This window comes from Prionailurus viverrinus, chromosome B4 (assembly GCF_022837055.1).
Source record: "Prionailurus viverrinus isolate Anna chromosome B4, UM_Priviv_1.0, whole genome shotgun sequence".
Taxonomy (NCBI): Eukaryota; Metazoa; Chordata; class Mammalia; order Carnivora; family Felidae; genus Prionailurus; species Prionailurus viverrinus.
In genome coordinates, this window is record NC_062567.1 from 45196692 (window position 1) to 45337461 (window position 140770).

At 38.2% G+C, this 140770-nt stretch overlaps 1 protein-coding gene across 2 annotated transcripts; it reads right to left on the reverse strand.

The window, feature by feature from the left end:
- Positions 1-9431: 9431 nt before the first annotated feature.
- GUCY2C (guanylate cyclase 2C) lies at positions 9432-106048 on the reverse strand. Of its 2 annotated transcripts, XM_047865939.1 has the most exons (30): positions 105924-106048; positions 94207-94349; positions 82798-83006; positions 80574-80738; positions 72957-73069; positions 71536-71600; positions 68522-68737; positions 67305-67426; positions 65524-65620; positions 63373-63490; positions 60791-60926; positions 53927-54012; positions 51189-51300; positions 44269-44350; positions 40876-40981; positions 37943-38005; positions 37043-37114; positions 36472-36576; positions 31948-32034; positions 30738-30870; positions 28554-28691; positions 27694-27782; positions 25925-26016; positions 23000-23158; positions 18652-18844; positions 16990-17164; positions 14437-14535; positions 12693-12787; positions 11177-11253; positions 9432-10077 (listed from the first exon to the last, which is right to left on the reverse strand). In XM_047865939.1, the coding sequence occupies exons 1-30, from the start codon at positions 105942-105944 to the stop codon at positions 9903-9905; spliced, it is 3543 nt and encodes a 1180-aa protein (XP_047721895.1). In that variant the 5' UTR covers positions 105945-106048; the 3' UTR covers positions 9432-9902. The 2 variants fall into 2 exon arrangements, with proteins under 2 accessions (XP_047721895.1, XP_047721896.1); XM_047865940.1 differs by lacking the exons at positions 82798-83006; positions 94207-94349; positions 105924-106048 and having other exon boundaries at positions 80574-80790.
- Positions 106049-140770: the final 34722 nt, after the last annotated feature.

Consider the following 140770-nt stretch of genomic DNA (forward strand, 5'->3'; position numbering starts at 1 on the left):
ATGGAAGAATTCACCTCAAAAGAAAGAACAAGAAAAAATGACAGTCAAGGATTTAGTCAATGCATATATAAGTAAGATGTCTGAACTAGAATTTAAAACAACAATTATAAGGATACTAGCTGGGCTTGAACGACAGTATGGAAGACACCAGAGAATCCCCTTCTGCAAAGATAAAAGAACTAAAATCTAGTCAGGGCAAAATTAAGAATGTTATAACCAAATGCCATAAAAACAAGGATAAATGAGGCAGAGGAGTGAATTAGTAATATAGAAGATAAAATTATGGAAAATATGAAGCTGAAAAGGAGGGAAACAAAGATCAGGGATATGAAAGCAGACTTAGGGAACTCATTGATTTATTAAAACCTAGTAACAATTGCACCATAGGAAACCCGGAAGATGAAGAGAGAGATAGAAGGGGTAGACGGTTTATGTGAGCAAATTATAGCTGAAAACTTCTCTAAACTGGGGAAGGGCCTGGTCATCAAAATCCATGAAACACACACAATTTAACTCCCATTAAATTCAGTAAAAGCTAGCCATCACCAAGATATATCATAGTCAAATTCACAAAATACACAGACAAGGAAAGATTCCTGAAAGCAGCAAGGAAAAAAAAAATCCTTAACCTACAAGGGAAGACAGATTAGGTTCACAGAACAGCAGATCTGTTCACAGAAACTTGGCAGGCCAGAAAGGAGTGGCAAGATATATTCTACATGTTGAATGGAAAAAATATGCAGCCAAGGCAGTCACTCAAAATAGAAGGAGAGATAAAGAGCTTCCCAGAAAAACAAAACCTAAAGGAGTTTGTGACCACTAAACCAGCCCTACAAGAATTTTAAGGGGGACTCTGAATGGAGGAAAAAAAAAAGACCAAAAGCAACAAAGACTAGAAAGGACCATGAAGCATCACCAGAAACACCAACTCTACAGTTAACACAATGGCACTAAATTCGTATCTTTCAATAATCACTGTGAATGTAAATGGACTAAATGCTCCAATCAAAAGACATAAGGTATCAGTATGGATAAAAGAACAAGATCCATCTATATGCTGCCTACAAGAGATTCATTTTAGACCTAAAGACACCTGCAGATTCAATGTGAAAGGATGAGAAACCATCTATCATGCTAATGGATGTCAAAAGAAAGTCAGAGTAGTCATATTTATATCAGACAAACTAAATTTTAAAAGAAAGACTATAACAAGAGATGAAGAGGGCATTGTGTCATAATGAATACTTCAAGAAAAGCTAAGAATTGTAAATATTTATGCCTCCCCCACTTGGGACACCCAAATATATAAATCAATTAATGACAAATATAAATAAATTCATTGATAGTAATACAATAGTACTAGGGGACTTTAATACCCCACTTACAACAACGGACAGATCACCTAAAGCAGAAAATCAACAAGGAAGCAATGACTTTGAATGACACACTGGACCAGATGAACTGAGCAGATATATTCAGAACATTTCATCCTAAAGCATCAGAATACACATTCTTTTTAAGTGCACATGGGACATTCTCCAGAATAGATCACATACTTGGCCACAGATCAGCCCTCAACAAGTACAAAAAGATTGAGATCATACCATGCGTGATGAAACTTGAAATAAACTACAAGAAAAAATTTGGACAGCCCTCAAATACATGGAGGTTAAAGAATATCCTACTAAAGAATGAATGGGTTAAAGAAATTAACAAATTAAAAAAGAAATTAAAAAACTCCATGGAAGTATATTTAAATGAAAACACGACAGTCCAAAACCTTTGGGATGCAGCAAAGGCAGTCCTAAGGGGGAAGTATATTGCAATTTAGCCCTATCTCAGGAAGCAAGAAAGGTTTCAAATACACAACCTAACCTTACAGCTAAAGGAGCTAGAAAAGGAACAGAAAGTAAAGCCTAAAGCCAGTAGAAGAAGGGAAATAATAAAGATTAGAGCAGAAATAAATGATATAGAAACAAACAAACAACAAACAAAACCCCAGGAGAACAGCTCAATGAAACTAAGAACTCGTTCCTTGAAAGAATTAACAAATTGATAACCCCCTAGCCAGACTTATTAAAAAGAAAAGAGAAAGGACCCAAATAGATAAAATCATGAATGAAAGAGGATAGATTACAACCAAAACAACAGAAATACAATTACAAGAGAATCCTATGAAAAATTATATGCCAATAAACTGGGCAATCTGGAAAAAATGGACAAATTTCTAGAAACTCAGACTACCAAAACTGAAACAGGAAGAGATACAAAATTTGAACAAGCCCACAGCCAGCAAAAAAAAATTGAATCAGTAATTAAAAATCTCCCAACAAACAAGAGTCCTGAGCCAGATGGCTTTCCAGAAGAATTCTACCAGACATTTAAAAAGAGTTATTACCTATTCTTTTCAAACTGTTCCAAGAAAATAGAAATAGAAGGAAAACTTCCAAACTCATTCTATGAAGTCAGTATTACCTTGATTCCAAAACCAGACAAAGACCCCACTAAAAAGGAGAATTACAGGCCAATATCCTTGATGAAACTGGATGCAAACATTCTCAACAAGATATTACAAAATCCAATTCAACAGTATATTAAGAGAATTATTCATCACCATCAAGTGGGATTTATTCCTGGCCTGCAGGGATGGTTCAATATTTGGAAATCAATCAGTGTGATACACTACATTAATAAAAGAAAAGATAAGAACCATCTGAGCCTGTCAAAGATGCAGACAAGGCATTTGACAAATCACAGCATCCATTCTTGATAAAACCCCCCAACAAAGTAGACATAGAGGGAACATAACTCAACATCATAAAGGCCACATATGAAAAACACACAGCTAATACCATCCTTGATGGAGAAAAGCTGAGAGCTTTTCCACTATGGACAGGAGTAAGACAGGGATGTCCACTCTCACCATTGTTATTTAACATGGTACTGGAAGTCCTAGCCTCAGCAATCAGATCACAGAAAGAAATAAAAGGCACCTAGATTGGAAAGGAAGAAGTCAAACTTTCACTATTTGCAGATGACATGATACTCTATTTAGAAAACCCAAAAAACGCCACCAAAAATTTGTAGAACTAATCTATGAATTCAGCAAAGTCACAGGATGTAAAATAAATGTACAGAAATATGTTGCATTTCTATACACCAATAATGAAGCAGCAGAAAAAGAAATCAAGGAATTGATCCCATTTACAACTGCACCAAAACCATAAGATACCCAGGAATAAACCTAACTAAAGAAGTAAAAGATCTATAATCTGAAAACTATAGAACACTTATGAAAAAAATGGAAGAGGACACAAAGAAATGAAAAAGCATTCTATGCTCATGGATTGGAAGAACACACATTGTTAAAATGTCTATACTACCCAAAGCAATCTACACATTTAATTCAATCCCTATCAAAATACCAGCAGCATTTTTCTCAGAGCTAGAACAATCTTAAAATTTTTATGGAACCACAAAATATCCTGAATAGCCAAAGCAATCCTGAAAAAGAAAAACAAACTGGAGGCATCATGATTCTGGATTTCGAGCTATGTTACAAAGCAAGAGTCATCAAGACAGTATGGTACTGGCCAAAACACACAGATCAATGGAACAGAATAGAAAATCCATAAATGGACCCACAACCATATGGTCAACTAATCTTTGACAAAGCAGGAAAGAATATCAATGGAAAAAAGTCTTTTCAACAAATAGTGTAGGGAAAACTGGACAGCCACATGCAGAAGAATGAAGATGGACCTCTTTCTTACACCATACACAAAAATAAACTCAAAATGGATAAAAGACCATTTGACCCCAGAACAAAGACCTCTTTTACCTCAGCCACAGCAACTTCTTACTTGACATGTTGCTGAAAGCAAGGGAAATAAAAGCAAACATGAACTATTGAGACTTCATCAAGATAAAAAGCTTCTGCACAGAGAAGGAAACAATCAGTGAAACTCAAAAGCAGCCTACAGAATGGGAAAACATATTTGCAAGTGACATATCTGATAAAGGGTTAGTATCCAAAACCTATAAAGAACTTATCAAACTCAACACTCAAAAAACAACCCAGTTAAGAAATGGGGAGAAGACTTGAATATATACCTTTTCAAAAAAGACATCCAGATGGCTAACAGACACATAAAGAAATGCTCAACCATCAGGGAAATACAAATCAAAACTATGATGAGAAAGCAACTCACAATTATCAGAATAGTTAAAATTAACATTACAAGAAAAAACAGGTGTTGGCAAGGATGCAGAGAAAGAGAACCCTCTTGCACTGTTAGTGGGAACGCAAACTGGGGCAGCAATCCTGGAGAACAGTATGGAGAGTCCTCAAGAAACTAAAAATAGAACTACCTTATGGTCCAGCAATTGCACTATTAGGTATTTACCCAAAGGATACAAAAATACAGATTTGAAGGAGTACATGAACCCCAATGTTTATAGAAGTATTATTGACAATAACCCAACTATGGCGAGAGCTCAAATGTCCACTGATTGATGAATTGATAAAGAAGATGTGGTATATATTATACAATGGAATATTACTCAGCCAATAAAAAGAATGAAATCTTGTCATTTGTAATGACATGGATGGAGCTAGAATGTATTATGCTAAGTGAAATAAGTCAAGCAGAGAAAGACAAATACCATCTGATTTCATTCAATATGTGGAATTTAAAAAACAAGACAGATGAATATATGGGAAAGGGGAGGAAAGAAGAGAGGGGAAACAAACACAAGAGACTCTTAATGATAGAGAAAAGCCATGATAGAACAAACTGTGGGTGGATGGAGAGGGGTGGGTAGGAGATAGGCTGGATGGGTAATGGCTACTAAGGAGGGCACTTGTAATGAACACTAGGTATTGTATGTAAGTGACGAATCACTAAATTCTATTTTGTGAAACCAGTATTATACTGTATGTTAACTAAAATTAAAAAAAAAAGAAAAAAGAAATATGTAATGTAGAGTAGGACTACTGGCAATAAATTTTCACATTCTTTTTTTGAGCAAGTCTATTTTTATTCACTTTTGAGTTTTGGGGGGTATAGAATGCTATTTTTCTTCCTTCGACACTTTAAAGATGCCATTTTATTGTCTTTTAGTTCACGCAGTTTCAGAAGAAAAGCAGGTTGTATGTTTAAACTTTGTTCTTCTGTGTGTCATGTGTGTTCCCACCTCCACCAACCACGGGCTATTTTTACAATTTTTTCTTTATTTTCAGCAGTTTGAATGTAAGTGTAGTTTTGAGCATTTAGCCTGTTTGATGTTCTTTGATATTCTTGGATATGTAACTTGGTGTGTGTCATTACATTTGATCGATTTTTCGTCATTATTTTTTCAAATGTTTCTTCTGCATTGTTCTATAACTGGGATTTTACTTACATACCTGAGGCTATTTGATATTGTCCCCCAGTTTTTAGTAGTTCTATTTCAATTTATATACTTCTTTTTCTAGTTTGCATGATTTCTTTAGTGCTACAAGTACACTGATTCTTTCTTCAGCAAGTCTAATTATGAGATATTAGGCATTCTTCCTCTCTGTCACTATGCTTCTTATTTGTAGTATTTCCATTTGATTATTTCCTTTTGTTTCCGACAGTATGCTGAATTGCCCATCTGAAACATGTTACCCATGTTTTCCTTCAGAGCTTTTATTTTTTTTTTTAAATTTTTAACGTTTATTTATTTTTGAGAGGCACAGAATGAGTGGGGGATGGGCAGAGAGAGGAGACACAGAATTTAAGCAGGCTCCAGGCTCTGAGCTGTCAGAGGCTGGCACGGGGCTCGAACCCACAAACTGTGAGATCATGACCTGAGCCGAAGTCAGACGCTTAACCGACTGAGCCACCCAGGCGCCCCTTCCTTTAGAGCTTTTTATATACTAGTTACAGTTGTCTAAAGTTCTCCATTATGTAGTTTCAACACATATGTCATGTGTGTATCTGGTTGTCTCTTAAGAGAGTGAACAAATCCTCTTGCTCCCTCACTTAATCTATAATTTCCTTTCCCTTCTTTGAAAAAGAATATCCTCCAGTTTGTGGCATTCTAAAGTGGTGCTGCCCAGTTAGTAATGACTAGTGGTATGTGGCTATTAAGCACTCTAAATATGACTAGTTTGAATTGAGATGTTCTGTAGCTATAAAATATAGACTGTTTTTAAAGACTTACCACAAAAAATGAAAAATATCTAATACTTTTATATTGATTTCATGCAGCAATGATAACACTGGTTTACACTGGTTTAATTAAATATATTATTAAAGTAAGTTACCTGTTTCTTTTTACTTTTTAAAAATATAACTATTAGGACATTTAAATTGCATATGTAAAAGGAGAAATAAATAAATGGCAAGATATACCATGTTCATAAACTGGAAGACTCAACATAGCCAAGATGTCAATTCTCCCCAAATTGACATATTGGTTTGATGCAAATTATACCAAAAACCCTAGCAAGTTTTATTATAGCTATATACAAGCTTATTCTAAAACTTATATGAAGAGGCAAAAAACTGTAATGGATGAAACAATTTTGTAAAAGAAGAATGAAGTGGGATGAAGCACTCCACCCGATTTTAAGATTGATTATATAGCTACAATAATCAAGACTATGTGGCATGGGAGGAAGGATAAATGCCTGGATCAATGGCATAAAATAGAGAACCCAGAAGTAGAATCAGCCATGTATGGACAGCTGATTTTGACAAAGTTGAAAAGTAGTTTTGTTGATTGGTTAAAAGTCTAAAAATGCTGGGCCTGGCTTGCCTCATTTTGTTGGGTAGAGGGAAGCAAGACACTCTGTTGCAATGTTGTTCTGTCAGTCTTGATGTCCCTAACAAGTCTGTTTTCCTCTTCCCATCCTACTGGGTTCTCCTTTGATTGTGACTTGCATTATATTACGGATTTACATAACATTTAGAGAGGACATTTACATGTATTTAGAGAGGAAGATCAGGGAGAAATGTGTCTATGCCATCTTGTACTGTCTCTTGTACTATTTTTGCAACTTCCTATGAATCTGTTATTTTTTTTCAAAATAGAAATCTAAGAAATGTACATGTGAGGCTGACATATCTCTATTAGACTGCACTGAGTGTTTCCATTGAATGGTTAATGTAATTCATATCTGAGCCTTTTAAAATTGCTACGGAAATGATTGTCTCCCCCTCCCTCCTTCCTCTGCTTCACTTCTGGCATCTCCTTCCAGTGGAATGGAAGGTCTTCAACATAGTTGAAGTTGAAGATCTTATGTCAACATAATTTCTATTTTCTCTGCCATTCTGAAGCTTTCAAATATTTAGGGTCATTTCCTGCTTGTTCATGGCCTAGATCTGCCCTGAGATCAGCCTTTTAGGATGTAATGTTAACTTTGAGGGAAATCTCTTTCCTGCTTGAGGTCTTGAGAAAGTCAGAGCTGGCTCAAGGTTTCTCCCTTATTTTTTTCCAGATGACAGTTTTTGAACAGGTATGCATTTATGTGTTATATATTTTAAAATTGCTCATCTTTAATTGAAATTGAAGTTTAAAATCTTGAGTATTTCTTGCTTCTTTAGTTGTCTCCTCTATAATCTGTTATTTTCATTGTTTTCTAGGGGGTTATAAAAAAGGAGAATAAGGTAAAATTGCCTTTCTCACTTAAATCCTAATTACTTTTTTGATACTGGATAGCTGGTACTAAACAGACAAAACGCATAGCTAATTGATTTAGTTGTATTATTATTTCAATACTTTTAAGTCCTATCTTTAGTTTTTAAGAGGAGTATACATCAAAGGTATAAAAGCATTGATTTTAGCATTTCCTGTATTCCTCTTGAATTTCTTTCCTGTTTAACAGAGTACTTCCTTTTGTACTTTTTTTCACATGGAATTCATGGATGGCAAACTTTCTGAACTATCTTGCATGTATGAGAATTCTTGCTTTACAAGCATACTTTTTTGTAATTGTAAAGCCAATGAGGTAGAGTGCTGAGACACAAGTTATAAAACTCCAGATTCCAGGTTAAGGACCCATGCTGCATACGAAGTGCTAAACATATAAATCAGAAGACAATATATTTTACTATTTTTGGTTTTATGTTTTTCCAGGTGATGGAGAAGACATAACATGTTTCCTAATCTCTGGAGTGGTTTTTGTGGTAGAGGCTGGGGTAGGAGTAATATGGTCGAAGCACTTGATTTCTGAAGGTTAAGTGGCAGAAGTGTTACATACTTGTTCTTGCCTTTGCCGATTCGACTCTACTCAACACCAGCTGTCTTTTGTCTTTCCCCCCGAGATTTTAAGCAAATGAGTCATGTTGGGGTGCCAGGAAAAGGGGGCAGAAGATGGCTGCTGGATGGCAGGAAGGGGATAGTTGCAGAGTTTAAAGTACAGTAAAACTTGGTTTGCAAGCATAATTCGTTCTGGAAACACACTTGTAATCCAAAGCACTTGTATATCAAAGAGAATTTCCCCATAAGAAATAATGGAAACTCAGATGATTCGTTCCACAACCCAAAAATATTCATATAAAAATGATTACAATACTGTAATATAATACAATAAAGAAAATACAAAATATAAATAAACTTAAACAAATTAACCTGTTCTTACCTTTGAAAACCTTCGTGGCTGGTGTGAGGGAGACAAGAGAGAGGAAGCCGATTGTGTAGGACGACTTTCACTATCAATAATGGATTCACTGCTATCTATTGGCTCAATGGAATCTTTTTCTTTGTATGTAACTTTAACAAGAAACCTATCCAATGACCTAGAATAAAGCAAAGCATTCCTAAGTTTACTCTTGTATGGAAAAGCAAAGGACTGTCCAAAAGTGCTTTGAAGTGACAAAAAAATATACTAGTGCCAGTTGTGGGCACCTTCCAATGTTCTGAAAAAATCACTGATTTCTGCCAAACACCGCGGCCTGAAACTGAGCATCAAGCATGGGGGATGGTCACCCACAATCCTGCAATGAGAGAGAGAGAGAGAGAGAAAAGAACCATTGGCTCAGTTGTGATCAGGTGACATTGGGTGTCACATATTACTTGTATTGCAAGACATCTCTTGTTTATCAAGTTAAAACTTATTAGAAATGCTTGCTCATCTGGTAGAACACATGCAGAACAAGTTAGTCACAATCCAAGGTTTTACTGGACTTTGTATTTACCGGGAAGTAACATTTGATCTTTGTCTCAGACCGGAGACAACTGTAGGTCCCGCCTCCCGTGGTAGAAGGCTAGATGTAAAATCACCTCATGTGGAGCAGGTGATACTAAACATCAAGGTTTTTGGCCCTGAGCGACAGTGCTGGCTTTGCCTGACTTCAGTGCTGAGGAATTTAGCAAGCACAGTTTTTCAGCCGGCACAAGACGATGGCTGCAGCATTTCAGGGAAATGGCTGGAGCAGGTGGAAACACATTCACAGACTCAGTAAATTTTTAACTTTTATTCCTGCCTAACATGTAGCATGCTTCCTGCAAAAATTATGAGTTAAATATAGTTTAATGGAGAAAAGTTATTTAAGATATAATTGTGACAATTTAAAAAACTCCTCTCATGAATGCAGAAGGAAAATGAGTCAGTAAACAAAACAAAAATGAAAACAAAACAGATGAAGTAAGAACACAGTCTCTTCAACCTAGAGATAGTACATCCATTCCTCTTCTTTCCCAGGTGGAAGCTCCCTGGAGTCACTGTTGAGGTCAGACTCCAGAGTAAAAGGTAATTTTTGTGCTGAGAGCGCACATCTGATTCATAGAGGCAAGTCTGTGTTCCAGACAGGGCAGCCAAGGCGAAGCAGAGTGTAGTATCCAAATCTTCTATTGCATTAGGTCTCTGGGACACTTAAGGCCGCTAAGTGAGGCTGTACTTAATTTGCTGAGTCCTTGGACTTCATTTTGGTTTAAAAATGGGTGTTCTCCTTGTCTGTTGTGTTCAGCTGCAAGTATTCCAGAGTGCCTTTTTTGTAGCTGGCCACCCGTGTTGGTTTTCGGCTTCTTATCCCCGCCGCCTGTCGTTTCTGCAAAGAGTTGGCAATCATGTCGGAAAATTCGGCTTGCAAGCGCTGCTGATTCTCCCTGGAAAGAGAGTGGGGAGAAAAAATGGCACTTCTCAGCAATTCACACAGAATATTCCTTAGCTCCAGAACAATCAGTTCAGTTTACCCAAAAGAATGCTTATTTTATCGAATTCTTATTCGGAATGCTTATTCTGCACCAAACACCGGGAGTCCGGAGAATACAGAATGAGCCTTGCTTTTGACAAGTTTAAAAGAGCTGCCATCCCTGCTCTGTGTAATTGGAGAAAGAGCAGAATATATTTTGAGCGGAAAATTATATTTCAATTTCAAACTGAAACAACACGCTGCTTGATTTGGAAGTGCAGTGAGGTTTACGCAAGCCACCGCAGGGAGGAGAAAAGAAGCCATGACAATGCAAGGCCCCTGCAACATAAGCCTGAGGACTTGGTCCCACACATCCTGGAGCGTGGCTCTTGTCTGAGGAAGGCTTAGAAGGGATGGTGGGTTTCAAGAGTTTGAAATGGACCTGGGGCCCAGAAAAGATCTGGGTTGTTTTGGCTTCTCTTCAGGCTTGCCGTCTATGTGGGTCCAGCATCTAGGGGTCTGCAAGACAGGGTCTCTGTGCCATAGCAAAAGCCACAGTAACAGCTGTATGACTTATTGCAGCAACGAAATGTGCAACTGGATGGTCATTTGAGTCATCTTCAAGGGAACTGAAACCTGTTCGTTAGACCTGAAACCTCATCTTCCTCCTCTCTGGGAGAACCCAAGCTCCACATGAAAACGCAGAACTGCAGTCCTGGGACTGCAAGAGGGCCCGTTTCCAGCAGCCCAGCAGAGAGCTGTTGGCAGCCGTAGAGATTAGGGTGCCTCTTTGCCCCAGCATGCTCCACTCATGCCCGAACCTGTCATGCAGGAGGTGAGCGGTCAACTACCCTCTGTTCTGAGCATGCCTGAAACACCCCATGTCTGGCAGCCAGAGGGGGAGGTTTCTAAACTTCTTGTGTATGTAGTCCCTGGCCTCTTATTCAATAGATCATTGCCACTAGCCAAGCTTTTTGCCCACAGTGAAATTCCTTGTATGTGGCACAGCTGTCAAAGCCAAGACTTCCACTCTCCTGTCCCCTCCCCACCACATCCACTCCCCAGCAGCTTACACAGTAGGAGGTGTTGGCAGGTTGTACTCCCGGTCCTTCACCCCCGTCAGCCAGTAGGTAGTCTCGGTTCCTCTTCCCTAGGGAGGCAAGCAAGGTGAGTGCCACGGAGGCCAGGGAGACAGGTCAGTTCCAGCCCGCCATTCTGACAAACAGTCATTTCCAAGAGACCTTTCCCTTCCATGTTTCTTATCACTGCCTACATTTCAGCACAGCACATGTTCCCGATGTGATTCTCATCCTCTCTAGACAGATCTTCATTTCCAAGTGCCTTTTTGAAAATAAGCCTCTCACCCCCCAGACATGTTTGTTTTTTCCAAAGAAGAGTTCTCTTTTTTTCCCAAAGACATTTCAAAATGTCACTAGAGGAACATCGTAAGAAGTCTAAATTAAAAAAGAAGGAAATTGAGGTACAATCCTGCTTCGCCAAGAAATTCAACTGGTTTTCATCACCTACATTTTCTTCTTGCCCTTTTCGCCACAAGATTTTGTCACAAAAACTAGCCCTTTGCTAGTTTCCCCACCTTAAGCTTAAAAAAAAAGAAAACTCACTCATCTTTCAAGCCAGTAGTTTGCTGGCTGTGTTTGGACCACAGTAATCTAGAGACCGCTTCTACTCGGGTGGCAATGTTCTGTATAGAAAGTGTATTTATGGAGGACTCAAAAAGTAAGTGTGATATTAGGACATGTCTACACGAAAGGAGGCTTTTCCAAGTTGCAGTCACAGTGTAAAGGCCAGAAGCACTGTGGCTCCTGGAGACAGATCATTTTAGAGTTGGTAGTTGGCTTCAGACCAATCGTGAAAAGATTCTAAGGACCTTTGAAAAGTGGCCTGAGAGCCAAGTGGAGACATCTGGTGGCTCTGGAGGGTAGTTGTTCTGAATGTGAGGAACATGGTGGAGAGGAGAGACCGGTGGTTCTCAAACTTTGGTGTACGTCCCGATCACTGAGCACACTCATTAAAAATACAGAGTCCTGATCTACATCCACAGAGGGCCTTCCGCAGCAAGCCTGGTGGAGAGTCTGGGCAACTATATTTTAGAAAGCACCCAGATGACACTGGATCAGAAGTCTGGGGACCACAGCTGGTCCACAGCTTCAGAATGGTAAAGCAATCCCTGGAGAGGTGGTTTTAGAGAGAAGCAGCATCTTGCAGTGAAAGCCTGGAAGTGAGTGAGGAGATGGGGGCTTTGACTTAAGTTAAATAAGTCCCGTCCCACACCTTAGCTCTCGGCTTTGCAGGAGGACTTGGGGACAAAACTTGGATGCATGTGGAAGAAATGATGGTGACATTTTATAACATATTGGCCCTAGTTCAAAATATTTAAAGGGTTCTGAGTTCACATTCTTTGGTGGTGGCTTCTCCTACAGGGGATCATGGGTGATCACTCTGGGGAGGGCAGAAAAGGATTCTTCATCTTCATTGAAGATGACATTATTGACCACTGGATGTCCATTCTCCAAGGAGGTGGGCCAAAGTGAGTGCTTTTTCTGGGTCTTCTGCCTGCGGATCCCTTACCTTTAAATATGTTTCCCCTCTCACTTCATATAGGAACTGGCATTCAGTTCTCTTCAGGATGGCTATTGTGGAGCCGCTCACATGAATTCTCAAGGCTGGAAATGCAAAACAGATCAATGAAAACCTCAACCATTTTAAAGAATATTATACAAACACATTTGTTTCCACTTGATTCAGGACATTTGTTACAGATGTTCTTGACAGCTGAGATGGTTTAGTGAAAGAACACTTAAAAATACAATCAGTGAGATAAATATCACACATGGGATGAAAGAGGGTCTGGCACTGCTTTTTGGGGTGCTGAGTGACAGGGTTCCTCAGGTTGTGCTCCACAGGTTCTCACTCTAGCACAGAGCGGTAGCCCCTGCACCTTGTCTTGGGTTTGGTTTGTGGTACGGAACTGGACAGCTGGAATTTGGTTTTGGGTCCCTGTGTATAAGTTCTAATAAGCAGCTTAAGTGTGGGCAGCAAGGTAGAGACTCAGGAGGGAGTTAGAGGGTCATGATTTTCTTAAGTTTTACCCTTTGAGGATACTATTATCCTTCTCATAAATAGTTGGTGAAGACATTCCCCGTTGTGGTCCACCATTGGTGCAGCACTTTCCCTCAATGGGTGCCACAGACAATGACAATAGTACGAATAATCGCAATCTTATGTTGTCTGCCATGTATCAGAGGCTTGGCGTACATCACATCAACTCCTTCCAGAAACCCTTCCAGCAAGCTTGGTATCCCATCCTCAATTTATTTCTTCAGCCTTCCGATGCCTAGAAAGATGAGGTAGATTCCTCCCCAGCTTAGATAGTGACTTCTGTCATTATAATTATAACCAAATCCGTCTGGCCCCAACCTTATTCCTTCCTTTACACCATGATTTTCTAGTACAAATCAGTAGCAGGCTGTCGGTAGACTACCAAAATACCACTCTACCACCTCTGTTTTTGTAAGCTGTGCCCACGCCTATCAAAGCTTTCTTTCTCTCTTTTTTTAAATTGCATTTTTGAATACTTATTTATTTTTGAGAGAGAGCATGAGTGGGGGAGGGGCAGAGAGAGAAGGAGACACAGAATTTGAAGCAGGCTCCAGGCTCCGAGCTGTCAGCCCAGAGCCCGACATGGGGCTCGAACCCATGAACCGTGAGATCATGACCTGAACCAAAGTCGGATGCATAACTGACTGAGCCATCCGGGCACCCCTCTTTCTCTCTTGTATATATTTCTGTTACTATCACCGTCACCAATATTTATGGAGCATCTACTACATGTAGCTCATGGTGTCTCTGCCCTGCCAGGCAAATGCAATATAGGCTTTTGCATATAATAAATACTTACATTTTTCTTTACGAAAACCAATTCTTGGGAAAACTAAATTGGAATAGGAAAGTGAACCAGTATATGCTCCATATCTAGCCCATTGAATCTTTTTTTTTAACTTGCATGGATCTATGCTAACTTTCATAACTATTCCAAGTAGAGCATGCCTGAATGCATTTCAAATGAACCAAAACTAATGAAATAGCCTACCACTTAGCCAAAAAGTAAGAATACAATAATTCTCAGTAAATGGTAACAATAAAAGCAAATGCAGCAAGGACTGTATTGACACAGGCTCACGTCCAGTCAATGTGAAAGGTCATTCCTTCATCTCCCTTGTACTTTGTATGTCCCTATTGTGCATTGTATTTTGTAATTCCCCTCTGCTGGAAGCCACAAGCTTCCTCTAAGAAAAGCAATCTCCTTTCTTACGGAGGCCAGTGGATTCCATCCTAGAGGCTGTGTTGACGGTATCTCCAAATAGGCAATAACGAGGCATCTTGATTCCCACAACTCCAGCAGCACAGGGACCTGAAATGCACAGAAAGCAGGAAGTGGAAGCGGCAGAAATCACAGTGTGGAGTTAAGGTGGGTAAGCCTCTTTCTCAGGCACAGTGCCGAATCCTTCATTTTACGTAGAAGTGGATGGCAGTGTGAAAAAGGAGCTGTGACTTTTGTTTTAAATGGATGTATTCAATGAGAAAAATATGGTTGGAACAAGACAAGCTTCTAGAAGGTGTTCTGCCCTAGCACAAAAAAGTACATTTGCACAAAACAAGAAGATATCCAGAGATCCAGGCTGCAAACGTGGGAAGTCGTTTTTAGTATTTTCAATAGAAGGCTCTCAGGAAGAATGGAGACTCTCCCACACCACACTTCCCTGAGCTCTGAAATGCTGGAGGGCCTGGTACACTGGAAGGCTCAATGGCCAAATTTTGTTTTAGTTTATTTTTATTTACTCAGAGTAGCATTTCTTGGCCTGGTGAGCCAATGATGGAGAACCTGGAAGACAAGGACTTGGCATAATCATCTCTGAGCACTTCACATGTTAGGTGAAAGGCAGTGGGAGGGGGGTGGGGAGGGCTGTGGCACAAGGGCATCCTGACAAGAACAGAAACCAAGGCAAGACTGGGCACAGCAGGATGTTAGGCAGGAAGAAGGGTTGTTCATGAAGCATTTGTGTGAAATGACTGAATCCAAGGAGTTACACATTTTAGAAGTTCAAGATGAATCTAGAAACTGCAAAACTGGATTTTTGGAGAACGGTAGCTATTGATTTTCTAGTTGGCTTATTGGGTTTTGATCTGTATGAGTTCCTTTGTAGATTTGTCCTACAAATTCTCTGACCACACACATTGAAAAAGAATAAAAATACTGGATCTTCCTTTGAGTGCCGAGCCCTTCTTTGTTAGGTTCAATGCAAAACAGCACAAAATAGCCAACCGGAAAACAAACAAAAACACACAAAAACAGAACAACCTACAGAAGGCAAGGAGCAACAGAGGCTGCGACTTGGTCAGAAGATCTCTGATCTGTGCCTTCAGTGTGCTAGGTCTAATTACAGGTGACTCTTCACTTCAGAAATGGAGTAGATAAAGCTGGGGAAGGGCCTGGTAACAGGAAATTCCTGCAGGTATTAAGTCTTGTTTTCAACTATCAGTATTTAACCGCAACCTCCTAATTTCTTAGGCCTAAACCTCTCCAGGTATGTGTGCCTAATGTCTATTATCATTCCAGCCCAATGTGGTGGCATGTGGGCCCAGGCGCTGAGCTAAGACATTGAGTTGGTCACAGGGGAAAAGAGATTGGGCCAGGAACCAGAGTTGGTTGACTTGGTTCAGTCAGCCTCCTTGACTTGGTTCAGTCAGCCCTGCTGCTGTCCCTCAGGCCTGGCATTTGTGATGGGTCAGAAAAGGGACCCCGTGCTGTTGCTGGCTAGGGAAATGCCAGAGAAGTCCCCTCCTGTGTACACAGAAACATCCCTAACACATGGTTGTGGACATGATTGGGGAAGAGTGAACATGGCAGAAATTTTTAACTTCCATTTACTGTTACTTTGAGAATATCACTGGTTCATTACTAAATCAAGAAATATTTACTGCCAGGCTCTGTGCTAGGCACTGTGGATACAGGATGACATTCGCAAATGCAGTGGTCTGGTTCTTGCCACAGAGTCTGGAGTGATCTTGGGTTTTCTGTAATTTGAGTCTTCTGTGAGACTTGGAGGGCAGAAAAAAGCAATGGCAAGAAAGTATAGGGAGATGTGATTTAACACAAGGAAAGACTGTTAATCATTTTAACTATTTAATGATGGAGTGAGTTGGCTTTGGAAACTGAGTTTTGAGGGACTCCTGGGATTATTCTAAAAATAGCTGTATTATTACTTGTCTTGGAACGTATAAAGATAATTTGTGCCCGATAAAGGATTAATCCAGATGACTTCTGAGTCCTCCCCAACTGTATTTTTCTATAACATTTATAGCTCATGTTCTCAAATCTCTACATTCCTGGCTGAGTATCTTTCATGGTCTTTGAAGTGATCCATGTACTTTCAGTACTACTGAGGGGGGTGAGGCGGACATAAATGCCTTTCATTATAGGAATTTTACCAGCTATTTTTTTCCCTGTAGATAATCTAATCCATGAAAGATACTATAAAAGTTTAGTGGGAAAAAATGTGCAGAAGTTGGGGGCAGGAGACGGAAGGGATGGGGAGGAAATAAATAATATATATGAGGACTTAGGAAGAAATCTGGAGGCTGTTACTTCAGTCTGTGGTTGGTGTTTAGCATTCCAGGAGTCAGAGGTGCTGTAAAAGGTGGTGTTCCCTAGATCTCTCAAAGGATTGTCTCATTATATCGGGATATGTAACGGGATGAACTTCATGTGAAAATCAATCACATCTTAAGACCCTTTATCCTTTCTTATTTAGTTGGTGCACAGAGGTTTATATGTTCCCATTTGCTACAATGCTTAACTCCATACCAGAATGAACGCCAATGCGAATCCATATTGGGAGACCGGGAAGATGCTCTAGCTCGAAGGTCCCCATGAAGCTGAGGATATCCAAGGCCATCTTGGCAATGTCTATTGCATGCCTATTGCCATTCCTTTTAGGCAAACCACTGGCCACCATGTAGGCATCACCAATGGTTTCCACCTGTGGAAATAGTTTCTCATTAGTGATTCTATCCCTTCAAAAGGCACAAGAAATTAAAAACAAGTAGTTGACTACGTATCAAAACAAAAGCTTTTGGAACCCAGTCGGAGCATAGCCCTGTACACTTTTTCTGGGACTAGTTCAAGACCAGATCTATGCAAATTTCTTCACGGTTTTATAGTCTAGTTAAATGAATGATAAGTAATTTTGACCATATGAGAGTACTTTATAATAACGTAAGTAATCTAGATGTGGTAACAATTCTATAAAGTTTACATTATAATCTGAATGATGGCGTATAACATTTATTACCAGAAAAGTCACCTTTAGCACTTAACATTTTATTTTTGATATCCTTTTTGACAAAAAAAAAATTAATTGTAGGTTCCTCCAAGATGTAATGCACATTCTTATAGCATGGTGATTCTAAACACTTTTCTTGTAATAAGCAAATTTGTATCAGCAGTATCCTACCAACATTATTCTTTGTAAATGACCTCTCTTTTAATGTTATTGTCATGGTCATATAGTTCACATTTGTTGACTAGTTGACTTCTCTTTGCCAACCGTCTCTGCAAGGCATAACCATTTTCTGTCCAACAAGAACTGTTGTTAATATGGCTTTCTGGCCTACCTAGGGTGAAGATGGGGCTAGGACAGACCCTAAAAGGGACACCTCTATGTGGGTAATAACCATTATGACAGACTGTCACATGAGTGACCTTTAAACTTTACTTGTAAGGATACAGTATTTCAGGCATATGGTTTATTTCAATAGTCCTCACAATAACCCGCTGAGTTAGGTGTTATTATCATCCCGTTTTACAGATAGGTAAAGTTAAATGTATTTTATGAGGTCGCAGTTAGGTAGGGCCAAGTGGGATTTGAATGAAGAGCTCTATTTCTAAAGTTATTTGCTCCATATGCTCTGCTACTTTTCCAACATGAAAATGGGGGAATTCAATTGTCCTTTACTCTTCTGACTCAGGCAGTATTAGCCCGAAACCGGTCAGCCCACTAGTCAGGTAACAGATCCAGTTCTGAACTTACAGGGTGTTCTCCCTGTTTTCCTTTAATCTTCTTTGAATGATGCTTGTTCTTTCAACAACAGCAACAACAACAACAACAAAAACAGATTCCCATTCTACTTGTTGTAACTCCAGTGTCTTTTCCGCTTCATTTGCAATCAGTCTAAACACTGTCCATTTCTTTAAAAGGTGATTTGAGAATACTAAATTTATTAGCTAAAATTCATTCCTGATGACCTTTATGTTGTTTCCTTCACAGTGCTTCTTAAAGTCATGTGGGCATTTTGACTTCTGACCCTTCTTATTCTTTCACTTCCCTTCACTTTTAGCTCGTGTTCAACCACAAATTCATTAAACCTTAGAGAGGATAAGAGCTGAGTAATAATAGGAACCAATCAACTCGGGCTCTGCTGACATGGGGTGGTACAATCATTTCAGCCTGGGAGGTGATGTGGTTACCTTGTACACATCGTGGTGATCAAGAATGTGGTCAAAACTCTTATAGATGTCATTGAGCATGTCCACCACTTCCATGGGGGTGCTGTATTTGCAGATGGTGGTAAAACCTACGATGTCACTGAAGTAGATTGTAACTTCCTCATACAATTCAGGCTCCACAATGCCTTTCTCCTTCAGAGACTTGACCACCAGCCTAGATGAGAAAGGGAAAAAATGCCTTCAACTTCAGTAATTTTTTTTCTTATCTCGCATAAATCTGTGAGACAGTAGTAATTGTCCACAAAGCATCCTAGGATTTGGGATTTCCACTGAAAGGAGTGACTAGGAAGCAAAGATAGGCTGCACATACTGAATATAGGAATAGAATATATACATACACATATGATACATGTATTTGAACTCAGATGTATATATGCAGGTTTAGCATTAACTTAGTACTTGGCTATTAACCCTTATATGCATGTACATATAACTCTAGTACCTACGTAACCCTCATATGTATACATACTTGTCCACTTTTTACCACTTTGTTGATTGTCAGCTTCTTCTAGATGTTGCTCTACATCCAGAAGCTGAGGAGAGTGTGTCGTTAATGTAAGAGGTTAAATCACTACAGCTATCAGATCTGGCTTTTTCATCAGAGCCAAGGGTTTTGTATCCCAAGCATATTTAACGTGGTATTGTTTAATATCACTATAAAGGAACAATGCACTTAAAAATTAACTTTGATATATTCTGAACAAGAATTAATTTGATATGTTTTGGGGTCCTTTAAAAAGCAAAGTCAGTCACCATGTAAACACACGTTAAAATTATGGCAAAACTGCAGAAGTCAAATAAAAGCAACTAAGAATATCTCTGTTGCAGAGATAGAAGAAATAGTATATCAGACTCAGAATTAAGACAGAACCGTAAGAAGGAACTGCACTTCCTTGATGTGCCAATTGCCTAAATGGAGTAGAACCGACATGAGGCTGGATGCTCCCTGTCTGCCCTTGGGATGGCTCTGTAAAGGACTCAAGTATGGAACCATTAGAATCAGAACATGGCCACTGGGAGGTGCCATAGAGGTCATTGATAACCCTGAGGCTTAAAAAGTATGACTTTCACAAGGTCCCACAGCCAGTATTAGAACTGAAGCAGTATTAGAACTCACAACATCCTCCCGCCTTTCAGTCTTTTTATTGCACGGCATCTCCTCGACGACCCAGACCTTGGATATTCATGGAGATGGGGATGATCTGGAGGCATGCCAATTGTGTCCAAATAGCAATGTCTTCCATTCTCCCAGAAGACAGCTCATTAACCACAAGGACAGGCAACATTCCTTTTGAGAACCTCCAAAGCATCAAGGGAATTTTTTTCCATTGGTGCGATGACAAAGCCTGGGACCTTTAAGAACACCCCTTTGGTGTGGCTGATTGGATTCTCAGGGGTCACTTCTGGGGTGGTTTTTCTTGACATGCCCAATATAAGGGTGCAAATTTTTTGAAGGATACATAAATGTAATCATAAAATTGGATATTTCACCATTTTTGCCCTTCATATTACTGCTTATATCTGAAAAGTCATATAAGCTTGGGAAATAGTATGCAAAGAGAGGAACGAATGTTGGTAGATAAATGAAGGGCTGTGACTTAACACAGTGAGCTTTGGTAACAAGCTGTTGCTGACACAGATTAGCGAACACAGTAAATGTCTTAGAAAGGCCTCCCACAAGAAGAAAAAACTTCTATTTTAACATCTCAAAAGCCAAGAGGGCACTGTTTAAGTAAGCAGTTAAGTAGAATCTGGTTCCTACATGCAGTCTTAGTTTATTTGAAAATCTTGCTGTAAATATTTCTTTTTGATTCTTCTAGGTATTGTTCATGTACATTTTAATTTTCTTTTACAAATATATTTTTACATAAATTACCAGACAGTTGCACTGGAATCATGGTGTATTGCAGCTATTGAAGAGATCTGTGTTATATAACCTGTGGCAATCCAATAAAACATCTACCCCTGGAGATGAAAAGTAGAGCATAGGGAATATAGTCAATCCTATCGTAACAATATGTCTACGGCCATACCACCCTGAACGCGCCCGATCTCGTCTGATCTCGGAAGCTAAGCAGGGTCGTGCCTGGTTAGTACTTGGGTGGGAGACCTATCATGACAATAACGCTGTATGGTGACACGTGGTAACTTCGCTTACTGTGGTGAGCACGGAGTAATACACAGAATCTCAAATCACTCTGTCCTACACCTGACACTAGTATAACATTGCATGTCAACTATACTCAAAAGTTAAAACTACCATCTAGTGATCAAAGTGGCACATTACAGGAAAATAAGATAAAAATCTGAGGCAGTGAGCCAGCTGTTTCAAATAATTTGAGTAACAGTATTGGTTAAAACCACGGATGATGACACCCTGGGAAAGGCAGCCAGATTGTCTGGATGTTGTTTTTGTTACAACTCAGCACTAAAGGCCAGGCAAGGAAGTATGCATCTTAAACCTAGCATTTATGAAGCTCTGATAGAAATTGCAGTCTCTGATGGGAATATTAAGGGCTCCAGCCTATTACCAGGGCACCATTTCCAGGCTGTTCCTTGGCATTCTGAGGGCACACAGGTCCTGCAGTAGGCCTCGTTCAGGCACAGATGACTGAACAGAGCATGTTGGTAACTCCTACCCTCGTCACTCGGGTTTGTCAAAGAGAAACTGTTCTATTGAGAAAACAGCTCATACAATCTCAAAATCATCCTTTTACTAACATAGAGCTGATACTCTAAATGAAGCATGGGCTCAAAATAAAACAATAATGAACACAAGTTATATATAAAAGTCATGGCTATTATGTACGATAATAACAGCCATGGACATTCCAGACTCTGGGCTAAGTACCTTATATCCTGAGCACTATTTCAGGAAATTCTTAGGGCTGGCCTGTGAGGTACAAAAGAAACTGAGGCAGGGGCGCCTGGGTGGCGCAGTCGGTTAAGCGTCCGACTTCAGCCAGGTCACGATCTCGCGGCCCGTGAGTTCGAGCCCCACGTCGGGCTCTGGGCTGATGGCTCAGAGCCTGGAGCCTGTTTCCGATTCTGTGCTCCCTCTCTCTCTGCCCCTCCCCCGTTCATGCTCTGTCTCTCTCTGTCCCCAAAAAATAAATAAATGTTGAAAAAAAAAATTCAAAAGAAACTGAGGCTTAGATCATGTAGGTAATTGTTCAAGACTGTACATTGGTAGTCAGTGGTGGAAACACAGTTTGAATTCAGGCCTAGCTGACCTCAGCTTCCACGATTTCACCCAATGCTGGACTGTCTAGCTTAGGCTTCCTCTAACAAAACAGTTTATTCTACTTGAACGAGAAGAGAACATTACCGCTCACTTGTGACAGTTAAGGGCCCCTTGGCCAAAGTCTGTTTTCTAGCTCCACATTTTAAGTTCTTGCTTCTCTTAACATTTCTTTGTTATTATCTGAGTACTAACACTCACAAAACTTTAAGCTGTATAGGGATTTCAATCTTACTTCCTTTCTCTTTATGTCCTGGCTGTGATACTGTTTCACAAAACAGACGCCAGCCCATAGATGCCTCTGTGATGAGGCATCTGATATGTGGCCCCCACCTCCTCCACTAATGACTGTTCCTACTCCTTGTAATTTGGCTTCTACTTTGAGGTGAAAAGAAGAAAAGAAATGGGTAGTTAGTGCCTACAAGTGCCTTATGGCTCACAGAATCCAGAGGAAAATTTTAATTTCCATTTTGAGATTAGGGAGAGACAGACAGCGACCTGCCACAGGTCCCAGAATTAGTAAAAGCGGCAAAGTGTTAGAACCTTGGCCATGCTAACTCCACTGCCCATGCTCTTTCTGGGGCAACACACAGCCGCTTGCAAATAACTTTTTTGGGGGCACCTGTGTGGCTCAGTCGGTTGAGTGTCCAACTTTGGCTCAGGTCACGTCATGGGTTCGTGGGTTCGAGCCCTGCGTCAGGTTCTGTGCTGACAGCTCAAGAGCCTGGAGCCTGCTTCAGATTCTGTATCTCCCTCTCCCTCTGCCCCTCTCCTGCTCACGCCCTCTCTCTCAAAAATGAATAAACGTTAAAAAAAATTTAAATTTAAAAGAAAATAATCTTTTTCTTCTAGATATTTACAGTACAAACCAGAACAAGTCTTAGCAAGGTATGTGTATTTTTTTTTAGCCGAATAATCTGTTGAAGAATGTGCAAAAGGGAACAATCTTATGTAGCTACAAGGGAAACAAAACGATGCTAGAAGAAAATGCTGACGCTTTCAGCTATAAGAAAGAAGGCCTGGCTGTGGAATCATGAGAAACTACACCGGCAAGAGGAACTGCCTTACCTTGGAAGCAACATAAAATTGAGTCTGTCAGCTCTGTCCCTCTCTGCCTTGTACAGCTGCGTCCTTTCCTCCACCAGATGTTCCAGGTTTCGAGAATACAGCTGTAGACGTCGGATCAAGGTGTCCATATAACTTTCATTTTTTTTGTCGTGAAATAGGCTGTAGGTAGTAATAAAGAGTTGCTACAAATTACTAAAGCATAAACATCCAGTAAAATAGTGGACAAATGTGATTAAAAAGTTATAAAGCAAAAAATAAAATAAAAACGGTCAACACACGTTAAAAAAAATTAGCCTCAGGAGAAATTAAAGAAATAGAAAGAGACATAAGATATATTTTTAAAGTTTATTTATTTATTTTGAGAGAGAGGGAATCCCAAGAAGGCTCTGTGCTGTCAATGAGGAGCCAGACACGGGGCTCAATCTCATAAACCGTGAGATCACTACCTGAGCTGAAACCAAGTCGGTCGCTTAACTGACTGAGCCGCCAAGGCGGCCCTAGAAATAGACACAAGATTTTTAAAAAATTAAACCAAATGTTAGAGTAATGGTAATAGTGGAGGTAAGGAGGAAAAACATCCACTATGATCTTCCTGGAGGGCAATGTGGCAAAATGTGTCAGAAGCTTTAAAAGTACACACACTGATCAGTTCACCAGCACTTCTTCTAGGAACTAGCCACAGGAAACCACAAGAATGTGCTGAAAGGTAACTACAGAAAAGTCACAGCAGTCTTTATAACAGCAAGCGTTTGAAAATAACCCAAACGAGTAACAAAACGTAACGAAAATATTACGACACAATGGAATATTCATGCATTGTATAAAATACAAATTAGAACAGTTAAAGATACAGAAAGACGCTACCTCTATATTACGTAGAAAAGTTGATAAAACAGCAAAAATTATAATTTTAATTTTTGAAAACCAGTAGCCATCTATTGATAAATAGGTGATGTTTTTCCTTTGCTTATTTCTATTTTCTAAAATTAAAAAATTTTAATAACAATTTACAATAAAGGGAGAATTTTTTTTTTAAGGCACTAGAAGTGATAAATACAAGAATAAGAGGACCGAGAAAAGCAAAGCTGAGCCTGATGTTTTCTCCTTAGAACAGAAAGCTTGGGTCCTCTGCTTTGGATTCTGTGTCTCCCTCTGCCAATCCCCCTCTCACATTCTCTCTCTTTCTCTCAAAAATAAACAAACATTAAAAAAAAGAAAAAAAATGAAAAAAAAAAAAAAAAAAAAAAAAAAAAGAAAGACTGGGTCCTAAAGCACAAAACCTAACTCTGGATGATCTTGTTAGGCCAAGGACACTTCGACAAGATGCCAGCTTTCTTCGACGCTGGGACACATTGCAAGCCTTGGTGCAGAGCTCAGTCAGGAGGTACATTGTCTGTAAGGTTGTTCAGTATCGAGATAATGTTTATACCATCTACAGCACCATAGAAGGGGTTGAATAAATACTACTATTTCATTATTACAACAACGATTTAAGTTACCACTTCTGCCCTCAAGGAGAAGATGGCCTCCATCATAATCCCCTGAGGTGGGGAGGGATGTTTGTTAAAATTTCAATACATTTCTGAGTCTACCTCAGACCTACATAACTGGAAACCGCTAGGTCTGGGATTATGAAACTATTTTTTAACAAGTTCCCCAGGGACTTTTCCTTGAAGCCACTAGCATAGAGTCTAGTTGGGAGAGGGAGCAGGTGTAAGGAATAAAGATAGATGATCTCCCTTTGTGATGAATTGATTCAATTAAAACAGTTTTCTCAACCCTGACTGCATATTCTAATCACCCAAGGAGCTATTATAAACCCCTATGCCAGCCTGCACCCCTGACCAATTACGTCAGACTCTCTGGGGCAGGGCTCAGGCACTGTTGTTGTTTTTTTTTTTAACATTCCTGCCCCACCCCCTCCTGCCTGGTGATCTCAATGGGCAGCCAAGTTTGAGAACCACCCTATTAAAGGCTACGTATCAGGGGCCCAGTTTATCTTCACGAGTTTACATTTCACTTATCATATATACAGTCTCATCGGATCTTAGTAAAATGTCTGTGAAAAAATTAAAAAATGAGCAAGAATTACATCATTTGTTATTTTCTGCTCCTTCCACACAAATGACAGATTAGATGTACCCTTCAATGACCACTTTCATGATTTCACTTGACCTCATCTCAGCCCTGGGCTTTTAGGTTCCATAAGTATCTGAATCTTTGACTTAATGAGAAGTATGGAAAATAAGAGCTGGAAGGAATTGCAGAAATCATCCTATTCAAGTCCAGTTTTAATAAAAAGAAAATTGACATCCAGTTAGGGTAAGCACTTTGCCCAATGTCCTACAGCAAGCTATTACCAGACCCTAGTCTAGAAGCTGGATCTCCTAATCTCTTCACTGTTATTTTTTTCACTCTAACTGAAAACACGGAAAATCTAGAATTCAACCTTACTGGATAATTGTGTGCTTTTTTTGTTTTTTTAAAATTTTGGACCCTGAATTAAAATCTGATTCATGGCACAAGGCTTAAGCACCTAGGGCCAAAGTTTCTGATTTTAAGATTTTAAGAGCTTCTTGATCTTAAGAATGATCTAGTGGCTTTGCAAATACTCAGGACTCGTGCTAGACTTCTAATTATCTCCAGAAGGGTCAGGGAACTAGATTTTTAACAGACATATTTATGATCAGCCAGAGTTTATATATTAACCAGGCAAGTTTTGCCCTTGGCTATTTAACTTTTCAAGTGATTATTCCCTGAGAAAATGGTCTGTTGGTCTCCATCTCATTTTAATTTTTTTGAGACAGGGGTTGCAGTCTGGGGTTTTTCATTAGAACACGCATTCCATTCTGAGGTGCCACTGGATGTCAACTATTATTAGAAAAATCAGAAATAAGTGAGGAAAAGCAAAAATTTCAGCAATACCCAAATATCTTGGCCAACGTAGACTCAATTTTCTTGAAATCTGGTCTCTTCTCTGGATCTTCCTCCCAGCAGTTTTTTACAAGTAGATAGACCTGAAAGAAAGAAGGGGTGGATTTGCTCAGGGGGTGGTATCTTCTCCTATTCTCTTCCCTTGATGGGAGTAATTGAGGCAGGGAGTATTTTTTTTTTTTTTAAGTTTATTTACTTTGAGAGAGTGAGAGCCTGAATCCAGGGTGAGGGGCAGAGAGAGAGAGAGAGATGGGAGAAGAGAACGTGAAGCAGGTTCTACACTGTCCGTGAGGAGCCCCACGCAGGTCCGAAACCAAGAGTAGGCCACTTAACCCACAGAGCCACCCAGGCGCCCTGAGGTAGGGAGTATTTTTAAAACATCTCAACTCTGACAATGAGGCTGAGATTGCTTAGTTCCCCTCAGTCTGTCTCCGCGCCACCTTGCCTCACCCGTCCCTTGGGCCCTAAATTAATGAAAAATGTGATATGGGTTTGGATGGGGCTGGACTGTCGGCAGAAAATGCTTTACAGAAGTTTGCAGGGTTTATGTGCAGTGGGTATGAGGCAGTGACTCTAATGTGAATCTCTTCCGCAAGGGCTTCCAACCACAGCGACCAGCAGAATCACCCCGAGAGGTTTCCAGTTTCCTGTGCTCACGCTCCACCCCAGAAGATTCCAATTCCCAGCAGTCCCGCCTTGTCTGAGTCAACCATGGCCTGGAATCAAACGATCCTACTGCTGACAAATCTTCAGAAGGTCCATAGTAACCTAGTGAAACCTCACAAGGCCTGTGCGTGCGTCATTCACCTCACTTCATCTCGTCACGTGAGCACTTGATCATCTCACGTCATCACAAGAAGGGTGAGCACAGTACAAAAGGATATTTTGAGAATGAGACCATGTTCACATAACTTCTATTACAGTATATTGTTATATTGTTACAGTTGTTCTATTTTATTATTATTCTTGTCAGTCTCTGACTGTGCCTAATTTAGAAATTAAACTCTATCAAAGGTATGTATGTCTAGGAAAAAGCCTAGTATATAGAGGGCTCAGTTCAGGTATCCACCGGGGGTCTTGGAATGTATCCCCTGTAGATAAGGGGGGACGACTATATACTTTTCTATTATTTTTAGATGTGGGCATATTCATTTTTTAATCAGTAGGTGGTATTTATAAGCCTAAGAAGTATATGACATGGACATCTTGATCTTTTAGCTCCTAAAAATTGAGAGGGTGATATGTGCTTCAGAAGCCAGGTCTTGAGGTGGGAGAGGTGGAAAAGGACATGGGGCTGATGACGGTGCCCAAAGAGAATGTCTGAGTCCTGGCCCCTGGATCCAGTGCATGTCACCTTATTTGGAAAAGAGGTTTGTGCAGATGTGATTCAGTAAAGGACCTTGCAATGGGAACATTATTGTGGACCACCTTGGTAGGCTCAGTGTAGTCTCATGAATCCTTATACAGGAGGGAGGTAGAGGGAGAATAGACAGAAAAGATGAAAATGGAACCATGGAGGCAGAGATTGCAGTGTTGTGGCCACAAATCAAGGGAAGTCAGTAGCCATCAGAAGCTTCTGGAAGAAGCAAGAGACGGATTCTCCCCTAGAGCCTCTGAAGGAAGCATGACCTTGTTGACAACTTATTTCAGACTTCTGGCCTCCAGAACTATAAGGCATAAATTTCTGTTGTTTCAATCCACCAAGTTGCTGGCAATTTGTTATAGCAACACACAAAACTCATGTAGGGAAATGCACTCACTTCCAGTTCTTTCTCCTCTGCCGTTTCCAGGAACAGATCTGGGCGGAAGGGTTTTACTCCATTGGAATTCTCTACTCTGAAAATCTTCTCTGATGGGATGAAAATTATGCAAATTACAAGAAAGAATACAGCATGAAAAAATTTTAGCAGCAGCCAGACCCTGAATTGGTTCACCCACCCTGGATGGGTACGCAGTGAAAATATGGCAGAGCCCAGGCAAGCACTCAAAGAATGAATAACCACCAGGCGAGGGGTCTTATACTCACTTATACCCAGGGGGTTATTAGCTTAAGTTAAGGTTACTAAGTCTCTGAAACTTAACTTGAATACCACTACCTTTAGTACATTTCCTCCAAGAGCCTAGCCTGCCCTCTCTACATCCCTTAGACCCCCACCCTCCAGAGAGTTAAGACCTGGGACATAATAATTACACAGTAAGCAAGGGTTGGATGAATGGAAGGAAGCATTTCCCCCTTGAGAAGACCTGTGACAAAAACTATAGATCTTCTCTCAGTAAGAACTAAAATACATATGTTGTGCCACGAGAGTGATGTAGCTCAGGTGTTAAACAGACACACATCTTTTCTTAGAATCAGAAAGGAAGGGGGGAGACCGTAAGGCAAGAGTCTTCAACCGACAGTAACACTGACAGTAACGACACCTGGTATGTTATATGCTTTTCAGAGCATTCTACCATTCTTCCTGTCAACCCCTCCAATACCCCTGTGTGACGTGCAGTGGAGATATGCCATTACTTCTGTGGATGAGGGGACTGAGCTGTGGTCACAAAGAGATGAGGGTCTTGGTCAGCCTAGAATGCAGGCTCCCAGAGAGGGCAGATGGCTGAGTCCAACTCTTACCATTCTCATCCCGGCAGCTCAACGTGTAGAAGGTTTCTCTCCGCAGGATGATCTCCTGGGCAATGATCCCGTAGCTGTACACATCTCCTTTCTGGGAGATGCTGGCCTGGCGGAGGTGCTCCGGGGCTGTCCACAGGTCTGTGAATTCAGCATTGAGATTGCAAAGTTGAGGGAGCTGAGCGGCTCGTAGGTCTCCAACCTGCTTTTGTTCTTTAAGTCCCTATCCCATGCACCCTGAGTATGAGTGGCTCTGAACTTAAACGTCCCAAACTTTTGAGGGGTTTATGCTAATGCTGGTGATAGGGAGAGAATGCACACTTGCCTCTTGAGCTGACTATATAATGCCAGGATTTGGGTGAGGTCACATGGCAATGTGGTCCCTAAAACTTCTAGAATCATAGTCCTGAAAACCCTCGAGCCTACCTAGAATAGCACTTGGTGTATAGGAGTGCTCAGCAAATATTTGAGAACGACTACAGTAGAATATAAAAGGCTGAGGATTTAATAGCTTGTGGTACATAAGGCATAAACCTATGAAAGCCTTCATAAATAAAAAATACATAAATTTATATTTTTATTATAAAATATAAAATATGTATACTATATGTATATTATGTAATATGGAACATATTATGTATAACATATATGCATACCCATTGAAACACATTTAAACAAAGAGCCTATCAGTGATATTTTGCAGGTTGGACATACTCACAGACTCCAAATCAGCTATTGGCCACAGATGTGTTTTCTTGTGTTCCCACAGTATTCTTGAAAAAATAATGCATACAGTTTTCTCACATTTTACTCTGTGCCTGCTACTCATTAATGCTTCACACAAGTGAAGTGCTCCTGTGTTCTGTGCTTGGTTCCTATAGACACTTGGGTTTTGGACCCTATCACCTAACTTAGCTAGTAACACCAAGGGCATACATTCAATTTCTCTCCATCCCTTGCAAGTTTTCTAGGATCACCTAACTCCTTCTAAACTTTGAGATTTTCTTTTTCAACGAAAAAAAATCTTTAGATTCATGTGGTGAGGTATGATACGCTTATGCTGAGGCACATTTCCCTTGTTTGGTTTTCCATCCAAATGTTCATTGCCTTTTTGAATTTATGTCTTGTTAATTTGTGTGATTTGTGATTCACATACAATTGATCCTAATGGTTTGGGGTAGAGGACAGGTAAGTGGATGAGTTTACGTTAAAACTTCAGGTAACCGACAGCACAGATTCGCAGGTATAACTGAGTGATGTTTAAGAGGATAGCATTTGATCGGCAATTCATCTGATTTTGTGTCGTGGTGAGTCATCTATTAAAGGAGACTTGTTCCACCACAGATGAACCATGCTTGACACATGGTAGGTCTTCATCAAGCACTTATTGGATTGAGTCCAATGTCATCCTACGCTGGATGAGACTGAAGAAGTAGGGGCGGAATTGTAATTTTACTTTTATTGAGAGAAAATGAAAGGATTGCAAAGTAGAATTAGAAATCAAATTTGGGTTTTTGGATCTAGGTGGTATTTTGAGGCTTTGTGGGAGTGCTATATTTCTGAGGCTGTTTAACCCCGAGTTATAGTAGAGAATGGGTAAATGTTCAACATGAAAAGCTCTTTATACAAGATAAATCACTTTTCTTTGTGTTTCTCTTTTGGCCCTTATAACAATCCAGAAAGGGATAGGTAAGAATATATTTTACCAATAAGAGTGGGTTTTTTTTCCCATTATCATAATCACAGATAAATGAATGACAATTTGGAAACAGGTCTTCTGCCTTGTATTCTATCTTCTTGGGCAAATCTCAGCCTCTGAGCCTCAATTCTGACTTATACAAAGGAAGAGAGTTAGACTAGATGATTTCTAAGGTCTCTCACTACCCTCACCTTCTCTATTTTTTCACCCTGTTCTGCTTCCACAGCCAGTAAGTTCTTCATGATTTCCTCACTGATATCCAGAAACACATGGATAAAGGAAACCCACAGAAGAGATTTGTTCAACTCAAGAAGCACTTGTTGAAAACTGGCAAAAACTGACAAGGGTGTAGTGGTGGAGAATGAGCCAGCTGTTTCCTCTTGTGGCTCCAAGTGTTTATTTTCTGATCAGTATCACCACTCCCTGACCACTTGTGAGAATTTTTTTTTTTAAGTGGGGAACTAGTAAAAATGTCATTCCTTACAGACCTTTTGTTGGAGGCAAAATGGAACTGCAGCCAAAATCAGTGATCTTTACCACCATTCTACTGTCTACCACACAGTTGGTGGATTTCAGGCGGCCATGGACTTCGGTCTTACTGGAGTGCAGGTATGACATGCCCTGTAATTTTTCAGATGGCAGGGAAACAAAGAGATATGACACTCTTCAGCTGCTTGGTTATTTTAAAGAAAGTAATAACGTTTTGAAAGCATTTCAGCATGCAGACAGAATCACACCACTAGAATTTAAATTTAGTTCCATTAATTCTACTTTAAAAATATTGTTAATGCCCTAATACTTGCCTAAGCACTGCATCTTAAAAGGCAATTGTCTAAAGACTCTGGTTAAACATTTATGCAGAATATGAAACAAAGGGTTGATTCTAATTTTTTTTTCAAGTGTTTCTGCTTACCACTTAGTCTGTGATCTTGGGGTGTATTTCTGGTTTTCTACCTCAATAAAAATATAGACTTGCCCTTCTGAAGGGAGGGGCAATTCAATTACGAAAGGGCAAGCCTCCCCAACCCCGACCCTTTTTTTTTGTGTGGGGAGGTGGGGTGTGGTGTTGCTGTGCTTCCCTCTGGTGGCCAGAGGTGTCACTGCAGAAATTGGTCTTCAGCCTGGATCACAGGAGTGAAAAGTGGCAAAGAGGGTGGGTATCGTACAATACTTTTTAAAACCGATTCTGGTCCTAGATGACTTTCAGGCTATTTAAGGCTGTATCAAACAGCTCAATCTTGGGATTGACTTGTCTTTGTTCTTGAATGACGCCACTGGCAGCCACTTCCTTTTTTCGTATACTATCTGGGAATACACATCTCCAAATTCATTAGTGCCTTGAGCAAGAGGGTTGCCTGTCCTGGACATTTTCTCTTAAAAAGATTGTTGTCTTGCCTGAAGCGTAATATGATTTTGATTTCCAGCAAGTCTATGAAAATGTGTACCCCAAGTTCAGAGCAGGAAAAACATAATAATAAAAAGTAATAGCTTGGATATCGAACATTTATTTATACCAAATATCACATGAAGCACGTGCATTATTTATGAAATCCTCACAACAACCCTCTGACATAGGTACTATTTTTATTATCATTTTATGGATAAAGAAACCAATGCTCAGAGAGGTTGAAAACTTGCTAGACCTGTTTTCCTATGTTTAATTTTCATAAATGTCTCTTTTGTTTGTAGGTCTCTTACCTTAGCAATGTCATACAAGACCGAGATCTTAAACTCCCAATCCATGAATGTACCATCAGGGTAGGAGATGGTGTCATTTAAAACTTCCTGAACAGCAGAAAAAGAAAAGGAAGAAATTGTTGGAAGGAAGGATCCTGTGGAGATTGTTATAGGCTAATAATGATCTTCTAATCATGAGGCCTGGGGCTCAGAAGCAAACTGAAATGCCATTGTCCTGTTTTTCCTGAACATGTATTTCTTTCCTTTCCTATGAAACATCAGGTGGCTGTCGCCATAATAAAATGAGGAGGAGATACTCATCGTATTCCAAATCCTGGTTCTTCTGCCAGACAGGGGGAAAGGAATGAGCAGACACCTGCCTGGAGAATGGGCTATCACAGGTTGTGGGCTGCAGGTTCTGTTTCTCCAAAATCACACTGGTGATTAGCAGGAATTGCTATTAGGGAATCCCGTCCTCTTTTTTTCCTCACGGGATCAATTGCATCCATTGGCTGACAGCTCTGAGTTTTCTTTACATTTACCAAGTACTCTGTCAATAAGAGCGAGTTCTTGGATTTTGTGTGAATTGTACCACCTAGAAATTTGAACTTACTATTTTAACACGATGATGGTTCTGTGAAGATGCAGGGTTGTAGCTAAGCAATAACTATTCTTCACAGTAAAACTCGAATAACCGAATAATAGGTTCCTGTTTGGGGAAAAAGCCCAATTTGACCTTTAGTTTTAACTCAGGAACTGTACCAATGACTTCCAGTGAAGGGCGTGTAGTCATTAATCATTTCAGATAAGGCTGGTTTAGCTGCGGCTATCAGGCCCGGTTAAAGGAGGGAAATTATGGGCAGACAGTCTCTGAAGTAATTCTTTCCCTTAGCACATGATATATTTTATATTTTTATTTATTATCTCTTCTCCCTATGGAAATGTAAACTCTGTGATACTTTTTGTTCCATATCTTCAATATCTAGTACAGTATCTGGCATATCTAGATGTTTCATGAGTGTTTGTTGCATAAATGAATCAATTGTTCCTAAACAAGGTTAGCCAAGGTTGTTATATATTTATAAGATGGGAAGCATATTGTCTTTTATCTAGGGAAACACTTGCCCATTTGTTTCCTTACAAAAGTAGGTTCTGATGGGATTTGCCAGGGACTGAAGCCTGGGGGCAGGAGGGGGATGGGACTGTAAAGTCTGCACTGGCACAGCCTTTGCTTTGAGATTCAAGACACAAAGGAGCAGTTTCCTGTAGAAGCTTCTGTCCGACATGATGCTAGAAGGGGGCCCCAGAGCACTCGGATAAATGAAGTTTCCTATCTTACAGCAGAGAGCCCAAAACACTATCTAAACATTGACTGGGCATGTTAGGGATTAAAAGGCCACGTGAAACCCTTTGACCAGGCCCTATTAATTGGTATTCTAAAATTTCCTTTCACTGAAATCGAATGATCAGATTTGGTCTAGGCTTCATAAGAAAAAAACATTTCTTTTTGTTGTTGTTGGTTGTTTTAAAGTTTATTGATTTTGAGAGAGAGAGAGAGAGAGAGAGAGAGAGAGAGAGAGCACACACACATGTGCACATATAAGCAGGGGAGGGGCAGAAAGAGAGGGAGAGAGAATCCCAAGCAGGCTCTGCATGGTCAATGTGGAGCCCAAGGCAGGCCTCAGTCTGCAAGATCATGACCTGTGCTGAAATCAAGAGTTGGATGCTCAACCAGCTGAGCCACCCAGATGCCCTGCCCGGAAAAACATTTCTATAGATGGCTCCTGACTTATGATGGCTTGACTTGCATTTTTTTTTTTTTAACTTTACAATGGTGTGAAAATGATATGCATTCAGTAGAGATAATACTTCAAATTTTGAATTGGTATCTTTTCCCAGGGCTGGCAATTATGATGCTGGGTGGGCAGTGAGGCTCAGCTCCCAGTGAGCCACTGGATCAGGAGGGTAAACAACCAATATACTTACAACCATTCTGTGTCCAAACAACCACCCTGTTTTTTACTTTCAGTACAGTGTTCAGTAAGTTACATGAGATATTCAACACTGTTGTAAACAGGCTTCGTGTTAAAAGATTTTGCCCAACTGTAAGCTAATGTAAGTGTTCTGAGTGTGTTTCAGGTAGGCCAGGCTAAACTCTGCTGTTTGGTAGGTTAGGGGGATTAAATGCATTTTTGACTTAAAGATTTTTTTAACTTATGGCTTTATGGGGACATAAGCCCATTGTAAATTGAGGAAGATCTGTAATTTTGAAAGACTTGAGATTTTTATGATTAGGAATGTGTGTTTATTTTATATCAGCACCAATTTGAATGATCATTTTCAGCATCAATTACAATGATTATGAGTTTTCTATGACCTTTTGATATGATGCATTATAGTAATATTTTTTCCTTTCATAGAATTAATCCTATCTGATTATATTATGGTTTTTATATACAACTGGCTTAGAGTTACTAGTATTTTATTTATATTTTTTCCATGTAATTTCATAAATGTAGTTAGTCTTTAATCATATTTTACTATCAACTTTATGCTACCTTGCTGAATGCTAAATGAATTTAGAAGATGTTCATTTTTTATTTAGCATTGCAATAGTATTTACATAGACAGTAAGGATTAGTTTTTGAGGCTTAAAATAATTAAGCTGATCTGGTATTATCTGTAATGGAAATTATAATTTCTTGTATCATTATTGTCCTATTTCAGTTTTTGCTTTTTGAGTCAAATTTTCATGATCATATTGCCTCTGAAAAGATTCCTTTTTTAAGATTTTATAATTTAAGTCAAATGAGGTATTCTTTCACAACTGAAAATATCTTTTTCACAGCTTTATTTTTTATCCTCACTTTTTTGTATTTTTGTTTTAAAAGTTTTAATTAGAAGTATGAGAGGCTTTTATGTTTTATATTTTAAAAACCTAATGAATGCACCTTAAAATTCTACATTTTAAAAAAAAATTTTTTTTCATGTTTTTATTTATTTTTGAGACAGAGAGAGACAGAGCATGAACAGGGGAGGGTCAGAGAGAGAGGGAGACACAGAATCTGAAACAGGCTCCAGGCTCTGAGCTGTCAGCACAGAGCCCGATGTGGGGCTCGAACCCAAGGACCGCGAGATCATGACCTGGGCTGAAGTCGGACGCTCAACCAATTGCGCCACCCAGGTGCCTCTATGCCGTACGTTTTGAAAGCTACTATTCTTTTAATTGAAGGCTATTGAAAAAAAAATCTAAGTGATTAACTTAAAATTTTTATTATTTTAAATTTTTATTGTATTATGAATATTTAGATTTTTGAAGTTGCTACTGCACCCAAACTTGGTAGTTTGGCTTTGTTATAGGGAGGATATGGAGGTGATTAAGAAATACTAGGTCTGAAAGTAGCCCAAAGGCAGAGTGACCACACATCCTTTTTGACTGGATCCAATTGCTTTCTATATCTGCTATTCTGACCTAATTGTTACAGTACCCCTTTCCTTCTCAAAATATCGTGATAAATTATATGATCATCCTACCCAAAGGCATTTCAAGGACCGAAAGCTCTCATAACATATGCCCAGACAGTGCACAAGGTGAGGTGCAAATATTTCAATGCTCTTTGAAGCAGTTGCCCTGGACTCCTTTCTGCTCCTGCCCATTTCCCATTTCTAGTCCTGTTTCTGCTTGAAACCTCACTTTGTTTCTTGTATTTAATGGTTCTGTGTATGCCTGCCCTTCTGGATGACCCAGTGATTTGATATTCCTAGCTTGATGCTTGGTTCTCCCTAAGAACTCATCCCTATCTTACTTTCTCTTCCTGCTGGACCTGCTCAGCCAGAATGCCTGGCCACATCTGGCAACACCTGGGCCAGTCTCAGTCTCTCCCAAGGGAGAGAAGGGCAGGAATTTAGAATGTAGCAGAACCAGGACTAGGGACAAGTCTCTAATGCTTATTTGGTGCTATCATAATGACTATCCATTTTTCTTTTAATGTTTATTTATTTTGAGAAAGAGAGGGAGAGTGTGTGTGAGGGGCAGAAGGGCAGAGCAAAGGAGAGAGAGGGAGAGTGAGGGAGAGAGAGAGAGACAGAGAGAGACAGAGAGAGAGAGAATCCTAAGAAGACTCCATGCTGTCAGCGCAGAGCCTGACATGGGGCTCGAGCTCACGAACTGTGAGATCATGACCTGAGCCGAAATCAAGAGTTGGACGCTCAACTGACTGAGCCACCGGGTGCCCCTCCATTTTTCTCTTAACACAAAAAGAAGTGTGCAAGTAAAATAAAGTGAATTTAGAAGTTATCACTGACTTTTCCACATCTGTTCTCTGTTTTTTCAAGTCTACGCTCTTGACTATTTTTGTGTTTTTTTTTTTTTTGTAAAATTGTAGTTAAGTTTGGTTGACAAAATCTAAGTGATCTAGTTAGTAAGCATATGGACGTAATAATTCTCTGATGTTGTTTCATGGGTAAACATTTAAAATTTCTATGAAATCTTTTTTTCCCATACGGTGACCAGTTAGGAAATTGGAAATGATCGTGGGTCCTTACCCGGAGGGATCCTCTCTCGCAGTATTCGATCACCCCAAAGATCATGGTATCAAGCTTCACGGTGCCGTAGAACTTGGTTAGGTTGTAATAGTCCATCTGAAGCAACTAAGATAACATGTTTATTTACAAAGCAAGTCAGGCAGGACGGAGCACCACAGTACAATTAATATGCTAATAAAACATGTCATGTTTTAGGTCTTTGGGAAGATGTATTGTTCTTGATACATTTGAATGTCAGTACATTTCTTACTGATGCTACATCGCACTCAACAGTTTTGCTTTTATCGGTGAGGAGACTGGAATATGAACCTTTGACTATGCTCAAATCCTATCAGGGCCATTTTCCAGGACATGCTAATAGATTTCTAATATGTTTTACACCATCAAACACCATTCTTCCACTTCTGCTGGTAGAATTTTCAACCAAGAGGAGTATAGTCACCCATTTCTTGGTCTGAGGGCTTATTTGTCACCATCCCCAATAACATCTTGCACCACTGGAGACTTTGGTGCTTGGGCAAGATGGAGTGAGCTATTTCTCACTTAAGGATTTCAAGTTGGAGACACATACCTTGTTCAATTCTATCTTCTGTTTCTCAGTGAAATTGCCATCATTGTGCTTCAGATCCTTTAGAATCACTCGCTACAAAAATCAATTGAATTAAGGAGATAATGTTGTAGCATGACCACTGATATGCATATTATAATAATTTGCTGTGGGTCTATCTTCCCAGCATACTGTAAGCTCTTGGGAGCAGTGACTATTTTATTGATATTTATATCTTAGGTTCCCAGTGCCTGCCTTAGGCTCAGGTTTGAATGTTTCTTTAAGAATAACTAAATGAGGGGCGCCTGGGTGGCGCAGTCGGTTAAGCGACCGACATCAGCCAGGTCACGATCTCGCAGTCGGTGAATTCGAGCCCCGCGTCAGGCTCTGGGCTGATGGCTCGGAGCCTGGAGCCTGTTCCCGATTCTGTGTCTCCCTCTCTCTCTGCCCCTCCCCCGTTCATGCTCTGTCTCTCTCTGTCCCAAAAATAAATAAAAAAAAAAAGTTGAAAAAAAAAATTAAAAAAAAAAAAAAAAAAAAGAATAACTAAATGAAAAGGGAGGGAGGGAGAAAGGGAGGAAAAAAGATACAGAAGTCCCACATGGGACTGTTGTATTCCCACTGCCATGTGCCAAAGTAGAACACCAGGGTAGTTTGGACTGCTCTGAACTCTTCTATTTTTTCTTTTCCTTCTTTACACTCTACCACCTCTTAAAAATTCTATCTGTCTTTCAATTTTCCCACCATTGTGAGTTTGGTACCCTTGAAGCAGAGCCCTGCCCATCCCTGTGATAAGCTCCAAGAAGAGCCCCTCGGGCCAGCCCCCACCATTGCACTGCTACCATCAGAAGCCAGGGGAATGTTGGGTAGCAGGCCTGGAACATAGCCTATTGAGAGTTCAGAGAAGCAGAGGAGACTAGTCACCTTCTTGTCGTATTTGCACTGTCGGAGTCTCTGAATTGTGTCTCGTCTCTTGTCATCATCAATCTGGCACAAGAAAAGGCTAATTATTATAGAAACTTCGTATCTTGTCCCATCTACTGCCAAAGGCAGAGTGACTCTACCAGGTGGGCCCTATCTATTGGTTCACAGCATGCTGGGCAGGCTCCCTGTCACTACTCACATTCACTCTCCAACAGGGTCTTCTTTCCAGGGATCTGCTTCTCAAGCTTAACTCTGGGTCCTCCACCCTTTGCCTCCCTGCTTGTGGCCTACTGCAGCCAGGGATTTCCTTTGCTTCCTTCTCTTCTGGCCCATCCTACTGGGAATCTTGGCCTGTAGCTATAGACGGTGCTCTTAGGGAAGTGTGTTGTGCACTTGAGTTGCAAACTCGTGCCTCAGGCCCAGTTAGCAATGCAAGTGAGGACACTGGGCCGGGGGTCTAAGGAGGGCAGCTCTGGGTTCAGCCTAGAGTTGCCAGATCATCTGATTTGTCAAAAGAAGCTGGTAATGTGGATTCTCCTGTCCCATTCCAAAATTTTTATATTTGGCAATTAATTTGAAAAGATGTTAAATATTAAATGAAACACACACACACACACACACACACACACACACACACACCCCTACAGGCTAGATATGGCTCTTGATCTGCCAGACTTCTGGTCCAAGGGCAGAAAAAAGGTTGAAAACTATTGCCTCTTTCAATTTGGTTTGCATAAAAACCTGTGATGTATTATAATATTGGTTACAACCTATCTCATAGAACCTTTTGAAATGTGAGTGAAATAAAGTACATCAAATTCCAAGCATGATGCCTGGAACAATGCAGATTAATAAATGTCAGTTGTCTTCTCTTCCTCTTTTCATTTTACAAATGAGCTACATAAGGGTTAAATGGCACTAAGTGTCACATACGGACAGACAGCAGTATGTGAGCTTGCTGTCTTGTGTCATATTCTTTTTACTGAGCCCTTGATTAGGTCACTTAAACTATTTGAACCTTAGTAACTTATCTGGGAAATCCTAACTGACAGGGACACTGGGTATCAAATGCAATAAAGTTTGTGAAATTGTTTTACAAGCTTAAGCGTTTTATCCTCAAATGAATTATCATCATCTTCATCTTTTTTTTTTTTTCATCTGTTACTTATCCCTTTGACTTTCCTGATTTCTCTTTTTGTCTGGCTACTTTGGTTTTCTCTTCCTTTCTGTTTTAGTACAGGAATGTGCTCTTTCTCATCCCATCCCTTGGTCTTGTTTCCTTATCTCTGTCTTCAGCGCATATACAGGATTTGAACCACTGCCTGTGCGGTGGTGTGGCATTTTCCCCTCTTGCTGACTTTGGCTGACCACCTGGGGCTTTCTCCCTGCTCCACATGACTCATGGCACTGGAAGACCTCTCCTTACAGCCAGTTCCTGGCTGCCTGCTCCCCAGCCTTCCTGAAATTCAGAGTGACTCTGGCTCCCCATCCCCTGAATTACCTCTATTCTGTCCCAAAGACTTATTGTCCCAAAGACATACTCCTTTAGCCAGATGAGTGGGCTAATCTGATTGAATTAACACATAAAAAATTCTGTAATGTCTGATGAGGGATGGATGGGTTATATTTCTAGGAATACTTACACCTCAAGAAGACAGAGACACAATATTTTAGGCTTCGTCAAAAAGAACGAACATGAAGCGTGAGGTTTGAGATAGTGGGGGAGGCTTGTGAGGAGTGGAGGCATGGCTGGATGTGTGCAGAGGTGGGCCACGTGGCAGCCTGTGCTGGTGTCATAAGACGCAGAGGAGTACTCGCTCCTTCTAGAGGTCTCCTCTCCCCTCCGGGGGTCCTGCCAATTAGTCATTTACGTCCAAAAATTCTCTCTTGGGAAGCCCAATAGTCTTATGATTGTCTGTACCTTTCTGTGAATTACTGCAAGGTGGATTTTATCCTGACACTTGCCTGAAACAGAGTGGTCTTTGCGAATAGAAGTTTTATGTGTGAGCTTCTGAATGCAACAGGAAGGATGTTCAGAGAAGGAGCATTACAGGAGGCAAGGGAGACCTAGTCCTCGTATAGTGTGAGGGGGACCTAGCTCTCGGAGACAACATGCAGGAGCTGGGTGGAGTGACAAGAGCTGGTAGGGTGGCTCCAAGGACAAACCTGACCCGGCCCAAGGCTGAGAGACCCCACTCATCTCTTCACGTGGAGGTTCTGGGTCTCCCTCTTCTCTTAGTACGCTTTGGTATAAAAACTCTGATAAAAATACGGTCAAAGATAGGTTTTAGGATCTCAGCCTTCACAGTGAGATAGACTAGGTTCAAACTGTGGCCATGTTCCTGAAGTTAACCTGTTAACCTCACAGGACTCGGGCGAAGATGAAACGGGTCAATGCATCTGGCACAGGAGAAGGGCTCAGCGTCAGCTCTTATTGGCAGTAATCCTGCTCATTAGCTGTGTGTGTTCCTGCACCTGTTTCCTAACCCCACATCGTTCAGTTCCCTCATCAGCAAAGTTATGATAAAGTTTAAGTCTTGAGTTCCTTGTCAGAAACACTGCGGATGAGATAATATGGATCCAGCATTGACAGCAGTCAAGGGGAGGCATTATTACTGGCTGCTGTGATATTTCCTGGCTGAGGGAGAAGGCAGGCAAATATCAGCAGAGGCCTCATTCTTCAGCAATGAGCAAGATAGGCCATGCATCCTTAGGATGGGCAGAGTAGTAGCCAAGTTTAAGTGGAACTCAAATTCTCTATCCTGACGTCTATGTTAGGGCAAAGGAGGATCAATGAAAACATGGGAAGCTGAGAATTAGAAAATGTCTAAGTTCTAGACTCTCCAACAAATGATCCCTGCTTGGCCCATTTCTTAGCACACTACCAGTCTTGTCAAATACCTGGCAAGTTGCACTAGCTCTAGCTTTCATACCTTCAGGCTAACATGGTTGGTCTCATTGGTCTCCAGAGGAAAGATATTTTCAGGAGGAATGTGGGACCATTTTTTCTGACGAAGTTCATATTCTTTCTTATATTTTCTGTGAAAGGAATAGAACCAGTCAATAGGTTTTTTATTAACATTCATGCCATTTAGCTTCTGAACACTAAGAGAAATTTAGAACACTGATATTCTCAGGTAGATATGCTGTGAGACAGGTTAGCCCCATGATGTGACTCCATATTCTTTAGAGTGGTGAATTCTGGCTATTAGTGGAGCTATAAGGATTTCTGATGTGTTTCTCCCTTCCCTTCCCTTCCCTTCCCCATCTCCCCTTCCCTTCTCTCCCCTTCCCTCCCCTCCTCTCCCCTCTCCTCAGGTCCTTCACTAAGGCAGCTCTTCACTATAATGAAGAATCTGAACTGATGATATGGAAACAGTAAGGAAAAAACAAAAAAAAATTAAGCTTGAAAAGCAAAAATGGTAATTTTTAAGCCACCAGAGAATATACCAGATTCCTAAACAAGCCAGTTCCTCTTATGCATTTGTGCCTTTAAAAAATAACTGTAGGGGCGCCTGGGTGGCGCAGTCGGTTAAGCGTCCGACTTCAGCCAGGTCACGATCTCGCGGCCCGTGAGTTCGAGCCCCGCGTCAGGCTCTGGGCTGATGGCTCAGAGCCTGGAGCCTGTTTCCGATTCTGTGTCTCCCTCTCTCTCTGCCCCTCCCCCGTTCATGCTCTGTCTCTCTCTGTCCCAAAAATAAATAAATGTTGAAAAAAAAATTAAAAAAAAAAATAAATAACTGTATAAAGAAAATAGAAAAGCATAGAGAAAATGTAACACGCATTTCAACGTTCAAAATGTCACCTTTTTAAAGTGTTTCTCCCAGACAGTATAGATAAAGCAGAATTCTTGGGTTATAGGAAACACAACTTTTTGTAGATATTGACAAATTATTTCCCAAAGTGGTTACACCAGCTGACCCACCCATGATTAGAATTCCTGTTTCCTCCATATTCTTAACATTTGGTATTAGTAAACTGTTTTTTTTTTTACCATTATGATGTATGTGAAATGGTATTTAATTGTTGCTTTGTGCTTCATTTTTTCAAAATATAAGCATTTCTTTTTAGAAAAAAAGGTGTTTATTTAATTCGAGAGAGAGAGAGCACATACACACATGTAATCAGGGGAGGCACAGAGAGACAGGGAGAGAGAGAATCCCAAGCAGGCTCTGTGCTGTCAGCATAGAGCCTGATGTGGGGCTCAAACTCACAAACCATGAGATCATGATGTGAGCTGAAATCAAGACGGACGCTTAACTGACTGAGCTACCCAGGAATCCCCATTTTTTTTGATTACTAGAGAGATTCAATGTCTTTTCAAACACTCGTTTATTGCTTATTTTAACTTTGTTGTATAGAAAGTTTAGTTTTCATTATGGCCACATTCATTTTTTTTCCTTCTGTAACTTACCTTAACTGAGAAATATTTTCCTAGTTGAGATCACAAAGTCATTTTCTATTAATTTCTTCTCAGTTTTGAAGTTTGAGTTTCACATTCAGGTCTTTATTCCATTTATAATCCATATGGAATGAACTCTATGTTTGTGTATAGTTTCAGGTAGGATTTTAATTTCATTTTTTTTAGGATTTTAATTTCATTTTTTTCCATGTTTCAAGGCTACTGTGCCAATATCATTTCCCAATTGACTTGTAATATCACCTCTATTGTATTCCAAGTTCCATTGCTTGCTGTGTCTGATTCTAGAATCTGAATTTTTTCCATTGAGCTATTTGTCCTTGAGTTTGTCTTTGCTTGTGGTCATTTGACAAACTTCTACTCACCTTCTTAACCTCATCCGTGTGCCCTTATTAATGTCCCCTAAGCAGAAATGATTATTTTCTTCCTATGCTTTTCTGAGTATTCCTCTATTAAGTACATATAAAATAGTATATTACTGGCCAATGATTATGATCCTAAGACCTGGAGGCAAAGTAGTCTTATAGCCTTGAAGGCTCTCATCTCTGCATTTCCAAAGACTCTTGGGACCCAAGAGAGCCAACTGTCATCCATATTGAATCAGAGGATGCCATAAACCATTCACTACTTTTCTTGTATAGGCAGCTGTAATGGAGAACTATGTGAATAACATCTGTCTACCAGATCTCATTTGGACACATCACTGCTCTGGCCATTGGGAAACCCTATCTCTGCCTCCTGTGTTTAAAGAAAATGGAAAATGCCTGTTTCTGCACGTTATTGTCTCTTACCTTGTGATTTACCCCTATCTTAAGCTGACAATCATTTGGACTTGGTTTCTGAAGGACAACTGCCACATTGTGACCTTGCTATTGACTGGATTTATTATCCTCAAATTGTGGTTTCTGGTTACCTTCAACTAAATGACCGCAATACACTGTATATGTGTATATACATCTCAAATTTGGGGTAATGCAGTTACAGGAGTCAAATTCTGCCTTCAGACTGAACAGAGAAATCTACTTCCTTTCCTGGAGAAAACTTTAACAGATATGGAACAGTTTGGATGCTCTCATGAGAAAGTATAGTGACACACAGATCAACACGTGTGATACACAGAGAAAAATTGTTATCTGGTTCAGTTGGGAAATGGGGGTGATTCTGACAATATAATATGATAGAAAGTTTTGTGTGTTTAACATACACAGATTAAGAGGTAGTGTGATATTCACTCATTCATTTATATGTTCAACAAATATTTGTGAGTATACATTATGCCTCTGTCACTGTGCGGGGCAATCCATATGTCCAAATTGAGTAGAACAACCATGGAACTGATGGTCAGAAGGCCTGACTGCTAGTCTTGGCCCTACACACTACCCGGTGGTATGATTAAAGACGAGCCATTAGGTTTTCTGGGTCCCTTTCCCCATGCGAAAACAGGAGGAGGTAGATGATTTCAAAGGACTCTTCCAGACTGAACATATAGAGACTTTGAAATTTCCCACAAAATGCCAATAAACAGCAGAATAGCTGTCTCTACCTATAGAGTGCCCATTATATGGTTGTCACTATACACACCTCATTTCAAGTTCTCACAACAGGTCAGATGAGGATACCGAAGCTAAGTAACACATCATAATGCACTCAAAATCACACAACTAGTAAGTCACAGAACTGAGCTAGATAGGCGTTCAGGTCCCTCTGACACCAAGCTGTAAGTGATCTATTCAGTACCATTCTGCCTGTGATGTGGTCTTTGATGCAGAATGCCTTCATGATCTTCGATCTGTCTAGAAACCTTCTTGTGAATGTATATTACCATTGATGACATCAGACTTCTCCCTCTCCTGCTCCCTCCCTCTCTGGATGATGAGCACAGTGAGACAAAGAGGGTGACAGGTACCTCAGCACCAGAAGAGCGATGAGGAGGAGCAGAACCACAGCTCCTGTGAGGGTGAAGACCGCAATCAACAGGGCTTGAGGGCCTGTGGCAGAAAAGACAGTGAAAAAATGCATTAGTAAGGATCTTTGAAGAGCGAATAAAAACATTTCAAAGACTCTAGTTGTATAATCTAATTTGAGGAAAGGGAAAGGAGAAACTTAAAAAAAAATATTGATCTTTATTAATGTCTTCATTGTTAGTTCAGGTCCTGTATCTGTGGTCTCTGAAGAAAATTATCTGGAATGTGCCAGGGGAAGTGGTTTAATTCCAGCTATCCTTATAATCTGCTCACTGTACTTCTTATGGGAATCACCAAATGTTACAAGAACATAAAATAGTTTTCAGTGCAGAGATAATTTTGGTAGGAAGCCCACCTAATATCCTTGGAACTCATATACCTAAGGAGGACTCGTAGAGAAAGAGAACAAGCACAAATCAGAAGAAAAGTCAGTCACTGTAGAATACCAAGTGACAGTGTTGCCTGCTGGTCCTTCCCAAGCACTACCAGGTCATTGAGGGAAGTCACTGAAGAATGTAAGTGACTTTATTTATTAGAACACTAGTTGTAGGTGGAGCCGTAAGGATGGAGGGATTTAAGAGACTCACAGAAGGGTAAGTGAAACTCAGGAAAATGTGGATCTAATCCAAGGAAGCATTGAAGCAGAATCCGAATCTACAAAGGAACAAGGCTTTATTGAGAAGGACAGCAGCAATAGTAAAACTGTGCAAGAAAGTCACGGTTCATATATGCCACAATGGATTCAGTTCAAGAAGGGGAAATGGAATGGATTCTAACCAATAGACAGAGTGCTATTTAGCTTTATATAAATAATGATGAAAATGTTTACTAATTTTCAACTTTTAGAATCAAATTGTAGGTAAATGGCAGAGGGCTTCACAGAGGTACAAAACAGATATTATCAACTATGAAAAATTAAAGAGAAATACAGGAGACTCTGGGAGATAAGAAGGAGGTAGAAGGAAGGATAGGGTCACTAGTTGGGAAGCAAGAAGTTTTTTATATAGTTGATAGAATAATATTAGAAACTTATGTGTATTAATCAAAACTACAAAGGCATCCAATAAATGAATTGACAAAAAATATATAGCTATATTGAGAAAAGGTTAGAAAAAAGTAGGGCTGGTAAAGATGAACCAAATCTTTCATCAGTACAAGAAATAAACAGATAACCTCTAATATTTATAAATCAAGAAAGATATTCATATTACTTAGAAATATGCAACAAACTAAAGTCAGAAGTGATTGAGAGACCAAAGTTGACAGAGACGGGACCAGGCACACTCACTTTCCACTATGAATATTTCTACTATTGGGTTTAAAAATCACATGCATGAATTTGTCGTCACTAAAATTTTCTCCGTGCTTTTTATAAGGGGTGGTGTTGAAGAATTTATGCTTTGCTGCTAATGTAGGATGTTGCTTCTGCTTGTTATCTTGTTTTCTGCTAAGGGAAAACCTACAACAGTGAAAATTTGAGCGCTGGATTTCTGTTCTCATCAGGGAAGAAACTGATTAGTACTCTGTATTTGGAGTTGCAGTATGGGCATGTTTGACTGTGTGAATTCTGCTTATTACTGTGATCATCACTTCCCTCACCTAGCCACCACTGCCATTGCCATCACTCTCCAATTCCACGCAAAAAACGAAGTCAATACAAGAAATACAATTCTACTCATCAATGATTCTACTCATCAGTCTACTAAGATTACACATCCCCCTAGACTAGAACATGAATTGGAGGGACTAGGGGGAGCTTCCGCTGGGTCATTGCCCATCTCAATTCCTATATGCCCCCGACAGTATGAACATCTCACTGCACCATATTTAAATATACTATATACTATTTAACTATAGCGTTGTTAATTCAACATACTTTTCAGTTTTGCTTAAGTTAGTCAAGTCACAGTATTACATTAGTTCAAAGGTCAAGCTTCTGCTGCTGTGGTTATCACATTGTATTTAATTCCATTTACAGTGAAGGTAGAATGATTTTATAAGCCCACAGTCATAGGATAGTTAGAAAGAATCTTAGAGTTAGTTAACAGATGTCCTGATTTGAAGGAGGAAGAAACTAACACTTGGAGAAGTAAATTGACTGAAATTAACACAGGGTGGATTAGTGCTGAGTAGAAATGAATTTATAGTTATCTCATATTGTTCCTTCCTTCCTTCCTTCCTTCCTTCCTTCCCTCCCTCCCTCCCTGTCTCCCTCCCTTCCTCCCATTCCTTCCTTCCTTCCTCCCTCCCTCCATCTCTTCTAAGGCACTAAGTTGGGCAAGCAGATATGACTAAAGAATAGACCCTACACTCACACAGTATATGGTTTAAAAAGATGTGTAAACCAATAAGTGTGATATAAATTCTATACTAGAAGTCTGGTGGGATTTGGGAAAGATCAATGGGACGCTAAGAAAAAGCTTAGAAAAGATGAAATTCAAATTAAATGTTGAAGATGAGTGGATGTTTACCAGTTGTATGGAAGAGTGATACATTTTAATCGGAGCGAGTAGCATCACTGAAGACACAGGGGCACGAGGTTGCAAGACCACCTCCCACCATTTTTTTAAGGAAATAGGAGGAAGTTGAGGGAGTAGGGAAGGGACTTCAGGAAAGATGAAAGAAAGATAAGTCTGGAGAAGTAAGAAGATAAATGGACATTTTGTGCTGTAATAAGTCATTTAGACTTTATTCTATGGGTAAGGTAGAGCTGCCAATTGAGTGTTAGCAATAATGCAACAATATGACTGGATCCATGCTTTCATTCTGGTGGCACTGTTGGTTAGACTAGAGGTGGGCAGGGAGCAGGACTGAAGCAGGAAGTCAGGTGGATGTTACTGTAACCCAGGAGGCAGATGATGATGGTTTAGAACATTCCCTGGCATTAAGTAAATCTTTGTAGAATGAATGAAACCATAGTGATAGTGTTATCTCAGTTGAAACATTCTGACACTTAGTTGGCAGTTGTGTACCCAGATAAAAGACCAGATGAAATCTTGTTTACTATTTGAAAGATTGAATTACTTTATATTTATAAAGTTTGAAGTTAAATGTAGTAACAGTTGAGTAATGAAAAGTTCTGGCTAACTGAATTTTCTGGCTAAATGAAGATGAAGTGAAGTTGCCCAGGATGATACAATGTCCCTGTAATATGAATATTTAATGTGATGTCTCTTAGGTAAATAATGAGAGTTCTCTTAAAAATTACTTTTTGAGAAGTTGAGCATTTTATAAAGCACAGATCCTTCTATTGAATAACCCAAATATCCCAAAACTCTTAAGGAAATATATTAAAAATACAAGCTGACATTGTTACCACAGGCTATAATTAAGGGAAAAGAAAAAATAGTTGCAACTCAAAAAGTTACAAAGGAAAGAAGTAAAGAGTTGCAGAAATCCATGAGAAAAGAGATACATTTTAAAAGTTAAGTGTGGTTAAACCTAGGAAGCTTGCAGATGGTTCTACAGATAATTTTAAAAAGCTTGCTCATGAAAAGAAATCAACTTTAAAAAACAATGATAGTATTGTTTTTCTTTTTCAAGATTGCTTTGGGTATGGGGGTCTTTTCTGCTTCCACACAAATTTTAACATTGTTTGCCCTACCTCTGTAAAAAAAGCTGTTGGTATTTTGACAGCGACTGCATTAAACGTATAGACTGCTTTGGGTAGTAAAGACATTTTAACAGTATTTGTTCTTCTAATCCATGAGCATGAAATGTCTTTCCATTTCTTTGTGTCATCTTGAATTTTTTCATCAGTATTTTAGAATTTTCAGAGGACAGATCTTTCACCTCTTTGGTTAAGTTTATTCCTAGGTATCTTATCTTATTATTTTGGGTAGGATTAAAGACCTAAATGTGAGACCTGAAACCACAAGAATCTTAGAAGAGAACTCAAGCAGTAACTTCTTTGACATCAGTCATAGCAACTTCTTTCTAGATATATCTCCTGAGGCAAGGGAAACAAAAGCAAAAATAATCTATTGGGACTATATGAAAATAAAAAGCTTCTGCACAGTGAAGAAAACAATCGACAAAACTAAAAGGCAACCCTACAGAATGGGGGGTGAGTATCCAAAATATATAAAGAACTTATAAAACACCCAAAAAACAATTAATCCAATTAAAACTGGACAGAAGACACAAACAGATATTTCTCCAAAGAAGACATCCAGATGGCCAACAGACACATGAAAAGATGCTCATCGTTACTTATCATCAGGGAAATGCAAATCAAAACTATAATAAGATATCACTTCACACCTGTCAGAATGACTAAAGTCAAGAACACAAGAAACAACAAATGTTGGGGCGCCTGGGTGGCGCAGTCGGTTAAGCATCCAACTTCAGCCAGGTCACGATCTCGCGGTCCGTGAGTTCGAGCCCCGCGTCAGGCTCTGGGCTGATGGCTCGGAGCCTGGAGCCTGTTTCCGATTCTGTATCTCCCTCTCTCTCTGCCCCTCCCCCGTTCATGCTCTGTCTCTCTCTGTCCCCAAAATAAATAAACGTTGAAAAAAAAAAATTAAAAAAAAAAAAAAGAAACAACAAATGTTGGTGAGGATGTGGAGAAAAAGGAACACTGATGCACTGTTGGTGGGAATGCAAACAGTATGAAAACAGTATGGAGGTTCCTCAAAAAGTTAAAAATAGAACTACTTTATGATCCAGCAATCACTTTACTAGGTATTTACCCCCCAAAATATAAGAATACTAATTCAGAGGGATACATGCAGCCCTATGTTTATTGCAGCATTATTTATAAGAGCCAAGATATGAAAGCAGCCCAAGTGTCCATCAACTGATGAATGGATAAAGAAGTGGTATTTTACAAAGGAATATTTAGCCATCAAAAAGAATGACATCTTGCCATTTCAATAACATGAATGAGGCTGGAGAGTATCATGCTAAATGAAATAAGTTAGAGAAAAACAAATGTCATATGCTTTCACACATATGTAGAATTTAAGAAACAAAATGGAAAAGCAAAGGGAAAAAATGAGAGAGAGAAAGAAAGAAAGAAAGAAAGAAAGAAGGAAAGAAAGAGAGAGACTCTTACTTATAAAGAACAATCTGATGGTTACCAGAGGGGAGAGACTGGGGGATGGGTGAAATAGGTGATGGGGATTAAGGAGAGCACTTGTCATGATGAGCACAGGGTGATGTTGGAAGTGTGGAATTACTATACTGCACACCTGAAACTAATATAACACCGTATATTAACTGGAATCAAAATAAAAACTTTAAAAAAAGAGCAACGATAGCAGTGAATCTGAAGTCAGTTCGGGATTGTTTATTGTTTAGAAGAATGGGATCCCCACTTCCCATGTCCTTCTTTGCTTTAGTCAACTGCATATGGCTACTGAATAAAAACACAGGGATCATTTTTAACCATATATGACTCATGGAACACAAGAGGACTAAAAATATAGCAAGAACTTTAACACAAGCAAGTGCATCAAAACACAACTTTTCTCTTTAAGTCCTATTGACCTCAGTTTCTGGTTATTAGAACAGGGCTGGGAGACAAATATTTATAGTTTATTTTTTAGTATTTAAAAATGGTAAATTAATACAGAGTCATGGAAAAAATTGGAAAATTAAGAAAAACATAAAATGCCAAAAAAAAAAAAATTCTCCTAGGATCCTACTATTCAGAAGCTATCACTGTTAACATTTTAGCATATTTCTTTTTTTTTTTTTTTTAATTTATTTTTTGGACAGAGAGAGACAGAGCATGAACGGGGGAGGGGCAGAGAGAGAGGGAGACACAGAATCGGAAACAGGCTCCAGGCTCCGAGCCATCAGCCCAGAGCCTGACGCGGGGCTCGAACTCACGGACCGCGAGATCGTGACCTGGCTGAAGTTGGACGCTCAACCGACTGCGCCACCCAGGCGCCCCTTAGCATATTTCTTTACAGTCTATTTCTAACATAGTTTTACAAAGAATAGAATCTTATTAAATAAAAATGTGTTCACTTTCCTGTTAATTTACCTTGTGAGTTTTCCCATGTCATTTAAAATTCTTTGTAAATATTTTAATTGGTTTATGATGTACCATTTATGAATGTATCACTTTTTTCTAAATTATTTTATTAATGTTGTTTCCACTTTTTTTTTTTTTTTTGCATCTTGGGCATAAATATTTGTCCAAATTTAAACTTTTTTCCCTAAAAATAGATTAGTAATGTGAAATTACTTACTATTTATTGTAGTAATCTTTGGCTAAGCCAGACTGTCCTGAGACTTTGTTGCCCAGGAGATACTTAGCTGACCCTATACAGTGATGGCCAGTGTTATATGGTCACATCGGAAGTTGCACGGGTGAAGTTATAGTCATGTTAGGGCTTTCCATGATATTATAGGATCTCATCTTAAGTAGATGGGTAATCATCATTATAACCCAAGTATATATCCTGTGAGGAAATGGGGGGAGACTTTTGAAGCCATGCTCACTGATGACTGATGGCTGCTGGCATCATGTGTTTCTTGCTGAAATACGTATACTTTGAGTTTATTGCAGTAAAACGGAGTAAGTGGCATTAAGAATATATGTCTTTGTGTTCACTTTGCCAATTGTTGAAAATAATTTTCTATAGGTTGTTTTGTCAGTGATTAGGTAGGACACATATTAAAGAGAGGTATAGCTAAATTAGAATAGGGATAGCTTCAGCATTTAATTAGAACTGTAATATCATTCATTGGGAAGGGGAGTCCACATTTTACAAACCTAGTAAATCTAATTCAGACAACAAACAAAATAAACGAAAAAATAAAAGCAGGCTAATTGTATAAACCATAGAATGTGCTTACCTTACCAGAAAAGCCATTTCAGGGAAAGAAAATTCACCAAAGGATATCTTACCCTCGCCTGGGATATCATTAGGAAGTTTGTGGTTCTTCCAGATGAATGTAGGGGTTTCTTCCTTTGGAATAGTCCTATTTACATGGGTGTCATAGGTCAACAGAACGTTGTACTGTGCCAGGGCATGAAAAAGAAGAAGGATGAACAGAAAAAGACATTTTAGAATGACTTCTGATGAGACTGTCCTACCCAATGACATTTGAATTTCATAGTAACACTTCTCAATGAAACAAGGTAATGTTTTGCAGCCAGGAGCTAGCTAGGTAGCATCCACTTATTGGTTCACAGCATGAAAGTAGCTTTAAGCTCCATGTGGGTCAATTATTTTGTTTCTTTATGATCATACATTGTATGAGTAACTCCTACCCAATATAGAATCTTTGCGTCTTTAGAGAACTAGTTCAAGCCTCTCATTTTACGAATGTTAAAAGAGAGACCAAAAGAAATTAATGGTTAACTCTAAATCACATGACAAGTGAAGCACCAATGTTTTCCACAATATTAAGTTGCTTTGAAAACAATATATTGAGAAAATGCACCACAGGTAAAATCCATTATCTATTTTGATATAGGTCAAGGGGCTCTGAAATAATGCTACATTTAAATTCTATCAATTACAGGGGCGCCTGGGTGGCTCAGTCGGTTGGGCGGCCGACTTCGGCTCAGGTCACGATCTCGTGGTCCGTGAGTTCGAGCCCCTCGTCGGGCTCTGGGCTGATGGCTCAGAGCCTGGAGCCTGCTTCCAATTCTGTGTCTCCCTCTCTCTCTGCCCCTCCCCCGTTCATGCTCTGTCTCTAAACGTTAAAGAAAAAAAATTTAAATTCTATCAATTACATACTTTTCAAATATCTTCTATCCTTTTGCTCTAATATGCTGTCTTGTACATGATACTAATTAGGCTTCTAAAAGAAAAGGTTTTTTTTTTCAAGCAATCCACCAATGGGATATATTAATATATCCTTACAATATTGCTGCATATATTGAGTCGGTTTTGTAAAAGACATCTGAAAAATGACCATCTTTCTAAATTCAACACCATTCCCTCAAAACTTTCTGGACAAAAGTTTTACATCTTTAGAAATATACTTTTAATTTTTTTAATGTTTATTTATTTTTGACAGAGAGAGAGACAGAGCATGAGCAGTAGAAATATACTTTTAACTTGAAAGTACGATCTATAATTGCATATATTGAGGATAGTAAATATACTAACATTCGGGTACAGTACATTGACTTTCTATTGAGGCTTTCTCTGGATACAGAATAGCTTATCTATATCCCTGTGTTTTGAGAATTAATCCCTGGTTGCCTGTATATACATATTATACAGCACAACTGCTGGCACTAGATTATTGAAAAATTCAACTAGATTTACCTTTATTGAAAAATTCAGCTAGATTTTCCTTCAGAGAGAGTAAGTGTACAGAACATTTTTTATATTGAAGAGCAGTTATGAGGATGATATAGGATCGTCATGTATTTGCTTCTCTCCAAAGGAATCATTAGGTGCAAATAACTTAGAGGGGAGTATAGTTATCTTTGTAGTTACTATAATAACTGGAGCATTGGTGACACTTTTCTAAAGGTACTCCCATGAAATGTACGTGAAATATAGCATTATATTAAAGGTTTATATAGTAACTGTAAACTATGGAGTAGTTTTCTGAAATGCCGCCCTCAAATTTCTGGTTTAACTTTCTCAATCTGGACATCTTTTCTCTAGCTTTCCATATTTCCCATTACAGATATCTTTTACAAGGGGGGGGGGGAGTCAACATATATGCCAAATGTATGACTTAAAAATGTCATAATGATCACATTGTAAAATTACATGAAAAAATGAATAACTCTTTGTCTTAGATTCCTAGTTATGTGAGGACACAATGTCTTACAGAAAAATACTTTCTACTGACCATTTGGTTGGCTGGAACAGTGGCTTTCATAGTTTGCGATGATTTTAAATTATGATTTTAAATTAAATGCTGATCAGCCATTAATTGTATTCCAGATAAGAAGCTAAGCAAGCACTGGAAACATGGAAAAGTAAGACCCATTCCCTTTCTTTAAAGAACCTACATGGGGGTGCCTGGGTGGCTCAGTTGGTTAAGCTTCTGACTCTTGATTTTGGCTCAGGTCATGATCTCATGGTTTGTGAGACTGAGCCCTATGCTGTGCTGACAGGGTGGAGCCTGTTTGAGATTCTTTCTATGAATCTCTCTGCTCCTTCCTCTGCTCTCTCTCAAAACAAATAAACTTTAAAAAATAAAGAATCTATATGTAGGTGAGGAGAAAAGATACATATAATGTGAATAAAAACATGACATTATAGGATGGCTTGTGCCAGAAATATTGCACAATTAATGATTTTTATGAGTTCAGATGGAGAGAACAGGGAATGTTTCATTGAAATTTTTAGCTGTGGAAATGAATAAACAATTCTTAGGACACAAGTGTCATCCTATCATTGGTATCCCATCAACAGTCTGGTATTTATATCAATATATTCTGGCTAAGTATCTTATATAGAGTCAATAGAGTATGGATATTCTAAATAAGGTCTATGGGCCAAAATGCTTAAAGAATACAGTCTCAAGTAGGGCATAATTGTGAATTTGAAAAAAATAACTTGCAGATTTTTAAACACAACTTCTCTAATTCCTTTTCTATCACTTGCCTTGTAGTTATCCTTCCTCACCTAGTCACTTCACCCCAAATTCCTGATAAGAAGTCAGACATACTTTGTTGGTATCCACGGAGGTATACAGAAGCATCATAGTGTTGTCAATATCCCCACAGTTGTCCAAAGTCACAGGACCCGCATGCCCTAGGGTAAAATCAGAAAAAGTTAGAGGTTATTTTTGACTTTTTGACAGAAGGCATGAAATAGGTTCAAATTGCCCTATTTTACTGAAAGATTGTCTTAATGAGCTAATCAGAAGGAATCTCCATTGGCTCCTAGCCCTGAGATCTCTGATGGATATTTATTTTAATGTTTATTGATTTGAGAGAGAGAGAGAGGCGGGGGGGGGGGGAGGGGGAGAGAGAGAGAGAAAGAGAAAGAAAGCATGAGCAGAGGAGGGGCAGAGAGAGAGAATCCCAGGCAGGCTCCATGCTGTCAGCACAGAGCCCAATGTGGTGCATGAACTCAAAAACCATGAGATCATGACCTGAGCTGAAATCAAGAGTTGGATGCTTAACGGACTGAGCCACCCAGGCACCCCTCTCTGATGGATATTTTTGAGAGAGATGCTAATTAGTATTTAGTTAGAAGGGAATTTTTTTTCATTGCATTTAGGATGAAATAAAATATAATCAGCCAATAAATCCTTCTAATTATTACTGAAAAGCTTTTGCTAAGAATATTTACTAAAGTAGTGAAAATTTCTCATATACCATGTGATTTCCTGGATTATCACATTATTAACTTCACATGTCCAGTTTTCAACAAAAACATCACAAGGCATAGTAGGAAACTGAAAAGTGTGGCCCAAATCAAAAGAAAAAATAAATAAGCCAGCAGAAACTATCTCTGAAAAAGACCTGATGGTGGATTTAATAGACAAATGCTTTAAAACACCTGTCTTAAAGATGTTCAAAGAATTTAAGGAAGAGATACATAAAGCCAGGAGACTCAAAATGGAAATAGCAATAAAGAGAAGGAAAACCTAAAAAGGAAACCAAAAGCGAATCCCAAAACTGAAAAGTACAATCACTGAAATGAAAAATTCACTAAGGAAATTCAAATGCAGATCTGAGTAGGTAGAAGAAAGAATCAGTGAACTTGAAGATAGGACAATGAAAATTATTAAGTCTACAGAACAGAAAAAAAAATTGAAATGAACAGAGCCTAAGGGACCTGTGCAACACCATCAAACAGACCACCATATGCATTGTGGAAGTGCCAGAAGAAGAAGAGAGAGAAAGGGGTAGAGAGAATATCTGAAGAAATAATAGCCAAAAACTTCCCAAATTTGATGCAATACATGAATATAAATATCCAAGAAGCTCAATAAACTCCAATAGGATGAATTCAAAGAGATCCACACTGAGACACATTCTAATCAAACTGACAAAAGCCAAAGACAGAGAATTTTGAAAGCAGCAAGAGAGAAGTGATTTATCACATCCAAGAGATACTCAATAAGGTTTTTAGCAGACTTCTCATTAGATGCTTTGAAGGCCAGAAGGTAGTGGGCTGATCAAAATGCCAAAAGAAAACCTTTCATCCAAGAATCCTTTATCCAATGAATCTGTCTGTCAAAAGTGAGGGTGAAAGTAAGACATCCCGAGATAAACAAAAGAGTTTGTAACCACTAGAACTTGATCTGCAAGAAATGCTAAAGGGAGTCCCATAGGTTGAAATGAAAGGACACTGTACAATAACTCAAAGCCATATGAAGAAATAAAGATCTCAATAAACGCAAATGCGTGGGAAATTATAACATGTAGCATTATTATAACAATGGTGTGTAATTCCACTTTTTATTTTCTACGTGATTTAAGGGATGAATGTGTTTTTAAAAATTAGTCCCAAAACTAGCATTATTATAACTGGTTTATAATGCCACATTTTGTTTTTGACATAATTTAGGACACTAATGCTTAAAATATCCACAGTTTATATTTTTGGACACACATGTATAAAGATGTAATTTTGCAACTGTCTGAAAAAGGTGGGGATGGAAGTATTAAAGCTATAGAGTTTTTTTCAAACTTTATGTATTTATTTTGAGAGAGAGAGAGAGCACTCAAGCTGGAGAGGGGCAGAGAGAGAGAGGGAGAGAGAGAATTCCAAGCTGAAAGCACAGAGCCCGATGTGGGGGCTCGACCCTACAAACTGTCAGATCATGACCCAAGCCGAAATCAAGAGTTAGATGCTTAGCTGACTGAGCCACCCAGGTACCCCTAAAACTGTAGAGTTTTTTTTAAAATGTGATTGAAGTTAAACTGGTATAAAGTCAAATTAGAATGTAATGATCTTAGAGTGTTAACCATAATACCTATGGCAACCACAAAGGAAATAGTTAAAGAATATAAATAAAAAAATAAGACAGGAATTCAAACATTTCACTACAAAATAAATCAACTAAACACAGAAGAAGAAAATAATGCAGAAAATGAGAAACAAACAAAAAAAAAACAACAAATGAGAAACAAAAAAACAAATCTCTTCTTCTCAGTAATTACTTTAAATATAAAATAGATTTTATTTTGATTGGAGAATCAAAGATAGAGATTTGAAGACTGTATTTTTAAAAAAATGATTCTATATGATATCTATAAGAGACTCATTTTAGATCCAAAAACATAAATAGTTTGAAAGAGAAACAATGGAAAAGGATATTCTATGCAAATAGTAACTGAAAGAGAGTGGTGGTGGATATACTAATATCAGACAAAATAGACTTTAAATTTAAAAAGTTTATAAGAGAAAAAGGATAGTGTATATTAATAAAGGTTTCAACACAGCAAGAAGATATAACAATTATAAACATCTATGCACTTAATAACAGACTACCAAAACATATGAAGCAAAAATTGGCAGAATTGAACAAAGAAATGGACAGTTCTACAATAATAGTTGAAAATTTCAATACTCCACTTTTTAAAAAATTTGTTTATTTTGAGAGAGAGGGAAGGAGGGGCAGAGATAGAGGGAGAAAGAGAATCCCAAGCAGGCTCTGCACTGTCATCACAGAGCCCAGTGTAGGGCTTGGACACACAAACTGTGAGATCATGACCTGAAGTGAAATCAAAAGTCAGACGCTTAACTGACTGAGCCACCCAGGTGCCCCTCAATATTCCACTTTTTTTTAAATTTATTTTTTAAAAAAAAATTTTTTTTTTCAACGTTTATTTATTTTTTGGACAGAGAGAGACAGAGCATGAACGGGGGAGGGGCAGAGAGAGAGGGAGACACAGAATCGGAAACAGGCTCCAGGCTCCGAGCCATCAGCCCAGAGCCTGACGCGGGGCTCGAACTCCCGGACCGCGAGATCGTGACCTGGCTGAAGTCGGACGCTTAACCGACTGCGCCACCCAGGCGCCCCCAATATTCCACTTTTAATGATGGATAGAATAACAAGACAAAAGAAGTTTGGAAATAGAAGACTTGAACAAATACATCAACTAGATCCAATAGACAAACACAGAACAATATAATACACATTGTCTACCCGACAATATAATACACATTATTCTTAAATGCACATAAGGCATTTTCCAGGATAGATCATATGTTAGGCCACGATTAAGTCTGAATAGATTTAAAGCGATAGATATTTTACAAAATATCTTCTCTGACCATAAAGTCAGAATTCAATAATAGAAAGAAAGCTGGAAAATTCACCAATTTGTGGACATAAAAAAATCACTCTCTTAAACAATTAATGGATCAAAGAAGAAATCACAAAGGAAAAGTTTGAAAACCTAAAGACAAATACAAATGAAAACATAAAATACTAAAGCTATGGGACACAGCAAGAGCAGTGCTAAGGGGGGGGGGAATTTAAAGATGTAAATGTTTACACTAAAAAACAAAAACACATGCAAATCAAAAATCTAACTTTACAACTTAAGAAACCAGAAAAAGAAGAACAAACTTAACCCAAAGCTAGCAGAAGGAAGGAAATTATAAAGATTAAAGCAGAGGTAAATGAAATACAGAAGAGAAAAACAACAGAAAAAAAGTCAATGAAACTAAAAGTTCGTTCTTCAAAAATAGCAACAAAATTGACAAACTTTTAGCTAAGTAGATAAGAAAATGACTCAAACTACAAAAATAAAACATGAAAGTTGGGGACCTTATCAATTCTACAAAAAAAATTATTATAAGCAATTCTATAGCAACAAATTGGATACCTTAGATTAAATGGACAAATTTCTAGAAACATAAAACTTACCATGACTAAACCATGAAGAAATAGAAAATTTGAATAGATCTATAAGTACTAAGGAGATTGAATCAGTAATCAAAAATCTCCTGACCAAACAGAAAAAAAAAAAATCTGGATCTAATTGCTTTATTGATCAATTCTACAAACATTTAAAGAATAATTAACACCAATACTTCTCAAATTCAAACTTAAAAAAAAAGAAAACCTGAAGAGGAGGAAACATTCCCTAACTCATTCTATATGGCCAGATATCTGATATCAAAGCCAGAAAATGACACTAAGAAAAGAAAACTATATCAATATTCCTAATAAACACTGATATAAAAGTCCTCAACAAAATACTGGGAAACAGAATTCAGCAGCATATTAAAAGAAATATACACCAGGACCAAGTAAGATTTATTCCTTGAATGCAAGGATAGCTCAACATATAAAAATTGAGAAAGTTGATATATTATATTGATAATATACCACAAATAACAGAATGAAGGAAAAAATGCATGACCTTATCAATCTGATGAAAAGAAAGCATTTTACAAAATTAAATACTTTTTCATGATAAAACATAACAAACTAGGAATAGAAGGAAACTATCTCAACATAATAAAATCCATCTATGAAAAACCCATAACCACATCATACTTGATAGTGACAAACTGAAAGCTTTTCCTGTAAGATCAGGAACAAAGCAAGGATTCCCATTCTTGTCACTTTTATTAAATGTAGTACTAGAATACCTAGCCAGAGCACTTAGGCAAGAAAGAAAGAAATATAAGTATCCAGATTGGAAAGGAAGAAGTGAAGTTATCTCTAATCACAGATCATAAGACCTTATATGTTGAAAATTTTCAATGTTCCACAAAAAACTGTTAAAACTAATAAAAGAGCAAAGTAGCAGGATAAAAAGTCAACAGTCAAAACTCAGTTGCATTTTTATACAGTAACAATGAACATTCAGAAAAGGATATTAAGAATACAATTCCAGTGGCAGTTACAGGCTTCCATTTATGGAATGAACAGGTCATACTGAGAAATGATACAGGAAATATAGTCAATGTATAGTCAAAGGTATAGAGAATATGGTCATTGGTACTGTAATAGCATTGTATGGTAACAGATGGTAGGCATACTTGTGGCAAGCATAGCATAAAGTATAGACTTGTGGAATCACCATGTTATATGGCTGAAACTAAGGTAACATTGTGTGTCAACTATATTTCAATAAAAAAGAATATAATTCCATTTATGATAGTATCAAAAAGAATAAAATACTTAAGAATTTACTTAACCAAGGTGAAAGACTTGTACAAAAAAAACCTCCAAAACATTTCTGCAAGAAATTAGATATAAATAAATGGAAACTTCCCATGTTTATGTAATATAAGAATTAATATCATTAAGAAATCGGTATTACCCAAAGCAGCCTATAAATTTAATGCAATCCCTGTCAAAATCTCAATAATTTTTTTTTGCAGAAATAGGAAAAGCCATCTTAAAATTCATATGGAATTTCAAGAGATGCTAAATAGACAAAAACAATTGAAAAAGAAGAACAAAGCTGAAGGACTCACTTCTTAATGTCAAAACCTACTACAAAGCTACAGTAATCAAAATAGTATGGTATTGGCATAAACTCGGATGTATACACAAATGGAATGGAATAGGATGTTCAGAAATAAACCCTTACATATATGGTCAAATAATTTTCACTAAGGGTGACAAGACCATTCAATGGGGGGGAAGAGTCTTTTCAGCAAATGGTGCTGGGAAAATTAGATATCCACATAGCTCAAAATCCATCCTGACTTAAATGTAAGGCCTACAACTATAAAACTTAGAAGAAAACACAGAGCAAAAGTTTCATGACATTAGATTTGGCAGTGATTTCTTAGATATGATACTAAAGGCAAAGGCAACCAATGAAAAATTAGGCACACTGGACTTCATGAAGATTTAAAAACTTTGTGCATGAAGACATTATCAACAGAGTAAAAAGGCAACTCACAAAATAGGAGAAAATATTTGCAAATCATACATCTGATTAGCTATTAATATCCAGACAAAAAACCCAAACAATTCAATTCAAAAGGGGCAAAGGACTGAAGACACATTTTCTAAAGAACATATACAAATGGCTGATAAGGCCAATAAGCACATGAAAAGGTGCTTGATATTGCTAATCATTAGGGAAATGTAAATCAAAATTACAATAAGATGCTACTTCACACTCAGGAACATGTGTTGGGAGCTTTGGGATGGTGTTGTTATGAGAGGTTATGGTAATTTGAGTGGTGACACAGGGTCCCAGATCCCTAAATGATAGAAAGGAGATATGGAAGGACCAAAATCAAATGGCAGAGATTTCTCTTCTTCCTAGTCTCTAAGCATTTTCGGGACATCACTGCCCAAAATGCCCTGTGATGAGCCTGTTATAAATACAAAGTCCAAGCCATTTGCCCTTTCTTTGGGATTGAAAAATTCTGAAATCCTAAAGCATCACCTGGGGTCCAAGATATTGAGAACACCAACCCCAAAATTTATGTAGTGATGTTTGCCTCCAAGTTCAAAGTTATTTAGCTGTTGATCCATCTATTGCCAAACCCCCTCTTTGTTTCCCTAAGTCCATCCACAAAGCCCATATTTCTCCAGCTTTCTGTAAAGTGTAAGTTTTGTTGCTGCTGTTGTTTGCTCTTAGGAGACCAGTACCTTCAAAAGTGAGGTTCTTGAAGGCATGAGCAAATTTGGGGGTGGTAATAGCTTCTCCATTTTCAAGAAATATCTTCAGCATGTGTCCAAAGAGCAAGACTCCATTCAAGTAGGCAAGAGCAAAGTCATTTTTTGCCTGAATGAGAAAGAAAAGTCTTTTGAGTCCCAAAAAAGAGATTCTGGTCTTGAACCTGGAACAAAACATTCTTGGGGTCAGCAGAGTAACCAGAAAGGTAAAAGGATATTAGGAGAATTACAGGGGTGGTAGTAAAAGTAATCTTTTGGAAAATATGTCCTTGAACCAGGGTTCTTTTATTATCCTTGTGTCAAAATTTTGCATTTCCTTGGGATCAATAAACCTGAAACACTGCCTTTAGGGAGGTACTTCCTTCCCATGATGGTGAAATCTATTATTTCAACCAGGAAGAACAACAGGCAACATTTTCATAATTCTTATGGGATTTTATACAGAAAAAAAGGCTTGCTTGTACTTTAATGTTTTCACAGAGAGTAAAAGAGAACAACAGTAAAAACAATTCCCTGCCCTTCAGTACCCTGAATAGAACAGGAAGAGTTTTGATTGGATACCATTGAACCTGCTTTAGAAACAATTCTCAACAGTTGCTATCTTCACAGAGTTGGGTTATGGATTAAAAGTCTTGTGCCCCCTGAGACTAAGTGAATTCTGTCAGCCTGGCCATTTTGGACTGTCCACCTGTTAAGAATCACACTTTCAACAGAGCCTAGAAGCTGTGTGAGTGATATCTGAATATTACACACAGAAGTGTATTCACTGGAAAATATAAAAAGAAAAAAGAAAACGCCTCTAATTGGTTTCAGTGTCTTTTGCTGAAATCATCATTTAATGAGATAAAAGGAATCCAGTTAAGACCCAATCCCCGGGGGGTCTGAGTGGCTCAGTAGGTTAAGCATCCGACTTTGGCTCAGGTTATGATCTCGTGGTCCGTGAGTTCAAGCCCTGCATCAGGCTCTGTGTTGACAGCTCAGAGCCTGGAGCCTGCTTCAGATTCTGTGTCTCCCTCTCTCTCTTCTCCCCACTCTGCTTATGCTCTGTTTCTGTCTCTCTCAAAAATTAAAATAAAGATTAAAAAAAATTAAAAAAAAAAAAAACCCAACTCCCAAAGTGGTTGCAGCTCCAAATTTTTGCAGCATTGTGAAAAAGAGGGTTTAGAATTTCTAGTCTAGGAAAAAACTGTTGTACTCCCCAAGGTACCCAACTTCCCTTATAGCTCTTCAGGTCTGGCCCATGGCTTGCCATCCCAAGGTTGTTCAGGGTCCTCGGGACTGCTTCTTCCCTCTTCTTCCCAGTCCTAACCTGCTCTCAACTGACTCTGAGGGCAGAATACATTTGATGAATTTAATCAAGCTAAGGTATAGTGACTGACAAGGCCTAATGGAGAATTAGGGTCAGGGGCCCCTGTATTATAAGGTGGTCATGATTTAATGTCCAATTGGAGGTTTTCTTTTCTTTCTTTTCTTTCTTTCTTTCTTTTCTTTCTTTCTTTCTCTTTCTTTCTTTCTTTCTTTCTTTCTTTTCTTTCTTTCTTTCTTTCTTTCTTTTTCTGGAATCAGTGCTAAACCAGATGAAATGCTGGATAAGAGGAATAAACATGACTCTCCTGGACAAGTTTAAACAATGGCCAACTTAATTATAATAGAGGACAATGTCTTAACCTAGGAATATATATCTTTAAAGGTAGAATTTTGATATCAGCCCCAGCAGAAAGTTGCTTTAGGTACACTGTTTAGTTTCTGCCTTCCCTAAGTTAGTGGGGCTTCTTCCTGTCTTCCCACATTGTCACTTCCATTCCAATATTACAGAGTGTGCATTGTCGTGCTGGCCCAAAGCCCAGCACAGTGACCTATAGTAAGAGGGTTTTTTTGTTTGTTTGTTTGTTTTAATTAAAAAAATTTTTTTTAATGTTTTTATTTATTTTTTTTTTATTATTTTTTTTTAAATTTTTTTTTTCAACGTTTTTTTTAATTTATTTTTGGGACAGAGAGAGACAGAGCATGAACAGGGGAGGGGCAGAGAGAGAGGGAGACACAGAATCGGAAACAGGCTCCAGGCTCTGAGCCATCAGCCCAGAGCCCGACGCGGGGCTCGAACTCACAGACCGCGAGATCGTGACCTGGCTGAAGTTGGACGCTTAACCGACTGCGCCACCCAGGTGCCCCTGTTTTTATTTATTTTTGAGACAGAGAGAGGCAGAGCATGAGCAGGGGAGGGGCAGAGAGAGAGGGAGACACAGAATCCGAAGCAGGCTTCAGGCTCTGCGCTGTCAGCACAGAGCCCGACGTGGGGCTTGAACTCATGGACTATGAGATCATGACCTGAGCCGAAGCCGGATGCTTAACCGACTGAGCCACCCAGGTGCTCCTATAGTAAGAGTTTTAATATCAGTAATCCTGCTATTGCATGTAGTTGGTCTCAGTTAATATCTGTTGAGTGAATGAGAGTAAAAAAAAAAAATTGCTTTCTTTAGAATTTGGGTCCTACATAGGAGAATAATATATTAACCTTGACAAAGAAAAGAATAGTATATACCCATGAAACTTACCCATGATAAACTTTTGGAGAAAGAGCTATTTGAGGTGGAATTCTCAGGATGCAATGTCAGGACAAGGACATTTTTCATATAGTCTGGGGCGGTGACATTATCCGCGAAGTATACGTTACTGTATTAAGAAGCACAAGTTCCTCATGAAAATTAGGTTCCTCCAAAACCAGATATGGAGCTTCCACAATTCCCACAAACTATAGCATCAGCCTAGAAATAGTTTAAAACATTTTTTTCCAGTAGCCTGAAAAACTTTCTGCTTTCCCCCAGATAGGTTTATTTTCTTCTAACATGCTAAGTTGAGTAAGAGGGCTTAGGCAGCTGTCATTCACATACACAAGTGGAAAGGAAGATCAGAACACAGATACCTCTTTGAGGGAGTTTTTTAGGCTCTGGACATGCGAGCTATGGCTCGCTTTCAAGGCTTACTGACTTTTGGTTTATGTGTGGACTCTTTCTTTTCTTTAAGAAAGACTAAACATTTTCCCCAACACTGTCAGCTCCTTGATATTAGTGTATTGATCCTCGTATCCTCAGCTCCTCGGTGATATTTGGCACATTGTGGACCCTCAATACTGTCTGAGATTGTGCTGCAAGTCATATGGTTTCTAAGCTTCCAAATCATTTGAATGTTTTAATATGTAAAGAATCTAATATGTTGGAACTGCTATAACTAAGATGACCACCATTTACTATTCAAACGGTAGGTGAACACATCCATGCACTGAGGACCAGGTTGAATATTTTCCTCATATTATCACATCTAATCCTAAGAGCACTCCTATGAAGTGAGTATCTTTATTCTCATTTTACAAATGAGAAGATTTAATCTCAAGATTAAGTAATACCCAAGAGTCAAATGAACCACAAGTGTCAGAATTAGAATTTGAAACCAAGTTATGTCTATTTTCAAATGAAGCTCATTATCTACCAAAAACATAGCCAGGTGTCCTTAAAGACCAGTGACAAAGGAAGGCCTACACTTTTGCCCCGGGTTGAGGATTCGCTAATAGTAAAATCACACCAACTTGGCTACATTGAGGACTCCTACCACAGAGCAAAGCAACTGTCAGAGCAGCTGTCGATGTGGTTGTAGGAGTGAAATGTTGATAACTTTGTCCTCTTTCCTGTATTTTGCAACTAAAAGGCTAAGTTGATTGATAAGACTATCTTCATGAACAAATAGTAGTCAAATAGACCTGCAGTCCCTATGTTTCCTTCCTCTTAACACTGTGACACGTACATTTAGTGTGGGTGAAATGACTAGGCAAATATGGGAAATATGTAGTGCAGTAACAGTGTCTAGGTTAAGGACAGACAGGTAATGATTAATGGTGCAGGCAGATAAGTGATGTCATACGATCTAGCTGATGGGGCAAGAAGCACAGGTGTACCGGTGACAACTTCTGTAAGTTTAATCTGACTCAGATACTACCTTGGCAAGGTTTGTAGGGTCTCCAACCATATTAGAAGATGAGTGGTAAAATATAACACTGCATATTATTTATATTTGAATTTAAAAAATAAAGATTGAGAAAGAAAGAAAGAAAGAAAGAAAGACAGACAGAAAGAACAGTATGTCTGTACTACATTTATGTTTTAAAGAAAAAAGAAAGTGTCTATCCTCCAGAATTTTCTCTCTTTTGCTCTAGAGAATTACAGAGAATAAAATTGCCACCCATGACTAAACCACACAGGGCAGAGAAGCAGTCATTTAATTGGAACTTTCCTCTTACAAAGGTGGCAAAGGATAAGTCATCTAGGATCAAAGGCCATTAGCAAAAGAAAGCAGAGATATGTCCCACATTCCTGAAAATAATGCTATTGGATTGGGTTATTAGTTGATTTATCACTGCCTGGAAAGACCTTAAAATCAGGCTGGGGGCCAAGATCCTTGTAGATGAATGGACATGTAGATTTAATGGGTCATGAAACTTCTGTATTTAGACATGATAGTGATATCAAAGATATGCATATCTGCTAAGGCTACAATCAATTAAACAAAAATGAGGCTGTGATGCAAGAATGAAACTTGATCATACCGAATCCCATGTAAGTCAGTGCAAAACAAGAGAAAAGAGAATGTCTCTTCTGGAAATCCTGGGAGTATTTCCTTTCTGAAAAGAGAATTCTTTCCAATATTACACCTACTTGAATAGATCCACTAGAATAATCACAATATCTTCAGCCACTGCCCGGTCACCCTTGAGGGAGTTGATCGTGTCTGGTGTACCACACACAACAATCACTAGAGAAGAGACAGCAAAACAAGGAGAGAAATACACAATGGTCTACATTCAAACACGTGGGAACCAGGCGCCCGAATCTGAACCCAGTATGTCTGTGCTACATTTATGTTTCAAGGTTAACACCAATTCCTCAATTACTCTCTCCCTTGCTTTTTTCCATTTACAGTCATAGAGTCTGAGTAGAGCTGCATGGAATCTTAAAAAGAATCCTCTAGTCCATTCCCTTAACTTTATTGATCTAAAGAGACTGGAAGACAAGATGCCAAAGGGTTAAAGAACTAGGAGATGGCAGAGCTCTAATATGCAAGTTTATGAATCCAGCTCAGTGTTTATTCCGTTATACCAGGTTAGAGGAGTTACATAAACTATTTTCATTGATAAGCGCACCTCACCAATTGTTAAGTGGTTCAAAAAGTTATAGTAAAATTAATGGGTGAATTTATGTCATGTTCCTGAACAAGCCCATGTTCCTTGGGCTTTGCTTGTAGCTTCTTAACTCAGAACTCAGTGATTTCAGTGGCAGGGTTCAATCTATGCTGTGAGCTCTCGTACTCATTGGAATCAGATTTCCCAAATGCATGACTCTATGAGAAAGAGGAGTTGGGGTACATTGGCTCTTTTCATATACTATGTTGTCCAATAAACTCCTTAGAGACATGAATACTTCTTTTTAGGGACATCTATACTTCTTTTTCCCCCCGCATCTTGCCAATGATTTGTACATGGAGGGTTCTGATTATGGCAAATACTTAAATAATGACAGTAGATGATGATTTGAGTGATGCTAGGAATTCTTACCAAACAAGCACGTTCCCTCATAAGAAATGTCCACAGTTGATCCCTTTGCTTCTGATTTATTCTTATTTGTAAAGAGAATTCTTGGAAAGTGAAACAAATCACCTCACAGCTTAGTGAGCATGATTTTATCCCACATTTGACCTGTCACTGGGAGATGACTAGGCATGTGGGATATACATTAGAGGAAAATGAGATGATATGCTAACCTTGTAGTTTTGCTTTAGGCCAGATAATCATTAAACATATCCTCTTGGTCATCAGGGGACCAGGGTTCAGAATGTGTGAGGATTAGTCATAAATCCAATAATAGATTAGATTGAGGTGAATTTAAAAAGCAGTTTATCGGGGCACCTGGGTGGCTCAGTCGGTTAAGCGTCCGACTTCAGCTCAGGTCATGATCTCACAGCCTGTGAGTTTGAGCCCCTCATCGGGCTCTGTGCTGATGGCTCAGAGCCTGGAGCCTGCTCCAGATTCTGTGTCTCCCTCTCTCTCTCTGCCCCTCCCCTGCTCATGCTCTGTTTCTCTCTGTCTCAAAAATAAATTTAAAAAAACATTAAAAAAATAATAAATAAAAAGCAGTTTATCGATGGTGGGTCATGATATCATTTTGGTTTATACAAGCTAGACTTTAGCATCATTATTACTTTCATGATGCTAATGTATTTATTCAACACTACTTTTTTCCTTTCTGTCATAGGAAAAGGTTTTAATCGGAAGAAGGACTAATATAATGGAGTTGCATGCAACTACCGATCTCCCCAGATAAACAAAATATATAGAGGTAATTATGATAACTCTGTGCTGGTAGATTTGTCAAAATGACTCTTAAAGATGTAGTAGTTGTGAGGAAGAAGTTGGCAAAAAATTATCTCCATGTCCCCTTACCATTGCTTTTCCTGTTCTGGTTCATTAAGATATCCTGAAACTGGTCATTTCCCCTCAACATATCCTTGAAGCTAAGTTCCTGAGAAAAATAGGAAACTCCAGCCTCCAGAGCATTGAGGTACCTAGAACAGAGAAAAGAGAAACTGTAAGAAACCAGTTTGGTTTCTGCATGACCTTCCATGTTGTTTGCTCATTGTTTACAGATCTGTTCTGGGACCTGTTCATCTAAACTTCATCTCCACTATCAACGCAACCACCAATGATACACATCATGATATCAATAGTTTGGATGGTGGGATCTAGTTTGGTAAAGATATAAGGATAAGTTTTAGGGAATCTTCATGTGTATATACAAATAGGAGACACTTGGTGGGTTGTTTATAATAGCTTCCTGCTATCTGCAGAAGGAAGGCTACTTTGCTCTATAAACCCCATGATCACAGATAAGTTGAAACCTTTGAGTCTACAGTGCAAAAATTCAGAGTTGATAGGAATCATTTATCTTCCCAATGAAATGCACCTTTGTGGGCTCTAAGCTCACCTCGAAATTTCCAGGATGAGGCCTTAAGGTTGACTCTTTAGGTCCCTAGATGTGCAATCCCAGTGGTACCCTTACTATTCTGCATACTTAGGTGGAGAGAGACTGCAGAAGCAAGCAGCATCGTGGTGGTGTAGACGGTAACACAACCAAAAGATTCCTTCTGCCACCTGTGCTGGAGTCGTGTGAACCTTGTAATTTTATTTTAGCGATGGTGCCTGATATCCTGCTCTCCTCCCGCTCCACTTATTCCTCTGAGCGATCATGAGACAAATTATTTCTAACTAGCTGTAGGTATTGGCAGAATGCATATTCTCTGGTATCACATCTTTCACAGTAATGTGAAAGCAGTAACCATTGTTTTTCACTTTCCTTATCTGTAAAATGGAACTTGTACTTGTTCTCCTTTCTTTAGAGGATTTACTATAGGGGATCAATAAAAGTAATGTGAAAGTACTTTGAAAGCTAGAGTGCTGCAAATGTGATACATGTTGATTGTATTTATACCATGTTTCCTTTGGCCCTTTTGCGTTTATTTGTGTTTTAGAAAGTGGGCTGGTGTCCATTCCCAATGCTGTTTCAGATGGAAGGTGCATCTGATAATAACCGGATGGGCTGCCAGGATTCTGTGGCCTCTCTCTATGGCAAGTGCCAGAAGCATATTAATGGTCCTGCTCACCAGAAACAGTCCTCAGTCTCGGTGCCATTTTTGAAAACATATGCAGTGTTCCAAGAAAAATTTTTGAATGGCAAATTATTGGCCTTCCAAAAGTTAACCAAGAAGTATATCAGCTTCCTAGCTGGAGACAGCAGCCTGGTTAAAGTCTCTTTGTAGTCACAAGATAATCCAAAACTCCCAGCTGAAATCATGGGATAGTTCAAATCTGTGTCAAGGCTATGCCAAGAGGCAAGAAAGAAACAAACATCAGGATTAACTTCAGTAGCACAAATACAATCCCTCTTTAAGCTGTTTCAAACTGTTTCCTGTGGTTGGTTATAAATGGTAAGTAAGAATGAAATAGGGTCACTCAAGCAGGTTTCTAACTTAAATAGGTGTCCCTCCCACACAGGTAAATTTTAAAACGTTTATTGAGCATATGTTATGTTTTAAGATACTCTGCATATTTTCATGTATAATGTGGCTTGGTTCCAATTTATTCTAAAAGGAGGGGGTGGTCATAACATCGGGGCTGGGACATATGGCCTTTGGGGAGTAGGGCTAAGAAAACAGAGGATGGGCCATCATCAGGGCCTTGACATATGCCAGAAATGCTGTTCCCCTTGGCTCTTTGTCTGGCTGACTCTTATTCATGCATCGGGTCCTGGATTAAAGATCCCTTCAGCCATCAGAAAAACATTTCACTGATACCTGCGACCAGGTAATTTTTGGGTCAGTGTGTGTTTACTATCTGCCTCCTCCACTAGACTGCAAGCTCCATGAAGGCACAGATCACATCTGGCTTATTCACCTCCGTATCTCCAGTCTGCCTGGGTCATATGTGCACCGTCAATGTGCACTTGATAAAGGAAGGAAAACAAAACCTCCCTTTCATCTTGAGCGCTAGGTGTCCTGCTTGCACTTACACTCCCTATGTTCAGTCGAATTTATCTTTTCATTTTTCAAAACCATTCTTCATTTCTTTTAGTGTTTTTTGAACACTTTCCATCCCTCACTCTGACATCCAATCAGGTATCAAATCAGTTATTAGTTATTCTACCCTTAAATATCTTTAAAGGCTCTCCTTCCTTTCCAGGTCAATTGCTTGCATGCTAATTCAGCTCTCCTCCTCCCCCGATGACTTTCCCCATCAGTGTCTCCTGTGTGCTCTAGTCTTTCCTGTACACTGTTATCACTTATTCTTCCCAAAGTTGATCTGCTTCTTTCCTGCACCATCTAAGTTGTTTCTGATGCAAACCTAATTAAATCTGCTTCCCTCACCTGGAACTCGTGACCTCCCCAATACAGCCCTACTTAATTTTTCTAGTTTTATCTGTTATCCCCCTACTCATCTCTTGCACACTGGTTGATACTGACTTTCACAAAATGTCTACACTTCTCTGCTTCTTTGCTTTTACACCCACTTACCCTCTGCCTGGCTGGGATCCTTAACTCCTCATCTCTACTCATTAAAATCTCACCTATGCTTCAACACTCAACTCGTATACCATCTCCTTCAAGAAATCCTTCCCCTTTTGAGCTAAACTCTTCCAACCAGAGGGAGCTCCTTTCTTCTCTGAACCCCACAGCTTCTTGTTTGTGTTTCTTCAGTTGAGCTTATTATACTCTGCCTTGTACTGGTTACCAATGTTCTTGTTGTCTTCTCTATTTTACTGGGCAGGGGGCTGTGTTTTACTTAATTTCTCTACTCTGACAAAACCAAAGTGCTTCTTTGCACACAAAAGGTTTCATAAATAGTCAATCAATTTTCCTACTCTTCCTTTCCTTCTGAGCACATTCTATTGCAAAGCAACAAGTGGTCAGATTAGACGACGACTGGGAATGAATGGAAGGAGAAGAATCTGTATTTGCCTGCATTTTAGTAAGGAAGATGAGCTGAGAAAGTGCTTCCGTGGCATGCAGTGGGTGTGAACATCTCCGAGTATTTGTACAGCTGGCAGGAGGTGTCAGAGGCAGACTTTGCAACAGAAAGTTCAGAAATTTAATGTGGCCTTCCAAAATCTATTGCATGGGGGTCCTTTAGCGTAGTTTTCTCTGTGTAGACAAAGGTGATCCTTGATTCAGGGGAAGACTGAACAGATGAAACACAGGCAAAGAAGAGGGCTTTAGATTTAGGGAAGGTGTGATCTGGCAGAACAAAATGTTTCATGGTGGCGAGAATTACACTGAGTAAAATGAATGGAAGAATGAGGGTGATTTTCGCCAAGGCAGAAAAATATTTTTATTGTAGAATATATTGGAAGCGTTTTTTTTTTTTCCTAAGCTGAAAAGGGCACTGTGAAAGGTACTTTAATATGTTAATTATATAATCCTCAGTGCTGTGAATTGAGTACCTTTCTACTTCCCTTATTCTGAGGACCTAAGGATAGAACCGAGCCCTGCTAATGCCCAGGGTGTTGTACTTTCCTGTGTGTTTCCTCTGCTCATACTTTAGTCAAGATTTCCTTCATTAATTCCTCAAATTATCCAAGTTCATTGTCTTCTCTGTTCCCTGTCAGGACGCTTTTTACCTATACCATGTTGCCTCTCAGGCTCAGATGTTAGTAACTGGACGTGAATAGCTACTGTCCTTCACCTCATGGTAAGCAAAGGTAGAGCTACGTGGACAAGGGAATGACACTTACAGAGAAGTAGCAAAATGTGAGGGTTCCAACACCTCTGGTTGTGTTGCCTTGACTAGACTTCTGTTTGATATATCATTTAAATAGAGATACCATGTCCTGACTTCAACTTACGGTGGCATTAAAACAACAAACCAGGGGCGCCTGGGTGGCGCAGTCGGCTAAGCGTCCGACTTCAGCCAGGTCACGATCTCGCGGTCCGTGAGCTCGAGCCCCGCGTCAGGCTCTGGGCTGATGGCTCAGAGCCTGGAGCCTGTTTCCAATTCTGTGTCTCCCTCTCTCTCTGCCCCTCCCCCTTTCATGCTCTGTCTCTCTCTGTCCCAAAAAAAATAAATAAACGTTGAAAAACAAAAAAAAACAAAAAAACCAACAACAACAAACCAAACTACTTACTACATCTGGAAGGTGGAATATGTACACGAGGGCCCCACAAGGACACAGCCCATCTGTTTTTTATTCTGTAGGGGAAAAAAAGAAAAAGAAAAATCAGTCTCTGAAATAAAAGCAATGAGTAAATGGACAGGAAAGAAGTGGCAATGAAAAAGGCCTCTAGAAGGTTAGAAAGTAGGCCTCTGAAGAAAGGAGCAACTCATGGTGCCTTGGGTTGGGGACGGGACACTAAGGGATAAAGAAATCTGAGAAAAAGAAGATGCTGCAGGTGGAAGGAAGGGGATTCTGCTGAAGGTAAGAAGGATGAAGGTGAACCTGGGTTCTTTGTCAAGAGGAGGATGCAGGGCAGGATAGGAAGGACTGATAGACTGTACCATGAGACATACCTGTGGGCCAGACTGAGGAGAGACTAGATTTGGAGGCGCTTTGGGGGATGAGGGCAAGTTTTACTTTTAGGGAGGGCTATGAAACGGGGCTAAAGAGAACAAAATGCAGTGTGACAAGTTGGGTGACTATAGATCGTGTCTTGTACTATTTATCAAGAGGAATGTGATTAGGAACATCCCATCCCTAGTCTTAGAAAACCAGGGTATGCCTCCCTCTCAAGAGGTGGAAGGAAGAAATGCACACTCCTAGCATCATAAATTGGAGTTTGTTAAACTCCCCTCGCTCATCCCTGGCCCTCCCAAGATTGAGAATGACTGCTGTCATCAACCACTCTTCCCCATGTGAGTCTACGTGTCTGGTTGGTGTAATGCTATCGATTAAAGATTTAGAGCCATGGTTTTATGTCCAGTGCTCTGCTTCTAGGAGAACCTTTCCCTGGGTTTCTGTAGTAAAAAGGCTTCTCACACACCTTGCGGCCTCTGGAGAGCTTAGAACATTCTTTTGCTCCATAAAGCCCGGGCTGAGGTGGGGAGTTGGGAGGAGGGAGTAGGCAAGAATCTTTCCCCTCCCATTTCCACCCTTTAACGTTACAGTTACTACTTTAAAATTAGGTTTCAGATTCAGCTCTTAAGCAATTAACCCATGACTGCATCTATGGTTATGACCTGAAACTGAGACCTCTGGTACAGGGCTTTAGAATCCGTCAGGTACTTCCCAAGGGACACAGAAGAAAACCAATTAATGCCAACATTCACATTTTTAAAAGGTTTTGGAAACAATTTAAAATAAGTCCCCTCCATAACATTGAAAGTGTAGAGCTAGAACGCAGAAGATTCTCCCGACTTTCCTGTATTCCCGGAGGGCCCTCATCTCTTGGGAAATATACGGGGATAAAGTCAGATTACCCTGTCTCCAAAACATTCAGCTATGTGGCTAGAGATGACATAAGAAATGCTCACAGACGGGTGCTCAAGTCTTACACCGTGATCTCTCTGTACTAAGAGGTGTGAGCTACACCTACAAAAGCATTTACTTACTGAAATTTCCCTGAGTAGGTCAAGACCTTCACAGGTGCTACTCCGGCAGTCACTTGACTTGTAAATCAAACTATTCGAATAGAGAAAGGTAGCATTCACAGTCACATTTATGCCTGTTATCCAGAAATGAGGGAAAAGAGAAAACATGTTATTTTTCGGTACTTTATAGCCATGAGATTTACCTTTTGTCAGCTGATCCTGGGAAAAAATGGATATGCGTCTTCAGGCCCAGGAATATTTGAGTTCTGAGTTCTTATATCACTACTTGTCACTTCTTTCCTCTCTCTGTCTCTGTCTTTTATTTCTGCCTCTCTGTCTCTGTCTCTCTGTCTCTCTCTCAACAGCTTTATTGAGGTATAATTTACCCTCCATAAATGCCACCCATTTTGAGTGTACAATTGAATGATTTTTAGTAAATGTGTATTTGTGCAACCATCCCACAACCCAGCTTGACAACATTTTCATTACGTTCAAGGCTCTCCTCTTTTCACAACTGCAGACTCAGCAAGTTTCCTGTACAGTTCTGGAGAGTGCTAGGAAAACAAAAATGCAGCCACTACAATATCTGTTCTTTCATGTTCCAAGGTGCTGGTTCTGTTTGCTGCCAACGTGCACACTGGACCTCTGTGCTCTGTCCCCAAAGCCAAAGTGAACTGTGTCCATCATGGTCTAGGATCTTGGGACAACAGATCGCCTTCAGATCAAGGCAAGAGCCTTGGTAATATCCCTTGGTATTGCTAGATACCATATTTTGGACGAGAATAAAAAGACAGCGGAACCATGTGACCAAGCTCTATCCCTTACATTTTGTCTCCTTCCGATAAAAAATATTCCACAGAAACGTTTGATTCCTAAGAGAGGCATCCTAATAGTGCCAAGCCCTTATACGGGAAGTCTGGAAACCTCAGCTGCTTGTTATACTTCCGGTTGCAGGGAGTGACGTTCTGAGTGTTCTTGCACCAGCCATTCGAATTTCTCTAACTTGGTTCCCTCAAATGTAAAATGGGATTAAAACCAGAATTATCAAATGTAATAATGTTGATACTTTTAAAAGAGTAAAGCATGTCAACAACAGAAGTTATTGTTCTTCTGAACATCCAAATAAGAATGTTTATTTAAAAAAAAATGTTTATTTATTTTGAGAGAGAGAGAGAGAGAGAGGGAATAAGTGGGGGAGGGGCAGAGAGAGAGGGAGAGAGGGAATCTCAAGCAGGCTCCACACTCAGCATGGAGCCCAATTCGGGGCTCAACTGGAGAGATCAAGACCTGAACTGAAATTAAGAGTCTGATGCTTAACTGGCTGAGCCACCCAAGCAAGCACTCCCCAAATAAGAATGTTTTTAAAGACAGAGACCTGTTCTTTCAAAGAATGAAAGTATCTTAAGAAAGGGTGCTGGATTTTGTCGAAGGCCTTTTCTGCATCGATTGACAGGATCATATGGTTCTTCTCTTTTTTTTTGTTAATGTGATGTATCACGTTGATTGATTTGCGAATGTTGAACCAGCCCTGCATCCCAGGAATGAATCCCACTTGATCATGGTGAATAATTCTTTTTATATGCCGTTGAATTCGATTTGCTAGTATCTTATTGAGAATTTTTGCATCCATATTCATCAGGGATATTGGCCTGTAGTTCTCTTTTTTTACTGGGTCTCTGTCTGGTTTAGGAATCAAAGTAATACTGGCTTCATAGAATGAGTCTGGAAGTTTTCCTTCCCTTTCTATTTCTTGGAATAGCTTGAGAAGGATAGGTATTATCTCTGCTTTAAACGTCTGGTAGAACTCCCCTGGGAAGCCATCTGGTCCTGGACTCTTATTTGTTGGGAGATTTTTGATAACCGATTCAATTTCTTCGCTGGTTATGGGTCTGTTCAAGCTTTCTATTTCCTCCTGATTGAGTTTTGGAAGCGTGTGGGTGTTCAGGAATTTGTCCATTTCTTCCAGGTTGTCCAGTTTGTTGGCATATAATTTTTCATAGTATTCCCTGATAATTGCTTGTATCTCTGAGGGATTGGTTGTAATAATTCCATTTTCATTCATGATTTTATCTATTTGGGTCATCTCCCTTTTCTTTTTGAGAAGCCTGGCTAGAGGTTTGTCAATTTTGTTTATTTTTTCAAAAAACCAACTCTTGGTTTCGTTGATCTGCTCTACAGTTTTTTTAGTTTCTATATTGTTTATTTCTGCTCTGACCTTTATTATTTCTCTTCTTCTGCTAGGTTTAGGCTGCCTTTGCTGTTCTGCCTCTAGTTCCTTTAGGTGTGCTGTTAGAGTTTGTATTTGGGATTTTTCTTGTTTCTTGAGATAGGACTGGATGGCAATGTATTTTCCTCTCAGGACTGCCTTCGCTGCGTCCCAAAGCGTTTGGATTGTTGTATTTTCATTTTCGTTTGTTTCCATATATTTTTTGCATGTCTATAGCCACCTCAGAGGTGTGTCTAAGACTAGGAAGCATTTTACTTCTTGTCTTTTTTTTTTGGGTGGGAGGAGGGTTAACTCAAGAACTCTTTCCTGAGACTGTTCAGTAAGAGATCTAAATAAGAGTTGCCAAGTAGGAGAGGTCAATGTAATAAGACCAAAGAAAATTAATAGAAGAGGTGGGACCAGTGAGGGATTTAATAGCAACTAACACTTGCGTATAGCCATATGCCAGTCGTAATACTGCACACTTTACACCCTTTTTGTTACTTAATTCTTACAGCGGTAGGGAGCATATGGGGTCAATGAAACCAGGAAAATAGTATGAGTGAGGCTGTTGGGGACCCAGAAGAAAAGGAGAGGGCATGTGGGCACCAGGAGAAAATAGGGCTTGAGCCTGTCTTAGAAAGCAGCAAGAGGACTCAGGGAGTAAAGTGCAGTCTAGTACACAGTCACATGATGAAAACAGGGCTTTCGGAAGACGACCACACCTGCAGCTGTTAATGTATACATTAGCTCCTCCTCCTCAACCTCTGTGAGGGCTCTGCTCCCTCTTGCCACCATGAGGAGCACTGAAGATGACTCACTTAAAAATCCTACTGTCCAGGCAGCCCATGCTGGATGGGCACAGCAAAACCCAATTATAAATCCTGCACAGGACCTAGGAGAAGGGAAATTCACATCTATTGAGTGTGATCTCAGACAAGTGACTTCATCTATGGGGCCCCGGTTCCTCATCCATTGGTTGGCAGAACAGAACTGGATGATCTCTGTCATTAGATGCCCAGCATTAGGCTGTGTTTTTCGGCATGCATTATTTCAATCCTTAATCCTCCCCTGAATCCTATGAGGTTAATTGATATTTTGTCTTCCTAGTTTAAAAATCAGAAAATGGAGGTCTGGAGAGGTAGATTAACTTGCTTAGGGGGACCCAGCTGAGGTTTTGAACCTAGGACGGTCTGATTCCAGAATTTGATATGCTATAGAATAGCAGTTTGCAAAGTGTAGACCATAGACTCCAGAGATAACCTGCAGGAGGGCCAGGAGGCCAAAGCTATTCTCATAAGCGTATTAAGACCTTCTTTGTTTTTTCCACTCTCCTCTTACGAGCATATAGTAGAGTTTTCCAGAGGCTACATAATATGTATTATTGCAACAGATTAAATGTAGAAGTAGATATGAGAAACCAGCCATTTTTTTATTAAGCCTGACATTAAAGATGTACAAAAATATAAATCAATACCATTTTCCCCACTATTTTTATTTTTTGGTTTGAGAAATACAGGCTTTCTTTAATAAGAAATTTTATTTTATGTTACCAGATAAAGTGTTTCTAATTATTTTAAGTGAATCAATAAACAACTGTTTACAACACTTCTCAGCCTTAATTTCCAATACAGTAACTGTCGATACGTGTAACCATATAAACAAAACTCCACAGAGCTCGTAATTATTTTTAAGAGCATAAAGAGGTCTTGAAATCAAAAAGTTTGAGAGCCACTTCCGTAGAACATGCTGTACAGTTTGCTGCTGCCTCTCAACATTTTATGGCTAAGTGAAAACTGTGTTTGCTTTTGTTTTTTTAATTTGGTAGAGGAAGAGGAGGATCTCTTCCCCTTTATCTCCCCAAATCCCAAGTGATTTCTCAAGAAAATACTGAAAAATTTTCAGACAACATAGTGACTTCATATTGAAGCTTAACTTTTAAACTTAACAATTCCCAAACCCAAGTGCGGTTTCTCATCTTTCTCCTGCCTGCACCTCCACCCCAGCATGATATCTCAGGGCTGGGAAGATGGATGGAATGCCAAGGCACACAGAGTAATCTCAGAACCCTTTGCCTTCTACCTAGGGCTATGAGGAAGGAATTGGACCAAAGGGAATCTGAATCTAGGTGCTGGAGCCTAGGAAAGCAGCCCCCTTAGCACATGAGATCATTTGGAGGGTATGAACTGGGTGTGCCTAGCCAGGAAACATACATCCTTGAGAAGGTGATGTCCTAAGGCAGAAGGAGTCTCTTTTGCATGTTGTCTATCAAATCCCATGTATTCTTCAAAACTCACAGACGTTTCCTAAATACTAGGAAAAAGTATTGTTTTCTTACATTTGGACATCACCCACAACATTTGAACTCTTAATTTTCTTCAGTTTAGTCCTTAAGTATATGTCTTAGAATTTCCCTCAAATAATAATGCTCAGTATGTTTAGAACATGAACCTATCTTTCCATCACAACCTGTACTTCTTGAGTTTCTCATGCATGAACATCCATCTAACAAAATGCATCATTAAATACAAAACTCTGGGCATCACTGTTTATTCTTTCATCCCCCTCAAAATTGTCCACTCATTTAATCTATTCAGCCACCTCACCACTCATCCACTCATGACTCTATTATATATGAGTATATATATTATACATATAATATATATGGTTTTTATTTTAGAGAGAGTGAGTGCACACAAGCAAGGGAGAAGGGCACAGAGAGAGAGAGAGAGAGAGAGAGAGAGAGAGAGAGAGAGAGAGTCTTAAGCAGGCTCCACACTCAGCCAAGAGCCAGATGCAGGGCTCGATACCACAACCCTGGGATCCTGACCTGAACCGAAATCAAGAACTGGACTCTCAACCAACTGAGCCACCCAGGCGCTCCATGAATCTATTTTATAAATGAGATGAGTAGAACTTAGAATAAATAACTCACTTGATAAAGTGTTTATAATTAAACTAGTGATAGGTGGATCAGGAATTCAAATTCAGGTTATATGAGTCCAGAGATCAAAATCTTACCACTATACTACACTCTTTATTTTATATCCTGGTAACTTGTTCAGGTAACAGTGGCAACAGCACAGTAATAACACAACTTTAACATCCTCAACAAAAACAACAACAGGGATGACAATAAAACCACCGCTACTTATTGAATTCCTAATTATGTTTCAGTCTGTGTATTGGGTACTTTATATGAATTTCCTCATTTAATTCATACCATATCCACACAAGGTAACTACTATCTATTGTGATTTTATAGCTAAGGGGATTGAGGCTCAGAAAACTTAAGTAATTTGCTCCAGGTCACTGATGATAAATGGTTGGACACAAAGCTGGAATATGAACAAAGAGCTGTCTGGTTCCAAATCTCTGCTTCTCACCATCGTGTTTCACTGGCTCATTTTAATGAGAAAGTTAGTTCATGGTGGGTAAAGATTATACAGTGTCCAGACAGCTGGAACCAGACAGATAGGGGTTGGAATTTCGTATCAAATAGACAGCCTGTATGACTTCAGCAAAGTTATGAAGCTTCTACTGTGAAACCGTGCCAATAATGCCAATCTTACAGAGCTGTGGTGACGAAGGACGCTATATATCTTACCTAGGACATGATGGGTACTCAATAAACAAGGAAGCCAAGGCTCAGAGAGACTAAGGGAAAAGGCTCACCCAGGGTCACAAAAAGAGAAAGCTCTGGGGCCAGGACTCCAATACAGGTCCCCAGAATTCAAATCAAATTTTCTTTCCACGATGCCACAGTCTTGGTAAATAAGGGGATTTTATTAAATCCTTCTAGTTCCATTACAGCTCTAGTTCAGATCTAGCTAGTTACATCTGAACTGGTCTCAGACAAGATTGAAGAAATGTATACTGCACAGCAAAAAGGTATCACAGATATGTGATACATGATACCTCTTGCTATATGACCAAAGAATTTTACTATATTTTTCATGGTCATATGAATTTTATCTGTGACAACTTCTTGAAACACACACATCCAGTCTAGGAACAGAAAGGTACAGCATGAGGCTTAAATAACGTCCATACACAGTTGTGCAGCCTTTGGCAGAGGTACCAAACATATATATACCTTGTGTCAGCCACATGGGGAGGAGAGCATGAGCCTAATGAACCGGCGCAGCTTGGGCACTAGAAAAGAGCTTATTAGCACAGAATTTTACATGGAGAAAAACAAGACATACCCTCTTTAGAACCATATGTAAACATTAAGACGTATGAAATAGTCCTTGACTCAGTAATTATACTTTTGGCAATCTAGCCTCAAAGAATGGAAAAAACTATATATTTGAAAATGCTTATTGTAGTATTTTTAAGTAACCACGAGAAATTAAAAACAATGGGAAATCAAACAGTAGGGAATAACTGGATGATGTGGGAGGATATCTACTCCAAAGAATATTACATATCCACTCACATCACATAAAGATTATGCAGTTATAGGAAAGTCATTTGCAGAATAATGTGAAGTAAAATTGGGATAGAAAATTGTTTCTTCTTTTTTTTAATAATTTTTTTAGTTTTGGTTTATCTTTTTTTTAAAGTTTATTTATTTATTTAGAGAGCATGAGTGGGGGAGGGGCCAAGAGAGAGGGAGAGAGAGAATCTCAAGCAGGCTCCCAGCATGGAGCCTGATGTGGGCATGAACTGTGAGATCATGATCTGAGCTGAAACCAGGAGTTGGAAGCTTAACCACCTGAGCCATCCAAGCACCCCTAGAAAATTGTTTGTACACTATAGTGATCCTAATCGTGTTCTTAAAAACAAGAAACTGAGAGCATATGAAAGACACTGGAGATATCCAGGTGGCTGAAAATGATCAGGGGTGATTTTTTCTCTTTATTCTACATATTTTATCTAATGTTATAAAGTTTATTTTAATAATTAATAGATACAATGAAGAACCGTAACACTGAATTTGGCTGCAAATTTCCTGGACTATGTCTTATGTAATAGCCAGCCGAGATGTCAAGAGTGAACAGATGGATTAAAAATCCCAGAAATAGATGCAGCATCTGTCTGAATTTAACTCTCTTAATTCATGTTCTTGACCGGTAACCCTGTGAACTCTCAGGTCCAGATCAAATATTGCCTCTGAAGAGTTACAGAAAGGAACATGATGCCTCCCTGAAACGGAGCCATCAATCCAGTTGCATCTGGGGCATTTCACTGCTGTGAACATCTGGCATTCTCTGGACTGGGGTCATTCCAAGAGCAGGGTGAATTATGACGGAGCATAACGCAGTAGGACTTAAATCCTTCTCTCTGAGGACCTACTGCCTTGAAATGGAAAGGGGTTGTCTGACAAGCCCGTAGAGGAGAGTGGGTGATTAGGCAAAGAATGCAAGCGACCCTTTGACCCCAGAGGGGTAACAGGGAGGAGGTGGATCCTGTGACCATATTCTTACCAGCATTGAGCAGACGCTGTCTCACTATTTGCACTCCCTCATTCACCGCTTCTTTCAAGGTATCCAAGGTCTCTGGGAAGGCCGAGTTGTTCATCATCAGGACGCTGATCTCATAGCTGCCATTGTTGCAGTTCTGACTGATCTGGGAGGTCCAGAACATCAGCCCTGGATGGAGGAGCAGTGACCACAAAACTAAGCCCAGCAGTGTCATCTTCATGACCTTGCTTACCTCAGAACCATACTCCTTGTGCTTGCTTGTTTTACTCTGCACTTTGAGGGAGGCAGGAACTCCGGCTAGACAGCCTCTAGCTGGGTCCCTCAGTCCACTCTTCCCCACGCTCCTTTCTGATCATGCCCCACTGGTCACGTGGCCCATGGGACACAGCCTGCCTGCCAGCAGTTAGCAGCTACATTATGGTAGGAGATAAACCAAAGTTCACTTTGTGTGTTTGCTCACAGAAAGGCCAGAGTTATAAACAGGGAGATTACCTGGGCCTCACCCAATAAAAATACATCAATTTGTGACACATCACTGGGAAGAGGAAAAAGGGGAAGAGGGAAGTATAGTATATACATAAAAAGATTTGTAAAATGAAAAATAAGGGTCAAAGGGCTTAAGGAAAGCACAGATATAGTGGACTATGTGGTGTTTAGGTTATAGCTGCACACTGGAACTGAATCCTCAACTAGAAGAACTGTTTCAATCACCCAGTCAGCAACTATTTGTTGAGACTTGACAGGGTGCTAGGCATTAGCAAAGCACTAGGTATACAGCTATAAGTGGTGTGAATATATTAGTGTCCTCATGGAACATGCATTCTGGTGATGAAGACACACATTAAATAAATAATTGTGATGTCTGACTCTTGATTTCAGCTCAGGTCATGATCCCAGGATCATGGGATTGAGCCTCACATGGGGCTTTGCATTAGGTGTGGAGCCCACTTAGGATTCTCTCTCTCCCTCTGCCCCTCTGCCAGGCTCATGGGCTCTCTCACTAAAATAAAAAAACTTGAAAAAAAAATTATGAATAAACTCAACCATGGAAAAAAGTAGAGTGCTGTGTGGCACATGGCAGATTAATATGACCTATTCTAGAAAGTTGAGGAAGCTTCCCTGAGAAAGTGTCTTTGAGCTTCCCAGAAGGATGAACTGAAGTTAGCTGAATGGAAAGAGAAGAGAAGGAGTGTGGGAGGCAGGGGAACAGCTTTTGTAAAGGCCCAGGGGTGGGAAGTGACATGAATGTTTGTGGAACTGAAAGAGACACAGCATGGTTGGAGTGGAGAGAGCTAGGCATCTAGTGGCAATGGAGGTTGTCAAAGGTTGACAATGGAGTAGACAGGGGTAGGCCATGGGGTTTCCTATATGCCATCAGGATTTGGAACTTCACACTAATGGTCAAGAAAGGAACATGATCAGATGAATTTTGTAAAGACTACTTAAGCTGCCGTGGAACGAATGACTCAGAGAGAGTGGGGACACGTAGCAAATTAGGAGAGTATTTCTGTGGTCCGAATGAGAGGTAAAGGAGACCCAGATGAGGGCAGTGGCAGTGGATATGTGGGTTCAAGAGGTATCTAAGAGGTAAAATAGATGAGACTTGACATTTTATTGGATTTGGGGCATTAGAGAGTGGCAGAAGTCAAGGGTGACCCCTGAGATGCTCAGTTGGGTAGATGGGAAAGCTGTTTACTAAACTCTAGAATTCTGGAAGAGCAGCAGGGTTAATGAAGAAGATCATGACTTCTGTTTTTGGACATGTTGATTTTAGGAGACTGTGTAGGTGTGGGAATAGCCAGGATTTGGGGGAAGAGGACCTGGATCTAAATGGAGATTTGGAAATAGAGATATAGTATGATTAACCAAATAATGTCATTATTTACATCATTGGCTTGATGACCACTTCAGGCAAAATTTCTGTTTTAAACTTAAAGCGAGTGACATCAACAAGATGGAGGGCTAGGGGCCCCAGCTTTCATCCTTCCTGGAAAACAACAAATTAACAACTGCCCACTGATGAAAATAGCTCTGGGAGAGCTTTGGAGTACAATGAAGAAGACGCAGCGACCCAGTGGAGCACAAAAACCAAGATGGCCCCACAGGAAAACATAAGCATTTTATGTGTGTCATTCCATCCCTCGGTCTGGCACTGCGCCACACCAACAGGGATCCCCATTGGCCATGACCTCCCACTGTGGGGCAAGGAGGGCAAGAGGACCCTTACCCCTGCAGTTTTTGCCACTGAGGATCTCTATAGTCTTTGCCAACACTGACTCCAGCTGACAGAGTTGCCTCGGGTATGTGCTGATGTGCTTTCTTTGAGAAGGAGACGCTGGTGCACCCTTCTTGGACTGGAGACACTGCACCACCCTGCTCCAGTGCCTCAGTGCCTGGAGCCCAGACCAAAAGGGATCTTGTCGGCCAGGACTTCCCCTGTGGGGTAGAAGGAGAGCAGGAGGAGGCTAGCAGCCCTTGCCATCAAGGACTGCGGCAGATCCTGCCGCTGCCACATACACCTGCAGTTTTGGTGCCAAGGGTGCTTACAGTCTTCACCAACACTGACCTCAGCTGACAGAATTACCTGCTTTAAAAATTTTTTTTAAATGTTTACTTATTTTTGAGAGAGAGAGAGAGACAGAGCATGGGAGGGGAGGGACAGAAAAAGAGGGAGACGCATAATCTCAAGCAGGCTCCAGGCTCTGAGCAGTCAGCACAGAGTCCTACTCGGGTAACAAACCCACAAATCGCAAGATCATGACCTAAGCCGAAGTTAGACGCTTAACCAACTGAGCCGCCCAGGCACCCCCAGAATTACCTGTTTTTAATGAGTACATGACATAAAAAGAAGCACTCTGACTATAAGAACATAAAATGTAGGGAGAGGAGAATAAAAGTATAAAGTTTTTGTATCCAAATAAAATTAAAATAAATCAAGAAAGAGAGGGAAAAATAAAAGCAAATCACTACCAAAAAAAGCATCAACTAGCAAAGAAGAAAAAAAGAGAGGAAGAGAGGTGCAAAACAGGAGCAAATCAACAGAAAACAAAGAACAAAATGGCAATAGCAAATCCTCTCATATCAGTAATTACTTTAAGTGTAAATGCACTAAACTCACCAATCAAAAGCATAGAGTGGCTGGCTAAACAGATAAAAAAACAAAACAAAACCCAAAACACTTATTAACACACTATGTACAAGAGATGTGCTTTAGATTTAAAGACACAGGCTGAACGTGAAGAAATGGGAAAAGATATCCCATGCAAATGGTAACCAAGAGAAAGAAGGGGGCTATACTTACATCAAACAAAATATACAAAGAAGGACATCATATAACATACAAGGATCAATTCAACAGGAAAATATAACAATTATAAATATATATGCACCAACATGAGAGCACTTACATATATAAAGCAAATACCAATACATCTGAAGGAAGAAATTGACAACAACTGCCAAATTGACAACAATACAGAAACAGTTGGGGACTTCAACACTCCACTTACAATAATGGACAAAATGTCCAGACAAAAAAAATCAATTTAAAAAGCAGCTGATTTGAACAATACTACAGAACAAGTGGATTTAACAGACATACACAGAACTTTGCATCCAATAGCAGAAAAGTCCATATGCTTCTAAAGTGCACAAGGTTCATTTTTCAGGATATATCACATGTTACATCACAAAATAAGTCTTAACAATTTTAAGAAGATTAAAACTATTCCAAGAATTTTTTCTGACCACAGCGGAATAAAACTAGACATCAATAACAGCAAAATAAATGCATACATACATGCATTCATAAATAAATAAATAAATAAATAAATAAATAAATAACAGAAAATTAATGAATATGTGGAAATGAAACAACACATTTTTAAATAACTCTTGGGTAAAAGTGGAAATGATAAAAGAACTTAAAAAGTATTTTGAAACAAACAAACAAAAATGAAACCTATACCAAAACTTTAGGGATGGGGCAGAAGCATTGTTAAAGGGGAAATTTATAGCAATGAATATCTACATTAAAAAAGATCTCAAATCAACAGTCTCATTCTATACATCAAGAAACTAGAAGAGAAGAACAAACGGAACCAAATTTTGCAGACAGAACAAAGTATTAAAGATTAGAGGAGAAATAAGTCAAATAGGAAGTTAAAAAAAATCAATAAAACCAATAATTGGTTTTTTGAAAAGATAAAATTGACAAACCCTCTTAGCTAAGGAAACAAGAGAAAAGACCCATATAAATAAAATAAGAAGTGAAAGAGTGGGCATTACAAAGGATATCTCAGAAATAACAAAGATCAAAAGGGACAATTATACACAATTATACATGAACAAGTTGGGTAACCTAGAAGAATTGCATACATTCATAGAAACATACAACTTTCCAAAACTGAATGAAGAAAAAAATTAAAAGCCTGAAAGAAATAACACATAAAGAGATTGAATCAGCAATTGAAAACCCCAACAAAGAAGTCCAGGACCAGGTATCTTCATGGGTAAATTCCACCAAGTATTCAAAGAAGAATTAATACCAATCCTTTTTAAACTCCTTCAAAAAACAGAAAATGAGGGAACACTTCCAAACTCATTTTATGAGTTTAGCATCATCCTGATACCAAAACCAGGTAAAGAGATCAAAAAAGAAAATTATTGGCCAATATTCCTGATGAACAGAGGTGAAAAATCCTTAATAAAATAAGCAAACTGAGTTCAATATCATAAAAGGATCATACCCCATGATCAAATGGAATTTATCTCTGAGATGCAAGGATAGTTCAATATATTCAAATCAATGTGATATACCACATTACCAAATGAAAGGAAAAAAATATGATCATCTCAATAGATGTAGGAAAAGCATTTGACAAAGTACACTGATTCATGACTAAAATTCTCAATAAAACAGGGAAAAGGAAGCCTACCTCAACACAATAAAGACCATCTATGAAAATCCCACAGCTAACATATTCAATAGGGAAAACCTGAAAGCTTTCCCTTGAAGATACAAGGCAAGAATGCCCACTCTTGCCACTTTTTTTCAGAATAGCAGTGGAAGTCCTACAAAGAGCAATTAGGCAAGAAAAGGAAAGAAAAGGCATCTGTAAAAGAAAAACTCCCTTGTATTTCTCCTTTACTTGCAGAGTACTCCCATACTTCACTTCATCTGACACCAGATCTGTGAGTTTTCCATACATCAAGCAATTCTCTGATATCAGATAGGTGCCCCATAATTTAACTCAATTCTGGCACTGTCTATCTGGAGAGAGCATCAGATTCCACAGGTTAAAAGCTCAACCCCACAAGACTGCTGCCCCAACTTCATATACCAATCATAAGTCCCATGTTGTCACCTGTAATCCTGGCCAACTAGCTATAAATTGGGGTTCTCATAACCCTTTCCTTCGGTTTGATAATTTGCTAGAATGACTCACAGTACCCAGGGAAACACTCACATTTACTGATTTATTATATAATAAAGAATATGACAAAGGATACAGATGAACAGCCAGATGAAGGGATACATAGGAGAGGTCTGAAAGTGTCCTCAGTGCAAGAGCTTCTGTCCCCATGGAGTTGGGTTGCACCACCTAATTCACAAATAGATGTGTTTACCAACACAGACACTCTCCTAACCCTATACTTTGGGGATTTTTATGGAGGTTTCATCGCAAGTTCATTAACTCAATTTCCAGTCCCTCTCCCCTTCCCAGAAGATGGGGATTGGGAAAAAAAGTTCCAAGCTTCTAATCATGGTTTTGCTTGGTCTGTTTGGTATCAGCCCCCATCCTGAAACTGTTCAGGAGCCCACAAAGAATTGTTTCATTAGAACAAAAGCCACTCTTATCACCCAGGAAATTCAAAGTATTTTGGAGCTCTGTGTCAGGAACCAGGGGATAAAGATCAATATATATACACTATTAATGCACAACATCCAAATTAGAAAGGAGGAAGTAAAATGATCTTTGTTTGTAGAAGACCTGATCATATTTCTAGAAAACCCTAAAGACTAAAAAAATAAACCAAACATCAGAACCAAGAAATTAACTCAGTAAAGTTGCAGAATACAAAATCAACATACAAAAATAAGTTGCATTTTTATACACAAATAAGAAATTATCTGAAAAGAAAATTAAGAAACAACCCCATTCATAATAGCAACTAAAATAATGAAATACTTAGGAATAAACATAAACAAAGAGGTGAACAATTTGTACACTGAAATTATAAAACATTGACGAAGGAAATTACAGAGACACACATAAATGGAAAGACATCCCATGTTCATGAATTGAAAGAATTAATATTGTTAAAATGTCCATACTACCCAAATTATCTACAGATTCAATGTAATCCCTATCAAAATCTCAATGGCATTCTTCAAAGAAATAGAAAAGCAATCTTAAAACTCATATGAAACAACATAAGAGTAAATAGCTAAAGCACTCTTGAGAAAGAACACAGTTGGAGACATCATACTTCCTGAATTAAAAATATATTACAAAGCTATAGTAATCAAAACAGTGTGGTACTGGCATAAAACTATCTTTATAGACCAATGGAACCCAATAGACAACCGGGAAATAAATTCATGCAACTGCCATCAATTGATCATTGACGAGGGTGCCAAGAACATACAATGGGGAAAGGATGTGTCTTCAGTAAGTGGTGTTGGGAAACTGGATTCCTACCCATAAAGAATGAAATTGGAACCTTACCTCATGTTATCTCCAAAAATAAACTCAAAGTGGATTAAAGACTTAAATGTAAGACCTGAAATTGTAAATCTACTAGACGAAAACATAGGGGAAAAAAATCTTTGAATTGGTCTAGAAAATGATTGTTTGGATGTGACACCAGAAGCACAGGCAACAAAAGCAAAAATACATAAGTGGGATTGTATCAAACTAAAATGCTTTTGCATAGGTAAGGAAACAACAGAGGGAAGAGGCAACTTATAGAATGGGAGAAAATGCTTGCAAACCATATTGTCTGATAAGAGGTTGCTATCCAAAATACATAAAGAACTCCTAAAACTCAATAGCAATAAATATAAAATAATAAAATGAAATAAAATAAAATAAAATAATAAAATAAAATAAAATAAAAAAGCCAGATTAGAAAGAGATCAGGCTGCCATTCATCCACAGAAGGCTGCCTTTGAGTAAACTGAAACAAGATGCTCTCAGTGGACTCTGCAAAGCAGAGGGGGCCAAAGGATTGGTCCTCAATCTCCCCCAGAAGTGCTAGCCCAATGAAGGGAATTTACTGTATTCATTATTCAGCCCTGACTCCGTATCTCCTTGTCTACAGTTGGCAGTTTTTCTCTATGACAGGATAAATGGATTAAAAACATTAAATCACATCTAAAAAGTGTAGGCAAACAATCTGAATATAGAGTTCTTTAAAAAAGGCATAAAAATGGCTACCAGGGGCACCTGGGTGGCTCAGTCGGTTAAGCGTCTGACTTTGACTCAGGTCATGATCTCATGGTTTGAGGGTTTGAGCGCAACATTGGGCTTTGCACTGACAGTGTAGAACCTGATGGGAATTCACTCTCTCCCTCTCTCTCTGCCCCTCCCCCACTCATGCTTTCTCTCTCTCAAAATAAATAAATTTATTTTAAAAAATTGCTGACAGTTATAAGGTTCCCAACATTACTAATCAGGGAGATGCAAATCAAAATCACATTGAGATTCCACTTCACATCTTTATAAATGGCTATCACCAAAAAGTCAAAAGGTAACAAGTGTTGGGAAGAATGTGGAGAAAAAGCGAATGCTTGTAAACTGTTGATGGGAATGGAAATTGGTACAGTCATGAGAATTGGTATAGAGCTTCCTCAAAAAATTAAAAGTAGAAATACTTGATGATCCAGCAATCCCAGCTCTGGGTATACATCCAAAGGAAATGAAATCAGCATCTCAAAGAGATAGTTGCACTACCATGTTCATTGCAGCATTAGTCACAATAGCTAAGATATGGAAATGACCTACCTAAATGTCCATCGATGCATGAATGGATAAAGAAAATGTGATAACACACACACACACACACACACACACACACACACACACACGTATATATATATGTATATATACATAGGTATACACATATACACACACACATATATATATATATACATATGTATACACACATATATGTATGTATACACACCTATACATATATTATTACATTATACATTTATATATAAATAAATGTATAAATGTGTACGTATATGTGTGTGTATATTCCACACAATGGAATATTATTCAGACATAGGAAAGAAGGAAATCCTGCCATTTGCCATAGTACAGATGAACTTAGAGGATGTCATGCTAAGTGAAATAAGCCAGACACGGAAAGACAAATACATGAACTCACTTATATGTGTAATCTAAAATAGTCAAACTCATAGAAGCAGAGAGTAGGATGGTGTCTTCCAGGGACCAAGGGGAGGGGGAAATGAGGAGCTCTTGGAAGGGAAACACAAAGTCCCAGTTATCCAACATGAACAAGTCTTGAAGATCTAATGTACAGCAATGTAACTACAGTTAACAATATAGTATTGTATACTTGAAGTGTGCTAAGAAGATAAATCTTTTAAGTGTTCTCACCACACACACACACACACACACACACACACACACACACATGCCCACACACAAAGAAAGAAAATGATTATTACGTGTGGTGATGGATATGTTAACTAGCTTGATTGTGGTGATGACTTCACAATGATATATCAAAACACCCCGTTGTAAACTTTAAATACATATACTTCTTATTTGTTAACTATACCTCAATAAAGCTGGGGAAAAAAAACTTCAAGTTTTGAAAAATAAGTGTTAACTAGCACTACTGTAACTTTTCAGCAGAAGTAACACTATTTATAGTTTAAAAGTCACCAAATATAATATGTGAATTGCTGACAAATTCAAAGTAGTGGTGAGCTTCCCCCCCCCCCAATTTTTTTTTTATAAAATCTGAAGTGTAGGTAACTTTAGGTAAATGGAGTGGTCCTCTAGTCGAGCTGATGATACCTTAGCACTGGGAGTTAATCCCCCATTGCACAGGCCTATAGGGAGCATGGACTTCCTCCAGACATGGCTTGAGAGAGATCCTGTGAGTGATTATGAGAAGAATGTCTTCAGACCTCCTTGGACAGGACAGGGATTGCCTGGGGTAACACTCTGGTTCCCTTGAGTTAGCCTAGCTAGTTCCACTGTTCATCCCGGGTAAAATAAGAAATGCATTTTGGGTACTCAATGAACCAAACCTCAATAGAAGGGATTAGAAAAAACTGAATGGTTCAGTAGTCATGATTTTCATCATTTTATAGGAGACTGGAACCCAAAGGTTAGGCTGCTTCTAGAAATCTACTCAGTTATTGAAAACAACCAATAGTTATGCTTCCCGTACCAGAGGCAGAGGGAAGAAATAGAGTGGTAACCAGAAGAGGGTAGGGTTATGGGAGGATCTATTCATGGAACAACAATAAATGAGGGAGAACAACCAGGACTTCAGCACTTGACAGTGGCTGACAAAGAGGGATGAAGGGTACCATGGCTGGATGGTGTCTGCCTCAAAGAAACAGGGGTCGTTTTTTTTTTTCAAGTTAAATTATGAAGTAGACAGTGCATGTAAAGGCATATCTGTAATGAATATATACAAATTAAAAGAATGATAAAATTGGGGCACGTGGATGGCTCAGTTGGTTGAGCGTCTGACTCCTAGTTTGGGCTCAGGCCATGATCTCATAGTTCGTAAGATCAAGCCCTGCATCGGGCTATGCGCTCACAGTGTGGAGCCAGCTTGGAATTCTCTCTCTCCCTTTCTCTCTGCCCCTCCCCCACTTGCTCTATCTAAATAAATAATAAACTTAAAAAAATAAAAAAAGAATAATAAAATGAATATTTGTTTTAATCTACGTTATAGCGTAAAATACAAGATATTACTAAGGACTTTGCACCTGTGTGTACCCTATCCCTAAGATATCACCCCACCTAATCCCAGGATAGCCAGGAGATGGTAGAGAAGAGCCCATGAAGAGATCGAAGATATTGAGGCATTTGTTGATCATGGCATATCAGTATGGGGATGAAAAAAATGCTGGAGAAGATAAGACACCAAAGGCTCATGTTGGTGAGATGGTTGATGTGGAACAGGACAAGTTCAATCTTGGTGTCTCCTGGAGGGGTGATACTCTGACTTCACAGAACTCAGCTTTATTATTTTGTGGGGTGGGGTAGGTGGTGGTGCGTGACTCAAAGAGGTCAGGAGTGGGTATTCCCTGGAGGCTTAGTGGATGTCAGGAAGAATGGAACACCAGGCTGCAGAGAGGCACATGGCCACCACAAGGGTGATTAACCTTTGCTACAGGTAACGATTTTATATGTTGCACATTTGGTAGCCAAGCTTGGACTCAACAGTGGTTTTCTAACTGTTAATTTGTTGCGACTGCTACTTCCTGCGGTAGCAGAAAGCGTAGACTTTCTGCTTTCGTTTAATTTGGTCTGGAAATGGTAAACGTGAAATTAAGCCAGGCCAGGGGTGTGGATGAGGTAGATAACTGCCTGGTGCTTTTAATTCAGATATGAAGCCAGAAGGTACATGCAGTTCTGGGAATCCTCTGATTATGGCATGTAACCAGGAAAGGACTTCCAAATGTGAAGACCCAAGATAATTGCCCTTCCTGGATCCTAAAACTAATAATAGCATGTAGATCATAACTAAAGGGAGGCAGGTTTGCTGGGAGAGTTTCAAGGGTCAAAAGCAAATAATAAAACACCTGAGATGGCCGATTTAAAGTCACACTCCTCAACAAAACCTCTCAGAGGAGGAAGGCAAATTACTCCACATGTGAAGGGGTGAGTGAACAAGCTGCTTGCATGGGCCACTCTTTCATTTCTAGCAATACTTTGGGTTTCCTCACACACTTCCTAATAAGCTCCCCTTCTCCCTTTTGAGCCTGGAGGAGCCCTGCATCTCTGTGCCCCACAGCAGCCTGAGGCTTTCTCTGCCCTGTTTTCTCTCTCAAGGAGATGGAAAAATTGAGTTTTTCAAAAAGAATTTTACCAACTAAGGGAACTAAAACGTGAATTTTTTTTGTTTTTTTTTTTTTTTTTTTTTTTACTAAGCACAAAGTTAGAAATTCTGATCTGGATTTATTGAGGAAAAATGGCTACAGTGAAGTCTTTCTTTTAACTGATGACTAAATGGACTCCTCAGATAAACTGAAACTAAAAAAAATTGCTGTGGCAAGACTGCTATAAAACACTGAGGAATAACATAAAAAATATAAAAATAGTCTTCCCTTAGACACTTTGTCAATTGTCTTCAGATGGCAAACACCAAAAATAGTAGAAAATACTCTAGGGGTTTGGTTTACTTAAGAAAGCTGATTCAGAGCTCCATGCAGGGGACTCTGCTCAAAGAAAATTCCTTGGCCTAACATTACCCAAGTGGTGAATAAATGAAAATGAATATGCTTTGACATAAAATTAAAAATTTAAGGTTTAAGTATATAATTTTTAATGATTCCTGCCTTCTCCAATTTTTTTTTTTTTTCCTGCACAGCAAATACTTCCTGGTCCTATTCACAAGGGATAACAGAATGCCGGAGGATTCCAGTAACTAAAAGGCTAGGAGGTTTTGCTGAGTACTCGGATAGTTTTGGATATACAGACCTTCTGAGTTAAGCATAGAGAAATATAAATTGCTTTGCATAATATAATGAGGGAAATTTGAAGTTCCCAGGGCCAATCCAGGAGGTGGAGAGTGAGGAGGAACCATGGAAAGAAAAGAGGGAAAGAGGAACCAGAAGATGGCAAGAGGCTGGAAGCAACATAGAAAGAAATGGCTAGTGAGAAAGCCTAGTGCGATGGGGCTGAAGACTTTTCAGAACAAAGATGTACAGGGGAGCCTGGGTGGCTCAAGTCAGTTAAGCTGAGGTCATGCTCTCACGGTTGGTGAGTTTGAGCCCTGCTTTGGGCTCTCCACTGACAGCGCGGAGCCTGCTTTGGATCCTCTGTCTTCCTCTCTCTTTGCCCCTCCCCCACTCATTCTCTCTCCCTCTCTCTCTCTCTTTCTCTCTCTCTCCCTCTCTCAAATAAACATTTAAAAAGAATAACAAAGGTGTATAAAATAGAGGTTGCTTGCATTTTCTTTGAGGAAAAGATGCCTCATTCTATCCATACAACCAATATTCACTGAGGGTTCTCTCAGCTGTTTTCAGCACTGGAGCTATTGCATGACTGAACAAATGTCTGCTTTTGTGATAACTGTATTCTACTAGAATACAACTGATGCAACTGGTTAAACTCTTCCCAAACCTTCAGTCAAGTCTGTGCCATAGACAGCTTGCCCAGTTTGTGGGAATTACGGAAAGGTGCTTGGGGCTGCGGCCAGAGTGATGGGGTAAGAACAGAAACAGGATGGTTAGATGATCTGCAGGTGCAGGAGTCTGAAGTCAAAGATGATCACAGCTCAAGACTTCAGGATTTCATGAAATATTCGGGAGGAATTTTGGACTTTCTACAAGTATGAGATTCAAAATAATCTCATCTAGATCACATGGTAGAGTGACCCTACTGATAACCTGAATCACTATTGTAGACTAGGGCTGCATATCCAAATCTAGCACCAGTGCCTGGGATGCTTCGGGCTGACCAGTTTGTCTCTCCTTCCATGGAGTCTTCCCCCTTCCCCATTCTAAGAGAAACTCTGTTTAATCCTTGAGTAATGTCTTCCTCTTCCGCCTCCCCAAGCCCATTTTGTACCGTATTCCTCTGTGCTCAGGAAGGACTGGAATAGGTTGTTATATTCCTGCCAGGGGTAGTTAGAAATCTGTTAAATTTCCTCATGACCCCTGGATTTGCATCTCTGTCCTGGGGGCTGTGTTTGTATACTAAGGGAGGTAAGTGTTGGAGACAGTAGTAGTGTATCTCAGCTACAATAAAGCCCTCTGTGTCTGCAAACAGCTTGATTTGTCTTCTCTTACCTCAAACACGACCAAAGAAAAAAAGGCACGGTCCATGATCTAGGCTTCCAAAGAGGGGTTAATGGGGCTGCTGTTTTAATCCTGAAAAAGGAACTGTATTTTTCTATAGAGAAGTCAAATATTACTCGTTTTTTCTCCCCTCGGGTGGCTGAGGGATTACTTCCTCATTGTTATATAGGTTAAAATAATAGCTTGGGAAAGAAGGAAAGAAGAGAGTGCTCAAATCCCTGAAGTGTAAACTCCTCATGAACAGAGACTGCCAGTTTCATTTATTGGTGCCTCCTTAGCAGGTAGTTGGAAAGGCAGGAAAAGCATTGAAAGAACAGAATGGTGTATCTGAGGTAAAGAAGAGCGTCTCTGAGTTCCAGGAAGTAGCTTGATATTGTCAAACAAAAAAACCACAAAACTTGCAGCTGGATTTTGAATCTTGTTTTGGTTATGTGCTATGCATCTGAACTTGGGCAGATTACCCACATTTGCTGATCTTTGCTTTTCTCATTCCTAAAATAAATTTAATTTCTCTTCTAGCGAATAAGCCCAAGCTGCGACCCTTGTTGGAGTTTGGACGTGGATAGATAGGCCAGATGATTGATGGGGTTTGCCCAAACAATATCCACTTACCTGGTGTTGAAGAGCCATGTTGAAGGGAATTCATTCCCAGGGACACTGCCAAGCTTTGAAATGTAGAGCTTAGTTGCCATATTACTCAGATCCGTTTCTGGTCTGGCCCAGAATGCATGTTTTATTTCAGGGGAGAAAAAGGCCTGGAATGAAAAAGTGAAACAGTGTGGCAAAGCGCTTAGTAGAATATTAAGTCACAGATATCATTGCCTAGTGGCCCTCTAATAGACTCCATCACCGAAAGGAGAGGTTTGCTATTCCCCACTTGGTCAAAGATTGGCACCCTGCTCTGGCACCTTAAGGATGCTGCATGGTTGTGTCAGGGCCTGCTGGAGCTGTGGAAGCACCCAGAGAGGGACTTCTGTGTACTAGCAAATTGCACCTGCTAGAGGGCAGAACCCTCATGCACCGTGGGCCTGTAGCAGCACCCAGCACAAGCAGGCTTATTGGACAATATGCAAGACGTGACCAGCAACTTTTAGAAACACTCACAGGAGCAATAATAAGTAAAAATTCAGCTACTGTTGCTGTGAGCTTTGCAGATTCCAGTGTGGAGACGTGTGGGTTAATTAAAATGGTATTAGGAAGTTCTTGTCACACACTCAGTACTCAATAGCTGTTATTGTTGTTCCTCTATGCCTTCTCCAAGTGGCAGAATTGATTGCTCCTACCTTTGTGCCGCTTTTGTGCGCAGCAGGTATTTCTCCTCTAACTTCAGTTAAAACTGTATTTAACTGGGCTGCCTAGGGGGCTCACTCAGTTGAGTGTCTGACTCTGGATTTCTGCTCGGGTCATGATCCCAGGATTGTGGGATTGAGCCCGATGTCAGGCTCTGCAGTGAGCATAGAGTCTGTTAAGATTTTCTCTGTCTCCCTCTCTCTCTCCCCACTCCATCTCCCTCTCTGTCTCCCTCTCTCCCCCTCTGTCCCTCTCCCCTGCTCATGCACCTTCTCTCTCTCTAAAAATAAAAAAAAAATTTTTTTAATTGTACTTAAATGAAATTAATTGAAAATGTTAAGCATATGCCAACTTTACTATATTAGAAAAGAATGGCAGTGGGAAGAAATTCCACTTGTATCCAAGACACTATGGTAGAGCTGAACATGATTTAGAAATTATCCCTAAACCAAATTTATGGAAATCTACCGGAGGAACAAAAGTTTAAACTACATTTATTTAGATATACTTCCTTATTGTCTGCAGTATATTTAAAGTGGACCCAAAGGATATGTGTGAAAGAACGAAACAGAAGTTATGAAATGTAGAGTGGTAGATATTTCTTTTCATGTTACATATGAGGAAAAATTAATTTGTCAAATGTTTAAGATTTGGCAAAATTTTTGAAGGATGACCAAATGTCTGAGGAAGTAGGATTGGATTTAAAGTGATAACCAGAAGATCAAGGGGGAAAAGTGTCTTCTTAATCCTTAAAGAATGTAAAAATTAGTTGCCCAGTGACACAACATATCAAATTTATTAAATGGAACCATGTTGCACACATATCATTTTTCTTTCTTTTTTTTTTTTTTTGTTAATGTTTATTTATTTTTGAGAGCGAGAGAGAGGCAGAACGTGAGCAGGGGAGGGGCAAAGAGAGGGAGACACAGAATCTGAAGCAGGCTCCAGGCTCCAAGCTGTCAGCACAGAGCCCGACGCGGGGCTTGAACCCACAGACCGTGAGATCACGACCTGAGCCGAAGTCAGACGCTTAACCGACTGAGCCACCCAGGCACCCCACATATCATTTTTCTTTTAAAACTGGAAAGAAGTGGGGCGCCTGGGTGGCTCAGTCAGTTGAGTGTCCGACTCTTGATTTCAGCTCAGGTCACGACGGCAGGGTCGTGGAATCAAGCCCCATGTTGGGACCCATGCTGAGCTTGGATCCTACTTATGATTCTCTCTTCTCTCTCGGCCCCTCTCCCCTGCTTGAGTGCCCTCTCTCTAAAAACCAAAACCAAAACCAAAAACAAAAAACAACCCTCCCCCCAAAAAACAAAACCAAAAACAAAAAAGCTTCAGAGAACTTTTATAGTTTTGCTACGGGAATAAAAGATCAGTTTTGACTTCAAAGTTTTGTTTGTTTGTTTTTTTAATTTCAGAGCCAAGATTCTTTTCGCTCAGGTCTCAAACAAACATCCTTATTAGACTTTTAAACTCTCAGAGATCTAGATAGTGATTAAATGACCCTGATAACTAAGGGTGTAAAATAAACAGTAAGAAAGAAGCCAAGCCCATTTACAGCTGGCACCCACAACATTCCTGTGAAATAAAAAGCAAGAGCGTTTAAGGTGTTCGCCAGAGAAACAGAAGTTGAGACAACGAAACAAAGTACAAAACTGCAGATATGTCTGGAAAGAAAACACAATCATTCTGAAGATGTGAATGTGAAAGTTAGTAAGAATCCTTGGCAAAAATTTAGAAAGCTTTAAGGGTAGATTGAAACATAAGCATGAAATTAGCAGGAGTGACAACAATGACACAAGAGGTTGGGATTTTATCATGAGAAAATGGAGGAAGTCAGATCAAGTTTCTGGTGTCAATTTTCTTGGTGTTACTTATTGCTATATAACGGTCACTCAGGATGTGTGTGATGCGGCTGATGGAAACTTGAGTGTAATTTTAAACTAATTTGAGATACACATTTCAAATTCCCCTGGTCCAAGTTGAAAGGTTTCTGAAATGGTGTACTCAGATGAAGAGAAAGAAATTCCCAAATTGGAACATTTGAAAAGCATGGTGAAGGATGGAGAGGGTTGAGGGCTTAGGATAGAAGCTCAGGAAAGACCAAAAGAAAAAAAAAAAAAAGGATGAAAATATGGAGGTCTGAGTGGAGGACAGAGTTGGACTTCATCCACCAGTTTTGCCTCCTTTGCTGGTAAGTGTTCACTTAATAAATTTCCTTATGTGAGGGGCACTGGTGGCTCAGTCGATTAAACACCCAACTTTGGCTCAGGTCATGATTTCACAGTTCCTGAGTTCAAGCCCTGCTGTCAGCTGGGAGCCTGGAACCTGCTTTGAATTCTGTGTCTCTGTCTCTCTCTGCCCCTCCCCCGCTCGCACTCTGTCTCTCTCTCTCTCTCTCTGTCTCAAAAAAATAAACATTAAAAAAATAATAAATAAATTTCCATATGTTAGGCAGACAACAAACAAACAGCATATCTATAATAACTATTAGTATAGTTTGGTGCCTTGATCTGTGCTGAGGTTACAGTAGTCTTACCTACCCTTGCTTTTGAGCTATTAACACTAATGTCAACAAAAGAGAAAAGAGGAAAGGGAAATGACATCTTGGTATTATTATGAAAACGGTTTTGCCTTTGCTGACCCCTTAAAGTGTCTGGTGGGCCCTTATCCAAATGCACCAGACTTTGAGAACCACTACTCTACAGGATAATCATCTTGCCACATTGCAGGTCTCACCTCTTATCACTCTCTGCCTTGGTGAGAAAGTTCCACCCACTGAAGGGTATTTGCATTAGCTGTTCCCTTGCCTACAACTCTCCAACTCTCCGTAGGATGGTGTCCTTACTGTTATCAGATTTCCATTCAAATGGCACCTCCTAGAGGCATTTCTTTTGATTGCTTAGTTTAAAAAACATCTCTTTCCCCTATTCATTCTCTATTACATTACCTTGCTTTCTTTTCTTTACAAAAGTTATCATTTAATACTATCTTGTTAGTTAATTAATTAAGTCCCCCCATTAGAATTTAATTTCTATGAATTCAAGGAATACACTGCCTTACTCATTTCTGTATCTCCATCTCCTAAAACAATATAGTCAAAATTCAATAAATATTTATTAAATAAATAGATTTTTTAAGAGGATCTTGATGAATTAAAAGAAAAGGTGGATTTGGCAGTAATGTGAAAAGTGCAAAGCCTTATCTGGTGGTTTATTATAGTTTTCAGTATTAATTTCCTGATGACCATAATCTTCTGAAAGTTATCTCCGATTTTTAAATATTATTATAATCAGACTTTAATATTGCCTCTAAACCAATATAGAACTTGTATTCTTCTATTTTCCCCTTCTCATTATTACACTTGAGTGAAGCGCAAACTATTTTAGGATTTAGATGAAGCAGCTAGAAAGACAATATAATCCTCCTTACTTGTTAAAAAAAAAAAAAAGTTAATTTCTTCCATAGTGTCTTTAGGGGATAGTGTAAAGTTTAAAAACTATGAACATGATCAACATGGGGATTTTTGAAATCCTTACAATAATGAGACTTCTTATTCAGGAACATGGTAAGTCTGTCCCTTTACTTGACATCTTTATTGATGTATCTAAACGAAGTTTTACGATTACATACATAAGAATAGTGTACATTATTTATAAGAATTATTCATAATTCCTATATGTTTATACATGTTTGTTATTATAAGTAAATTATAAGTTGTACTTTTTTAATGTTTATTTATTTTTGAGAGAGAGAGAGACGCACACACACACAAAGAGCAAGCAGGGGAGGGGCAGAGAGAGAGGAAGACACAGAATCCAAAGCAGGTTCCAGGTTCCAAGCTGTCAGCACAGAGCCCGACGTGGGCTCGAACTCACGGACCTTGAGATCATGACCTGAGCCAAAGTTGGATGCCCAACGAACAGAGCCACCCAGGTGGCCCTAAGTTGTATTTTTTAAATCTGTAATTGTTTATGGATAGCAATGAAAAGGTTTTTGTATTGATCTTGTATCTGACAACCTGCTAAACTCTTTTATTACATACTAATAATGTAGTAGATAAAATAAATTTTCAGTATAGGAAAACATTATTTACTAAATGATATTTTTCTCCTTTTTCTTTTTTTAAATGTTTATTTATTTTGAAAGAGAGACAGAGAGAGAGAGAGCAGGGAGAGGCGGAAAGAGAGGGAGACAAAGAATCCCAAGCAGGCTCCACACTGTCAGCACAGAGCCCAATGCAAACCATGAAGTCATGACCTGAGCTGAAACCAAGAGTCAAATGTTTATGGCTTAACCAATTGAGCGACCCAGGTGCCCCTTTACTGTGTTGTTTTAAACAGGAGTAGGGAGACTGTGCATTTTAGTTTGCTTAGGTGGAAAGGTAAGACTGTTTTTATATTATTCCCCCTCTTTTCTTATTTCCTGTTTTCAACTAACAGTATATATCTTGTTATGTTTCTTATTTTGAAGATAATGCTTTTTAACATTTTACCATTAAGTGTGATATTCACTCTAAGGATTTGGTTTTGATGTTATTTTATTCAGATTCTTTTATGTTAGTGACATTTCCTTCTATTTCAGGTTTCCCAAGTTTTTCATCATAAAAGAATGCTTTAATTGTATTGTTTTTCTGCATCTACTGAGATGATCAAATGCCTTTCTACTTTTATTTTTATTTTATTTTATTTACTTCTTTGTGTTTTTTAAGGGAGAGAGGGGGAGGGGAGGGGCAGAGAGAGAGAGAGAGAGAGAGAGAGAGAGAGAATCCCAAGCTCCATGCTGAGCGTGGAGCCTGACATGTGGCTTGATTCCATGACTCTGGGATCGTGACCTGAGCTGAAATCAAGAGTCCAACACTCAACTGACTGAGCCACCCAGATGCCCCTACTTTTATTTTTTAATGAGAAAATTATATTAGCATATTTTATCATGCATTCCTGTAATATACTCCACTTGGTCATGATATATTTATTTTTTTATTTATATGTCGCTAGATTCGGTTTGCTAATATTTATTTGGATTTTTGGATTTTGGATTTTTGCAGTATGTCTTGAGTAATATTGGCCTGTAATTTACCTTCATTCCTTTGTCTGGTTTGGATGCCAAGGTTGTACTAATCCCATAACATGCGTTGAAGACTTATTATTTCTTTTTCTATTCTTTGAAAGAGTTGTATAAAGCTGGAATGATCTGTTTTTAATTGTTCATAGAGGGTGTTTTGTAAAACAGATACAAAAATGTAAAAATTATAAAGGGAAAGCTAGAATGTTATGTAAGTGGAGATATACAGTATATATATAAGCTTTTGGGATTGTTTTTGTTTCTATCAGCTTAATTCTCTGGAGATTCCCGCAGGTTGTTGTATACATTAGTTTCTTCTTCTTATTGCTGAGCATGGTGTAAATGTACCATAATTTGTTTAACCATTTGTCTATTTAAAGATATCTGCATCGTTCCAGTTTTAGACTATCATAAGAAAAGCTGCTATGAACAATCATGTACAGGTTTTTTGTGCATACCAATTTTAATTTCTCTGGGATAAATGTCAATGAGTACAACTGCTGGGTAGCATGATATTTGTATATTTCATTTTGTAAGAAACTGCCAAGCTGTTTCTAGAATGGCTATACCATTTTATAGTCCCATCAACAACGTACCAGTGATCCAATTTCTCTGCATCCTCACCAGCATTCACTGTTCCCACTATTTTTAGTTTTAGCCATTCTAACTGGTATGTAGTAATAGCTCACTGTTCCTTTAAATTTCATCTCCCTAATAGCTATAGATGTTGAACATCTTTTCCTATGTACATTTTCCATTTGCATATCTTTGGTGAAATGTCTGTTCATGTCTTTTGCCCATGACCTAATTGTATTATCTATAATTTTATAGTTGAATTTTGAGAGTTCTTTATATATTTTCATATATTACTCTTCTGTCAAATATGTGGTTTGCAAATATTTTCCCCATTCTGTAGCTTTTTCTTTTCATCCTCTTTAAAAGTATCTATCACAGAAAAAAGTTTTAAATTTGATTAAGTCCAGTTTATGGAACTTTCCTTTTATGGATAACACTTTGTGTTGTGTCTAAGATCTCTTTGCCTAGCTGTAGATCCCAAAGATTTTCCTTTATGTTTTTTTCTAATAGTTTTATAGTTTTAAATTTATGCTTAAGTTGATGATCCATTTTGAGTTAATTTTTTTATAAGTGCCACTGAGATAGAGCGTCATGATGTTCATTCATTCATTCAATCATTCATTCATCATTTATTTGCCTATGATTGTCCAATTGCTCCCATACCATTTGTTGAAAAGGCTGTGTTTCCTCCATTGTATTGCTTTGCATTCTTGCCAAAAATCATATTTGTGTAGGTTTATTTCTGGATTCTCTGTTTGGTTATAGTGATGGATGGATTTGTTTCTACCTGTGACAAACAGTCTTGATGACTGCACTTATATAATAAATTTTGAAATTGCATAGACTGATTCTTCCTTCCTTTTTTCTTTTTTTAAAAATTGTTTTAGCTATTGTACTCTTTTATCTCTCCACATAAAATTTAAGGTAATATTGTTTATGCCTTTAGAAAATCTTGCTAATATTTTGATAGAAATATTGGGGAGGACTGATACTTTTAAGATGTTGCATCTTCCAATCCATGAATACATGTCTCTCCATTTACTTAGATCTTACTTGACTTCTTTCATTAGAGTTTTGTAGTTTTCAGTCCACAAGGAATATGTGTGCTTTGTTAGATTTACACCAAAGTATTTATTTTTTGAGTAATTATGAGCAGTATTGTAATTTAAAGTTTAATCTGTTTTTTTCTCTTCACCTTTCAGAGCCTTCTTTTGTTTGTTTTATATATAATGTCCAAGGTTTTTGGTATACTTACCAGGGAACAAGTACATTCTATCCTACCTTCCTGGAACTGAAAGTCTACCATTGAATTTTGTCTTTAATTTTCTTCCTTTACCTCATGACTATATTGGTTCCCAGATCTTCAGTTCATAGCTTGCCCAGGTGGGAAGGCCAGATAATTTTTCCCCCCCTGGGCCAGCTCATTTTTATATGGCACTCAATTAACTGGGCAATAAACAGTTAATGACCTGATATGGCAGGAACTGCTGTCCAATTTCGTGAGGGAAAAAGGAAGGTGGTTAGCCTTAAGTGTTGTTATCGGCCCAGTGCAAAGCTGTTATGTGTGTATGAGAGTTAAAGAAAAGAAAGGGAATAATGAGGAAAGTGTACAATACATATTTATCTGTATACCTTCTCTACACTACGGAAGGAACACTTGAATTGTGAATAATGCAAGTCTCTTATTCTGTCAAGAAGTTCTATTATTTAGTCTAATTTATATATGAAACAGAAAACCAATTTCGTGTCAACGGTGTAACAATAATGCAACAACTAGAAGACGAAAGGAAAAAGAAGACAACTTCATACGTAGGTATCTAACTTTCTGTACGTTTTTTCCAGAATCAAATTAAGGTAGGTGATGAAAGCTTTGATTTCATAGCACAATGCTTTGTGGAAAGTTACTTAAATAATTTATACCTAGAATTACTTATTAACTGTCAAAACAACCCAGTCAAGGCAAGAATAAACCCAGCTTAGTGTACGTAAAAAATGATGGATTCATAGTAAACAAAGTTTACTACACTGAAATGAGATACCAATTAGAGGTTAGCTCGTGGAAATATTTAATACATAGTCAATTGCCACAAAAGTGTCTCATTTTTCACTGTAACGTGGCACACTTTCTTTCTCTTTCTGTTGGCAGCAGAAGAAAGCTGAAAAGGATGTGGGAACAGTAAATACCATAAAAAAATATAAGAGAAAGTTTGCTGGGAAGACTCCCAACTGCTGGGAGAAGGAAGAAAATGACAGAAGTTTAAAGCACCCATTTAAATTTCATCTCTCTGTTGCTAAAGATATCTATAATGACCTTAAGTCCCTTCCTTTTTCCGCCCAGAAGCATAATTTGTTCCGGGATCTGCTGATTCTGAACATGAGCTTCTGGGGAGGCATGGCTCCTGCCCGGTTCCAGGGGTGACCCCTGAGGGGCTGATTGAGCTGTGGTAGCTCCACTGCCTTTGTTATCATTACTTGAGGCCTGGCCATGTGATACAATTTTGGCCAATGAGATATGTGGGGAGGTCTTTCAGGGACCTCGCCAAAGTTTTCTTTGCTCTTAAAGAAGAGTAGGAGGGAAACGATGGTCTCTCTCTGACTCCAGACATCAGCCCGTCCAGGTGACATACCTGGACCTGCCACAGCCATCTCACCACTGCCTGAGATGAAGCCAGCACTGATGGTGCCACTGCGCCGCCGACCCCAGTGCCACTGTACCTTCGTATGTCATGTTATGTCAGGTGCTTACTTCCTTATTGTTTAAGATACTTTGACTTGGGTGTTCTTACCAATTGACTCAGTTTCCAAACCTACTTTGCTTCAATACAGGAGGCTGTGGTATATGCAACAAGTAAATCAGCTGTAGGCAGAGGAGCCAGTAGGTGAGTTAAGAGAACACTATGTTATTGCTAGAGAGCAGTAACACTGGGAACTCTTTCTTGGTGGTGGAATATTATGTTGCTTTTTTCCTTTTTAACTTAAGTTTTTAATCTTCTAGAATCCCCTCTTCATTTATTCATCCATCCATTCATGAATTCATTCGTTCACTCACTCACTCACTCATCCATTATTCATTCAATATGTATTAACACCAAGGAAGATCCTGGTGGCCATTCCAACATTTTAAATAATTTTCAGAATGTTCAAACTCTTCTTATTTTCCAGGGCCAGGAAACAAAAAGCCATGGACACATAAACCGCATTTTCTAAAATGATCTCCCCACATTTTCCTCCAAATCAGAAGAGGATATATTTTCCATCTTAAACAAGAATCTGGGCACTGGGGTGACTTAGTTGGTTAAGCGTCTGACTCTTGATTTTGGATCAGGTCATGATCTCATGGTGGGGAGATCAAGCCCCCCCCCCCAAACAGGCTCTGTGCTGGGCATAGAGCCTGCCTAAGATTCTCTCTCTCCCTGTCCCTCTGCCCCTCCCTTGCTTGTACTCTCTCTCTCTCAGAAAAACTTCCTTTTGTTTTAATGGAGTATCAAACTAATAATCAAACACTAATAAAGTGTTCTTGCAAGTTTTTAGCATTTAGAGGATTTGCCTGTTCTGATTGCTGATTCAATCCTCTGATTGAACTGTGTTATTCTGATGAATCTCAGTCACATTTCATATAGCTTAAAAAGAAACACTACTTTAAACTAACAGGATACATATTTATAGAAAAGATAGTTGTGTGTAAAAAATTTACGTTGGTTAAAAGAAGAAAATAAAAATTCTCTAAAATCTTGCCATAAAAAGATAAACACCATTAAGATTTCAGTGTACATCATAATATTTTTCCATACAGAAACACATATGAATATATATTTTTCTATCAATAGACTACTTATCTAAATACACGATTTTAAACCTGTTTTCACTTGGTAAATTGCAAACATTTAAAAATTTATATATCTATAAATATATCTCCATATATGTACCTAAATACACATATATGTATATATATTTAGCTATATATGTGTATATATATATAATTTTGTAAATATATATAAATTTGTACATTTATATGTATATAAATATATATTCATATACCTCTATCATTTTCAGGGGTTGAAAATTACTTATTTAACTGATTCCTTGTTATTGGAAATTTAAATTGCTTCCAATTTTTCACTATTATGTATGCTTCAGATCCTATTTATTTTTCTGACCTCACATGTACACTCTTCACCTTGCCCTGTGTGCCGAATGCATTGTACTTTCATCAATTTCTTAAATACTCTCTTTCCTCAATAAAAAGTAACTCTGGGAGGGTAGAAACAGCATTGTTCTTTTGTTCATCCCAAGAGCTCTCCATATTTACTAATAGCACATAAATATGACTTTTCTTCCATGCCATATCACATGACACCTGAAATGTAGCTGCTTATATAGTCTATTACCCCACTTAGCTCAACCCTCAAATCGCTGTATAAGACTAAGGTTGCCTTGACTAACACCAACAGACACTAATTATTATCATCACCCTTGCTGCAACTGCCGATGAATATCGTTTTTTCTTTTCATGTGTTTTGCCACAGTTAATTAATTCTGATCTACCTCGGTAGTAAACTTACCTTTTTGATAATCCATGAATTATGGGGAAAATATAAGTGACATTTTTGTTGATGCTGGTACAGTATCAGTTTACGTGTCACTCAGCTGCAACTAAATTAGGTATAAATTTTTGAATAACGTCCTTTATTTGTTGATTAAAAGTAGTCAGCACTTTGATGTTGAAGAGAGAAGAAAGTCCTACACTATAAATTTTTGAATAACGTCCTTTATTTGTTGATTAAAAGTAGTCCTACACTTTGATGTTGAAGAGAGAAGAAAGTCCTACACTGGTTTTTAGAGGTAATATAAACAATTTCACATGAAGTGTCAATATAATACAATGAAAGTAATTATGTAAATTCCCTTCATAATTTCCATTTCTTCCCTCAATTACATTGATATTTAATGTGAAATTATTTATGTTACCAAGTTAATGTTAAATTAAAATCTGGATTTAATATCTGGGGTTCAATGTGCCATCTTTCTCAGATGGACTTTCCAACCAGAATTATAGCCTCTTACAGATTTTCATGGCAAAAGTCTGTGCTGTCAATGACTGAAATATGGTTGACAACATGTAGTGAGCCCAAATCTACCATCTGACATGGGTCATCCTCCAATTCTGTTTGAATGCAAGAGACTTCATAGATTCATCTATGGCTCTTTCAGAGGATCTGGAGTCACTGAAGGTGCTAAGCTGTGAAGTTATTTGACCCTGGGACAGAATCACGTTGATGCAGCTCTTCTAATTTCATTATATTCTAATTCTTGAATATACATCGTATCTCCAAATCAGTGAAAACAAAAAAAAATAAACATATGGTCCTTCTAGAATTCAAAACTTGGATTCATACCTGGGATTTAATATGGCACATTATTCACATTAATCTCCGACTTGGGGCACCTGGGTGGCTCAGTCAGTCAAGCGTCTGACTCTGGCTCAGGTCACAACCTTGCGGTTCATGAGTTCAAGCCCTGCATCAGGCTCTGTGCTGACAGCTCAGAGCCTGGAGCCTGCTTCAGATTCTGTGTCTCCGTCTCTCTCTGCCCCTCTCCTGCTCACGCTCTGTCTGTCTCTCTCTCAAAAATAAATAAACATTAAAAAAATTAATCTCCAGCTAGAATCATAGATTGCTTCATTTATTTCTTCCTGGCAACAATCTCTTTGTTTGCTGAGTAACAAATTTTGCTGGAAAGGCCAAATCTACCATTGAACAGGAAATTAGTCTCTTAATAGGTCAGAATATACATAACTTTACCAAAGACGATGGCTTTTTGAAAAGATCTAGACAGATTCAAGGTGTTGGACTGGGTTGTATCTACCCTATGAGGCAGTACTGGAGATACTTCTGAAATATTAAATATGCAGATAATTAATGACCAGAGGAAATTAAAATTCATTGTAAATAGTTCACAGATAACAATAAAAGGGAAATTTTATATACTTCTGGATAATTACTACATCACTCTCATTTAAATCATGAATTGTTATGTTTCTCCAAGTGGATCTTTTTTAAAAAGTTAACAAAGTAATATGAGTGTATGGTAGCAAATCAAATAGGAAAAAAAAATTCTTATGTCTCTGCTTGCAAATTGAGACTGTTAATGCCTCTTTCACTGCCTCTATGCTTCCTGCATATCTTTCACTTCATCTGTGTAAAAGTTATATTGTCAAGATTGCTAATCTGTCTCTTCTATACTGCAAAAACAAAGAAAAAGACTCACTGTATCACTACTATAAGAATCTAGGTTCCAGTATCAATTTTCCAGGAAACCACCTGCCTTATGGATACAAATGGGATTATCTACATTCCTCACATTACTCGAGCTTAAGATACATGAAAAGGTAAATTTTATGGTTAAATAGAGTTGACATACCTAGCTTACATCTAGAGCTGGCACTACATATTTATGTTTTCATTCTAGAAAAAGTTATAGTATTTAATTATATGGTATCAACTGCTTGGATTATTTTGGCCGAATTAATTAATTATTTCAATCGAATTACCGGTAAATCTTATGAAATGCTCATGTTAATTTCATTCTTTTTCCTCAAGGAAGGGTTCCCTTTTAGCAAATTGAAAGATCAACTTAAATACATTAAATGTTCATTTGAGAATAGCGTATCTGTTTCCATATACCTAGATGATACAGATATCTTTGTCTACAGTTGATTCTCCAAACTACAATGAGAGAAAAGAACTACTGCTGCATGGGCATAAACCGATATAAACACTTACTGAGTTATTTAGTTGTTATTTTTGAAGCTTAAAGTTTCGATCTTTACCTGGAATTTGTTTTGCCACTGTAAGCAGGTGAGTGTCCAGGCCGAACAACAGCTCCTTTTCTCTCTTCATGACCCATTCTTCTCAGTTGGTGGATGACACAATGGCCACAGCCCAAGGGGTACCCAGATCCGTGATCCACCAGGGTTCAGTCTCTTTTCGGGTCTGAATACAAGGGATTTTATCAAAGTCACTCATGAAAGATCCATCAATAGCTTGTCAGGATATATCAAAGGATCACGGAGATTGTTGGGTAGATGTTTCCCCCGAGATAGCATTGGACCTTAAATGCCAAAGTACAGCCAAAGTGAGCTATACACCAAAAGAAAAGTGCAATGTACTGCTGGCAGAATGGGAAGTGACTTTTTTTTAAGGGGAAGTAATGGGGAAAAATATTTCCATTTCTTGAAAAGTTGATATATAAACTATACCTCATATCTATTGATCTGGCTAAAATGTACCACTGTTACTATTATTATGAATTCAAACTACCAGTCATCTCCTGATTCTCTACAAATGGTTTCATGCAAAAGAGGATTGATTCCCATGATTCATATTTAGATTCCAAGTTTTAAATGAATTCTGTTGTCAGAATATGGCTTGGGACGAATGGCAATTTTAATGGTTTTCTACATTGCTTCTGATTTTTCCTATTTATAGTATAAGCAAGGGAAAGAAAGGTGGTATTTTATGTGATCTTTATTTCTATTGCCTTCCTTACATATTTATTTTTCTGATCATTAACCACCGATAGTGTTATAGAAATGGACTTAACATTAAAGATTATTTTAGTCAAAGAAAAGATGTATTACATTATAAAGGTATGTTCACTGAGTATTTTTAATCCTAAGATAATTTTGACTTCTAGGGATAAGAAATTCAATAGATAAAGAAAGACAATCACTAAATGAGAGGTTTAGATCTTGTTTGTAAAATGAAGTGTGGTCTTCTATGCAGAAGTACAAAATGAGTTAACTTAATTTTTTTCTGATTTTACTAATTTTATATTAAAAGTTAATATATGAATTCATGGCTATTCAGTACAGCATCTATGGATGAAAAAATAAAAATAAACTTTTACCCCTTCCTAAATACCACCCCTCTTCTCAAAGTAGAAATGACTAATAGTTAAATTCTTTCAGGTATTTTTTATATTTATATTTAGGTATTTTTCTATTTACCCTTATTTCCACTTTCTACCCATAATTCCCTTTCTAATTATGCCAAGAATTTTTTTTTCCCCTGAAGGAACAATACCATATTCAAAAACTTGGCAGTATATTTACTTAGCAAGCAGATGTATTAGATGGATCCTACCTTTGTATCAATATTCAAGTTACTTAGACAAAGTAGGATAATTGTATACAATAAATTATTTTTAGTCAGTGGTATCTTAAATCATTTTGAAGTGTTCTAGTAAGTGAATTGATCTGCCAAAATAATGGGTCAGTCTTTAACAAAATATGTATAGTTAAAAAAGGAAAATAAAAATGGTGATGATAACAACTCAAAAAATGTTCCAAGTAAAGCCAAATAGTCAAGTCGACCATAAGTAAAATATCTTTTTTTTTGCTCTTTGCAATTTATTTGCAGCAAAACATCTTCCCAGTCCCTCTAAACTTTGTTAACAATATGTTTTATAGTTTTTTGGTAATTAATTTATCAATTAGGTTTTTCTTTATAGTTTTTAAATAAGAAATATAAGCATAAAAAGTAAATATCTCATTGTTTGTTGGCATTTATTTAAGCAGCATGAACTACGGAAATAAACTAATACAGGGAATCTATGAGAAATTTTTCCCTTCACTCAAATATGAGAAGTCCTAGGTTCATATAATCTTTAACAAAAATAAATCGACAAGTGGAAAATATAAAACAAGAAAGAAAATACTGAATAAATAAGACAACAGAGGAAATGGACAGTGAAGAGAAATGAAACAATACTCTGAGGAAGATTATGAGGTCAGAGTCGCAGCATCGTTAGATATTTCAATTTCCATATTATTTAATATGAAGAATGTTGTCCTCTCTTCTGTATTTCATGATATAATGAAATAACTGAATAAAAATAATGAAATGTCATGGGGCGCCTGGGTGGCTCAATAGGTTAAGCGTCTGACTCTTGGTTTCAGCTCAGGTCATGATTTCATGGTTCATGAGTTCAAGCCCCCGTATCAGGCTCTGCACTGAAGGCATGGAGCCTGCTTGGGATTCTGTCTCCTTCTCTGTGCCCCTCCCTTGCTCACTATCTCTCTATCTCCCCAAAATAAATAAACTTAAAAAAATAAATGAAATGTCCTATTAATCAGGAAAATATATGTAACACCCACTGACCCATGTGGCTTTTGATATAGGCAAAACTGGGCATGGACCAAAGACTTGCATCTCACACAAAGTTGAGGATATGTTTCTTACCTGGAGTGTTGACAATCACATATCTTCCTCTCATTCTCCCACATCTAACAGATTCTAATTTTCCAGGTTCTACAGAGTTAATGATGGCATATCTGAAGAGAAAAAAAGTTAATTCCAGGCTTGATTTTGTTAGTGTGATCAAAGAAATCACATAAATTAAATTAGAAATCAATGAAGTGTCAATAAAATACTTTGAAATCAGATGTTCTATTCTTTCCTTATCTGGTAGTTGGAAAGCAATGACTGAATTCATAACAGTTATTATGACTATTATGGCAATTTTACAGTCAGCATTGGTTTTCTGGCATTGATAGCTTCACTTTTCTCCAGCTGCATTTTATAAATGATGTCCATTGTCTTCACTTCTTTGGTAAGTTATTTTACTACGAAAAAAAATCACTGATACTTGTTACTTCGCAACATCTTTCTATACATACATAAATTATTTCTACAAAATGTCAGATGTTATTTTGTAGCATGAATTTTTACAAAATAAACTCAATAATAAACATATAGTTTATTCCAAACCCCCTAACAAACTTCCTTCTGCAGTTTGGGGGGATTGTATTAAATGTATAGAATAATCTATAATAATTTGTTTGTTTATAGTATCAGATATTTTTGAAAAAGATCAAGGTACATCATTTAAAGCACTCAAATCATTCAAGTATTTGAGAGGTCCTAGGTTGGTATAGTTTTGAGTTGATGTCCCTCCATAAATTTAATTTAAAAATATCCATGTTCAATATATTTTGTATTAGTTTTCTCCCAAGTACTAAAATTATTTGTTGCTGTTGAAAATGGGATTTTTTCTCTTATTTATGCTTTCATTATATGTTCCAATTGATTATTATTTATATCCAACAACATATTACTTATTGTATTTTAATTTTTAACAAGTCACAATATTGAATGATCTTATTTTTCCTAGTCATTTTTAACTTGATTCCTTTGGTTTTGTAGATTTACAATGACAATCTGAAAAGCTACTTTGCCTTCTTCCTTGCAGAATTTTATGTCTCTAATTCATATCACCTGGCTAATTGCATAGACTAGTAATTTCAGACACTGTTAAGTAACAATTGGTGATTTAAGTAACATGTATTTTGCTTTAGTTTTCTTCCCAGTATTTAAGCTTCAGACAAAGAGAAAATTTTTAAAGCAGCTAGAGAAAAGAATTCTCACCATACAAGGGAAATACCATAGGGCTTTTCAGTGGATTTCTCAGCAGAAACCTTTCAGGCCAGGAAAGAGTGGGATGATATAATCAAAGTGCTGAAAGAAAAAACCTGCCAAACAAGAATAGTTTACATAGCAAAGTTGTCCTTCAAAAATGAAGGAGAGATAAAGACTCTTGAGATACACACAAAACGGGAGAATTTATGATCACTAGACCAGCCTTACAAGAAATACTGAAAGCAGTCCTTAAAGCTGAAATATAAAATACATTGGTAAAGGTAAGTATATAACATTAAATTTAGAATATTTTAATACTGTAATATAATAGTATGTTAATCACTTAACTTTAGTATGAAGATCAAAAAACAAAAGTATTAAAAATAACTATAGCTACAATAATTTGTTAATGGACACACAATATAAAATAATGTAAGTTGTGGGTGCTTGGGTGGTTCAGTCAGCTAAGTGTCGACTTTGGCTCTGGTCATGATCTCACAGTTTGTGGGTTCGAGTCCCATGTCAGGCTCCGTGATGACAGCTGGGAGCCTGGAGCCTGCTTCTGATTCTGTGTCTCCCTCTCCACCCCTCCCCTGCTCACACTCTGTCTCTCTCTGTGTCTCAAAAATAAATAAATATAAAAAAAATTAAAGAAATATACGTTGTGACAACAAAAACATAAAATATGAAGGGAGAAGTAAAAGAGAATAATTTTTGTAAGTAATCAAAGTTACATCATTATTTGCTTAAAATAGACTACTATATCTATGTTATGTTAGGATGTTAAAATGGTATGGAAACCCTATGAATCACAAAGCAAAAACCTACAGTAGGTACAAAAGATAAAGAGAAGGTAATCAAAGCATATTGCTACAGAAAATCATCAATTCACAAAGAACGACAAGAAGAGAAGAAAACGAAACAAAGGAACCGGAAAACTAATAAGATGTCACTAGTAAGTCCTTACAAATTGATAATTACTTTAAATGTAAATGAACTGGTTTCTCTAATCCAAAGAGTGGCTAAAAAGATTACAATGACAAAAAAAAAAAAGGCCAACTATATTCTGCCTATAAGAGACTCACTTCAGCTTTAAAAACACACAGACTCAAAGTGAAGGGATGGAAAAAATATTCCATATAAATATTCCAAATAAAAGAGAAAAGAGATAGCTATACTTCTATTAGACAAAATAGACTTTAGGTCAAAAACTCAAACAAGAGAAAAAGGTCACTGTATAATGATAAAGGGGTCAATTCAGAAGGGGACTTGACAACTGTAAACACATATGCATACAACATTGGAACGCCTAAATATATTAAGCAAATGCCAACAGATTTGAAGGGAGAAGTAGCCAACAACACAGTAATAGTAGGGGACTTCAATACCCCACCTTCAATAATGAACAGATCATCCAGGAAGAAAATCAATAAGGAGACATTGGACTTGAACTATACTTTAGACCAAATGAATCTAACGGATAAATATAGAAGATTCCATCCAACAGCATTCTCCAGGATAGATGATGTTATGTCAGAAAACAGGTCTTAGCAAATTTAAAGATTCAAGTCATTCCAAGTATCTTCTTGAACCACAATAGTATGGAACTAGAAATAAATAACAGAAAGAAAACTGGAAAACTCATAAATACGTGTAAGTTGCTCATTCCTAAGCAACCTATGGGCCAAAGAAGAAATCAAAAGGAAAATCATAAATATCTTGAATCAAATGAAAGTGGAAACACAAATGAAAGTGGAAATACCAAAACTTATAGATACAGCAAAAGCTGATCGAAGGGTGAAGTTTATAGCAATAAATGCCTATTTTTAAAAAAGAAAGATCCCAAATCAACAAACTAACTTTACACCTCTAGAAACTAGGAAAAGAAAGAGAAACTAAATCCAAATTTAGCAGAAGGAAGGGAATAACAAAGATTAAAAAATAGAAAAGATCATTGAAAGTAAGAGTTGGTTTTTTGAAAAGAAAAATAGAATTGACAATTTTAGCTAAGCTAAATAAGAAAAGAAAAAAATGAATTAAAATTAGAGAGAGGAGGTATTACAACTGATACTGCAGAAATACAAAAGATTGTAAGAGACCATTATGAACATTATACACCAACAGATTGGATAACCTTGAAGAAAAGGATAAATTACTGGAAACATACAACCTAGCAAGACTGAATCAGGAAGAAATAGAAAATCTGAACAGACCAAGAACAAGTAAGGAGATTAAATCAGTAGCCATAAACCTCCCAAGAAAGAAAAGCCCCGATCAGATGATTTCACTGGTGAATTCTATGAAACACGTGAAGTACTAATACCAATCGTCACGCTCTTCCAGAAAATCGAAGAGGAGGGAACACTCCCAGACTCACAAAGCCAGCATTACCCTGACACCAAAGCCAGATAAGGGCACTACAAGAAAAGAAAACTGAAGGCTAATATTCCTGGTGAATCCAGAGGCAAAAATTTTCAACAAAATACTAACAAACCAACAGTACATTAAATGAATCATACACCATGATCAAGTGAGATTTATCCCTCGCATGCAAGTATGGTTCAATACATGCAAATCAATAAATGTAATATACCACATTAATAGAATGAAAAATAAAAAGTCACCTTAGGATCATCTCAACAGATGCAGAAAAAGCATTTGACAAAATTCAACATCTTTTCATGGTTAAAACTCTCAACAAATTTGGTATAAACAGACCCCAACATGATAAAGGCCATATATGACAAGCTTATGGCTAACATCATACCATGGTGAAAGCTGAAAGCTCTACTTCTAAGATCAGGAACAAGACAAGGGTGCCCACTTTCACCAATTTTTTTCAACATAGTACCGGAATTTCTAGCTAGAGCAATTAGGTAAGAAACAGGAATAAAAGACATCCAAACTGGAAAGGAAACAAAGTAATATTCTTTCAGTTTGCAGATGATATGATCTTATATAAAGAAACTCCTAAAGGCTCCACCAAAAAACTGTTAGAACTAATAAACAAATTCAGGAAAGTTGCAGGGCACAAAATCAACATACAAAAACCAGTTGCATGTCCGTGCACTAACAACAAACTATCTGCAAAGGATATAAAGAATAAAAAAAAAAAAAAGGGATATAAAGAATATAATCCTATTTATAGTGGCATCAAAAACAATAAAATACTTAGGAATAAATTTAATCAAGGAAGCAAAAGATCTATACCCTTAAAACTATAAAACACTGATGAAAGAAATTAAAAAATGATGCAAATGGAAAGATATCGTTTTGTTGGATCAAAAGAATTAATATTGTTAAAATATGCATTCTACCCCAAATCTTCTATAGATTCAATGCAATCAAAATTCCAATGGCACTTTTTCACATAGAAAAAAAAAATATATATATCCCAAAATTTGTATAGAACAACAAAAGACCTCAAATAGCAAAAGCAGGAGGTATCACACTTCCTGATTTCAAACTATATCACAAAGCTATAGTAATCCAAACAGTATGGTACTGGAATAAAAACCAATACATTGGCCAAACAAACAGAACTAAGAGCACAGATTTGATACATGTATGATCAACCAATATTTGAAAAGGGAATCAAGAATACTTGATGGAGAAAGATTAGTCTCTTCAATAAATGGTGCTGGGAAAACTGGATATTCACAGGAAAAATAACGAACTTGACCCCTATCTCGCACCACACACAAAAATTAAGATGGATTAAAGACTTTAATGTAAGACCTGATAATGTAAAACTTATAGAATAAAACAGAGAGAAAAGGCTCCTTGACATTGGTCTTGGCAATGATTTTTGGATGTGACACCAAAACCACAAGTGACAAAAGCAAAATAAACATCAAACTACAAAGCTTCTACACAGAAAAAAATAAAATAAAATCAGTCAATCAAGAAAGAAAATGAAAAGGCCATCTATAGAATGAAAATATTTACAAAAAAGTTATCTGATAAGGGACTGGTATCCAAAATACATAAATAACTCTTACAGCTTAATAGCAAAAAAATAAAACCCCAAATAATCCATTTATAAAACGGGGGGAACCTGAAAAGACATTTTTCTAAAGAAGATATCCAAATGTCTAACAGGTACATGAGAAGATGTTGAACATCACTAACCATCAGGGAAATGAAGATCAAAACCATGAGATACCACCTTATGCCTGTTAGAATGGCTAGTATCAAAAAAACAAGAGATAACAAGGGTTGGCGAGGATGTGGAGAAAAGGGCATACTTGTGCTCTGTTGGTTGCAATATAAATTGGGGAAGCCACATAGAAAACAGCATGGAAGTTCTTTAAAATATTCAAAATAGAATTACCATATTATTGTGACTTTATTAAATTGACGTCTGTTAAGTACAGCCCTGAGATGTCAGATGGTGAGCTATGGTTCCACAAAAGACCACAGAGAATTAAAACAGAATACTTTACTACTCACAGGTTTCAGGGAAAGTACACAGCATGCCTCGAGGGGCCACATGGGAAGTCAAGGCCTGGTGTAGGCAGAGAGTGGCAGAACCTAGGGCACTTGCTTACAGAAAGATCCTGGTCTAAGGCCAGATTGGTCGATTCAAACCACAAGAGTAGGGTTTTGGTTAGCTTTGCAGGGGTTTTATCTAAGGAGCACATAAAGGAAAGGCCCCAGGAAGAGGGGAGATTTTTATCACAAGGCCATTGAGGAAAGTCACCATAGGAACTTACATTTACTTACGACTGCCTGCTGCTATCTGAGGCAGAAACTTGCATGAGGAACTAATGTCATTTTAAGGCCTGTGCAGTCTGCCTGGCCAAACAAGATGGATGCCCAGGCACCAATATTATGGAGTAGACTAGCTAACCTCTTGATATATGTTATTCAGCAATCCTATTTCTGGGTATGCATCCAAAGAACATGAAATCACTATCTCAAAGAAACATCTACACTCCCATGTTCACTGTAGCATTATTCACAATACTCAAAACATGGAAACAACCTAAGCTGCCACTGATGAATGAATGGGTAAGGAAAATACCTGCAATGGAATATTATTCAGCCATAAAAACAAGGAAATCCTGCTATTTGTGACACATGGATGGATACTGAGGAAATGATGCAGAATGAAATAAGTCAGGGAGAGAAAGACAAATACTGTTTCACCTCATTTATATGTAGAACCTAAAAAAGCCAAACTCATAAAAATACAGAGTAGAATGGAGGTTGCCAAAGGCTGGGTGTCAGAGAAATGGGGAGATGTTGGTCAAAGTGTATAATCTTCTAGTTTTAGATGATAAGATATGGGGATCTAGTGCACAGCATGATTATAGTTCTCGATACTGTATTATAGACTTGAAAGTTGCTAAGAGAATATAACTTAAATGTTCTCACTATTTAAAAAAAAGGTAATTATGAGAGGTGATGGATGTATTAAGTAATTTTTTGTGGTAATCATTTTATTTATTTTGTTTTATTTTTAAATGTTTATTTATTTTTGAGAGACAGAGAGAAAGAGAGAGAGAGAGAGAGAGAGAGAGAGTGAGAGAATGTGAATGGGGGAAGGGCAGAGAGAGACAGGGATGGAGGATCCAAAATGGGTTCTGTGCTGAGCGGACAGCCTGATGGGGGGCTCGAACTCACGAACTGTGAGATCATGACCTGAGCCAAAGTTGGATGCTTAGCCAAACTGAGCCACCCAGGTGCCCCTTTGTGGTAATCATTTTACAATGTATACATGTACCAAATAATCACACTGTACATGTTAAACTTACATAGTGTTACAGTTCAGTTCTATCTCAATAAATCTTGTTTAACAAAAATCTATTAAAAGTAGCTGATTTGTGATGAGCTACCAAGAGATCTAGGTGGAAGGGCCACTTACTATATCTTTTTATAAAATTTTTTTTAACATGATCATGTATTAAATTTTCCAAACAAAAAACATTACATAAACATAGTAGGCAAAATAATATTTTGTATATGAGTGACTGAAAAAATGCTTTAACTCAACCAGTGACTACAATATTAAAGAAGAAAGTAGCATTTAAACATACGAGTAGAAATATTCTACTATTGCTTACTTTAAAAATAAAGTTTAACAAAAAAATTTTTCATTAGGTCAGTGACCCTCCAAAATATTGATTCAATCATTTTTGAAAAATAAGTTTCCTTAAATACCTAAGATTTAACTTCTCCCAGTACACCAGGTGAGTCTCCAATGAGTCATGGCTTTATTAGTCTCCTCCTGACAGCAGTCCCTTGGGTTGATAATCACACTGTTTCCTGTCTCTGTAGATCCCAGACCTACCACCTACCAGGGGTCAGCCTCCAGTCACATTTGAATATAGGAGCCCTTGTCAAAGTTACTTGCTGGAGAGCCATCCACTGCTTTCTTGGGTTCCCAAAGATCTTGTGGTGCTGGACTGAGTGGCTGGCTTCCATTTTGATAGGACTGAATCTGAGAAAAAGACAAGCAATGTGAGAATACCATCTAGGTGTATCATGAACTCATTATTCTTATGCAACCCAGTGTTGATGCCAATACACTCTGATATATACCATGAATAACAGGTAAAATAGTTACCTGGACCCAACAGATTCTCACTGAGCTCCCTGAATATGGGGCCCATCTATCTTCCTACTTTATTTTCTCTTTCGCAGAGAACCAATCAAGGAGACAAATGAAACACTCTGCTGCAGTTCATTACTCTTAGGCACTTCAGCCCCGTATGTGGAACAAAGTTTCCAAATTTTTTAAAGATCAGGACAAATATAATGTTTTGTAGGTTTAAGAGACTTCTAAATGGATGTGAAGTTCAAAAAGGGAGAAATAAAAGAGGAGGAAGATAGTGGCCACAAAGGTATAGCAGTATATAAAAAATAACACATTTTACAAAATAAAGTTCAAGTGATATTGTGTTGAATCTCAATTGTTTTGAAAAATAATGAAATTGAAAATGTTTCAGAGGAAGAAAGCATAGAAACCAATAGAACTTTCTTCTCCATTGGGAAGAAACTGGGGATCTTCAGATCTGGGAATCAAAAAGCTTCCAGTACCTTCTTCTACTAGCCCTGGCCCAATGACTTGCACTTCACAAAAAGTCAAAAGCTTTCCTTTCCCCTGAATGGTCAGAGTTACATGTTGCTCACTCATTGTTCTCTCAGGACTGAGGCCAAAATGGTCATACCTGAAAGGAAAATCGTATTATCTTCATCCATAATGGCTATGACCACATTTTGATTTAGGCTTCTGGATTTGTGTGAAATAATGATTGTCTTCTCTTGCTTCTATCAATATCTTTCTTAATTTGTTTCAATTCATGGGCAACAGAGAAACTATTCAGACTTGCTATCAATAATATGAATCAATTCAATAGGCTGTCTTCAAATATAATTATTGATTTGTCTTTCACAGAGGCCCTCAGTCTATCACAGATTTTTCCAAGACGGGTAAGCTCATTGCTGATATTCTTTCTTGCTTCCAAAACTGTAAATCCTCTGCTGTACAAAGCTACAGTCATAATCACAAACAAGATGCTTTCACTATTTTCCGCTTTATTTATGATTTTCTAAAATGATACCTACCATTCATCTAACTCTTGAACTTTCAGTTGTTTCAACATCAATTACATATTTTTATGCCTCCTACGCTGCCAGTTTCAGAAAAAAGTGGCTAGCTACTTTCTTCCGAGTATACTTTGGACTTAGTGCTATTGTAATTCTTATATATACTGTGTGTAGGTGTATATGTGTGTGTGTGTGTGTGTGTGTGTGTGTGTGTGTGTGTAGTATAGTATAGTATAGTATTTCCATACTTGCACATTGTTAATTACACCCACATGCTAAATCATGTCTTTTGAGGAAATTACTAATATTGGTTTGAATGGAAGGGTAAGTTACAAAACAGGATTTAAATGTAACAAAAATATGAGTAAATTATAATTACTGGAAACACTCAAAATTCATGTAATTTCATAAGAAAACCATAAATCTTTTTCTACTTAAGATATATCTTAAGAATGAAGTTCAGGGGCGCCTGGGTGGCACAGTCGGTTAAGCGTCCGACTTCAGCCAGGTCATGATCTCGCGGTCCGTGAGTTCGAGCCCCGCGTCGGGCTCTGGGCTGATGGCTCAGAGCCTGGAGCCTGTTTCCGATTCTGTGTCTCCCTCTCTCTCTGCCCCTCCCCCGTTCATGCTCTGTCTCTCTCTGTCCCAAAAATAAAAATAAAAACGTTGAAAAAAAAAAAAAAAAAGAATGAAGTTGAAGTCCAAACCTGAAATTTTAGGTACCATTTGGTACCAAACTCTTCAACTAGAATTCATGGCTCCATTGAGTGCCTCATGATAGTAGTCCCTTAAGGTGGTAATCATTACCACCTCCAGTTTTGGTGGATCCCAGATCCACCTGGAGTCCATCTTCCATAGTGATTAAAAACAGTTCTTGACCAAATCAGTTTCTGGAGACCCATCCCCTGCTTTCTTAGGGGGATCCCAAGAGACTGTTGGTGCTGACCTGGGTGGCTGATTTCAATTTTGAAAGAACTGGGTGTGGGAAGAAGAGACATGGAATGTCATCCTATAGGATGTAGCACGAATTTGGTACAATTGCATAATCAAGAGTTCACTCTATCACAGTCTAACACATCCCATGAAAACCGGGGAGACGTTAAACCTAGCCCATCCTGTTCTTATTTGATTTATTTAAAGTGAAACCATTCTGCCATTTCTACATCTTAATCTCATTCAAAACAAATTTCTACAATATATTCCCATTCAATTCTAAATTTTAAAAAACATAAAATTTAATGTTCTGGACACTTATGTCCCATGTTCTCGTGTAACAAAAAAAGCACAGCTGAGCGAAGGTCAAACGCATACTCTCGAAATAGAAGCCTACATAAAATAATTCCCTACAATATCAAATTCAAATTAAACCTCCTAAATAGCATTGTGGTAAACCTCAATTGCTTCAGCGACTGGAATAAGCCGAAAATATTTACAGACACACACAGAGGCATACTGACCAAAGTAATTTCCTTGTTCTTCAGGGCTCCCTGAGGGGAAAGAAATGGCATTCTCAGAATTGAGTTCCAAAGGGCTTCCAGCATATTCTGCCGTCCTGTGACCCATTGGTTGTTTTGCACTTCACAAAACAACAGAAGCCCTGTTCTCCCGTTAATAATCACATTCACGTATCCTCCTTTCTTTCCTCCACAGTTGAAAGCCTCTGTTTCCCCAGGGCTCAGGAAAGAAATGGTTGACACCTGAACGTAAAACTGCATTGTCACCATGGATAATTCTTAAATGATTATTTTGGCCTGGATTATTTGTTTATGCTCTTTGACAATGTTAATTAATAATTGTGTTTCCTCCGCCATTTCAAGTATTATTTTTTTATTTTATTTCAATTTACTCATTAGGCACACAGAAATATTCCCAGACCATCTGTCAAAAATATGGTTCAATTCAGAACACTCTTTTTTAAATTTTTACTTTTTTTCTTTTTTTAAGTGTTTATTTATTTTGAGAGGGGGCTAGGGGCAGAAGGAGAGAGAGAGGAATCCCAAGCAAGGTTCCATGCTCAGTGTGGATCCTGACGAGGGACTCAATCCCACAACCCTGGGATCATGATCTGAGTTGAAATAAGGAGTCAGTCACTCAACCAATTGAGCCACCCAGGCGCCCCCAGAACACTCTTTTAAAATAGTTATTGGTTGTATTTTTCCAGCCAGTTCATGGGCTGTCAAGTATTTTGAAGAAAATTCTATTCATCCCTAATCCTTTTTTCCCTTATTTATAGATTTATAAAGACTACACTGCAAAAGAACCAATTCATAGTCAAATAATTACTTAGAAACTTTCTGCACTTTTAATCTTGTTTAAGAGTTTCCAGACTGCATAACCATTACTCATTTAGTCCTTGAAAGTTTAATCTGCTTTCAAGCCAAGCACACATTTTTTAACTTCTTTGAAAAAGTCAGTAACTGATATTATCAGACACAGTTGTTGCCAAATCTTTCTGCTGTATACCACTATGACAGTTCTCAAGTTTTTTATATTCTTTAATTTTTTACACATTAGCTTTTTGTCATTAACTGAAATCTAGAGAAAAGAATGCTTTATTCAGCTTTATAGCCTCTGTTACTAGGACAGTCTCTTAAATACAAGAGTTCAATAATATTTTAGAGAAAGTACCTATATTAGTAAAATAAAACATATAGGAACTGATTTTAAATGTAACTTGAAGAAATTTATTTCTATGAATACTCTAAAATTTGTATTTGTTTTTATTTTTGCAAAGCCCATAAATGTTTAAGTTCTCTGTTTTAATTTAAGATGAATTTCAAGAATAAAATCTTATCTATTGCTAAGATTTTCCTTCCCTTTGGTAGGTGCTCTCCAACCAGATTCACAGCTTCCCTTGATCTCCTCATGAGAGCGATTTCTTCATTTGAAAATCACCATCATTTGCATTGTCTTTGTGGATCCCAGATCTCCCATCTACCAGTGTCAATCTCTCACCATGTTTGAGTACAAGAACCTTTGTCAAAGTAATTTTCTGGAGATCTATCCATTGACTTCTCAGGGGACCTCAAGAAATTCTCAGTCCTAGACTGGTAACTAGTTTGATTTTGATGGAATTGGATGTAAGCATATAAAAGATGATGCAAACAAATTTCAGTTAAAATGCAGACTTCATGTCTATACATGAAATGTAATCAATGAATGACTCTGGTCACTACATACAGTTATGACACCAAATTTGATACTCTGGAAACTGTGTCAAGAGTTGAAGAGTGAGAGATATTTTTGTTTGCAGGGGAAAGACTGAGAGATAAACTGATAGCTCTATCCAAATAGGTTTAGGGTATTTCTTTCATTGAAAGTCAGTGTGACAGAATTAGAATTAGAAGAAATGCTTTCAACATACAAATGTGAAAATTTTTAGGTCACCACAGAGAAAAACTTATATTTTTAATCATGAGCTCTAGCCTATAAAGACATATTATGCCTCAAAACATTGCATATTTACCTTATCTATAAATATTCAAATAGAAGCTAGTGGCTATTTCTTGGAGATAGGGAGAAAATATCACTACATTACAAAATCTGCTAAACTAGAAAAACTGTAAGTATCCATATAACTTTAAAATTTGAAGATTGTTGCAAATTCAATTTTATTTTTTATTTCAATCTTTAAATTTTAAATTGGTGTCAGTTTCTTGCAAGGTCAGTCATATTATAACTATGAAATCATTGTGTTGATTGATTTTTCATGTGAATTGACTATGTTTTTTAATATGTAATTTTTTTAAAATACAAAAAAATCCTTCGTAAATGAAGTTTTGAAAACCTTGAGATTCATAGACACTATCTTGCTATTTAAAAGTGCATTAATAGGGCACCTGGGTGGCTCAGTCGGTTAAGCAACCGACTCTTGACTTCGGCTCAGGTCATGATCTCCTGGTTCGTGAGTTCAGGCCCCTGCATCGAGCCCTGTGCTGACAGTGTGGAGTCTGCTTGGGATTCTGTCTCCTTCTCTCTCTGCCCCTCACCCGTTTGCTCTCTATCTCTCTCTCAAATAAAAATAAAAACTTAAAAAAAAAAAGTAGATTAATAAATCTTCAAATCATTTAACAAAAAAAAAAATTAGAGAATTCTTTGATGAGATATATTTTCAAAGCTTGGTATCTACCAAACAATACCAGATTCATTGTAAACCTTTGGTGTGAACACAGATCTGCCTCTTCACTATTTAACAGAATATAAGCCTATAATCAGTAAAGACTAAAGTTGAGAACTCATCAGTAGGCCTGTGAACTGGTTAGATATTGAGACAATTACATATTCCATGTACAAGGTTATGGATTTTAATCTTGAAATCCAACTGCCTAGTTCAATTCTTGGCTGTACTACATAAGACTTTAGTGGGGATTAAATAAATTAAGATTTGTAAAGTACTAAGAACAGTGTCTTGCGCATAATAAATATCATATTAAGTAGTTTTGCTTTTTTTTTTTTTTTTGAAATACAATTAGGAGCGCCTGGGTGGCTCAGTTGGTTGAGCATCTGACTTTGGCTCAGGTCATGATCTCAAGGCTTGTGAATTTGAGCCTCGCATGGGGCTCGATGCTGTCAGCACAGAGCCTACTTCAGATTTTCTGCGTCTCTCTCTGCTTCGTCCCCACTTGTGCTCTCTCTCTCAAAAATAAATCTTTAAAAAAAAATACAATTAAAAAATAAAACTTCCTGTTTGATACTAATGGAAAACTTGTCAGCAGAAATTTTTAATGGAAATGGGGTCAGAGCAATTTTTGGGTTCATTTAGATCATATTTCACACTATCTTTATTTCACTCTATTAATTAAGAACAGTTAAATAGGGGATCTGAGTGAAAGGCAGCTACCAACTGGATGAGCAAGATGCGTAGATGTTTCTACCTGAATCAAAGGGTTAATTCTATCAAGCAATCTGTGTGGTCCCCCAAATAACTATGTTATTTCTTTACAGAAAATTATATGGATTAGGTTTTTAAAGACTGAATCACAGAAATTATTAAAATTCCTCAAATTAATTAGAATCTCCACACTTTACCATTCACTGGGCCAAAAATAAATTCTTTCCTCTTAAAACTGCAGTTAGCATCTATCTAGTAGAGACAAACTGTTGGAAGAAAATATACTTAATGTCATAATCAACAGCAACGCATTTTAAAATATTTTAACTATAATTTTTAAAGGTGGTTTATGACTCATTATTTATGCTTATTGTAGAAAATTGGAAAATATAGGAAAAGTATAAAGAAGAAGCAAAAATTTCTACCTAATGCTACTCCTCAGAAAAAATAAACTTTAACATTCAGTGGATTTTTATGTAACTTTTTTCCTATGCTTATTTTTATGATTTCACTTGAAATCATACTATGTGCCCAATTTTCCATATGGCCTTTTTAATCTGAAACTACAATTATCTGGTTATTAATAATAATGATAAAAATTTCATAACTATTAAACTATTGCAGTTTATTCTATGAAGCACTATAATTTATTTATCATTTTCCTTAATGTAGTATTTAGATGGTCTTTTTTTTTTCTTTTTAAAATACTGCTACAGAAAAATTATAACATGTGGAGAAAAGCTTCTACCTGTATTTTAGATCCTTTCCCTACAGCCGATCCCCAAAACTAGAATATTTAAGGCTTGTGATGTTCATTACAAATTTTAGTCGTGACTCAGTTAAATAGATTTCCTGTCATATGATTAATATTTCATGTGATCTAACTAATAATTAGAACCTTAAAATACAGTTAATAGTTTTTATTATGTGATTTCTGCTTTGACATGTGAATTCTGTCTTCTTTATACTTAAGGAATCAGCTTCTCGGGTTGGAAGGAGATATGTTCACAAGTCTAATCAGACTTAATATCTGTTATTAAATTATTTAGAGGAAGCAGATTTAATATTTCCACAAATTTCTATTAATTATCCAAAGAAACCTAAAAGAGGAAGACTAAATCATGGCAGGATATGAAGAGAGAAAGTGGAATGGATGATTTGGGCTCCCAATGTCTTCATTTAAATATATTTGGATAGATTATGATACTGATAAGGAAGTCAATAATAATAAAGATAACGGGGAGCGGGGCGCCTGGGTGGCGCAGTCGGTTAAGCGTCCGACTTCAGCCAGGTCACGATCTCGCGGTCCGGGAGTTCGAGCCCCGCGTCGGGCTCTGGGCTGATGGCTCAGAGCCTGGAGCCTGTTTCCGATTCTGTGTCTCCCTCTCTCTCTGCCCCTCGCCCGTTCATGCTCTGTCTCTCTCTGTCCCCAAAATAAAATAAAAACGTTGAAAAAAAATTAAAAAAAAAAAGATAATGGGGAGGATAAGCAGCATCATCTTTACCCTGACATTCATAATCAACAAAGCATTTCCTAAAAGAGCACTGTGCTCTCTTAACTGCAGTAACCAGCTTGGGCTCTATGATTATATGAATAATTATATGCATGATTGCATGTACTTTGGACCTTAAATGGTATTTATGGAAGATTTCATATTTAAAAAAATGGGAAATGAGAAGAGTAATAAATTTTGATCATAAAAATGCAACAATCTGGCTTCTGTTAAATCAGTGTGAAATAAGAGGATTCGCTGATGAGATGGTGACAGCTGTCACCATCCATCGCTAAGTGACCAATAAAAGCTTTAGAAATGCGCTTCATTCTCATCACAGATCCTTCCTCTGAAAGAAGAGTAAGAACTTGATGTGAAATCTACTGGTGAGACAACTACTTAACGATTTTCATTAGTTTCTATTTAAATTAGCAGAAGTGTGGACATCTCTAACGTGGTCAAACCTACAATCTGTTTGGAGCAGGGATCAAAACTTCTGACTAGAAGTTTAAAAAAAGGTAAAGGGAAAAACAAATTCCTTAAGAATTCAACAAATTGAGGAGGGAATTAAAATATTTATGAAACATGATTCATTTTAAAAATGAGAAGTACAGATGTTGTGTAAGGGTACAAACTTGGAATGAGTATTTACAAGCCCTAGAGGTCTAAGGCACAGTATAGTGAATGTGGACAACAATATTGTACTATCATCATCAAACTTGCTAAGAGACTGGTACTTAAGTACTCCAACCACTAAAAAAAGGATAATATGCAACACGATTGAGGTGCTAACTGCATTAACATGTGCCTTAAATTTACACAATATGTCAAATATATTTGTATAAAGTGGCATTTTTGAAAAAAGAAAAGAAAATGAAGGGTAATAATTCCATTAGTAGAGGAAGAAAGCAAGCGGTAGAGGGAGAAAGAAAAGAGAAGTGGTATAAGGAAGAAGATTCTTTGCCAGCCCCCTACCCAAGAGGATAAGATTCAAACTCCATCCTTTGGAAATGAATTTTGCTGCTGACTTGAAAATGTTCCTTAACGAATTCCTAAAATTGCAAGTGAAAACAACACTTCTATGTGAAACATACTGTGGTAAAGTCTTTTTGACAACAGCTAACACTTGAATCACAAGTAATGTCAAGCTGCTCTATAAACTTTACATGTTGTCAAAGGTAAACACAAGAAGATTGCAACAGATATATGTTTTCGAACTAAAATTACGGTTCTAAATAGTGTTTTTTTTTCCTGATCTCGATGTAAATGCGAAGGAAATTTCCATATTTCAAACTCCATTTAATCATGCAATTGAGGAGTGTCCACCTTTACTTCAACTGGAAGTGATAAATGGGCAATGCAGTGATATGCTGAAAGGCAAAAGATGCCATCCAAATGATGAGTGTGCTCAACTAAAATCATATGCTTGTGAGTTAATACCAGTATTTGGTGTATCTATGTGAAAAGTAAATTCTCAAAATTGAAATATATAAAATTTTAAAACGCACTAGCCTTAACAGATGAACATTCACAATTAACTTTGATGAGAATATTGACTTTGAACCCCAAATAAGCAAAAGGTTATCTCCCTTGCTCCAGAATTCCATTCTTCTCCTAAGTAGCATACACTATTAAAATATTTTAATCCATTGTTATTATATTATCTTTTGAGTTTCATTAATAAAAAATTGTGGAAATTTATTTTTTCTTTTTATATGAATATTTACATAATATCCTTGATTTTTATTCTTATTCACCCTTCATATCCTGAAATAGATACTATCTGGACCTTCCCAAAAGTTTGTCAATCCCTAATATAAATTATAGTCATACTGTCATTATAGTGTAATTCTCTTATCAAGTATACGCATTGGGGTGCCTGGCTGATTCAGCCAGTAGAGCATATGACTCTTGATCTCAGGGTTTTGAGTTCAAGCCCCATGTTGGGTGTGGAGCCTAGTTAAAAAAAAAAAAAGTATGTGCATTGATTCTAGTATTAAACATGAACATATTGTTAATCTAGTCATTGTCAAGAGATTGATAATTTCTAGTGATTATTCTTCTATGTTCCTTGTATTTCTATGAATATTTTATGCAGAGAGCAGGAGTTATATCTATAGCTATTTAAACCTTATTTCGTAAATATTTACTATTTTATTATTTTATTTTTATTTTTTAAGAGTATACAACTCTTTTAATGTTTATTTATTTTTGAGAGAAAGAGATAGAGTGCAAGCAGGGGAGAGAGAGTGGGAGACCAGAATCTGAAACAGGCTCCAGGTTCTAAACTGTCAGCACAAAGCCCAACGTGGGGCTTGAACTCCGGAACCACGAGACCTCAGTCCGAGCTTAGGTTGGATGCTTAACCGACTGAGCCACCCAGGTGCCACAATATTTATTATTTTAAATAATGATATAATTAAATTATTTTTCCTGCCAAACAATAAGTATGTACAAATTTTTACATTAAAAATGAAGGCATAGGGGTGCCTGGGTGGCTCAGTCAGTTAAGTGTCCGACTTCAGCTTGGGTCATGATCTCATGGTTCGTGAGTTCGAGCTCCTCGTCAGACTCTGTGCCAACAGCTCAGAGCCTGGAGCCTGCTTCGGATTCTGTGTCTCCCTCTCTCTCTGCCCCTCCCCTGCTCGCACTCTATCTCTCTCTCAAAAAATAAATAAACATTAAAAAAATTTTTTTAAATAAAAAAAAGAAATGAAGGCATAATATTGATACAGGATAGAATGGAGATGCAGTAGCCTAAACAACTAGAACAGTAGAGAATAGAATAAAATATACTTGAAAAAATTTTGCAAGTTTCAAATAAAAATAAATGGAAGTTATATTTTGCTGTGACAAAGCAAAACCAAAAATCTATCTTTTGTGTTAAGAAAAATAAAGTTCATAATACTAAGACACATTTTCAGCAAATACATAGTGAAGCTGACAAGTTACTTCCTCTCAAAAGTTAAAAAGAATTGATAAAAATTTGTCTGCTAGAACTAGAATTAAATATGTGAAAAGGTTTTAAAAAATAATTTTAAAAGAATCCAAGCTTTTAACTTTAGCCAACTATAAAATAGCTCTTTTTTTTTAAAGTTTATTTATTTATTTCTGAGAGAGACAGACAGAGTGTGAGTGAGGGAGGGGCAAAGAGAGAGGGAGACACAGAATCCAAAGCAGTTTCCAGGCTCCAAGCTGTCAGCGCAGAGCGCACTGCGACTCGAACCTATGAATCAGGAAATCATGACCTGAGCCAAAGTCAGACATTTAATGGACTGAGCCACCCAGGCGTCCCTAAAATAGCTTGGTTCTTACGCACACAGAAAGTAATTTTTAGATGAAGAAATTGGAAAATATGTTATTTCAATTATGAAACTTTGTTCGAAAATTATGAGAAAAAGACTTTAAAAATATATTTGACAAAAAGCTGAAGATTTCAATTAAACCAAACAATTGCCCATGGAATGCAAGACCTCTATAACACCAAAGATCGACTGATTCAAACTTTGAAAAGTTGCAGGAACTTGTCTTTAGCTTCTTATCTGTAGGTGAGTCATGTGATGTAAAAAGCACTGCCAAATTAACATTCGATGTGTATTTCTCAAAGGACATCCATATTTATGAAGAAAGGTGGTCAATTTATGGCTTAAATGGAACTCATAGCAGAGATTTTTTTTTTAAGCTTATTGATTTATTTTGAGAGAGAGAGAGAGAGAGAGAGAGAGAGAGGGAGAGCAACTGGGGGGGAGGCAGAGAGACAGGGAGAGAGAGAAAAGCCCAAGTAGGTTCCATGCTGTCAAAGTGGAGCCCAACGCGGGACTTGATCTCAGGAACTGTAAGATCATGACCTGAGCCAAAACCAAGATTTGGATGCTTAACTGACTGAGCCACATGGCAGCCCCAAGATATTTTTAATTTCATATGTCTGCCAAAGAATTTTTGATATGAAATATTAGTTTCTATCACAACAGAGGATGCTCCAACTCTGTTAAGCCAAAAGTCTTGATTTATTGAAATTTTTTTTTTTTAATTTTTTTTTTCAACGTTTTTTATTTATTTTTGGGACAGAGAGAGACAGAGCATGAACGGGGGAGGGGCAGAGAGAGAGGGAAACACAGAATCGGAAACAGGCTCCAGGCTCTGAGCCATCAGCCCAGAGCCTGACGCGGGGCTCGAACTCACGGACCGCGAGATCGTGACCTGGCTGAAGTCGGACGCTTAACCGACTGCGCCACCCAGGCGCCCCGATTTATTGAAATTTTAAGACAAGAAACATGTTTCCCTTCCTGCTTTGTTTCTACCTGTGATGCATACTGAAAACATATATGCCCCAGTTTTCTGAAGCAAACTATGAAAATTGCCATAGATGCATTTAACATCATTCAGGGAATATGTGCAAATGCTATGAGCCACCAAATTGTTTTGGGATTACTGAAAGAAATAGAAGACAATGAATTTAATCATCTTGTGTTCTTCACCAGTGTTTGTTGGTTAAATTGTGGAAGAGTTGTACAAGGATTAACTGCACTGTTAATTCCAATTCAATGTTTTTCTTTTAATTTTTTTTTTAACGTTTATTTATTTTTGGGACAGAGAGAGACAGAGCATGAACGGGGGAGGGGCAGAGAGAGAGGGAGACACAGAATCGGAAACAGGCTCCAGGCTCTGAGCCATCAGCCCAGACCCTGACGCGGGTCTCGAACTCACAGACCGCGAGATCGTGACCTGGCTGAAGTCGGACGCTTAACCGACTGCGCCACCCAGGCGCCCCATCAATGTTTTTCTTGAAAGAAAAGGAATACTTGGCAAATATTCAAAATCCAAACACAAAACTTGGAAGTCTGATGTATGTTTTTTTTTTTACTGCTACATCACATTGCCTATGAATGAGTTAGATTTGAAGTTATAAGAAAGAAAAAGCTTGTCTGTGAACTAGCTAGACAAGTACAAGAACGTATGTTGAAATTGAGTCTTTGCATAATGTAAATCAATAATAATGATTTTATATACTATTTAACATAAATCAATATGAAGAAGCTTTAAACTATGATTCAGAACACTATGAAAATTGACTATAAAAATTACAAGAAATATTTGAAGGATACCTTGTGGATATTTGTAAATTAAGAGTTGATTTTCAATTTATTCAGTATTTCTTTTAATTCAATGTTAGTAATAGTGGGTTAACAGAAGAGATAGTGAATTTACTTCTTTTGGATGCAAGCAGTTTTTAAACCGATATGTTTTTCTTTAAAGTTATATCAAATTTGGGGGCACCCAGGTGGCTCAGTCAGTTAAGATTCTGACTTCGGCTTAGGTCATGATCTCATGGTTCATGAGTTTGAGCCCCGCATAGGGCTCTGTGAGGACAGCTCAGAGCCTGGAGCCTGCTTTGGATTCTGTGTCTCCCTCTCTCTGCCCTTCCCCTGCTCATGCTCTGTCTGTCTCTGTCTCTCTCTCTCAAAAATAAATAAACATTAACAAAATTAAAAAAAAATAAATAAGCATTAAAAAAATTATCGAATTGTTTAAAAGATGAACAAGTTTTTTCAATATAAAAGCACATGACAAACGAACAATTCTTGGCACGGGATTCAGTTATTGGAGAATTGTTAAGTTTGGAACTTGGATATGTGAAACTATGTTTTTCTTTGGTTGTTAAATTCAACCTTCTTATTTTTATTTATTTATTTCTAATTTTATTTATTTATTTATTTATTTATTTATTTATTTATTTATTTATATTTGAGCCCAAATCAAGAGTTGGTTGCCCAACCAACTGAGCCACCCAGGCACCCCAAAACACAGACTCTTAACTACAGAGAACAAATTGATGGTTACCAGAGGGGGGGTGGGGGTGGATGGGGCGGTGGGTGAAATAGGTGATGGGGTTAATAGTACACTTGTTATGATGAGCACAGGGTGATGTATGGAATTGTTGAATCATTATATTGTACACCTGAAACTAACAGAACACTATGTTAACTATACTGGAATTAAAGAAAAAAGAATAAGAGGGATAAGGAGTGCATTTGTACCATTTTCAACAATGAGGAGAGGATTTGTAATAATATTATTGCAAAGTAACTGAATGTGTTTTCCCATAGAACCACATATACTGCTTATTAGCTTATTTTCTTATAGAAATAAAACAGTGGACAATAATGAAACTTCAGCACTTGGTTAAAATGTTTCTCTAGAAGAAACAGCCTTAAAAAAAAGTGTAAACCCTAATTCCTCACTGTGGACTCTTTGCGATCACCTCATTTATTTTCCTAATGAATAATTTGTTTCTTTCAGATGTGTTACAGTTTCTACCCTAAAGTCCAGAAGAACACAGACCTTCCCAGGTCAAGAATGAAAGAAACAGGTGACCATCACCATGCCCACTGGCCCAGAATTTTTTAACTCTGTAGAATTTAGTCACCAGGTGGTGCATTGTTAGACACTCCTTGACCCTTCTCCCTCTGGATTTGGACAGGGACGACTTGGTGAGTATATTTTTGTATTTTCTTTTCTTCCACAAATTTGGGGGCATGCAGGGGAATTCATCCCTCCTCAGTTTTTATTGTGTATCTTTTTTCTATTTGTCCTTCTATTCCTATTCAGTCTATTCTCCAGGCTCCTCTTCATCTGCCCTCCTTTTAGATGTCAAGATTCCAAATTTCCTTGCACAGCTAGCTTGTCTTTTCATTGTGTTCCCACTCAACAATTTCCCTGGGCAATTTCATACCTTTTCATGGCTCCACCCACCACCCCTCACCATGGATTCTGTCTCTATTGAGGATTCAGACCTATCGTAGCAACAAAACTAAATTTCTTACCTAACCATCGTCTCCTCTTAAATTTCCACAGTCACCCAATCCTCAATGTTTAAAACTGAACTCATAATTTTCACCACAGATTTAATCTTCCTCCTTGTTTCCTGCAGGGCAGAAATTTGAGACTTATCCCATCCTCATTCCTCCCTCTTTTCTCCACCTGGGATGTCTAGCGTCCATGTTGAACTTTCTAAGAATACATCGCCTCCTCTTATGATTTCCAATTTTAATCATTGGATTAAATTTAGGGGTAGCTAAATTAAATTAAATAAATGTGTTGAGCACATTATCTGGTCTACTTTGACCCTCACAACAACAACCCTACAAAACAGACGTATTATTCACAAGATGTTAATAAACTTGACAAAGGACATAAAGCTAGTGGATTGAGGAACCTCCATTTGAATCACATGAGTTTTATTTCTCACTTCCATTAGCTCTTTTTTGTAAAGGAAGAAAAAGTGGCTTTCAAAGTAACCAGTTGCTAGATTCAGTTAACTGATTGTCTTCAAAACAGTTTATGTGTTGTGTGGAGCCAGCCATAAACTAATGGAGAGCAGAGCTGCTCCGGAGAACTATTAATGCTATCGTGGGAACCACGTATGTGATTTCAAACTTTCTCCTAGCCATGTTAAGAAGTGAAAAAGAAACAGGTGACAGTAATTTTAAGAACGTATCTTATTTAACCCAACGTGTCACCGTTTTATCATTTCAACACTTATCCAGTACAAAAATTACCAAGATGCTTCACATTCACATCAAACACAAACACCTAGTGCTTGAAATCTCTTGTGTATTTTACATTTACAGCCCACCTCAGCCAGGATGCTAACTTTTCCATTTACTTGCTCTGTATGTAGATTCCATAAAATAAATAGCTCAAAACTAGTTTAATGGGGCACCTGGGTGGCTCAGTCGGTTAAGCGTTTTGACTCTTTGTTTCAGCTCAGGTCATGATTTCTCAGTGGGTGGGATCGAGCCCTCGGTCAGGCTCTGCACTGACAGCATAGAGTCTGCTTGGGAGCTCTCCCTTTCCCTCTCTCTCCCCTCCCTGCTCGTGCTCACTCTCACCCTCTCGTTCTTTCAAAATAAACAAATAAACTAAAAAAAAAAAAAAAAAGAGTCTGTGTTTTGGTTTGTCTCTGTTTTTCTTTGTTCATTTGTTGCCCAAATTCCACATTTGAGTGAAATCATATGGTATGTGTCTTTCTCTGGCTGATTCACTCCTACTCTGCCATCTTCCCCAGAAGTCTATTCCTCTGATTCTTTAACACATCTCTGTCTTTTGCTTTTTGATGTGTTCCATCAATATTTTTTCTCCAAATGCCATCTTAGTTCAAACCTTTATCACCTCATGTGGTTACAAACAGCAGCTTTTGAATTGGTTTGCTAACGTCCTCTAACGTCAGCTTCATTTGTACACAGCTACCTGTATCACTTTTCAAAAATGTAATTAGATTAAATAATCAAAGCAAAATGTATCATTTATAATATGGCTGCTAATTTGCTGAATTCCAGTTATCATAATGTCATTTCTTAAAGAAATATAGTATGGACATTTGGAAAACCTGAATTGAAGTCCCTGTGATTTATATATGACCTTGAAGAAATTGCTTAACTTCTGGGCTTTAGTTCCCTCATTTGTAACATAAATTGGTATATATGATCTCTGAAACTTCTCAATTCTGATTTTGAACAAAGCTTTACCAGTCTGCAGGCATTCAGGTCTTTGCATTGTACTCCACATTGTATTTCCTGAGACGTTTTCTCACTCATCAATGATTAAGGAACATTAATCAGTGACAGGCATTATGTTAGACTCTAGGTATAGCTAAATTCTCTGCCCAGAGAAACAGGACAGAGCCATCTACCTAAATATTGGTACTACATCAGTACATAATCAAGGCCATACTAGGGGATTTATATACAGCACAATGGAAGGGGGAAGGATAAGAAACAAAATGTAACTCTGCCTAGGGAAGCTAAATAAAGAGGATAGGAAACCTTAAGAGAAAATTATAGATATAAGAAGAAAAAAAGAAATGAAAAGCAAAGAGGTCATTGATGACCATAGAATGGAAAAATTCAATGAAGTATTAAATAGAAATCTTACTAAAGTAGGTTGAAAATTAAATATAAACTATTAGGGGCACCTTGGTGGCTCAGTCTGTTGAATGTCCAACTTCAGCTCAGGTCATGATCTAATGGTTTGTGAATTCCAGCCCTGTATCGGGTTTACTGTTGTCAGCACAGAGCCCACTTCAGGTCCTCTGTCCCCCTTTCTCTCCCTCTGCCCCTCCCCCCATTCACACACTCTCTCTCTAAAATGAATAAACATTTATAAAAAACCTATAAACTACTAGTTAATGCATTGAGTTAAGTCGATATGCTTATCTCTCTTCCTTCTTCATACTCTTGAAAAAAAAAAAGGGTACAAACCTCCACAGAAAAACAATAAGGAGAACACAGCTGACCAGACAAATCAACAACATTGGGAAGGTCAAAAGATACAAACTTCCACCTATAAAACAAATAATTGTGGGGATATAACGTACAGCATGGTGGCCATAGCTAGTAATACTGTAGTGAATATTTGAAAGTTGTTAAGAGAGTAGACCTTAAAAGTTCTCATCACAAGAAAAAAAAAATTATAACTATGTTAACTAGACTTATTCTGGTAATCATTTCATAATATATACAAATATTGAATCATTATGTTGTACACCTGAAAGTAATATAATATTATGTGACAATTATACTCCAAAAAAAAAAAAGCGAGCAAGGGAACTTACATAGGAGACTTGTCCTGGTGGCTGCAAGACAAGTAGCTCTTTACGTGTGCCTACCAGAATCTTGAAAGTTTATACAAAGGCCGTAATGTGTTCAGTCACATAACCAGTCCACATGGTCTCAACAATACATTACTCTCTCAAGGCTGTGTCCTTGAAATGGCTGCTAGGATAGGGATACTAGGTAGAATGTACATTCCAAGGACAGGGGAAGGAGTAGGGAGACTTCAGTTGCCTGAAGTCAGTGGGCAGTCATGTCCTCTTGGTGACTTCCTCTAACAAGTGTTTTCGAAAACAATTACACCTTTAGATCCTATGATATGTTTAAATACATTGGGACACACTTTGATTTCTTTTTTGTTTTTAATGTTTATTTACTTTTGAGAGAGAGAGAGACAGATAGAGTGTGAGTGGAGGAGGGGCAGAGAGAGAGGGAGACACAGAATCCGAAGCAGGCTCCAGGTTCTGAGCTATCAGCGCAGAGCCCAATGCGGGGCTTGAACACAAGAACTATGAGATCATGACCTGAGTGGAAGTCAGATGCTTAACCAACTGAGCCACCCAGGTGCCCCGAGACAGAGTTTGATTTCTGTGGGGAAATGTGGGGATCAACCATGACAGGTAATTTTTAACTCCAAGGAAAGAAAAAATTTGTCCAAGAAATATAATCATAGAGTATATGGCTCAGTTAGGAATAATGTTAATGTATGTATAATAATGTAACTACTTGAATACTAACGACCAAAGAATTTTAAATAATTATACTTGATGGATGGGGGTCAGAAAAGTTTATGAGTAGGTAGGAGGGAGGGATATGTGAATTCTCCTCCTCCATGGTAGGAAGTGAATAGGTAACATCCTAAACTTAAAAGTTTAGATACAGCAGTATTAGCATGTTATTTAGAAATACAGAGATGTCGGGGCACCTGGTGGCTCAGTCGGTTAAGTGTCTGACTTCGGCTCGGGTCATGGTCTCATGGTTCATGAGTTCAAGCCCCACGTAGGGCTTTGTGCTGACAGCGCAGAGCCTGGAGCCTGCTTCAGATTCTGTGTCTCCCTCTCTCTCTCTCTCTGTTCCTCCTCTGCTCGCTCTCTCTCTCTCTCTCTCTCAAAAAGTGAATAAAGATTAAAAAAAATTAAAAAAAAAAAAAAAAAGAAATACAGAGATGTCACCAGAAGAAAAAGCTGATTTCTGGAAAGCAGAAATTGGGGGAAGAGAGGAACAGCAGGGGATTTCTGCTTTTCAATATACATTTTATGGAACAATTAGATTTTAAAACTAAATAAATGTTTTATTTTGATTAAAAAGTTAAAATTAACTTACAAAAAGAAACATTGACTAACAGTAAATGGAGAATTTCTGCTGAAATAAGTTTGCATATTCCCAGCAATCTTCCAGATTCCAAGAAAGTATAGAAAATAAAAATTAGGGGCGCCTGCGTGGCTCAGTAAGTTAAGCATCCAACTTCAGCTCAGGCTACGATCTCACAGTTCAAGGGTTCGAGCCCCGCATCAGGTGCTGTGCTGACAGTTCAGAGCCTGGAGCCTGCTTCGGATTCTGTGTCTCCCTCTCTCTCTGCCCCTGCCCCGCTCACACTCGGTCTCTCTCTCAAAAATAAATAAATATTTTTAAAAATTTTTTAAAAGAAAAGAAAAATTAAACAACAGTTTTAAAAAGAGCTAAAGAACAAATGACAATCATAAAAAGCTGGTAATTGCAAATATGGTTCTAGGACCTAGAGAGATAAATTTGAGAGTCAGCTTTATATAAGTGGTAATTTAATCCACTAAGTTGAACAAACTCATTTTAGGCTGAATAATGAATGAGAGGAAAATGAGCCTTTCTGCTAGAAACAGACTCAAGATCCAGAAACTCAAATACTAGGCTAGAGGTGGCATGAAAGGGGAGGTGCGAAGTCCCTAGTGCCTCGCGTCTGGTGAGAAACTAGAACCATGAAAAGGGTCACCAAGAGGGGACCTTCTCACTTTTGAAAGAATGCCTGAAAAGAATCATGGAACCTGCTGGGGAAAGTGGCCTGTGTCAAGTCTTGCTCAGAGAGAGAAGAGAGAAAGTGTCAGCCTCCATACTGGACCAGGGCACATTGGCCATTTTTGTTTGTTTGTTTGTTTGTTTGTTTGTTTGTTTGTTTGTTTGTTTTAGTAGGCTTCACTCCAATGGGGAGCCGGACTCAGGGCTTGAACTCATGACCCTGAAATGAAGAACTGAGCTGAGATCAAGAGTCAGATGCTTAACTGACTGAGCTACCTAGGAGGCTCAAAAATTTTTTTCTTTTCTTTTTTCAAGTAAGCTCTACACACTCAGAGTGGGGTTTGAACTCACAACCCCAAGATCAAGAGTCACATGCTTTATCAGCTAAGCCAGCTAGGTGCCCATGTGTAAGATGTGCAATATCGCTACAGAGCATTAAACATAGGCTACCAATTCAGGACCTGGGACTGAACTGAGAAGCCCAGTCAGTGATGTGTATATAACCTTAAAATTATCAGAGATATGGTAAAATTAAACAGTGTATTGAATCACTGACCCAGAATGCCAGGGAGATAAGAAGATGCTGAATCAAGTAGCTTTGGGCCATGAGGGACTGACTGAGACACTTTGTTAGCGGTAAATAACACAAGCTCCACAGCTCCATTGCCATGATTCAAATCTTGAGTCTACCCTTTACTGACTATGTGACTTTGGGCCAGTTTTGCTACCTGCCCAAGTCTCAGTTTGCTTAGTTTTCTAAATAAAAATAGCATCTACTTCATAGGATTTTTGTAAACCATCCTTAGAAAAGAGTAGGCAGTCAAATGACATATCTGGTAAAAGTTTAGTATCCAAAATATATAAAGAACTTATCAGCTCAACACCAGAAAAAAACAATTAAATTACAATTAACAATTAAATGGGCCAAATATGTGAACAGACATTTCTCTAAAGAAGACAATATAGGTGACCAACAGACACATGAAAAGATGCTCGATGTCATTCATCATCAGGGAAATACAAGTCTAAACCACAATGAGATATCACCAGACACGTGTTAGAATGGCTAAAATCAAGAAGACAAGAAAGAAGTGTTGGCGAGGATGTGGGGAAAAAGGAACACTCGTGTGCTACTGGTAGGACTGCAAACTGATACAGCCACTCTGGAAAACAGTATAGAAGTTCCTCAAAAAACTAAAAGTAGACTTACCATATGATACAGGGTCGCCTGGGTGGCTCAGATGGATGAGTGTCCAACACCTGATTTCGGCTCAAGCCACGATCTCGTGGTTTGTGGGTTCGAGCCCCACATCAGGCTCTGTGTTGACAGTGCAGAGCCTGCTTAGGATCCTCTCTCTCTCCTTCTCTTTCAAAAATAAATAAATAAACTTTATTAAAAAAATATTACCATATGATCCAGTTATTCCAGCACTGGATATTTACCCAAAGAATGCAAAAACACTAATTTGAAAAGATATGTGCACCCCGTGTTTATTGCAGCATTATAGCCAAATTATGGAGCAGCCAAGTGTCCATCAATAGATGAATGGATAAAGAAGACATGGGGTGTGTGTGTGTGTGTGTGTGTGTGTGTGTGTGTAATGGAATATTACTTAGTCATAAAAAGGAATGAAATCTTGCCATTTGTAATAATATGAATAAATCTAGAGGGTATAATGCTATGTGAAAAAAAGTCAGTCAGAGAAAGACAAATACCATGTGATTTCACTCATATGTGGAGTTTAAGAAACAATACAAACAGGGGCACCTGTGTGGCTCAGTCTGTTAAGTTGGCTTAGGACATGATCTCACGGTTCATGGGTTCAAGCCCTGTGTCAGGTTCTGTGCTGACAGCTCAGAGCCTGGAGCCTGCTTTGGATTCTGTGTCTTCCTCTCTCTCTGCTCCTCCCCTGCTCATGCTCTGTCTCTCTCAAAAATAAAATAAACATAAGAAAACCAAAGTGGGAGGTATCACAATCCCAGACTGTAGCCTCTACTACAAAGCAATAATCATCAAGACAGTATGGTATTGGCACAAAAATGACACATAGACCAATGGAACAGAATAGAGAACCCAGCATTGGACCCATAAATGTATGGCCAACTAATCTTTGACAAAGCAGAGAAGAGTATCCAATGGAAAAAAAGTCTCTTTAGCAAATAGTGGTGGGAGAACTGGACAGCAACATGCAGAAGAATGAAACTAGACCACTTTCTTACACCATTCACAAAAATAAACTCAAAATAGATGAAAGACCTAAATGTGAGACAGGAAACTATCAAAACCCTAGAGGAGGAAGCAGGCAACAACCTCTTTGACCTCAGCCGCAGCAATTTCTTGCTTGACACATCTCCCAAGGCAAGGGAATTAAAAGCAAAAGTGAACTACTGGGACCTCATCAAGATAAAAAGCTTCTGCACTGCAAAGGAAACAACCAACAAAACTAAAAAGCAACATGGAATAGGAAAAGATATTTGCAAGTGACATATTGGATAAAGGGTTAGTATCCAAAATCTATAAAGAATCAACACCTGAAAAACAAATAATCCAGTGAAGAAATGGACAGAAGACATGAATAGAAAATTTTCCAAAGAAGACATCCAGATGGCCAACAGACACATGAAAAGATGCTCAACATTACTCATCATCAGGGAAATACAAATCAAAACCACACTGAGATACCACCTCACACATGTCAGAGTGGCTAAAATTAACAACTCAGGAAAACAGATGCTGGTGAGGATGTGGAGAAACGGGAACCCTCTAGCACTGTTGGTAGGAATTCGAACTTGTGCAGCAGTTCTGGAAAAGCGTGAGGTTCCTCAAAAAATTAAAACTAGAACTACCCTACGACCCAGTAATAGCACTACTAGGAATTTATCCAAAGGATACAGGAGTGCTGATTCATAGGAGCATATGTACCCCAATGTTTATAGCAGCGCTTTCAACAATAGCCAAATTATGGAAAAAGCCTAAATGTCCATCAACTGATGAATGGATAAAGATGTGGTTTATATATGCAATGGAATACTACTTGGCAATGAGAAAGAATGAAATGATGCCATTTGCAGCAATGTGGATGGACTGGAAGGTATTATGCTAACTAAATAAGTCAGTCAGAGAAAGACAGATAACACATGTTTTCACTCATATGTGGATCTTACCAGAAGACCATGGGGGAAGGTAAGGGTAAAAAAAAATAGTTACAAACAGAGAGGGAGGGAGGCAAACCATAAGAGACTCTTAAATACAGAGAACAAACTGAGGGCTGATGGGGGGGTTGTGGAGAAGGGAAAATGGGTGATGGGCATTGAGGAGAGCACTTGCTGGGATGAGCACCGGTGTTGTATGTAAGTGATGAACCACGGGAATCCACCCCCAAAACCAAGAGCACACTTTACAGACTGTATGTTAGCCAATTTGACAACAAATTATATTTAAAAAAATAAATGAACATTAAAATTTTGTTTTTAAAAAAGAAACAATAGAAACAAAGAAAAAAAAGAGACAAACCAAAAAACAAACTGTTAACTATAGAGAACAAACTGATGGTTACTAGAAGGGAGATGGGGAGGGGAGGTGAAATAGGTAATGGGGGTTAAGAAAGGCACTTGTGATGAGCATCATGTGTTGTATGGAAGTGTTGAATCACTATATTGTACACCCGAAACTAATTTTGCACTGTATGTTAACTACATTGAAGTTAAAATTAAAAAATCTTTTATTATACTTTCTTTGGATTAATTCCCTTTTTCCTAATATTTTAAGTTGAATACTTAGCTCATTAATTGTCACTTTTTTCTCATGAAGAAACTTATGTATAAATATTTCAGCCTATAAATTTTCCTCTAAGTAGTACTTTGGATGCATTTCAGCTATGCTTTGTTCTCTATACCGTACAACTATAAAGGGTAAAATGGAACATGCCGCTTTCTAGATTAAAATCTTTTATTGATTTTCAATTACAGTTACAAGAAAACCCCCAATCTTTTTGGAGCTGGTGTGCCACCCTCTCCAGCCTCATCCTGTCCCACTCTCTTCCTCCTTCATGGCAGCTTAGCCACACCAGCTTCCACTCTTTCTTAGATGTGCCACATTCTTTCCCCTTAAGTCTCATTTCTGTTCTTTAGCACTAGGCTTAACTGCTATATCCATGAGAAGTCCCTAACCACTCTAAGTTAGCTCCCTAAGTCCACCAGGAAATAGTCTTTATCACATCCCTTATCTCCTTCATAACATTTATCACAATTGTATATATTTATGTTTGGTAACGTGTTTTTTTTTCTGTCTTTCCAACTAAATTGTAACTTGCATGAGGACTTCTAGAAAATAGCTAGCAAACAGAC

Excerpts from the sequence above, each read along its gene's own strand:
- GUCY2C (XM_047865939.1), bottom strand. The coding sequence starts at position 105,944 with ATGTGCCATATTAAATCCCAG. Across the intron at positions 17,165-18,651 it reads ATCACCACGATGTGTACAAG|GTGGAAACCATTGGTGATGC; the intron begins GTAACCACATCA and ends CTATTTCCACAG. Across the intron at positions 12,788-14,436 it reads GATGGAATCCACTGGCCTCC|CCTTGAGAATTCATGTGAGC; the intron begins GTAAGAAAGGAG and ends TTGCATTTCCAG.